At 43.8% G+C, this 143,630-nt stretch overlaps 5 protein-coding genes and 1 pseudogene across 6 annotated transcripts; 2 read left to right on the top strand and 4 right to left on the bottom strand.

Moving 5' to 3' along the window:
* Positions 1-5,285: 5,285 nt before the first annotated feature.
* LOC311111074 (acyl-CoA desaturase-like) lies at positions 5,286-11,938 on the bottom strand. The gene is made up of 6 exons (XM_084189070.1): positions 11,796-11,938; positions 11,257-11,516; positions 10,242-10,372; positions 7,525-7,730; positions 6,510-6,742; positions 5,286-6,038 (listed from the first exon to the last, which is right to left on the bottom strand). The coding sequence occupies exons 2-6, from the start codon at positions 11,486-11,488 to the stop codon at positions 5,833-5,835; spliced, it is 1,008 nt and encodes a 335-aa protein (XP_084045196.1). The 5' UTR covers positions 11,489-11,516; positions 11,796-11,938; the 3' UTR covers positions 5,286-5,832.
* A 19,983-nt stretch (positions 11,939-31,921) lies between these two features.
* Positions 31,922-58,294, bottom strand: LOC311111096 (protein transport protein Sec31A-like). The gene is made up of 25 exons (XM_084189096.1): positions 58,201-58,294; positions 56,866-56,980; positions 56,311-56,434; positions 56,000-56,195; positions 55,710-55,805; positions 55,079-55,219; positions 51,550-51,692; positions 50,600-50,699; positions 50,242-50,403; positions 49,689-49,841; positions 49,154-49,387; positions 48,370-48,537; positions 47,967-48,102; positions 47,561-47,739; positions 46,503-46,629; positions 45,934-46,079; positions 45,559-45,732; positions 44,935-45,096; positions 44,222-44,585; positions 43,418-43,792; positions 42,336-42,391; positions 41,800-41,958; positions 40,052-40,171; positions 39,817-39,888; positions 31,922-33,715 (listed from the first exon to the last, which is right to left on the bottom strand). Exons 2-25 carry the CDS (start codon positions 56,942-56,944, stop codon positions 33,536-33,538), a joined length of 3,846 nt encoding a protein of 1,281 aa, XP_084045222.1. The 5' UTR covers positions 56,945-56,980; positions 58,201-58,294; the 3' UTR covers positions 31,922-33,535.
* A 13,277-nt stretch (positions 58,295-71,571) lies between these two features.
* On the bottom strand, positions 71,572-75,938 carry LOC311111099 (NADH dehydrogenase [ubiquinone] 1 beta subcomplex subunit 8, mitochondrial-like). The gene is made up of 5 exons (XM_084189100.1): positions 75,816-75,938; positions 75,260-75,386; positions 74,875-74,974; positions 72,359-72,514; positions 71,572-71,744 (listed from the first exon to the last, which is right to left on the bottom strand). Exons 1-5 carry the CDS (start codon positions 75,925-75,927, stop codon positions 71,652-71,654), a joined length of 588 nt encoding a protein of 195 aa, XP_084045226.1. The 5' UTR covers positions 75,928-75,938; the 3' UTR covers positions 71,572-71,651.
* A 1,746-nt stretch (positions 75,939-77,684) lies between these two features.
* Positions 77,685-79,088, bottom strand: LOC311111073 (glutathione peroxidase 1-like; annotated as a pseudogene). The gene is made up of 5 exons: positions 78,954-79,088; positions 78,679-78,772; positions 78,321-78,451; positions 77,929-78,059; positions 77,685-77,742 (listed from the first exon to the last, which is right to left on the bottom strand). The product of its transcript is annotated as a glutathione peroxidase 1-like (transcript).
* Positions 79,089-80,159: 1,071 nt separating this feature from the next.
* On the top strand, positions 80,160-87,529 carry LOC311111079 (F-box/LRR-repeat protein 15). Its single transcript, XM_084189078.1, has 6 exons — positions 80,160-80,316; positions 80,606-80,765; positions 80,888-81,390; positions 83,030-83,177; positions 83,458-83,543; positions 84,861-87,529. Exons 1-5 carry the CDS (start codon positions 80,291-80,293, stop codon positions 83,497-83,499), a joined length of 879 nt encoding a protein of 292 aa, XP_084045204.1. The 5' UTR covers positions 80,160-80,290; the 3' UTR covers positions 83,500-83,543; positions 84,861-87,529.
* A 22,601-nt stretch (positions 87,530-110,130) lies between these two features.
* On the top strand, positions 110,131-113,595 carry LOC311111078 (uncharacterized protein). Its single transcript, XM_084189077.1, has 6 exons — positions 110,131-110,192; positions 110,445-110,535; positions 111,237-111,302; positions 111,462-111,500; positions 112,021-112,304; positions 113,136-113,595. The coding sequence occupies exons 2-5, from the start codon at positions 110,451-110,453 to the stop codon at positions 112,293-112,295; spliced, it is 465 nt and encodes a 154-aa protein (XP_084045203.1). The 5' UTR covers positions 110,131-110,192; positions 110,445-110,450; the 3' UTR covers positions 112,296-112,304; positions 113,136-113,595.
* The last annotated feature ends 30,035 nt before the right edge of the window (positions 113,596-143,630 follow it).

The following is a 143,630-nucleotide window of genomic DNA, read 5'->3' as shown; positions in this document are numbered from 1 at the left end:
CTGTATCTAGTTCCAACAGTGCAGCAATATCTAGCGATACAAATAACAACACATCATCCAAAAGTACATAAATAAAGAATAAAGAACAAGATATTAAGACATCAGAACAAGCCAAAGGTGGCACCACGTGTTCAAAAGTGTTGTGGCAAAATTCTTAGGTGTCTTTCTGGGGCCTGGAGTTTTTCCTGATCTCATGACCTGGTCTCTCTGCTATCTCCTGTAGTCCACGATCAGCTCCTTCGTTTTGTAGATGTCGAGGGCGAGATTAGCACACTGACCTGTATCTGACCTGAGACAGCACACTGACCTGTATCTTTGTCCAGGGATTCGAACCGGCATCCCTTATTATTACCTTAATAAAATAATAAGGGGTTGCAGGATCGAATCCCGGGTCCGATGAGAAAAGTCTGGTGGGATAGCTAACAGAGACTTGTTATGAAATCCTAGATACCGTTGCCTAACGTTGTGCTGAAACAGGTAGGGATCATCTACCTTAACTTGTCCAATAAGAAACGTGTTTTCCTTTTTCGTTAAAAAAGGTTTTGAAACAGTGCGCACTGATGAATACACGACCCAGTTCTACCCAGTTCACTTACCCTCATCTTTGAAGTGTTGACTGTGCTTTGGCTTATTATCAGTTCTGTTATTATTGGTATTATTATATCATATTTACAACTTTACTTATAGATTAAACAAAGGGTACAATATATTTTTATTTGATTGGGCATTTGAACAATATATTAATTCAAATCAACGTTGCATTTAAATGCAGGAACATACAGTATCTTCAACACAGCATATTTCCCACCTGTAGAAAATCTTCTATTTACAGTGCATTACAACATTCCTCGCAAAATGTGTCAGACTGTTGCTAAGGCATTTCAAGAATACTGGAAAAAATTACTGCACTGCAAACGGTAGAGCAACAACAATTCATTTAATTATACGTTTAATTGAAAATATCTGAATTTTACTTCAGAATATATTTCATATTTTACATATACCAGAACATAAGAATGATAACGGTTTCGCTTCCCTCAACATGACAGAATGAACAATATTTATTTGGGGATCATTGAATAATACAGCAAGGGAAGTATTTAAATGACTTGTTGTAATAATTAGGAGTTCAGTAAACTCTATGATTAGCTCTCACTAGCATTGCACATTAAAGTAGCCTGTTTCCCAGATCAATGTGTGCTGTATAGCCAACTCCTGCAGTTGTTTTGATATACAGCACAAACCGATCCGGGACTGGGACCAGGCTAACGTTAAAGCACCTTTTTGTTCAAAAGTTCCATGCAGATGCCATGTCCTGTGTCTGTACCTCCTACAGGTTGGCATGTCTATCGGACTCACAAGGCCATTGTCTACTAAAGCGCAGTAAAACAACCAATGGATTCCTCTCTGAAGGAACTGAAACACTTAGATCTGCATTGTGGTACGTGTCATTTCTGCCTTTCACTTTTTAACAACAAAACTGAATGGTGATGTGAACACAGAAAAGGATCAGGAATGAATGTAAGTAGTCGTAAGGCATTGGGCAGTAGTAGAGTATCCTGGCTCAAATTCTCTTTTTAAAAGGCCCAGTGCAGTCGAAAATGTGATTCCTGTGTTTTACATATTTCCACACTATGGACGTTGGACTAATACTGTGAAATTGAGAAAATTATGATAATTCCCTTTTAGTGTAAGAGCTGTTTGAAAAGAGCCTGAAATGTCAGCCTGTTTTGGGCGAGGGAGTTTTGGCCTTGCATGGTGACATCACCAGGCGGTAAATTAGTTAATATATAAATAAGAAAGAGGGTTCCAAACCCCTCTGCCAATAACAGCTAGTTTTCAGTTCCCCCTCCTCCCCTCCCCAGTCAGACCACTCCCAGACAGTCCTAGCTAAATTCTTGTTTGAGAAATTGCCCTTTGCTACAAAGCTATTTTTGTTTATTTTTTGGCCATTTTAATTGAAAACAATCACAGTAAGGTACTTAATTGTTACCCAGAAAATGCTAGATATTTCTATAAAAACAGCTGCATTGGACTTTTAAAATCATTTAAAAAAGGTGCCCTAATAATTCTGTCCATTTTAGAAGTCCTGTGCAATTGCCAAAGGAAAAAAGTACTAGAAGCAACACTTTTTCATGACATTTTTTTTCAAGTAAATGAAAACCACAATGGCAAAAAAAAAAAGACAATAAATGCATACAGAACATTTTGTCAAGTTAACGTACAAACAGAATCTTTCAAGTTGAATAAAAAGTAACTCCCCTATTGAACAATCTCCTCTAAGTCACAATCTGAGCCTCTGTAGATCATCCAAAGGCCCCTGGACCTTATATTGACCAAATAACACCTGAGTCTACTGCATGTGTTACTACTTTACTGAGGAAAACATATCAACAAGATTGCCTCAGTGTCAATGTTATCTTTTGCGTGCTTTACGACTGTCTCAGGTAACAACTGACATAATTTAGCTAGTGTCAGGGAAATCAGGGCAGTTGTTTAGGTTATGACAAAGACCACACTTTTAAGCGTTGGCCCAGTAACCGAAAGGTCACTGGTTCAAATCCCAGAGCTGACTAGGTGAAAAATCTGTCGGTGTGCCCTTGAGCAAGGCACTCAACCCTAATTGCTCCTGTAAGTCGCTCTGGATGAGAGCGTCCGCTAAATGTCTAAAATGTTTCAATGTTTTAAAATCTTGTACAATCTTATGACCTAAGTAGCTTGCTAAACAGCATTATCCTGCTACAACGGGCTAATAATGGCTCTATGGTATGGCTGCACTAGACATGTCCAATCAAATGGCACATTATGGGTACATAGAGGTAACTGCCAAAATAAAAGTAACACCAACATAGTCTTAATAGGGCGTAGGGCCACCACGAGCCAGAACAGCTTCCCCTTGATATAGATTCTACATAGTCTTAATAGGGCGTAGGGCCACCACGAGCCAGAACAGCTTCCCCTTGGTATAGATTCTACATAGTCTTAATAGGGCGTAGGGCCACCACGAGCCAGAACAGCTTCCCCTTGGTATAGATTCTACATAGTCTTAATAGGGCGTAGGGCCACCACGAGCCAGAACAGCTTCCCCTTGGTATAGATTCTACATAGTCTTAATAGGGCGTAGGGCCACCACGAGCCAGAACAGCTTCCCCTTGGTATAGATTCTACATAGTCTTAATAGGGCGTAGGGCCACCACGAGCCAGAACAGCTTCCCCTTGGTATAGATTCTACATAGTCTTAATAGGGCGTAGGGCCACCACGAGCCAGAACGGCTTCCCCTTGGTATAGATTCTACATAGTCTTAATAGGGCGTAGGGCCACCACGAGCCAGAACAGCTTCCCCTTGGTATATATTCTACATAGTCTTAATAGGGCGTAGGGCCACCACGAGCCAGAACGGCTTCCCCTTGGTATAGATTCTGGAACTCTGTTGGAGGGATGTGACACCATTATTCCTGGAGAAAAATCCATAATTTGGTGTTTTGTTGGCGAGGTGTAATACGCTGTCTCGGTGCCGCTCCAGAATCTACCATAAGCGTTCAATTGGGTTGAGGTCTGGTGACAGACGGCCATGGCTTATGGTTTACATCGTTTTCATGCTCATCAAACCATTCAGTGACCACTCGTGCCCTGGGGATGGGTGGCATTGTCATCCTATGGGGGCATAGCCATGGTAGCCAAAATAATGACCTGCCCAGCATTTGACCCTAAGCATAATGGGATGTTAATTGCTTAATTAAACTCAGGATTCACACCTGTGTGGAAGCACCTGCTTTCAATACACTTTTGCATCCCTCATTTACTCAAGTGTAATTATTTTTGGCAGTTAACTTTAGATAGATTTATCATCAAATACTACGAGAAAATCTACTCACATTGTCATGCTATGGCAGAGATGAAATACAACATATGGTAGTTGGCGAATGTTTGAAACTGAATTTGTATTAACTCCTTATATAACCATGTTAGAAATAAGTAAAATATGATGATACTGCAGGTTCCTCTTCAAGGGTAGACGGGATTCAGAAGTACATTTCATGGCCATAATCCTAACAACTACATTTACATGGACCTTTTACTAGTTTACTTTAAATCAACTAATCATTTTTATTGAGTTGTCTTTTTGTCAATTCAATTAAAAAGGGCTGTAGACTACAAATAGCTTGAAAGGGTGCACACAGCCTACGGTATAATGCCCAAGGCATAGGGCAGAGAACTGATTCACAGGGGAAATGCTTCCATTTGGAGAAAATAGGCCTAACTGATGTGAGGCTTGATATGCCTCTATTCATGGCCGGATTACCAACTGGGAATTGAGCTTTAAGACGGCACATTTTTCCTCTCTGCCCCATGGCAAAATGTGTAGAATTGCAGGAAGTTAGCTTTAAAAAAAATGTTTTTGCTCCACCGCCATGAGGGGGGGGGGCCTCCAAAATATTCTTGCCCAGGGCCCCAAATGCGGTTAGCCGGCCCTGGTTTTTTTAAGAAACATTAGCACATTTAAACATATTTATTATTATATTTTCCAAAAGTAACAATTATTATAACCTGGTTGAAAATGAAGGCATTTTGGGGAGGGGGAGCATGTATTCTCAATTTGGTTTTCTAAAATGTATAAAATATTTAATCTCTTAACAGTTTGTGACAGTACTGTCATATCTGTGCTTTATTCAGTTCCCCTGCAATTCCTCTCAATAAAGCAACAGTCCTTCTGTATACTTTAAACAATTTGCTGTAAACTGTAACAACGTTGAATAAGAACCAAGTCAGCTGAAACCTAATACATATACTCTATGAAATGGAACATGGTTTTCCACATTTCAGGACTCTATTCCTTATTAATATCCAGTAATCATGAAAGTAATTGTCCACTGTTTCCAGATTTTTATGAAATATGACTTATAATTAATTACAATATGAGTGAAATAGTTTTCCTTCCAAATTTTTTTAATTAAGTATGTTAAAAAGCAGCTTTTCTGTGTTGGAATGGTGTGGGCGTTTACCAGTCATTAAAAATATTAATGCGAGTAGACCACTGATTGGCCAGCACATCATAATCTATGAGCAAGCATTTTTGTTTGAAGTGGTTTTTTTTCTCCAATTTATGCTTTGGCCACAAATACGAGTATAGGACGAGTTCGCAAGATTATTTGGGTATGAGTTAACAGAATATGAACTTTTAAAAGTTTGATTTTCACTGGACAGTTACTTTAAAAATAGAAAAGTATCTGTTTTGGTCACATGACCCACATTACATGAAATCTACGGACAAAACTGACAGCTTCACTTCAAGATGTAGATTTAAAAAAGGTGTCACAACAACAGTTTAAAATGTCATTTCAGCTTCCGTATTTTTCAAATCTCTCCTTTAATACTTTGACTGCAGTTTAAGAAACTCTTGATTGATTGCCTATGCAACATCAAAATGTACCACTGCAGCAGAAAAAAAGCATTCGCAGCTCAGGAATACCTCATCCGGCCTACTGAGGGAGACTTGACCAATGGCAGCATTCAGCTTTGGCAACAGACATATTTGGACCATTCCACACAACAGACTAGTGGCTGCAGCGAAGATGAAATGAAACAGTAAAAACATAACAAGGTGATCAAAGTCCCTTTTTCAAAAGCTAACATTCATCTTTAAGAACTCTTTAGGAAATGTATAGCTCACAAAAGGGGAGAAGAGTGACGCCGTGATTGTAGCTACAAGATAGAGAAGTGCCTCTCAAAATTACACTGCAAACTAAACTTTTGTCGGTTTTATATATATCTATATATTTTTTTTACATTGGTTTTGTTTTGGAGCTTTTTTGAGATTGGGGGAAAACCTCCTAGCCACTCCGGTTGCGGGTGCTTCCATCCCCAGTGCGCTGGGCCCGGGCCAGGACTATTTCAGGGGACACTCTCTTGCAGTCCTTTGCCAGGCCGAGGAAACACATCAAGTCGATGAAACAGGTGGTCAGGTTCAGCTTACAGCCAAACTCACTTGTTGCGTAATCATAAGGGAAGGTGTGGTGATAGTTATGGAACCCTTCGCCTGAAAGTGACAGGAAACCGTCGTTAGGGTAACGGGTGACCATCATTTACACATAATAAATATATTCAAGATATCTTGTAAGATGTGAACGCCCACACATGGTTTGAGAAGAGCTACTATACACATATTATTTTCTGTCGAGCACAGAGTTGGGAACTGAAACCTAAAATTCATGGTCCGCATGAACTTGCTCTTCTCTACAATGATTGCATAACCAATCCCCTTTTGATCTCTTCCCCCAAACAGGTGCAATCAAAGCAAACGGACACCATGTAAAACATATTAAACATGTGCAGCATCACTCAGGAAGGTAATTACAAGCACAGAAGGCAAAGCTTGTTATGTAATGCTACTGTTCTGCGATAACTGTGGAGTATAGAGTCATTTTACGATATAATTAAATGTTATAAAAAGGGGGCAACTTAATGACGTTTTAAGATCTTTTAAAATGGCAAGAGGTAGGTAACATACCTATGGCACTAAGGGTGACAAACTTGTTCTCTCTGGGGTTGATGTTGGCGTCGTAGGGCCGGTTGCCCCACATGTGGGCAGCACTGTTGACCAGCCAGGTAGCGTTCAGTACCAGGGTGTACCTCAGCAGGCCTGGCACAAAGTAGCCCAGCCACAGGCTCTCTCCCCACAGGCACCAAGGAACAAACATGGGGACTGCGAAACACATCAGCAGCACTGACATCTTGTAATACCTGTGGATAAAAAAAAAAACAATAGTACAGAGACATATCCTCCATGACATGTTGTAATACCTGTGGAGAAGACAAGAGAACAGACATATCCTCCATGACATGTTGTAATACCTGTGGAGAAGACAAGAGAACAGACATATCCTCCATGACATGTTGTAATACCTGTGGAGAAGACAAGAGAACAGACATATCCTCCATGATATGTTATAATACCTGTGGAGAAGACAATAGAACAGACATATCCTCCATGATATGTTGTAATACCTGTGGAGAAGACAAGAGAACAGACATATCCTCCATGACATGTTGAAATACCTGTGGAGAAGACAAGAGAACAGACATATCCTCCATGACATGTTGTAATACCTGTGGAGAAGACAAGAGAACAGACATATCCTCCATGATATGTTGAAATACCCATCATATGGAGGCAGCACAGAAGATAAAGGTCTATTCAAACTGTCAGTTTAAGAGACCCATCTGTACAGCTCCCAACACAGCAACACGGTCTCGGCTGGCAGGCTCTTCTTTGACAGATTATCACATTATTCAGTTACAAATACATAACATGCCATGAGGTTATGGATGTTCCTGATCTTCATTAAAAAACTAGGAATTACCATTGTTAAGAAGCTTCTCAAACCTTATGAGCCATATTGATGATCTAACTATGACTAAGCTAGGTTTAGTGCCATCACAGAGTATGGAGTGAACAGAAATATTTATGGAAGAGAAAATGCAACCAATACTGTATGAATTGATCATCAGGAAGGAATACATACTTCCTCTGGAACATGACAACTTTGTCGGCCTTCAAGTCACTGAGCTCCAGCTTCTTCCCTTTCTCAATGACGTCTGGGTGTTTACGCACCAGGAGCCAACCGATGTGGGAGAAGAAGAACCCTCGGATGGCGTTGTGGGGGTCGGCATCGGTCTCTGAAAACTTGTGGTGAACTCTGTGGTCCCGAGCCCATTCAAAGATGTCATTCTGTAATGGGGACACAAAGACTAAGATTTATACACAGAAATAGAATCCATAGAATGGGCCTCCCCATTCAAGTCAATGATGGCATAATGGGTGGACTGGCAGCCATTTTGAGTGTACCCATGCCTAGGTCGTTAATATACAGCCATTTTGAGTGTACCCATGCCTAGGTCGTTAATATACAGGTCAAGACAGCGGAATAATTCCATGCGGAGCATTCGAAAAGAAACAAATTGATTGGACCAACGCCGTTGCTGATTCTACAGGATTAGCATTGAAAACGTGACCAGCGGTCGGAACGCCAACTAATAAAGTGGATGTAGATCATTTGGAAAACGTTGAAATGACCAGAATGACAGTACAACAGTTATTCTATGTGCTTACTGAGTAGTTAGCTGAAATTAACTACGATTTTGTTTATTTTCCACTTTCATGGCGAACTTTCAGTACTGCTAACATTCCCTTCCAGTCATTTTTACTCACTAATCCTGTAGAATCAGCAACGGCGCTAGTCCAATGAATTTGTTTCTTTTCAAACGCTTCTGCATGGAATTATTACGTTGGCATAAACTTTGTTATCTTCTAACTAGACGCATGCCAGGAAATAAAAGCAGGAAGTGTAGCCTTCAGTCTTTGCTGTGTTGTCAACTCAAATGACATTACAGAAAATACATCCCATTGCATGAGCCATATACAGTGAGGGGGAAAAAAGTATTTGATCCCCTGCTGATTTTGTACGTTTGCCCACTGACTAAGACATGATCAGTCTATAATTTTAATGGTAGGTTTATTTGAACAGTGAGAGACAGAATAACAACAAAAAAATCCAGAAAAACACATGTCAGAAATGTTATGAATTGATTTGCATTTTAATGAGGGAAATAAGTATTTGACCCCTCTGCAAAACATGACTTAGTACTGGGTGGCAAAACCCTTGTCGGCAATCACAGAGGTCAGACGTTTCATGTAGTTGGCCACCAGGTTTGCACACATCTCAGGAGGGATTTTGTCCCACTCCTCTTTGCAGATCTACTCCAAGTCATTAAGGTTTTGAGGTTGACGTTTGGCAACTCGAACCTTCAGCTCCCTCCACAGATTTTCTATGGGATTAAGGTCTGGAGACTGGCTAGGCCACTCCAGGACCTTAATGTGCTTCTTCTTGAGCCACTCCTTTGTTGCCTTGGCCATGTGTTTTGGGTCATTGTCATGCTGGAAAACCCATCCACGACCCATTTTCAATGCCCTGGCTTAGGGAAGGTGGTTCTCACCCAAGATTTGACAGTACATGGCCCTGTCCATCGTCCCTTTGATGCGGTGAAGTTGTCCTGTCCCCTTAGCAGAAAAACACCCCCAAAGCATAATGTTTCCACCTCCATGTTTGACGGTGGGGATGGTGTTCTTGGGGTCATAGGCAGCATTCCTCCTCCTCCAAACACGGCGAGTTGAGTTGATGCCAAAGAGCTCCATTTTGGTCTCATCTGACCACAACACTTTCACCCAGTTCTCTGAATCATTCAGATGTTCATTGGCAAACTTCAGACGGGCATGTATATGTGCTTTTTTGAGCAGGGGGACCTTGCGGGCACTGCAGGATTTCAGTCCTTCACAGCGTAGTGTGCTACCAATTGTTTTCTTGGTGACTATGGTCCCAGCTGCCTTGAGATCCTCCCATGTAGTTCTGGGCTGATTCCTTGCCGTTCTCATGATCATTGCAACTCCACGAGGTGAGATCTTGCATGGAGCCCCAGGCCGAGGGAGATTGACAGTTATTTTGTGTTTCTTCCATTTGCGAATAATCACACCAACTGTTTTCACCTTCTCACCAAGCTGCTTGGCGATGGTCTTGTAGCCTATTCCAGCCTTGTGTAGGTCTACAATCTTGTCCCTGACATCCTTGGAGAGCTCTTTGGTCTTGGCCATGGTGGAGAGTTTGGAATCTGATTGATTGATTGCTTCTGTGGACAGGTGTCTTTTATACAGGTAACAAGCTGAGATTAGGAGCACTCCCTTTAAGAGTGTGCTCCTAATCTCAGCTCGTTACCTGTATAAAAGACACCTGGGAGCCAGAAATCTTTCTGATTGAGAGGGGGTCAAATACTTATTTCCCTCATTAAAATGCAAATGAATTTATAACATTTTTAACATGCGTTTTTCTGGATTTTTTTGTTGTTATTCTGTCTCTCACTGTTCAAATAAACCTACCATTAAAATTATAGACTGATCATTTCTTTGTCAGTGGGCAAACGTACAAAATCAGCAGGGGATCAAATACTTTTTTCCCATCACTGTAAGTTAGCATAATTTGAATGAACATTCTACATTACAGCCTGATCTCGCGATAGCTCACATTCTGAGCGCATGCAGCCGTCTGCTTGACCAGGCTAACAGAATGATACTTTGGGGAAAGTTTGTTCATCATATCAAACGAAGACGTTTTGTGTGTATACCGATACTATCTGTCATCTGATGTTTAACCCGGTTAAATAAAAGTGAAGTGGGAAAGACATGTTTTACCTGAAAGGCCATGGAGTTGGCAGTGGCGAGAAAGATTCTGAGAGGTAACGAGGCCTTGTAGGACCTGTGGCTCCATAGCCGGTGAGCCCCAGCAGTCACTCCTAAAGCGCTTATTAAAAAGCAAAACACAGCTGTGTGGAGAGAGAGAGAGAGGGAGAGAGACAGAGAGAGAGAGAGAGAGAGAGAGAGAGAGAGAGAGAGAGAGAGAGGGAGAGAGACAGAGAGAGAGAGAGAGAGAGAGAGAGAGAGAGAGAGAGAGAGAGAGAGAGAGAGAGGGAGAGAGACAGAGAGAGAGAGAGAGAGAGAGAGGGGGAGAGAGAGAGAGGGGGGGAGAGAGAGAGAGAGAGAGAGAGAGAGAGAGAGAGAGAGAGAGAGAGAGAGAGAGAGCGAGAGAGCGAGAGAGCGAGAGAGAGAGATAGAGATAGAGGAACAACATCTATTTAATGGCCAGATGACGACAACTGCTCCTCATTCATGTTCCATGAACATGCAGAGCATCAGGTGGCAGAGATCAAGAATGGATCCTGTACTTTTTGTTTTTCCTAAAACATTCATTCATATGTTTGCCATCTAATCATGTAAAAAGGTATGTTATTCCATAACAGTGTATAAACTAGTGATAGTGAATAATAATCTACACAGTGAAATAGATTAGTAGGGTCACCTACTATAATGTCTCTTTTCCATAGAATCATTCATTTGGGGCTCATCTCCGGGATAAAATAATCCGATTTGGTTAGGACTTTTTCATGAATGCATAATAACCATTGTTTCTAGAACGTTCTACATGTCTGGTTATTAACAGTATTACAGTTGCAGAGAAATGAAAACCATCCGTATTCACCAGCAGGGGAGAAAGAAAGAGTCAGGGAGCTTTGCGCTACGCAGCACTGAAGCCTGGCGAATCCAGCTGTGCGACCAATCCGATGTGCAAATTAACTACGCCATAAAAACAATTTCAATGTCAAACCGAGTTCATTTGAAATAACAAGTGGGTTAGGTATATCATACTTACACCAAGCCCAGGTCAAAACATGAGCAGATGGGACGAGGGAGATGCCGTACACGGCTGCAATGTGCAATAAAGTCATCAATGTGATATTTTTCCACACGATTTTCATTGGAGGTTTGGGACCTTCTTTCTCTTTGTACGTTTCATCAAACACATCATCCCTTCTTGTCGCCGATTCTGCGAGCACATCACGGTTCCTGTGTCTCCCCGGACCCTCTACCTTCGCGTCAGTCATCCTCACCGTTATTTTGTTGTTGAATGAACTGGCAACGAATGCAGACATTTTGTTACCTTCAAAATATGTGACAACACAACAGGCATACACAGTAGTGACATGAATGTGAATTAAATGTATTGTTTCTGCAGAAACTGACATGTTTAGCTAATGTCACTCGAAATCGTGGTTAACGTTGCCGGATGATGACAAACCCTGTCTGTTGCTGGATGATGCTGAACACTGGCATCGCGACACCGTGTACGTTAGCTAGCTAATGTTGGATGAAAACTCCCCCGTATTATATGAAATAAAAGATCAAACGTACCTTATGAAGGTGACTTCTGTAGATTGATGCGAACAAATATGACAGAATCAAGCTTCAAATGGTGTTATACGGCACTGAATTCAAAATAATATCGGTCACTGTGATGATCTGACTTCCACAGTGTTGCTGATGCCGTTTTCCTCACCAGGTGCTCCGGTTTTGGACAAGATATTTGCGAGACTGTAATTGGACAAGCTGGGTTTGACACCACCTTTCTCGCGACATGTCATTGGTTGGCCTTTTATCTCCTGTTCACGTTGTTGTAAGAACTTGTTATAGAATATTTTCATAATTTACATAATAATGTACTACAGTCTGGTTTTCATGTCTAGGACTACGGTACCGTTCTTGGTTATTACACCGTCCCCCCCCCCCTCATATGTGTCAGCATACTGAATTGTAATTGGATTCATTATACTGTCATATCATACTGTGCTATGATTGGTTAAGACCACCCAGGTGGTGAGGTCATTCTAAAGATGATCATGGCCAGAGACACATGGACATGCAAGTTATAGCTAGTTAATAAAGAGCTAGGTTTATAAATATCCTGTCGTCCTGCATTTTATTATTTTGTACAAAGCATACAAAACAAGACACAGTCTGGTTTTCATGTCTAGGACTACGGTACCGTTCTTGGTTATTACACCGTTTCCCCCCCCCCCCTCAAAAGGTAAAATATTGGATGGAGAAAGTGTAGGCCTACTTTAGTCACAACTCAATAATACATTTTGATCAATAATCATCTATTATGCAGGTTTATACAAATAGTTTATATGTTTGATTGGATTGAATTGGCACTCTAGAAATTGAATGCATTACTGACAATACCAGTAGCCTATACAAAAAACCTATTATAAGAACCAAAAGGTTGATTTAGAACATCAGTGACAGAAATAGCCCATTGTAACTCTGTCAGCATGATGGGACTATCTTCAGCCATTAGATTTCCTATTTTTAGTCGTTTAGCAGATGCTCTTATCCAGACCGACTTACAGTTAGTGAGTACATACATTTTTCATACTGGCCCCCCCATGGGAATCGAACCCACAACCCTGGCGTTGCAAGCGCCATGCTCTACCAACTGAGCTACAGGAGGCTTAGATAGTAGGTAGGCTACAGTCATTCCAACCCTCTCTCAGCTCCAGCTATGCCAAGTGCTTCCCACACCTATATGATGCATTCCACAGCATGCCTCAGAATGTCACACCACCTTTACAGTGGCTTCAGTGGTGCTTGTTTCAGCGGCTCTTATGTGCTTGATTCGTTCATCCTTTCCTTTTAAATATCACTACTTTCATTCAAACACTGAAGAAGGAGAAGAAGAATACTTTGTCCAGTGAGACAGCCCACAGCCACACCCACACACGGTTGTCCTGTTCACGTTGTTGTAAGAACTTGTTATAGAATATTTTCATAATTTACATAATAATGTACTACAGTCTGGTTTTCATGTCTAGGACTACGGTACCGTTCTTGGTTATTACACCGTCCCCCCCCCTCTCCCCCTCATATGTGTCAGCATACTGAATTGTAATTGGATTCATTATACTGTCATATCATACTGTGCTATGATTGGTTAAGACCACCCAGGTGGTGAGGTCATTCTAAAGATGATCATGGCCAGAGACACATGGACATGCAAGTTATAGCTAGTTAATAAAGAGCTAGGTTTATAAATATCCTGTCGTCCTGCATTTTATTATTTTGTACAAAGCATACAAAACAAGACACAGTCTGGTTTTCATGTCTAGGACTACGGTACCGTTCTTGGTTATTACACCGTTTCCCCCCCCCCCCTCAAAAGGTAAAATATTGGATGGAGAAAGTGTAGGCCTACTTTAGTCACAACTCAATAATACATTTTGATCAATAATCATCTATTATGCAGGTTTATACAAATAGTTTATATGTTTGATTGGATTGAATTGGCACTCTAGAAATTGAATGCATTACTGACAATACCAGTAGCCTATACAAAAAACCTATTATAAGAACCAAAAGGTTGATTTAGAACATCAGTGACAGAAATAGCCCATTGTAACTCTGTCAGCATGATGGGACTATCTTCAGCCATTAGATTTCCTATTTTTAGTCGTTTAGCAGATGCTCTTATCCAGACCGACTTACAGTTAGTGAGTACATACATTTTTCATACTGGCCCCCCCATGGGAATCGAACCCACAACCCTGGCGTTGCAAGCGCCATGCTCTACCAACTGAGCTACAGGAGGCTTAGATAGTAGGTAGGCTACAGTCATTCCAACCCTCTCTCAGCTCCAGCTATGCCAAGTGCTTCCCACACCTATATGATGCATTCCACAGCATGCCTCAGAATGTCACACCACCTTTACAGTGGCTTCAGTGGTGCTTGTTTCAGCGGCTCTTATGTGCTTGATTCGTTCATCCTTTCCTTTTAAATATCACTACTTTCATTCAAACACTGAAGAAGGAGAAGAAGAATACTTTGTCCAGTGAGACAGCCCACAGCCACACCCACACACGGTTGTCCTGTTCACGTTGTTGTAAGAACTTGTTATAGAATATTTTCATAATTTACATAATAATGTACTACAGTCTGGTTTTCATGTCTAGGACTACGGTACCGTTCTTGGTTATTACACCGTCCCCCCCCCTCTCCCCCTCATATGTGTCAGCATACTGAATTGTAATTGGATTCATTATACTGTCATATCATACTGTGCTATGATCCCGCAAAGGCGGAGGTGTTGCTAACATTTACGATAGCAAATTTCAATTTACAAAAAAAAAAATGACGTTTTCATCTTTCGAGCTTCTAGTCATGAAATCTATGCAGCCTACTCAATCACTTTTTATAGCTACTGTTTACAGGCCTCCTGGGCCATATACAGCGTTCCTCTCTGAGTTTCCTGAATTCCTATCAGACCTTGTAGTCATAGCAGATCATATTCTAATTTTTGGTGATTTTAATATTCACATGGAGAAGTCCACAGACCCACTCCAAAAGTCCTTCGGAGCCATTATCGACTCAGTGGGTTTTGTCCAACATGTCTCTGGACCTACTCACTGCCACAGTCATACTCTGGACCTAGTTTTGTCCCATGGAATAAATGTTGTAGATCTTAATGTTTTTCCACAAAATCCTGGACTATCGGACCACCATTTTATTACGTTTGCAATCGCAACAAATAATCTGCTCAGACCCCAACCAAGGAGCATCAAAAGTCGTGCTATAAATTCTCAGACAACACAAAAATTCATTGATGCCCTTCCAGACCCCTTCTGCCTACCCAAGGACGTCAGAGGACAAAAATCAGTTAACCACTTAACTGAGGAACTAAATTTAACCTTGCACAATACCCTAGATGCAGTTGCACCCCTAAAAACGAAAAACATTTGTCATAAGAAACTAGCTCCCTGGTATACAGAAAATACCCGAGCTTTGAAGCAAGCTTCCAGGAAATTGGAACGGAAATGGCGCCACACCAAACTGGAAGTCTTCCGACTAGCTTGGAAAGACAGTACCGTGCAGTACCGAAGAGCCCTCACTGCTGCTCGATCATCCTACTTTTCCAAATTAATCGAGGAAAATAAGAACAATCCAAAATTTCTTTTTGATACTGTTGCAAAGCTAACTAAAAAGCAGCATTCCCCAAGAGAGGATGGTTTTCACTTCAGCAGTGATAAATTCATGAACTTCTTTGAGGAAAAGATCATGACCATTAGAAAGCAAATTACGGACTCCTCTTTGAATCTGCGTATTCCTCCAGGGCTTAGCTGTCCTGGATCTGCACAGCTCTGCGAGGGCCTGGGATCGGGAGAGACACTTAAGTGTTTTAGTACTATATCTCTTGACACAATGATGAAAATAATCATGGCCTCTAAACCTTCAAGCTGCATACTGGATCCTATTCCTACTAAACTGCTGAAGGAGCTGCTTCCTGTGCTTGGCCCTCCTATGTTGAACATAATAAACAGCTCTCTATCCACCGGATGTGTACCAAACTCACTAAAAGTGGCAGTGATAAAGCCTCTCTTGAAAAAGCCAAACCTTGACCCGGAAAATATAAAAAACTATCGGCCAATATCGAATCTTCCATTCCTCTCAAAAATTTTAGAAAAAGCTGTTGCGCAGCAACTCACTGCCTTTCTGAAGACAAACAATGTATACGAAATGCTTCAGTCTGGTTTTAGACCCCATCATAGCACTGAGACTGCACTTGTGAAGGTGGTAAATGACCTTTTAATGGCGTCAGACCGAGGCTCTGCATCTGTCCTCGTGCTACTAGACCTTAGTGCTGCCTTTGACACCATCGATCACCACATTCTTTTGGAGAGACTGGAAACCCAAATTGGTCTACACGGACAAGTTCTGGCCTGGTTTAGATCCTACCTGTCGGAAAGATATCAGTTTGTCTCTGTGAATGGTCTGTCCTCCGACAAATCAACTGTACATTTCGGTGTTCCTCAAGGTTCCGTTTTAGGACCACTATTGTTTTCACTATATATTTTACCTCTTGGGGATGTTATTCGAAAACATAATGTTAACTTTCACTGCTATGCGGATGACACACAGCTGTACATTTCAATGAAGCATGGTGAAGCCCCAAAATTGCCCTCGCTAGAAGCCTGTGTTTCAGACATAAGGAAGTGGATGGCTGAAAACTTTTTACTTTTAAACTCGGACAAAACAGAGATGCTTGTTCTAGGTCCCAAGAAACAAAGAGATCTTCTGTTAAATCTGACAATTCATCTTGATGGTTGTAAAGTCGTCTCAAATAAAACTGTGAAGGACCTAGGCGTTACTCTTGACCCTGATCTCTCTTTTGACGAACATATCAAGACTGTTTCAAGGACAGCTTTTTTCCATCTACGTAACATTGCAAAAATCAGAAATTTTCTGTCCAAAAATGATGCAGAAAAATTAATCCATGCATTTGTTACTTCTAGATTAGACTACTGCAATGCTCTATTTTCCGGCTACCCGGATAAAGCACTAAATAAACTTCAGTTAGTGCTAAATACGGCTGCTAGAATCCTGACTAGAACCAAGAAATTTGATCATATTACTCCAGTGCTAGCTTCCCTACACTGGCTTCCTGTTAAGGCAAGGGCTGATTTCAAGGTTTTACTGTTAACCTATAAAGCGTTACATGGGCTTGCTCCTACCTATCTTTCCGAGTTGGTCCTGCCGTACATACCAATACGTACGCTACGGTCACAAGACGCAGGCCTCCTAATTGTCCCTAGAATTTCTAAGCAAACAGCGGGAGGCAGGGCTTTCTCCTATAGATCTCCATTTTTATGGAACAGTCTGCCTACCCATGTGAGAGACGCAGACTCGGTCTCAACCTTTAAGTCTTTACTGAAGACTTATCTCTTCAGTAGGTCATATGATTGAGTGTAGTCTGGCCCAGGAGTGTGAAGGTGAACGGAAAGGCTGGAGCAACGAACAGCCCTTGCTGTCTCTGCCAGGCCGGTTCCCCTCTCCACCGGGGTTCTCTGCCTCTAACCCTGTTGCAGGGGCTGAGTCACTGGCCTGCTGGTGCTCTTTCATGCCGTCCCTGGGAGGGGTGCGTCACTTGAGTGGGTTGAGTTACTGACGTGATCTTCCTGTCTGGGTTGGCGCCCCCCCCCCCCCCTTGGTTTGTGCTGTGGTGGAGACCTCTGTGGGCTATACTCGGCCTTGTCTCAGGATTGTAAGTTGGTGGTTGGGGATATCCCTCTAGTGGTGCGGGGGCTGTGCTTTGGCGGAGTGGGTGGGGTTATATCCTTCCTGTTTGGCCCTGTCCGGGGGTTTCTTCGGATGGGGCCACAGTGTCTCCGGACCGCTCCTGTCTCAGCCTCCAGTATTTATGCTGCAGTAGTTTATGTGTCGGGGGGCTGGGGTTAGTTGGTTATACCTGGAGTACTTCTCCTGTCTTATCCAGTGTCCTGTGTGAATTTAAGTATGCTCTCTCTAATTCTCTCGTTCTCTCTTTCTCTCTGAGAACCTGAGCCCTAGGACCATACGTCAGGACTACCGGGCATGATGACACCCTGCTGCCCCCAGTCCGCCTGGCCTTGCTGCTATTCCAGTTTCAACTGTTCTGCCTGCGGCTACGAAACCCCTACCTGTCCCAGACCTGCTGTTTTCAACTCTAAATGATCGGCTATGAAAAGCCAACTGAGAGACCTGAGCCCTAGGACCATACGTCGGGACTACCGGCCGTGGTGACTCCTTGCTATCCCCAGTCCGCCTGGCCTTGCTGCTATTCCAGTTTAAACTGTTCTGCCTGCGGTTATGGAACCCCTACCTGTCCCAGACCTGCTGTTTTAAACTCTAATGATCGGCTATGAAAAGCCAACTGAGATTTATTCCTGATTATTATTTGACCATGCTTGTCACTTATGAACATTTTTGAACATCTTGGCATGGTTCTGTTATAATCTCCACCCGGCACAGCCAGAAGAGGACTGGCCACCCCTCATAGCCTGGTTCCTCTCTAGGTTTCTTCCTAGGTTTTGCCTTTCTAGGGAGTTTTTCCTAGCCACCGTGCTTCTACACCTGCATTACTAGCTGTTTGGGGTTTTAGGCTGGGTTTCTGTACAGCACTTCGAGATATTAGCTGATGTAAGAAGGGCTATATAAAATAAAATTGATTGATTGTCCTGCAATGATGGGAATGCAGTGAGAGATACTGTATGAGAGTGCTTGACTTGAGCGGGAGGTGTGCAGACTCGAGCTCCGTACCGGCACGTTACATTTTTTGGGAAATGCAAACCAGCTCCTCTATAAAACAAAAGAAGCCTGTCGCCGGCGCAGATTCACACACCGCGGCAAAAAACGTTGTTCAAAGCAGAATGAAGGCGGGATCTGCATTGAAAAGGGTCATGAAAAGTCATGGAAATTAGTTTCATAATTTTTGTTTCATAATAAAGGTACACTTTTAAATATGATCAATCACTTAAAAATCGGCCATTATCGGAATGACCCTTCATTGCGTGGCTGTGTGTGCTGCAACTATCTCAACTAGCCGGTGCCCCTGCACATTGACTCTGCACCGGTACCCCCCTGTATATATAGCCTCCCTACTGTTATTTTATTTAACTTCTGCTCTTTTTTTCTCTCAACACTTTTTTGTTGTTGTTTTATTTTACTTTTTTATTAAAAATAAATGCACTGTTGGTTAAGGGCTGTAAGTAAGTATTTCACTGTAATGTCTGCACCTGTTGTATTCGGCGCATATGGCCAATACAATTTGATTTGATTTGATTTGATGTGTACCAGTGCGAGTGGGCCGTTGCCCGAGGAGAGAGCGCGGCATTTCTGCACCAGGTATAAAATAATGACAGACAATAGACTAACTACACTGAACAAAAATATAAACGCAACATGCAAATATTTCAAAGATTCTACTGAGTTACAGTTCATATAAGGAAATCAGTCAATTGAAATAAATAAATTAGGCCCTAATCCAGTGGCGACCGTCATTCAGGGCAGGTGGGGCAGAGCCACATTTTAAGCTAAAAAATGAATAACAATAATACATAAATGCAGGTGTTTCAGCCTAGCTCAGTGCTTTCTGTGGTGGTGGGAAAGACAGCGGAAAAAATACAGACCGTAGGTGTTGGTAATGTTCTCTAGTTGCGCCAATGATTAGCTCATTGTTCTGTCACTGGTGGGGACCATATGTCACTGCCAAGTCTAAGGGTAGAGCTCGAAAATTCAAGCCCCTTGGGTGCTGCCATAGTAGAAGTACCCATCCAAGAAGGCTCAAGGTCATTGGCCACAGATAAAATGACGTCAAATCACGTTATATCTACAGTAGCTTTGATTGGGCTGATCATGTCAACATCATACTTTCAAAATCTTAGCTAATCTTAGCTAGCAGTCATCATCATGAATCAAGTCGACAATCTACTGGCAAATCCTTTTTAATCCTTATCATATGAAGAGAAATAATGAAGAGAAATTATAGATAAAACGTATCGGTGCTCATCGGCCATTGGACATAAACATTACAGGACAAGTTGGAAATCGCAAATTCAACAATGGAAGGAATCAGTGGCTAACTGCAAGCATTGCAAAGCAATCACCAGCCTGCTATTCAGTGGAGTGGCTGTGTTGTCCCAAATCTGGGATTACGGGTCTCTTTTTCAAGTTTAAAATGATAAACATTAATTATTGGCCATGCTGTCAAGGAAGCATGATTTGTGTCGCGCTCAAAACAACTGTTAACTCGGAACAGCAAAAACTTGACTTCGGTGAGTTCAAGACAACTGGGAACTCGTGAAAAAACGAGCTCCGACTGGGAAAATACATTTTGAACGGTCATCCAACTCGGAATTGTAAATCCGATACTCTGGCCTCTTTCTAGAGCTACGACCTGAAGATCAATGACGTCATCATGATTCGACCTTGTTTTTTTCAGAGTTCCCAGTTGTCTTGAAAGCACCATAAATCCAGAGAATGCCAGACTTTGATGACAAAATCTGCCCACGAAGGACCGTCGCGCCACCTTCCTGGTCAAGTGAGCGCAGCACAACAAGGTGAGTCCAAAAATGTATTGTATGCTGCTGCATAAATGATGTAATATGCCAGGGAGATATGTATACTGTAGCTAAGAAAGTAATACTAAGTGTATGTTGTGTATTAAGCCCATGTGCCTCACCCTAATCATTTGGTCTATTTTCGCCTCTTAATTTCGCCTACTGTTCTGACTTGGTGGTGCACATGTAGCCTATAGCCTGTTTTAGAGAAATGTAATCATCGAATATTGTAAGAGCTTTCATTGTCTGCTTATATGCCCCTTTATTTATCCTACGGTTCTGACTTGGTGTACAGGGAGAACACTGTAAGAACGGCCCATGTTCTGAATTCTGTCGCTGTATATTTCAAAAGTGCTGAACAAATAGTTATATTGACTACGTCTGTCCTAGCTCGCTCATTAATGTCTTAATAGAAATTACGGATTGCCTCTTATCCGCTTGTCGTCCCCTTATGCCATAGTTTGGAAATCTCAATTGTCAGTAGAAACCACATTTGTTTAAGCAAGTCAGCCATATCAGCTATGTATTTTTTTAAAGGCAGTGAATGAGGCTGAGTAAACTGTTTCGCTGCCAGACAAGGCTCCGCTGATAGCCAGGTGTAGCAGTGGCAAGATGTTGGGACTGCTGTTGGGACTCTGCTGTTGGGACAGCTTTATGTAGGCCCTAACAGTTTGTGGGCACCGTTTGTCACGTTATAGTGCAGTTAATGCATTGTTTAGTGTTGTGTTGTGGTGGCTCTGCTGGCATGCCTCCCACATTTTAGTTTTTGTTTGCCCCACGGCAGGTTTGGGCGGCAGGTAGCTTAGTGGTTAAGAGTGTTGTGCCAGTAACCGAAAGGTTGCTGGTTTTAATCCCCAAGCTGACTATGTTGATGTGCCCCTGAGCAAGGCACTTAACCCTAATTGCTCTGGATAAGAGCGTCTGCTAAATGACTAAAATGTAAGATTTACATGCTAAAATCGCCACTGCCCTAATCTATGGATTTCACATGACTGGGAATACAGATGTGCATCTGTAGGTCACAGATACTGCCTGGATCTGACTGAAAACCAGTCAGTATCTGGCAGGGGCGCAACTTTCACTGGGGATGAGGACATGTCCCCACCACATTCTGAAATTGCATTTTTGTCCCCCCCCCCCCCAGTTCTCACTGGAATGTGATACAAAACGAACATGCGGACGCCTCCAAGCGGTCGGGTAGGCTGTTTCTAAAACCAAAGTTGCGCCCCTGTGCTATTTACAAACACGTGACTGACGCAACTGTTCTGGGGACCTACGCTAAGCTACATAATGTCCACTGAACAAACATATAAACGCAACAGTATCAAAGATTTTACTGAGTTACAGTTCGTATAGGGAAATCATTCAATTGAAATAAATTCATTAGGCCCTAATCTATAGATTTCACATGACTGGGAATACAGATATGCATTTTACAGAAATTGTGTACAGATCCTTGCGACATGGGGCTGTGCATTATCATGCTGAAACATGTGGTGATGGCGGCGAATGAATGGCACGACAATGGACCTCAGGATCGCGTCACGTTATCTCTGTGCATTCAAATTGCCATTGATAAAATGCAATTGTGTTCGTTGTCTGTAGCTTATGCCTGCCCATACCATAACCCCACCGCCACCATGGGGCACCCTGTTCACAACATTGACATCAGCAAACTGCTCGCCCACACGGCGCCATACACACTGTCTGACATCTGCCTGGTACAGTTGAAACCGGGATTCATCCATGAAAAGCACACTTCTCCAGCGTGCCAGTGGCCATCAAAGGTGAGCATTTGCCCATTGAAGACGATTACGACGCCGAACTGCAGTCAGGTCAAGACCCAGGTGAGGACGACGAGCATGCAGATGAGCGTCCCTGAGACGGTTTCGGTAGTGCAAAATTATTCGGTTGTGCAAACCTACAGTTTCATCAACTGCCCAGGTGGCTGGTCCCATACGATCCCACGATCCCGCAGGTGAAGAAGCCGGATGTGGAGGTCCTGGGCTGGCGTGGTTACACGTGGTCTGACGTTGTGAGGCTGGTTGGATGTACTGCCAAATTCTCTAAAACAACATTGGAGGTGGCTTATGGTAGAGAAATGAACATTAAATTCTCTGGCAACAGCTCTGGTGGACATTCCTGCAGTCAGCATGCCAATTGCACGCTCCCTCAAAACTTGAGACATCTGTGGCATTGTGTTGTGTGACAAAACTGCACATTTTAGAGTGGCCTTTTATTGTCCCCAGCACAAGGTGCACCTGTGTAATGATCATGTGTTTAATCAGCTTCTTGATATGCCACACCTGTCATGTGGATAGATTATCTTGGCAATAGAGAAATGCTCACTAACAGGGATGTAAACAAATGTGTACACAAAATTAGAGAGAAATAAGCTTTTTGTGCATATTTAACATTTCTAGGATCTGTTATTTCAATGTTCCATTTATATTTTTGTTCAGTGTTACGTGTTGTTTTGAATTGGCTATCTCGCTAGTTAATTATAACTAATCATTAATGTCGTTGTCCCCTTTCCACCTGCACTAGCCTGAATAAATCTGCACCGTTGGAAAGCTGGGATTCCCCATTATTAAACCGTAGCCGCGACAACAACAATTCTAAGAATAGCTTAATTGACAAATAAGTTGCTGTGCATCACAGGAGGTTGGTGGCTCCCTAACTGGGGAGAACGGGCTCCTGGTAATGACTGGAGTGGAATTGGTGGAATGGTATCAAATACATGGTTTCCAGGTGTTTGATGCCATTCCATTTGCTCTGTTCCGGTCATTATTATGAGCCTCCTGTGCTTTGCATAGATCTATCCTGAAATATGAATATTTGAGCCTTATATATAAACAGTTAAGCCGTGTTCACATTGGCAGTTTGAAGTGACTCAAATCCTATTTATTTGCATAATCTTAGCTTGCTACATAACGTCTGAGTGATAGGAAGCACAAGAACCACCACTAATCAGCCTACATCACTGCACACACACCCGTCGTTACTATGACAACTAGGGTAGCCTTGTCTGCAAATGACTGCTGTCTGAACACACACAAATCCGATTTGGTCACGCTGTTTGGACAGTCAGTAGTCCAAAACAGATTTGAGCATTTAAGGCCTGCAGGAACAAGGCTTTAGATACCATGCTTTGAAGTAGCCTACCGTATTCATTTGATCCCCGATTCATTGAATGAGGGAATAATTTTGTAAAGACAGACGTATTTGGTTGTGATGTTGCAATATTTTATATCAAGGGTGGCAACCATCCTCCAGGATTGCTACTGGGTGTGCAGGCTTTTGTTCAAGCCCTGGTCTAACCACATTGTAGCCTAAACATCAGCTGCTCAACAGGCCCTTGATAAGCAGACTTGGGTGTTTCAGGCCTGGATCAAAAGCAAAGCCAGCAAACCCAGGAGCTCTCCAGATGGCGGGTTGACCACATGTTGACAACATGGATGGACATCATGAAAATGATCGGAGAGGTTGAGAGTAGAAGAAGTTCAGGAGAAAGAACAAACAAAATGTAATTACTGTAAAATTGACTGTGTCCATAAATATAAATCAATAAATAACATGCCATTTAGCAGAGGCTTTTATCCAAAGCGACTTACAGTCATGCGTGCATACATTTTTGTGTATGGGTGGTCCCGGGGATCGAACCCACTACCCTGGCGTTACAAGCGCCGTGCTCTACCAGCTGAGCTACAGAGGATAGTGGGTATGGGCTGGAAGTAGAGGCCTAGGCGTTGTTGTTCACTAGTTTACTCCAAGTAGGGAAAGGGTGGCGGGGTTGGAAAGTAATAAAGGGGAATATATACAAATGTTTAAAGGATATGTGTATGTATGTATGTGTGTGTGTATGTATGTGTATATATATATATATATATATATATAAACATGAGGGATTGGAAGTGATGCAGACAATTACATTGATGGAAGTTACAATCTATCTGCAATATTAAGCTGATCTACCCCCCCCCCCCCCCCAAAAAAAACAAAAAAAACATCAGACACCGCAGTCTTCCAGTGTCAATAATGGTTACTATTTAATATAGCCTATAATAATAGTCATGGAAATGTGGTTAAGTCATGGAGAAGACATGGAAAACGTGTATGAACCTTTAACAGTGAATAATCAGAGGTCTCTAAAGCATAATGTCATTTGGGAATTACAGATCCTGCCCTTCTTTCATCCCAGGTCAAACACTGGAGTAGGCCTTTTCCTAACCAGATCCATGGCTGTGCTATCTTAGTCTTTGAGTCCACAGCTCTCAGTGAATTGCAAGTGAAGTGTTCCCTAAAATTCAAAGCTGGCTAGAGCTCTAGGAATCATGTGTGGGTAGGACTATGAATGGCGCTATATATCTGCTTCCCAAATGGCACCCTATTCCCTATTTAGTGCTCAACTTTTGACCAGAGCCCTCTATTCAAAAGTAGTGCACTATATAGGGAATAGGGTGCCATTTGGGATATAGCCATATGACTCTGACACACCCACCAACATGATAAGACGTGTGCATTTCCCATTGGTGACTGTAGGATACTTATATATATGCATTGTGTTTGATGGAGGTTATGGTTACATCACCTTGTCAAGAAGAGGTTACTCTAGGTCATGAAGGCACTGGGGCGGTTCACCTGGTAAAATCACCCGTACAACAGCTTACAACGTCTGATTCAACACAACCAATCAGCAACAGTTCTTCTTCAACATGTGTTCCCCTCTGACCAATCCTACGACATGCCTGCAAAGTGAGTGAAAACCTTAGCAAGGCATCACGTCTGAAGTAAAACATTTTTTTTATTTTTTATCCAGACCTATAATTTACGGTCAGTCCTATCTGAGATCCTTGGGACGTCCCTAACCATTTTAAATTTCAACTTCAATCGGGACGTCCCAAGGATACCAGATAGCACGGACATATAATTTACATTCCCTATGGATGATAGTTGCACAGATAGAACAATGAGCCAGAAATTCCACCGGATGTATAAATGTGAAGCATCCGGTTGGCGTTTCCACTCACTACCAAATATGGTGATGAGAGGAAGCCCAAATCCGGCTGAGGGACAAGATGGAGCGAGATGGATTTTGGCCGACATTCTGCCAATTCTCTCACCGATGAAACATTTTATCTCCATACGGTTTTCTGTTTCCAGATCTAGAATCTGTAACAAACAAAGTAGATGTTTTGTAAACTTTACCCTTTGCCAAATTTTTGCGTTGTTTAGGAGTGCAATGGTGAATTGAGTTATTGAATATATATCAATAGAATCTCACTAGTTCGTGCTTGGCTCCGCTCACCTCCTTGCTTCTTCTGCCCACTATGATTCATTTGCTCCCATTGGAAACGACAGGCTCTGGTCTATCTTGGGTTAGTTATAAAAATCTTTGATAGTGGGGTGACGCAATCCTACTTTAAAACCTCCAGTTTTGTTGTATGGGTATGGCAGAGTTTTGGCGCCACCTACTTGGCAAGACGTAACATGAAAAGACAGAATAACGTCACTGTCTCGTAATTATAGGGCAGCCAATATACTTTTCTCTATCTTCCTTTGCTGAACAATCACCCTTACACAATCATAAATCCATTTATACACTTTCTGCACTAAACATTTACACTTGCTTATACAAGTCTGAATTCAATGTTTTATAAAAATAAAATAAATAAAAAAATACAGCAAAGGATGACAATGTAAGCAACAATGGATTGTATAAATATTTGTGCAACAAATAATGTGCACTGGTTGAGGCACTTCAATGCCTTCTGCTGCCATATGATGTATTCTTCTGGCTCTCTCTGGACAACCTGTTTGACTGACTGACAGCTCTTCAACCAACCTATAGTACAGAATGAAACTAATACAATAATAATAATAATAAGCCATTTAGCAGACGCTTTTATCCAAAGCAACTTACAGTCATGTGCGCATACATTTTTACGTATGGGTGGTCCCGGGGATTGAACCCCCTACCCTGGCGATATAAGCGCCATGCTCTACCAATTGAGCTACAGAGGACCACAACAGGGTGTAACATACCACATCAGATAGTTTATTACATGACCAGAAGTATGTGGACACCTGCTTGTCGAACATCTCATTCCAAAATCATGGGCATTAACATGGAGTTGGTCCCCCCTTTGCTGCTATAACAGCCTCCACTCTTCTGGGAAGGCTTTCCACTAGATGTTGGAACATCGCTGCAGGGACTTGCTTCCATTCAGCCACAAGAGCATTAGTGAGGTCGGCACTGATGTAGGGCAATTAGGCCTGGCTCGCAGTCGGCGTTCCAATTCATCCCAAAGGTGTTCGATGGGGTTGAGGTCAGGGCTCTGTGCAGGCCAGTCAAGTTCTTCCACACCGATCTCGACAAACCATTTCTGTATGGACCTCGCTTTGTGCACGGGGGCATTGTCATCATGCTGAAACAGGAAAGGGCCTTTCCCAAACTGTTGACACAAAGTTGGAAGCACAGAATCGTCTATAATGTCATTGTATGCTGTAGCGTTGAGATTTCCCTTCACTGGAACTAAGGGGCCTAGCCTGAACCATGAAAAACAGCCCCAGACCATTATTCCTCCTCCACCAAACTTTACAGTTGGCACTATGCATTCGGGCAGGTCGCGTTCTCCTGGCATCCGCCAAACCCAGATTCGTCCGTCGGACTGCCAGATGGTGAAGCCTGATTCATCACTCCAGAGAACGCGTTTCCACTGCTCCAGAGTCCAATTGTGGCGAGCTTTACACTACTCCAGCTGACTCTTGGCATTGCGCATGGTGATCTTAGGCTTGTGTGCGGCTGCTCGGCCAGGGAAACCAGTTTCATGAAGCTCCCGACGAACAGTTAACGTGCTTAAGTTGCTTCCAGAAGCAGTTTGGAACTCGGTAGTGAGTGTTGCAACCGAGGACAGACGATTTTTGTGCGCTACACGCTTCAGCACTCGGTGGTCCCGTTCTGTGAACTTGTGTAGCCTACCACTTCACGGCTGAGCCGTTGTTGCGCCTAGACATTTCCACTTCACAATAACAGCACTTACAGTTGACTGGGGCAGCTCTAGCAGGGCAGAAATTAGACAAACTGACTTGTTGGAAAGGTGGCATCCTATGACTGTGCCACCTAGAAAGTCACTGAGCTCTTCAGTAAGGCCATTCTACTGCCAATGTTTGTCTATGGAGTCTGCATGGCTGTGTGCTCGATTTTATACACCTGTCAGCAACGGGTGTTGCAGAAATAGCCAAATCCACTAATTTGAAGGGGTGTCCACTTACTTTTGTATGTACATTTGAAGTCGGAAGTTCACATACACTTAGATTGGAGTCATTAAAACTCGTTTTTCAACCACTCCACAAATGTATTGTTAACAAACTATAGTTTTGGCAAGTCAGTTAGGACATCTACTTTGTGCATGACACAAGTCATTTTTCCAACAATTGTTTACAGACAGATTATTTCACTTATAATTCACTGTATCACAATTCCAGTGGGTCAGAAGTTTACATACACTAAGTTGACTGTGCCTTTAAACAGCTTGGAAAATTCCAGAAAATGATGTAATGGCTTTAGAAGCTTCTGATAGGCTAATTGACATCATTTGAGTCAATTTTGAGGTGTACCTGTGGATGTATTTCAAGGCCTACCTTCAAACTCAGTACCTCTTTGCTTGACATCATGGGAAAATCCCCCAAAAATATGGTAGACCTCCACAAGTCTGGTTCATCCTTGGGAGCAATTTCCAAACGCCTGAAGGTACCACGTTCATCTGTACAAACAATAGTACGCAAGTATAAACACCATGGGACCACGCAGCCATCATACCGCTCAGGAAGGAGACGCGTTCTGTCTCCTAGAGATGAACGCACTTTGGTGCGGAAAGTGCAAATCAATCCCAGAACAACAGCAAAGGACCTTGTGAAGATGCTGGAGGAAACAGGTACAAAAGTATCTATATCCACAGTAAAACTAGTCCTATATCGACATAACCTGAAAGGCCACTCAGCAAGGATGAAGCCACTGCTCCAAAACCATCATAAAAAAGCCAGACTACGGTTTGCAACTGCACATGGGGACAAAAATCTTACTTTTTTGAGAAATGTCCTCTGGTCTGATGAAACAAAAATATAACTATTTGGCTATAATGACCATTGTTATGTTTGGAGGAAAAAGGGGGTACTTGCAAGCCGAAGAACACCATCCCAACCGTGAAGCACGGGGGTGGTAGCATCATGCTGTGGGGGTGCTTTGCTGCAGGAGGGACTGGTGCACTTCACAAAATAGATGGCATCATGAGGAAGGAACATTTTGTGGAGATATTGAAGCAAAATCTCAAGACATCAGTCAGGAAGTTAAAGCTTGGTCGCAAATGGGTCTTCCAAATGGACAATGACCCCAAGCATACTTCCAAAGTTGTGGCAAAATGGTTTAAGGACAACAAAGTCAAGGTATTGGAGTGGCCATCACAAATCCCTGACCTCAATCCTATAGAACACTTGTGGGCAGAACTGAAAAGGTGTGTGCGAGCAAGGAGGCCTACAAATCTGACTCCGTTACACCAGCTCTGTCAGGAGGAATGGGCCAAAATTCACCCAACTTATTGTGGGAAGCTTGTGGAAGGCTACCCAAATCGTTTGACCCAAGTTAAACCATTTAAAGGCAATGCTACCTAATACTAATTGAGTGTATGTAAACTTCTCACCCACTGGGAATGTGATGAAATAAATAAAAGCTGAAATAAATAATTATCTCTACTATTATCCTGACATTTCACATTCTTAAAATAAAGTTGTGATCCTAACTGACCTAAAACAGGGAATTTTTACTAGGATTAAATGTCAGGAATAGTGAAAAACTGAGTTTAAATGTATTTGGCGAAGGTGTGTGTCACGAATACCGCGGAGGCTGCTCCTCCTCCTTGTTCGGGCAGGCTTCGGCGTTCGTCGTCCCCGGAGTACTAGCTGCCACCGTTTGATGTTTTCGATGTTTGTTTTGTCATGTCTAGTTTAGTGCACCTGTTTCGTATTCTGTCATGATTATGTCACCTATAAGTTTCCCTGTGTTATGTTTTGTAGTTGTGTGTTATTGTTCCACATGTCGTGTGTTGATAGGTTCGGTGCCTTGGCTTTGTATAGTATTTTACGCACTACGCGTATTTCTACTCTCGTTGTTGCATTACGCACTGCGCGTGTTTTGTTCGCCTCCAGTGTTTGAGGCCGTTTATTTTGTGTCTATTTACAAGTATTAGTAAAGTCGTCTTGACTTATCCTCTGTGTCCTGCGATTGACTCAACCACCGCATCCACATCAGCACATATCTGACAGTGTGTGTAAACTTCCGACTTCAACTGTATAGTGTATATTACAAAGCAAGATCAATGAGTTAGCCAGCTAACTTAAATACTCTCAAATAACTTTATTTTTTAGAGATAAAGCTTGAAATGGGCATGGCCTAATTGATTCAACAACCAAAAACATATCTAAGCTTAGGTTTCTTAATGAACCAGAAAATCAAGTTTTCTTTGCTTGTTTATCAAAGTTAGCTGGTTAACTCATTGATCCCGATTTGTAGTATACCACATCTGACATATCTTCTCACAACCTCACCTAGACTATCTGCATTGACCCTTTTTGCACTAACCTTTTTGACTCATCACATACGCTGCTGATACTGATCATTATCTGTCACTTTATTCTTAGTTATATGTACATATCTACCTCAATTACCTTGAACCCCTGCACATCGACTCGGTACTGGTACCCCGTGTATATAGCCAAGTTATTACCTTGAACCCCCGCACATCGACTCGGTACTGGTACCCCGTGTATATAGCCAAGTTATCGTTCCTCATTGTGTGTGTATCTAGTATTACTGGTTTTACTTTTCTATTATTTCTCTATTTTCTTTCTCTTTGTATTGTTTTGGAAGAGCCCTTAAGGAAGCGTTTCACGGTTAGTCTACACCTGTTGTTTATAAAGCATGTGACAAATACAATTAGATTGGAATTCAGTTTTCTTTCTCAAGTTCAACACTACAAGTATGAAAAATGTATGCACTCACTAACTGTAAGTCGCTCTGGATAAGAGCGTCTGCTAAATGACTCAAATGTAAAAATGTAAATGTACAAAAACATTTGATTTGAATTAGCACATTACATCATCTAGATTATTAATTAAGTACATAAACAATAGAATGGATCAACTTTGGTGTGATCATTATTTGTGCACAAAGCCCCCCCCCCCCCCCTCATTTCTACATTTCTAGAAACAAAATATAGGACGCAACAGGTCAAATAAGAAAATATTAATTCATTATTAAATGGGGAAATACTAATTCATTATTTAACAGGGGAAAATATTAATTCATTATTAAACAGGGAAATACTAATTCATTATTAAACAGGGGGGAGGGGGGAATACTAATTCATTATTAAAAGGGGGGAGGGGGGAATACTAATTCATTATTAACAGGGGGGAATACTCATTCATTATTAAAAGGGGTAAATACTAATTCATTATTAAAAGGGGTAAATACTAATTCATTATTAAACGGGGGAATACTCATTCATTATTAAACAGGGGGAAATACTCATTCATTATTAAAAGGGGTAAATACTAATTCATTATTAAACGGGGGAATACTCATTCATTATTAAACAGGGGGAAATGCTAATTCATTATTAAACAGGGGGAATACTAATTCATGATTAAACAGGGGGGAATACTAATTCATTATTAAACAGGGGGGAATACTAATTCATTATTAAACAGGGGAAATTACTAATTCATTATTAAACAGGGGGGAGGGGGGAATACTAATTCATTATTAAACAGGGGGAAATACTCATTCATTATTAAACAGGGGTAAATACTAATTCATTATTAAACAGGGGGGAATACTAATTCATTATTAAACAGGGGAAATTACTAATTCATTATTAAACAGGGGGGAATACTAATTCATTATTAAACAGGGGGAAATACTCATTCATTATTAAAAGGGGTAAATACTAATTCATTATTAAACGGGGGGAATACTAATTCATTATTAAACAGGGGGAAATACTAATTCATTATTAAACAGGGGAAATTACTAATTCATTATTAAACAGGGGGAAATACTAATTCATTATTAAACTGTGGAAAATACTAATTCATTATTAAACAGGGGAAATTACTCATTAATTATTAAACAGGGGGGAATACTAATTAATTATTAAACAGGGGGAAATACTAATTAATTATTAAACAGGGGGAAATACTAATTAATTATTAAACAGGGAAAATTACTCATTCATTATTAAACAGTGGAAAATAATAATTCATTATTAAACAGGGAAAATTACTAATTCATTATTAAACAGGGGGGGAATACTAATTCATTATTAAACAGGGGGAAATACTAATTCATTATTAAACAGGGGGAATTACTAATTCATTATTAAACAGGGAAATACTAATTCATTGTTAAACAGGGGGAATTACTAATTCATTATTAAACAGGGGGAATTACTAATTCATTATTAAACGGGGAAATATTAATTCATTATCAAACAGGGAAATCGTCAACAAAAACATAGGGGAAGTGTATCTTACTGACCACTTGCAATTAACACAAATATTTCAAGAGATTTATTCATGGGTTTCTTTGCCATAAATCATATTTCAGTCGATAACTAACATGTTCTTCAATCGGCATGAAATGTCAAGTATAACCACACCAGAGCTGTTTAGAGTGGTGTGGGTATTACCGTTTATACACAACAGAAGCCAGGACATTTTAAACAGGGTGAAAAGTCAACAATCAGGACAGTCATTTAGCAGACGCTCTTATCCAGAGCGACTTGCAGTTGGTGAGCGCATACATTATTATTATTATTCATACTGGCCCCCCGTGGGAATCGAACACACAACCCTGGCGTTGCAAACGCCATGCTCTACCAACTGAGCTACATCCCTGCCGGCCATTCCCTCCCCTACCCTGGACGACGCTGGGCCATGGGTCTCCCGGTCGCGACCGGCTACGACAGAGTCTGGATTCGAACCAGGATCTCTAGCGGTACAGCTAGCGCTGCGATGCAGTGCCTTAAACCACTGCGCCACTCGGGAGCCTCAAACAGTATCTCAATCACACAAGCTAGCTGGCAGCAGTGGGCCGCTCTATATCGATTACAACATAGACTGAATATAATAAAAATCCAGCAACTTGACAAGTATCATTAAATTACATTCTGTTGTTGCATAGCTCTGGTCCAGGGCAGGTGCTGACACAGCTCAGCTTCAGCAAGCCTCACGTAACACCCTGGATCAGAGCTAGTTGTTGCAGTGCTTTGGCCTGACAACGTAACAAACTAGGAGAGATGGCACAATGGTAAGTAGAACACACTGGTAAGTCAGTGAAATGTTTTTAATTCATTCACTTTTCCTAACCATTCTAAAAATCAGCTGGATGTGTGGTTTGTTAAGGAAAGATGAGGTAGGAAGGTGGACAATACAACCTTTCTCTCTCCATCAAAGTCTTCCCCTAGTTGGATGTGTTACCATGATTAGAACTACTGACAGCCAAATAATCCAAGCACACATTGTTCCGAGACATTGTGCATATTTCTCCACTCTCAAAGATATAACATTTTAATAATCCTCATATATTACTTATATATTTAACATCAGCTATCTTTCCCTCAAAAGCAAAAGGACTCTACTTTTTAAATAATATTGGGTGTTTTGCTGTTGATAAACACCACAGTAACAATAACTGGTCTTCTCAGAGAGAAAGAGAATACTTCTCATCATCAGCCAAGTCAGAAACCTTTCAATGAGTCAGCGAATACCACAACATCTGCAATAATGTTTTTATCAAAGCACATTTCAACAGCTGAAAAAGAAATAATATATATAACATTATGATCCATTCATATGATAACACTGAAGTCTGGTTGTTTTGTCTTGGTGTGTTTTGGAGTGCGTCCCAAATGGCACCCTATTCTCTTTATAGTGCACTACTTTTGACAAGAGCCCACAGGGCCCTCATAGAGCCCACAGGGCCCTCAGAGCCTACAGAGCTCTTATAGAGCCCACATAGAGCCCACAGGGCCCTCATAGAGCCCACAGGGCCCTCAGAGCCCACAGGGCTCATTGGGCCCTTATAGAGCCCACAGGGTCTGGTCAAAAGCAGTGCATTATAGGAAATAAGGTTCATTCTAGACGCTAGCCTTGGTGTGAGATCAGCGGTCAGACGGCCAGCTTGTTGGCGATGGTCATGACCACTTTGAGGATGGGCATGAAGGCTTGGATCTCGCTGAAGTTGCTGCTGGTGACCACAGCAGTGTGGACCTCTAGGCCACGCGGGTAGTTCTGGACAGACACACAGCGGCTGATCTCATGTAAACCACCCAGGATGTTGGTAGACAGCTACAGGATGACGGGAAAATTTAAGTTACTGTAGGCATGTAAAAACTTTCTTTACAATATTTTATGCACGTGGACTACCTTGACTGGGTCTGTTATGTAGTGGACTACCTAGACTGGGTCTGTTCTGTAGTGGACTACCTTGACTGGGTCTGTTATGTAGTGGACTACCGAGACTGGGTCTGTTCTGTAGTGGACTACCTAGACTGGGTCTGTTCTGTAGTGGACTACCTTGACTGGGTCTGTTATGTAGTGGACTACCTAGACTGGGTCTGTTATGTAGTGGACTACCTAGACTGGGTCTGTTCTGTAGTGGACTACCTTGACTGGGTCTGTTCTGTAGTGGACTACCTTGACTGGGTCTGTTCTGTAGTGGACTACCTTGACTGGATCTGTTATGTAGTGGACTACCTTGACTGGGTCTGTTAGTGGACTACTTAGACTGGGTCTGTTCTGTAGTGGACTACCTTGACTGGGTCTGTTAGTGGACTACCTTGACTGGGTCTGTTAGTGGACTACTTAGACTGGGTCTGTTCTGTAGTGGACTACCTAGACTGGGTCTGTTAGTGGACTACCTAGACTGGGTCTGTTAGTGGACTACCTTGACTGGGTCTGTTATGTAGTGGACTACCTAGACTGGGTCTGTTAGTGGACTACCTAGACTGGGTCTGTTAGTGGACTACCTTGACTGGATCTGTTATGTAGTGGACTACCTAGACTGGGTCTGTTATGTAGTGGACTACCTAGACTGGGTCTGTTATGTAGTGGACTACCTAGACTGGGTCTGTTATGTAGTGGACTACCTAGACTGGGTCTGTTCTGTAGTGGACTACCTAGACTGGATCTGTTATGTAGTGGACTACCTAGACTGGGTCTGTTATGTAGTGGACTACCTAGACTGGGTCTGTTCTGTAGTGGACTACCTTGACTGGGTCTGTTCTGTAGTGGACTACCTAGACTGGGTCTGTTATGTAGTGGACTACCTTGACTGGGTCTGTTCTGTAGTGGACTACCTAGACTGGGTCTGTTATGTAGTGGACTACCTTGACTGGGTCTGTTCTGTAGTGGACTACCTTGACTGGGTCTGTTATGTAGTGGACTACCTAGACTGGATCTGTTATGTAGTGGACTACCTAGACTGGATCTGTTATGTAGTGGACTACCTAGACTGGGTCTGTTATGTAGTGGACTACCTAGACTGGGTCTGTTAGTGGACTACCTAGACTGGGTCTGTTAGTGGACTACCTAGACTGGGTCTGTTATGTAGTGGACTACCTAGACTGGGTCTGTTATGTAGTGGACTACCTAGACTGGGTCTGTTATGTAGTGGACTACCTAGACTGGGTCTGTTCTGTAGTGGACTACCTAGACTGGGTCTGTTCTGTAGTGGACTACCTTGACTGGGTCTGTTAGTGGACTACCTAGACTGGGTCTGTTATGTAGTGGACTACCTAGACTGGGTCTGTTCTGTAGTGGACTACCTAGACTGGGTCTGTTATGTAGTGGACTACCTAGACTGGGTCTGTTATGTAGTGGACTACCTAGACTGGGTCTGTTAGTGGACTACCTTGACTGGGTCTGTTCTGTAGTGGACTACCTAGACTGGGTCTGTTATGTAGTGGACTACCTAGACTGGGTCTGTTAGTGGACTACCTTGACTGGGTCTGTTCTGTAGTGGACTACCTAGACTGGGTCTGTTATGTAGTGGACTACCTAGACTGGGTCTGTTATGTAGTGGACTACCTAGACTGGGTCTGTTATGTAGTGGACTACCTTGACTGGGTCTGTTCTGTAGTGGACTACCTAGACTGGGTCTGTTCTGTAGTGGACTACCTAGACTGGGTCTGTTATGTAGTGGACTACCTTGACTGGGTCTGTTAGTGGACTACCTAGACTGGGTCTGTTATGTAGTGGACTACCTAGACTGGGTCTGTTAGTGGACTACCTAGACTGGGTCTGTTAGTGGACTACCTAGACTGGGTCTGTTATGTAGTGGACTACCTAGACTGGGTCTGTTAGTGGACTACCTAGACTGGGTCTGTTAGTGGACTACCTAGACTGGGTCTGTTATGTAGTGGACTACCTAGACTGGGTCTGTTAGTGGACTACCTAGACTGGGTCTGTTCTGTAGTGGACTACCTAGACTGGGTCTGTTAGTGGACTACCTAGACTGGGTCTGTTAGTGGACTACCTAGACTGGGTCTGTTATGTAGTGGACTACCTTGACTGGGTCTGTTAGTGGACTACCTAGACTGGGTCTGTTAGTGGACTACCTAGACTGGGTCTGTTCTGTAGTGGACTACCTAGACTGGGTCTGTTCTGTAGTGGACTACCTTGACTGGGTCTGTTATGTAGTGGACTACCTTGACTGGGTCTGTTCTGTAGTGGACTACCTAGACTGGGTCTGTTATGTAGTGGACTACCTAGACTGGGTCTGTTATGTAGTGGACTACCTTGACTGGGTCTGTTCTGTAGTGGACTACCTAGACTGGGTCTGTTATGTAGTGGACTACCTTGACTGGGTCTGTTCTGTAGTGGACTACCTAGACTGGGTCTGTTATGTAGTGGACTACCTTGACTGGGTCTGTTCTGTAGTGGACTACCTAGACTGGGTCTGTTATGTAGTGGACTACCTAGACTGGGTCTGTTATGTAGTGGACTACCTTGACTGGGTCTGTTCTGTAGTGGACTACCTTGACTGGGTCTGTTCTGTAGTGGACTACCTTGACTGGGTCTGTTAGTGGACTACTTAGACTGGGTCTGTTCTGTAGTGGACTACCTTGACTGGGTCTGTTAGTGGACTACCTTGACTGGGTCTGTTAGTGGACTACTTAGACTGGGTCTGTTCTGTAGTGGACTACCTAGACTGGGTCTGTTCTGTAGTGGACTACCTTGACTGGGTCTGTTAGTGGACTACCTAGACTGGGTCTGTTCTGTAGTGGACTACCTTGACTGGGTCTGTTCTGTAGTGGACTACCTTGACTGGGTCTGTTAGTGGACTACCTTGACTGGGTCTGTTAGTGGACTACCTAGACTGGGTCTGTTCTGTAGTGGACTACCTAGACTGGGTCTGTTATGTAGTGGACTACCGAGACTGGGTCTGTTCTGTAGTGGACTACCTTGACTGGGTCTGTTCTGTAGTGGACTACCTTGACTGGGTCTGTTCTGTAGTGGACTACCTAGACTGGGTCTGTTCTGTAGTGGACTACCTTGACTGGGTCTGTTAGTGGACTACCTAGACTGGGTCTGTTCTGTAGTGGACTACCTTGACTGGGTCTGTTCTGTAGTGGACTACCTTGACTGGGTCTGTTAGTGGACTACCTTGACTGGGTCTGTTAGTGGACTACCTAGACTGGGTCTGTTCTGTAGTGGACTACCTAGACTGGGTCTGTTATGTAGTGGACTACCGAGACTGGGTCTGTTCTGTAGTGGACTACCTTGACTGGGTCTGTTCTGTAGTGGACTACCTTGACTGGGTCTGTTATGTAGTGGACTACCTTGACTGGATCTGTTATGTAGTGGACTACCTTGACTGGGTCTGTTCTGTAGTGGACTACCTTGACTGGGTCTGTTCTGTAGTGGACTACCTTGACTGGGTCTGTTAGTGGACTACCTTGACTGGGTCTGTTCTGTAGTGGACTACCTTGACTGGGTCTGTTCTGTAGTGGACTACCTTGACTGGGTCTGTTATGTAGTGGACTACCTTGACTGGGTCTGTTCTGTAGTGGACTACCTTGACTGGGTCTGTTCTGTAGTGGACTACCTAGACTGGGTCTGTTATGTAGTGGACTACCTAGACTGGGTCTGTTATGTAGTGGACTACCTTGACTGGGTCTGTTCTGTAGTGGACTACCTTGACTGGGTCTGTTCTGTAGTGGACTACCTTGACTGGGTCTGTTAGTGGACTACTTAGACTGGGTCTGTTCTGTAGTGGACTACCTTGACTGGGTCTGTTAGTGGACTACCTTGACTGGGTCTGTTAGTGGACTACTTAGACTGGGTCTGTTCTGTAGTGGACTACCTTGACTGGGTCTGTTCTGTAGTGGACTACCTTGACTGGGTCTGTTCTGTAGTGGACTACCTTGACTGGGTCTGTTAGTGGACTACTTAGACTGGGTCTGTTCTGTAGTGGACTACCTAGACTGGGTCTGTTCTGTAGTGGACTACCTTGACTGGGTCTGTTAGTGGACTACCTAGACTGGGTCTGTTCTGTAGTGGACTACCTTGACTGGGTCTGTTATGTAGTGGACTACCTTGACTGGGTCTGTTCTGTAGTGGACTACCTTGACTGGGTCTGTTCTGTAGTGGACTACCTAGACTGGATCTGTTATGTAGTGGACTACCTTGACTGGGTCTGTTATGTAGTGGACTACCTAGACTGGATCTGTTATGTAGTGGACTACCTAGACTGGGTCTGTTAGTGGACTATCTAGACTGGGTCTGTTATGTAGTGGACTACCTAGACTGGGTCTGTTATGTAGTGGACTACCTAGACTGGGTCTGTTCTGTAATGGACTACCTAGACTGGGTCTGTTCTGTAATGGACTACCTAGACTGGGTCTGTTAGTGGACTACCTAGACTGGGTCTGTTAGTGGACTACCTAGACTGGGTCTGTTAGTGGACTACCTAGACTGGGTCTGTTCTGTAGTGGACTACCTAGACTGGGTCTGTTAGTGGACTACCTAGACTGGGTCTGTTAGTGGACTACCTAGACTGGGTCTGTTAGTGGACTACCTAGACTGGGTCTGTTATGTAGTGGACTACCTAGACTGGGTCTGTTAGTGGACTACCTTGACTGGGTCTGTTATGTAGTGGACTACCTAGACTGGGTCTGTTATGTAGTGGACTACCTTGACTGGGTCTGTTCTGTAGTGGACTACCTTGACTGGGTCTGTTCTGTAGTGGACTACCTAGACTGGGTCTGTTCTGTAGTGGACTACCTTGACTGGGTCTGTTCTGTAATGGACTACCTTGACTGGGTCTGTTAGTGGACTACCTTGACTGGGTCTGTTCTGTAGTGGACTACCTAGACTGGGTCTGTTCTGTAGTGGACTACCTTGACTGGGTCAGTTAGTGGACTACCTAGACTGGGTCTGTTATGTAGTGGACTACCTTGACTGGGTCTGTTCTGTAGTGGACTACCTTGACTGGGTCTGTTAGTGGACTACCTAGACTGGGTCTGTTATGTAGTGGACTACCTAGACTGGGTCTGTTATGTAGTGGACTACCTAGACTGGGTCTGTTATGTAGTGGACTACCTAGACTGGGTCTGTTATGTAGTGGACTACCTAGACTGGGTCTGTTATGTAGTGGACTACCTAGACTGGGTCTGTTATGTAGTGGACTACCTAGACTGGGTCTGTTATGTAGTGGACTACCTAGACTGGGTCTGTTATGTAGTGGACTACCTTGACAGGGTTAGAATGAGAACTAACTGACATCATGGTACAGGGGTCGCGTTAATGCAGAATTCTGTGATTTTCACGCAGAAAAATTAAATAAAACGCATAAGAAATATCTTGTTGCGTTTTGTAAAGACAGATGTAAAATGCTTCTTATTGTAATTTCTGCTCGGCATCAGACTAATTTTGTGCTTCAGTTGCACTTCTCCACTTGGATGAAATTTCATGAACAGGCATTCTATCAGTAGATAGCGCTCTGACTGATGTGGAGCTACTAAAGACTTTTTACGGTAAAATGCAAGATTAACTTCAAGCAAAACATTGGGAAATGTAGCTGGCTACATTCTTCCTATGATAAACATTCGAAATATGATGGCCATGCATCGATTTTGCAAAATATACCTTGCCTTTTCATTGTAAGCTCATTTACTTGTGTGGCTGCCAGCCAAATAGCGTTGCACTTCTGTTGTCATCTGATGAAAATGAAGCCAATTTCTGCTGAATGTGTTGCACTAATGTATTTTCTGTGAAGGAAAACTATAGTTGCACGTCCCTGATCACTCTATTGAAGCAAAAAAAAACGTTGACTTTCAATGTAAAATGCAGGTGAAATGGTTTTTTGAAGGTCTGCGTCTTGAAAAAGCAGATTTCTGAACTCTAAGGCGACCCCCGGTGGTAAACTATCTGCTACATGTTCTCACCGTTTGCTCTCTCAGCTTGTCATACAGGTACCCAAGGCGTTTCGATGCATCGTCAAGTTTTCTTTTTGTTTGCTGAGAAAATAACACATAGAATATTAGATGTCAGACTACAACAGGAGCACATACAGAACGGCTCTGTGTGTAAGACTTACCGCTTCTTATGCAGATAGATGGGTAGAAATCCTGGCTTTTGAATATACAAGACCTGATACTACTGTCCTGTGTAAAGACTTACTGGATCTTGTGCGGCTAGCTGGCAGCGTTGAACCAGGCTGTCGAAGGTCTGTTTGAGGACCATGTGCTCTGCAGGAATCTCTCTCTGCTCCACCCTCTCAGCCGGCAGCGCCTGGAGGAGCTGAAGGGACCCACAGGGGTTAGAGATCTGCCCATCTATAGATATTTCTATGAGCCCACAGGGGTTAGAGATCTGCCCATCTATAGATATTTCTATGAGCCCACAGGGGTTAGAGATCTGCCCATCTATAGATATTTCTATGAGCCCACAGGGGTTAGAGATCTGCCCATCTATAGATATTTCTATGAGCCCACAGGGGTTAGAGATCTGCCCACCTATAGATATTTATATGAGCCCACAGGGGTTAGAGATCTGCCTATCTATATATATTTCTATGAGCCCACAGGGGTTAGAGATCTGCCTATCTATAGATATTTCTATGAGCCCACAGGGGTTAGAGATCTGCCCATCTATAGATATTTCTATGAGCCCACAGGGGTTAGAGATCTGCCCATCTATAGATATTTCTATGAGCCCACAGGGGTTAGAGATCTGCCCATGTATATATAGATATATATTTATAGGAGCCTGCCAGAGCCTATTATGAGGGAATAGGAGTTAAGAACTATATGTTATGTTTCAGGTCTCTCTTGAATTTTGCATACAGATGTTAGTTAACCTCAATCCCACCCTTTTCCTTAAGCAGAGCGAATGGAGACTTGAGTCTGGCAGCCTGATTTTAGGGGTTAGTGGTCACCCTGCCAGGCCTTTAATAAGCAAGTAAATGGCAGCCTGACTTTAGGGGTTAGTGGGCAGCCTGCCAGGCCTTTAATAAGCAAGTAAATGGCAGCCTGACTTTAGGGGTTAGTGGGCAGCCTGCCAGGCCTTTAATAAGCAAGTAAATGGCAGCCTGACTTTAGGGGTTAGTGGTCACCCTGCCAGGCCTTTAATAAGCAAGTAAATGGCAGCCTGACTTTAGGGGTTAGTGGTCACCCTGCCAGGCCTTTAATAAGCAAGTAAATGGCAGCCTGACTTTAGGGGTTAGTGGTCACCCTGCCAGGCCTTTAATAAGCAAGTAAATGGCAGCCTGACTTTAGGGGTTAGTGGGCAGCCTGCCAGGCCTTTAATAAGCAAGTAAATGGCAGCCTGACTTTAGGGGTTAGTGGTCACCCTGCCAGGCCTTTAATAAGCAAGTAAATGGCAGCCTGACTTTAGGGGTTAGTGGTCACCCTGCCAGGCCTTTAATAAGCAAGTAAATGGCAGCCTGACTTTAGGGGTTAGTGGTCACCCTGCCAGGCCTTTAATAAGCAAGTAAATGGCAGCCTGACTTTAGGGGTTAGAGGTCACCCTGCCAGGCCTTTAATAAGCAAGTAAATGGCAGCCTGACTTTAGGGGTTAGTGGTCACCCTGCCAGGCCTTTAATAAGCAAGTAAATGGCAGCCTGACTTTAGGGGTTAGAGGTCACCCTGCCAGGCCTTTAATAAGCAAGTAAATGGCAGCCTGACTTTAGGGGTTAGTGGTCAGCCTGCCAGGCCTTTATTAAGAAAGTAAATGGGAGATGAGAACTAGAGAAGACTGATACTTTCAGGTCTCTCTTGATGTTTCAGATCCATATTGAATTGTGCCAGTTAGTACTGGGTTAGGTTGGCACTAGTCTCATGCTACCAGACATCACACTGTATTCTGGCTCCAGAACTGGGCATGGAGAAACATAGAAAGGCTGGGGTCGAGACTAGGTTGTCACTGACCTGTACGCTGGGCTCCTGAGGGGCCCCTGGGGGGAACTGCTGGGTGCGACTGGTGTCGTGGCCCTGCTGTCCTTGGGGCTGAAGAGGGCCCTCCATGGGAAAACCCCCCATAACAGGGGCGGTGATGGGAGCAGGAGGAGTGTAGTTCTCTGGGACACCCTGAGGCACAGACAGAACACAGATTCACACACTACCAGGTTAATTACAGACAACAACAAAACCATTCACCTTATACTGGTTAACATATAGCTAAGATCTTAAATGTGTGTTTAAACATGTGTAAGTATTGAAATACCAAAAGATACAGTCTACAACATCTGGGGAACATATTCACTGAATACTGGTTCTCATAGAACTAAGATGGTTAAAGCATGTTTAAGCCTCTGTAGCTATTAACATTTCCAAGATGGTCTACTGGTCCTGGACTGGGTCGGTTCCTAATTGGAACTGGTCCGGATTTCTCCAGTCTGAGCTAGTCCATGTTGTCAGAGAGGATAGGGAACCCGGTGTGAAGGTAATTCATCCAGAGGAGTTACCTTTTTCTTCCTGGGACCCCCTCGTACTGCAGGTGGGTCATTCCAGCCGTCTTGTCCTATAGATAGTGAAATAGGAATAGTCAGCCACAAGAACACTTCTGAACCCAGACAGCAGCCAAAGCCAAGAGCCTATATAGACCTGGGGATCCATGGAGTTAAATGGAAAGGTCTGTGACATTAAGATGAGCAGGGTTATTTCGCAAAATTAGTCTTAAAAGCGCTTTCAACTCAAAAAAAAAAAGAAGGTATTTCCACTAGAGCAGCAACAAACAGGTGACTTCAACAGGTAGCAGGCCATGGCCAGGCAGCATCAAAGTGCAGTTAGATTGGACACACGGACTGTCAATAATAACACATTATTGTTGTTGCATTATCTTCACTACTTGGCATAGCCTAATACTGTGGTAATGGATATTTTTAGCATTCAAATATCATCAACTTAAAAACACCAGATACTTTGGTATTAAATGAGGTATTATGTTTACATGTAATATAATCACCAGCATGGATTCTTTCACTACATCGTTACAATGGTTTGTTATAAACCCTAGACCGGCTCTACGTGTCCCTGTACAATCATGTGACGGCACAAGCAAACACCTTTCAGTAACACGCTCTTATCCCACCACATCCAAACCTAGCCCTGTCTCTCACTCTCACTATCACCTGCATCATCGTCAACAAGGGGAGGACTCAGCCAAGGGAAGTACCCTGAAAGTTAAACAAGGGGGGGACAGCTCAATCAAAAGCATGTATCAATTAACATTACAACATGTGGTAATTCACTTCTCCAATCTCACTACACACGTTTTAGTATTTATAAAAAGAGACAAGTGTCATACAATCATCTATTTCTGACTACCATTCCTTCTTTAAGCATAAATTAATAAAGATTATTTAAGATGTATTGGCTCATAACAGAAAAACAGTGGTGTTACACGTCAATACCTACGTCCCAAATTGCACCCCATTCCCCTTTATAGTGCACTACTGACCAATGAGCCCAGGTCAAAAGTAGTGCACTATATAAGGAAAATGAGAGTATTTGGGATTCAACCCATCAATTGCATCATGGTCAGTACCTGTAGGAGGAGGAGCAACCGAGGGAGCAGAGAAGGACTTGACGGCTGGGGCTCCAGGACCTCCTTGTGGGTACCCAGGTCCCATGGGTGGGTATGGGCCAGAGGGGGGACCTGCAGGTGGGCCCTGGCTGTGAAGGTGAGACCCCCCTGGTGGGTACATGCCGACGGGGGCCCCAGGCTGCTGGTAGCTCGGTGGCATGGGGCCTGAGGGGAGCGAGGTTGGGGTGAAGCCTGATGGAGGAAGCCCTGGGCTGGGCATGGTGGGGAGGCCGCCAGGGGGGTGTCCAGACAGGCTGGAGCCTGGCATAGTGGGTCCTGGAGCGAAGGCAGAGAGTCCTGCACACATGGGCTGTTGTGGCTGGAGTGGAGAGAACCCTGAGTTGACAGGAGACAGAAATGTTACATCAAGACCAATCTGGAGTAGACAGAGTAGCACCGGGTTCAGCAGGGCCCGCCTTGTAAATTACCTTCAGATAGAAATATATTACGTAGAACAAACCAGTTTCAAGTTTTAATGTAACGTACACAAGTACAGTGCAATGCCTTTCTTGCAAGCTCCAAACCCAACAATGCAGTAATCAATATCAATGTAGTTCTAAAAAATAAGGTAGAACAAAAACAAAGGATATAAGATAAGAAGAACAAGATAAATAATAATAATAATAATAATAATAATAATATAATATAATAATAAGCCATTTAGCAGACAGATAAAGTAAAGTAAACACACTATATACACAAGGTCAGTTCCAGATCCAACGTCTGACTACTGAACACGGTCCTGGACTGAGGGTGAGAGCCTACCTGGGGCAGCGGCAGGATGCTGGGGGTAGGCTGGCCGTATCCCTGTCCGTGGCAGACCACTAGGTGGAGGACCATGGGAGGAGGGTGGCAGACCACTAGGTGGAGGACCATGGGAGGAGGGTGGCAGACCACTAGCTGGAGGACCATGGGAGGAGGGTGGCAGCCCACTAGCTGGAGGACCATGGGAGGAGGGTGGCAGACCACTAGGCGGAGGACCATGGGAGGAGGGTGGCAGACCACCATATGAAGGAGGAGGTGGTCCTCTGGAGTGAGCAGTAACAGCTTGCGGAGTGAACACTGTAGTCATAGGAGGCTGAGGCTGGCCAACCACTGGCATCACAGGAAGAGGAGGCTGGTGGGGCCCCTGGAGAGAAACATCATCATTTATACCCAGTCTGCGTCTGAAAGACCACCCTATTCCCTATATAGAGGACCACTTCAAAAGTAGAGCGCTACGCAGAGACAGAAACATACATGAAATCATAACAACGTCCTAAAGCCTGCTGACTTTTCACAACATGTACTCTAGCAACTGCTATGATATCATGGACACTTCAAGTGGAGATTACGTTCATCAATGTATAAATCAATGGAAATAAGTCTGTTTACTTGATTGTGTTTTATAATCCTCAAATCATTTTTATTGTGTATTGTTGCACTCTCATGGCTGAGGCAAAAATGTGTCAAACAACAAGCATTGATTCCTAAAATACCGGCGTCAGTGTTGTCTGTGCTGGTGGTTGTGCTGGGGAGGGGGCAGGGTGGCCCCCCGTCACACTGACTATGTTGTAGGGGAACGGTGGGGGCTGTTGGCCCCCTGCTGCTCCCTCAGCCTGGGCGTGGAACAGCCGGTCTCTCATCATCATGATGGAAGCCTGCAGGGACACACAGCACAGAACAAAACCCTTACCTCAGTTATAATAGCACTTTAAATCTTAGTTAGCCAGCTAACTTGCCTTAATATTATGAAATAACATATCTTTTTTTTTTTTTTTTTTTTAAGATAAGCTTGAAATGGGCATGGTCTAATTGACTCAACAACCAAGAACACATGGAAGTTTAGCTTTTTAAAATCAGTAGTAATTTCTGGTTGTTTATCGAAGTAAGCTGTCTAACTCATTGATCCTGCTTTGTAGTACATCCCTCTGGAGTACCAGATGGGAGGGAAATTAACTTTCTGGACAACAACATTAGTTCCATACGTAGTACATATTACATGCAGGTCTGAACACAATCCAGGAGAGAGAAAACATGCGGGCGTCTTCGAAGCGTAATGACATGATGAAATATTTCCTTGTTGATAAGGGAATCTGAAGAGTAGTGTGGGTTGTGCTTACCTGGTCTGAGGCGTCTGGCAGGTAGGACATTGCTGTAACCAGGCTGCCCTGTGAGGCCAGGAGACCAGCATAGTGAGTCAGCTTGTCAGCCAGGACAGGACTCTGTAGCGCCACCTCACCGCTCCTCAGACGCTCAATAGACTTACGCAGGACCATCACCTTCTCCACCAAGTCCTGGCAGTCAATCACACAGACGGCATAATGTTACTACCCGGTTCCTACGATGTCATTACAGACAGTATCTGGTTGGAAGGAATGCAACAAAATTGGCCAGTTATCGGATCACATCATCATGTTATAGCACGAGGGTTCACTTGGAAACATGACTTCCATGGTTAAATAAAGGACAAATATATAGATAAAACTATTTATTACCTCTAGAACCAGAGGAGAGGAGCAGTCCCTCTGCAGGGCCCAGCATTCCACTAGTTTCTCAATGTTCCCAGAGCAGATGTAACAGAGACATGCCTGCAGACAGCGTTTCTCTGTCCCCTCACCCTCCAGACGTGACCCCAGGGTGTCTACAGTACCAGGAGAGGGAGAGCGAGGGAGAGAGGGAGGGAGGGGGAAGAGAAGGAGAGGTTAGATAGCAGATGTAACAGAGACATGCCTGCAGACAGCGTCTCTCTGTCCCGTCACCCTCCAGACGCGACCCCAGGGTCTCTAGCAGTCAGGGTAAGAAACAGAATCAGACAATACCAACCATACAACAGATATAGTCATGACAAACGCTACATAGCATAGAGATCAGTTCCAGTCCTACCAGGAGAAAGGGGGGTGGGGTTTAGGAATAGGAAGGAGAAGAGCCAATCAGGAACAATCAGGCCTCTCTTGTGAAATAGATTTTTTAGTCACTGCATAAATAAGTGCTGAAATTAAGGTAAAAAGCAAGTCGGAGTTTACTGATTCCTTTGCTACAATCCTCAACATCTTGGTGTCCTTACCACACAGATGAGCAAACTCTTTGGGGTGAGCGTAGGTTAGGAGAGCAGCGAGAGCCTCCTTCCAGTTATCCAACTCACAGCTCTGCACGATGTCTCCCCAGTTCTGGGTCACCACGGATGAGATCAGCTGAGGAGAGATGGAAAGTAGACTTAACATGTTGTAGACTTAACATGTTGTAGACTTAACATGTTGTAGACTTAACATGTTGTAGACTTAACATGTTGTAGACTTAACATGTTGTAGACTTAACATGTTGTAGACTTAACATGTTGTAGACTTAACATGTTGTAGACTTAACATGTTGTATTTATTGACGTTGACTCAGTTGATATAAAATAACTATATTCTGAACTAAACTAAACTTTGCTAGCTAGTAATCAAGTCATACAAATATAATATAATCAGATAGCCCTGAGGGTATGTCCCAACTGGGCCCTGGTCAAAGGTAGTGCACTAGACAGGGAATAGGGTGCCATTTGAGACATAGTTTAAAAGTCCCCTGTCTGACCACGGAGATGCTTGTCCAGGTATGTCCCCTGTCTTACCATGGAGATGCTTGTCCAGGTATGTCCCCTGTCTTACCATAGAGATGCTTGTCCAGGTATGTCCCCTGTCTTACCATGGAGATGCTGTTCCTCTGCTTGTCCAGGTATGTCCCCTGTCTTACCATGGAGATGCTTGTCCAGGTATGTCCCCTGTCTTACCATGGAGATGCTTGTCCAGGTATGTCCCCTGTCTTACCATGGAGATGCTGTTCCTCTGCTTGTCCAGGTATGTCCCCTGTCTTACCATGGAGATGCTTGTCCAGGTATGTCCCGTCTTACCATGGAGATGCTTGTCCAGGTATGTCCCCTGTCTTACCATGGAGATGCTGTTCCTCTGCTTGTCCAGGTATGTCCCCTGTCTTACCATGGAGATGCTTGTCCAGGTATGTCCCCTGTCTTACCATGGAGATGCTTGTCCAGGTATGTCCCCTGTCTTACCATGGAGATGCTTGTCCAGGTATGTCCCCTGTCTTACCATGGAGATGCTTGTCCAGGTACGTCCCCTGTCTTACCATGGAGATGCTGTTCCTCTGCTTGTCCAGGTATGTCTGCTGGGTCTTCTGCAGTAGCTCCTCTCCTCCACTGATAGCCAGCAGGATGGCCTCAGCGTAGCGCCCGTCGTACAGACACAGATCCACCGCTCCCTCAAAGTTACCCACCAGCAGAGCCTGGCTGATCAGACCGTCTGCATCTGCAACAACAGAGGCATAAACCACTGAATGAGATACAGAGAGTGACATTCATACAAAGGGCCAGTTACCAGGACACAGCTTCATATTAAAGGCTAATCCTGGACTAAAAAAGGTTTTACATTGAACATGCTGTTTTTTTTTTTATCTGTGTCCGGGAAACCAGTCCATACTGTTTAGATTTCACAGGAAGAGAGAGCTGTGATACTGAACAGAAGGCAAGCAGTACCTGCTGAGACAGGGATTTGGAAGCTGATCTTCTCCTTGTCCTGTGGTTGTGGTGGGATGTGACTGAAAAAGTCTGAGGGGGAGGATGAACCAGGGGTCTTGGTGGAGTCGACTGCATCACCGGACTCTTCTGACCTCTGGAAAAACAAACAAGAACAATTCACTTTGATGGAAGGTTGGTGCTGGTAATATACATGTTATCTGTAAACACTAAAGGGGACATTTTAACAGAGTCATCTGACAGGATTCATTTTGTTATGAAAAGAGACCACACATCACTTCTGATACTCGTCACTGCCCTCTGGTGGACTGTGGAAGAAATGCAGTCTAGACTAGAATTAGGAGTACTATGAAGAGAATGGACTATGTAGCAGGGCTATGTAGAGTCATGTTCCTGGTCTGACCTGAGTAGAGAGAAGCTGTATCTTCTCAGCCAGATCGTTGGCATCCACTCCATGTCCGTTAGGCTGCAGGTTCTTCCCCAAGCAGGTGGATATCTTTCTCTCCAACTCCTCTTTGCTGAAACCCAGAAGTCTCAGGAATTTGACCCGGGCTTCGTCTTCAAAGTTGACCTGCAAACGTCAGGAGGTGGATAACATCACAAACATAAAAACAGCCCTTGCAGAACTTGTGTTCATCATTGACAATATATTGGTCATGGCTGTTTCTTTCCAAATCCATCGTAAAGAGAAGTCTACTGTTCATGCAACGCGTCATCTCCAGAGGTGTTCTGTGAGTCCTACTACTGTTCAGTGTGAAGGATACGCCGGACCACAGATGTCACAGATAACTGTACTCTTTTAATCACAACGTTATCTGAACAATGGGGGGAGGGGGGGGGGGGGACGTAAACGTACCCCAGGGTCAAACAATGTAACATTATGGGGACAGTGTGAGATTTCAGCAATGAAACCCCTTTTCTACTTACCCAGAGTCATATGATCTCACGGATACCATTTTTGTCTCTGCATGCAGTTTTGAAGGAAGTTAAAAAGGTAGTTTCGAGAGCCATTGCTAACTAACGTTAGTGCAATGACTGGAAGTCTACTGGAACTGTTAGCATGCTAAAATGGTATCCATGAGTTCATCTGACCCTTGGTAAGTAGAAAAGTTGCTTAATTGCCAAAATCTCCCATTATCCCTTTAAAATGAACCTTTCATGCCACTGTTAAGTGTCATAACACCTACCAGGAGAAACCTCCATATGTCCTGTTCAGAGTCTGTTGGGGCCTTGTGGATCTTGGCCTGGCAGTAGTCTGACAAGGAGCCGGACTGCAGAGCAGCCTGCAGCTCTCTGGAGCGCTGGAGGAACTCTGTTTCCGTGGTGACCTGGCTCACAAACACCTGCCTGGGGACAGGGACGGGCTGTGGGCTCTGGACTGGAGGCTTAGGGCTCCCAAATGTGATCAGCTTCCCACCAAACTACAAGGAGAAGAGATGGGGGGGGGGAAATGTAGTATTACCATGATGCAGTTATAATACATTGTAAGACTTGTCACGAGCACGTTTGGCCCCTTTATAAGTAGAGCGTCACCGAAGAGTAACTCTTTACGTCATGACTAAGAATACACATTAACCGTGAGTTTCCTCCATAATCCACAGGTTCTCATGCCTTACTGCTTAAACATATTGGGGTTCCTCACAATAGGCATTTACTTACGTCATTTACCTTCAGAAATACAAAAAATTGACATACAAAAATATATAAGTACATTGCACTTACAGCGAATGAGGCTCCTACGGGCCTGCGCACCCACTTGGGGGGCTTCTTCAGCGGAGCGACGAGGGTGGTCTGAGGGGTGGGTTGGGGAACCTGCAGAGGGGGCAGCACCTGGCCCGTCCCAAACGGATCCATGGTGTCAAAGGACGAGGAGATCTGTGGGAAAGTACCACACATGGACTGCATTCCAATCTAAATAATATTTAAAGGTAAGATAGATGAGCAGAGCTCTTTAATGAGGGGGGATCTACAGCCATGTCCTACCATTATAGCAGCAGTAGCAACCACATTTAAAGCTAGGCTACACACCAGACTCTGCCAAAATGTTAAGACAATCAAATCGCATCTATTCCATACATAGTGCACTACTTTTGGCCCCTGGTCAAAAGTAGTGCACTAGATAGGAAATAGGGAGCCTTTGACATTTTAGTCATTCAGCAGACACTCTTATACACAGCGACTTAGTGGCAGCCCTGGATTGTGGGTGTTTTCCTTTAGACAGTAAATAGACATGGCCAGTGGATGTAGAGCTGTAACACAGATGGAGACTCTCTACCTGATCAGCCCTTCTCTGCTGCTGGGCCTCCAGGCTTCCTCCCATCACGCTGTAGACACTGATCCACCCGTCAAACGAGGCTGCCGACAGCAGCCCTGGGTTCCTGGGGCACCACTGGATGTCAAAGCACCACTGGTTGGTTGTTGGTAACTCATAGATCACCTAGAGAGACGGGAGAGAGATTGGATCACCATAACAATGTGAGACGATTTAGAAAAGATCTAGAGACAGATCACCTGGACACCAGAGGCATGTGAAGAAGCCCTGGGCAGGGAAAGACGGCGGAACTTTGTTTGTGGAGGCCATATACACCACATGGTGTGATGAGGCCTTTCAAACAGATCAGAAAACCAGGTACCTCTCCAGTGTTTGGATTCCAGCAGAGGATCCTGTTATCTTTAGCACTACTGAGCAACAGCTCTGGGTCTGCTTGGCTCCACGCTATGGACAGAAGTCCCCTGAGGAGGAAAAACATGAAGCCATCATCACCTACAGTCAAGGTTTTTTCTCTTTGAACTTCAACTATGAAAACACAACAACAGCCTAGCTATAAAATCTAATTGTACTTTATTAATCCCCAAAAGGGAAATGTGACTGCGCCACCTAATACATACAACACCAACAAAAACACAACAAATGACATTCAGACAATTACAGCAGCACATCACCAATGCATTAGAAAAGAAAGAAACGTTGGATTATGTGTGGAGATTACTATTGTTACATTTACATTTACGTCATTTAGCAGACACTCTTATCCAGAGCCACTTACAAATTGGTGCATAGATATTACTGAAACATTAAGCATTTAGCTGCACCTGCCATAACAGAGACCATATCACCATCATACATAACAGCTCCATGTAAACCATATCACCATCATACAGCTCCATGTAAACCATATCACCATCATACAGCTCCATGTAAACCATATCACCATCATACATTACAGCTCCATGTAAACCATATCACCATCATACATAACAGCTCCATGTAAACCATATCACCATCATACATTACAGCTCCATGTAAACCATATCACCATCATACATAACAGCTCCATGTAAACCATATCACCATCATACATTACAGCTCCATGTAAACCATATCACCATCATACATAACAGCTCCATGTAAACCATATCACCATCATACATTACAGCTCCATGTAAACCATATCACCATCATACATTACAGCTCCATGTAAACCATATCACCATCATACATTACAGCTCCATGTAAACCATATCACCATCATACATAACAGCTCCATGTAAACCCATGTGGCATAATGTCCAAAAGGCTCACCTTGTGTGGTTCTCCAGGACTTTGAGAGGGGACGTGGCGAAGCGCAGGTCCCACATCTGAATAACTGGCATGCGGTCATCTTCGGAGGCCAGGACCAACTGTGTGGCCACCTCAGGGTGCCAGAGCATCCCTGAACAGTGCATCTACAACACAAACCAACACCACATCAGACACACTACAATCGTAGAGAGATAGATATCGTCAGAAGCTCTTCAACCCACATAATATATGTCATCTAGCAGATGCTTTCATCCAAAGCGACTTCCATTACAGTGAGTTGCATTACAGTAACAGTGAGTTGCATTACAGTAACAGTGAGTTGCATTACAGTAACAGTGAGTTGCATTACAGTAACAGTGAGTTGCATTACAGTAACAGTGAGTTGCATTACAGTAACAGTGAGTTGCATTACAGTAACAGTGAGTGCACATAGGCCTATGGGTTTTGTGTATGTGATCTCTGCAGGAATTGAACTCACAACCTCTGACCAACAGTTACACAGGACCACACAACCATACAGGTTGAGATACCAGAATAGACACTCAACACACCATGTCCTGTAGTGTTGTCACGATACCAGAACTTTGACTTCGATACCGATACCAGGTTGAGTATCACGATACTCCATACCAAAACGATACCACGGCAACAAAAAATAAGCCGTATTAGCCAAAGTCACAGAATGGCACTTGATCCAGACAGATCTTTTGAGTTCAATATCTTTGCATTTGAAATGTTAAGAGTTTTTAATGTATGCATTAATTAATCAATTTGACTTTGTTTTTTTACAGATCTAACTACATAACGGTAATCATTTATTTAAATGGTAAATCTTTATTGATAAACTGGGTAAATCAAGGTGTAGCCTAGGCCTATCCACAATACAGGAGAATGCATATTCAATAGGAGTGTGCAAATGCATTGCGTTATTGAGCTTGTTTTGGTTGATTTCATGGGGCTACAGATGAAAAACGATCTGTTTCCATTCAAGACATATTTTATTGTACTGATCAACAACATTTGCATAGAAGAAGCAATCTCTTCTTTTATAAAAGTGTGCGCTGTCTCTTTAAGACCAATGACCTCATTCACACATACAGCTCCAGGCTTGGGCAAAGATGATCTCGACTGGTGAGAGACAAGGGAGATGAATTGAATGAATAACGTTTTTGGTGACAATCAGCTTTGAAATCAGCAATATTTAGCGTTATGGTTTGCATATTAATCACAAACAAGGTACTAGGTAGTGAATGTATGTTAGTTTCAGCAGTAAGCTAGCAAGGACAGTTAGCTTCCAGCTTTGTAGGCTACCGGTATCTTCTTGCATTGTAGTCACTAATCTACTGTCCTCACCCTGTTGCTGTGGTCACTAATCTACTGTCCTCACCCTATTGCTGTGGTCACTAATCTACTGTCCTCACCCTGTTGCTGTGGTCACTAATCTACTGTCCTCACCCTGTTGCTGTGGTCACTAATATACTGTCCTCACCCTGTTGCTGTAGTCACTAATCTACTGTCCTCACCCTGTTGCTGTGGTCACTAATCTACTGTCCTCACCCTGTTGCTGTAGTCACTAATCTACTGTCCTCACCCTGTTGCTGTGGTCACTAATCTACTGTCCTCACCCTGTTGCTGTGGTCACTAATCTACTGTCCACACCCTGTTGCTGTGGTCACTAATCTACTGTCCTCACCCTGTTGCTGTGGTCACTAATCTACTGTCCTCACCCTGTTGCTGTGGTCACTAATCTACTGTCCTCACCCTGTTGCTGTGGTCACTAATCTACTGTCCTCACCCTGTTGCTGTGGTCACTAATCTACTGTCCGCACCCTGTTGCTGTGGTCACTAATCTACTGTCCGCACCCTGTTGCTGTGGTCACTAATCTACTGTCCTCACCCTGTTGCTGTGGTCACTAATCTACTGTCCTCACCCTGTTGCTGTGGTCACTAATCTACTGTCCTCGCCCTGTTGCTGTGGTCACTAATCTACTGTCCTCGCCCTGTTGCTGTGGTCACTAATCTACTGTCCTCGCCCTGTTGCTGTGGTCACTAATCTACTGTCCTCGCCCTGTTGCTGTGGTCACTAATCTACTGTCCTCGCCCTGTTGCTGTGGTCACTAATCTACTGTCCTCACCCTGTTGCTGTGGTCACTAATCTACTGTCCTCGCCCTGTTGCTGTGGTCACTAATCTACTGTCCTCGCCCTGTTGCTGTGGTCACTAATCTACTGTCCTCGCCCTGTTGCTGTGGTCACTAATCTACTGTCCTCGCCCTGTTGCTGTGGTCACTAATCTACTGTCCTCGCCCTGTTGCTGTGGTCACTAATCTACTGTCCTCGCCCTGTTGCTGTGGTCACTAATCTACTGTCCTCGCCCTGTTGCTGTGGTCACTAATCTACTGTCCGCACCCTGTTGCTGTGGTCACTAATCTACTGTCCTCACCCTGTTGCTGTGGTCACTAATCTACTGTCCTCACCCTGTTGCTGTGGTCACTAATCTACTGTCCACACCCTGTTGCTGTGGTCACTAATCTACTGTCCTCACCCTGTTGCTGTGGTCACTAATCTACTGTCCTCACCCTGTTGCTGTGGTCACTAATCTACTGTCCTCACCCTGTTGCTGTGGTCACTAATCTACTGTCCTCACCCTGTTGCTGTGGTCACTAATCTACTGTCCGCACCCTGTTGCTGTGGTCACTAATCTACTGTCCGCACCCTGTTGCTGTGGTCACTAATCTACTGTCCTCACCCTGTTGCTGTGGTCACTAATCTACTGTCCTCACCCTGTTGCTGTGGTCACTAATCTACTGTCCTCGCCCTGTTGCTGTGGTCACTAATCTACTGTCCTCGCCCTGTTGCTGTGGTCACTAATCTACTGTCCTCGCCCTGTTGCTGTGGTCACTAATCTACTGTCCTCGCCCTGTTGCTGTGGTCACTAATCTACTGTCCTCACCCTGTTGCTGTGGTCACTAATCTACTGTCCTCGCCCTGTTGCTGTGGTCACTAATCTACTGTCCTCGCCCTGTTGCTGTGGTCACTAATCTACTGTCCGCACCCTGTTGCTGTGGTCACTAATCTACTGTCCTCACCCTGTTGCTGTGGTCACTAATCTACTGTCCTCACCCTGTTGCTGTGGTCACTAATCTACTGTCCTCACCCTGTTGCTGTGGTCACTAATCTACTGTCCTCACCCTGTTGCTGTGGTCACTAATCTACTGTCCTCACCCTGTTGCTGTGGTCACTAATCTACTGTCCTCACCCTGTTGCTGTGGTCACTAATCTACTGTCCTCACCCTGTTGCTGTGGTCACTAATCTACTGTCCTCACCCTGTTGCTGTGGTCACTAATCTACTGTCCTCACCCTGTTGCTGTGGTCACTAATCTACTGTACATACCCTGTTGCTGTGGTCACTAATCTACTGTCCTCACCCTGTTGCTGTAGTCACTAATCTACTGTCCTCACCCTGTTGCTGTAGTCACTAATCTACTGTACATACCCTGTTGCTGTAGTCACTAATCTACTGTACATACCCTGTTGCTGTGGTCACTAATCTTGATGATGGGCTCGTTCTTCCTCAGGTCCCAGACCACTGCTTTCCCACTGGGGTTGGCAGAGGCCAGGATGTGTTGGACCTGTTGGTTCCAGGACACGACACTGATATCTTCAGGAGGCTAGGTGGATGGGGAGAGGAGGAGCAACATTGTTATAAATATAGATATTCCTCTAGGAATTACTGATTGGAGAATATCCCGGCACACATTTTAGACATTAACAAAAAAAAGTGTTATTACACATCAAAAAGCAAAGCCAAAAATACCCAACACTGCCACACTGTGGAAGACTATCATCATAGAAATGCACACGCTATTTCTTTAGAGACTTCAGTAATCTCTTGATAGGGGGAAGTTTCAGGTTATTCAACATTCCCACCAGCCCACACATGTTAAAGCCACCACACACCAGACACTAACCACACGCTGGCTTTCACTCTTACCTCACAAAGCTACAAAGAGGGAAACATGGAGAAAACTGTTCAAAATGAAATTAAGACTCATTACAGGGATTTAATCATCTGGAATACCCACCATTTTGATTTTGAGAAGAAATACTATGGAAATACAAATACAGTGGAATGGAACAAACTACCCCAAAATACATTACCTGTGACTTTGTCCCAGGTGTCATTGGATTGCTGAAATTGTTCAGATCCCAGATGTAGATCTCTGAATCGTTTGCCCCTGACGCCAACAGATTACTCTGAAAAAAGCACATTCAAATGAGCAAAAAATACATGTGGGGAATATGATACTGTACAGAACATTGTATTGAACATATTCTTTAAGTGTTCATATTAAAACCTTAATTTAATGTAATTTAGTAGCTATTTTAATTGCATGCCAAACTACAAGTGAGAATTGGCCAAAGACTTGACTCGCTGCTCCCATTATTACCTGAAAGGGGTTGAAGTCTAGTGCTCTGACAGGCCCAGTGTGTTTGTCAGACTGTCCTATTATTGCCTCTGCCCCTGATGTTACGATGGCTTCTGGGCTGTACACCGTTACCATGCCATTATCACTGCCTCCAATCAGTCTCCCTCCCAAACCGTCTTCTCCTGCTCCAAAGTTTACCCACACCAGACTATGCAGCCTAGGGGACAGAATGGTTGAATCATATGTATTGATACAATAACATATGAACTTGATGACTCGTATGTAGTATTGGGTTAGCAGCTACTTCTCCCTGGCTCATTTTGTTGCTTTACCTGTTAGAAGTAGGTAGGGACCCCTTGAGTTTCATGTCCAGGGAAGGATCGGCAAAATCCACCTGGAATATTTCCAGGGCGGCAGCGGTGTTGAATGACGCGTCCAACTGCTGCGCTGATGTGCCTGTTAGTCAACAAAAACAATAAGACCAAGAATGAAATCCCATAAATCACAAGACCTCAAGAGTATGTTATTCGGCATTAAAAGTGAAGCCTGTTATCATTGGTTACATCACTCCTGTGTTAGCAGCCTGCTCCCAAATCTGTTTATGCGCGCTTGCCAAGTTAGGCAAGTTGGCAAGATAGCATAAACAGATCTGGGAGGCTACTGGCAAGACTGCGTAAACATCTGGAACCATCTACTGTATAAGTGCATGACAGGCCTGATACACAAAACGTTCTACCCTACCTAAGGTCAGGTAGAAGGGTTAGGGTTAGTGCAGGACAGGTATGGACAGGCCTGATACAGGTAACATTTGTGCCCTACCTAAGGTCAGGTAGAAGGGTTAGGGTTAGTGCAGGACAGGTCTGATACAGGTAACATTTGTGCCCTACCTAAGGCCAGGCAGATAGGGTGGTGGGGGGCAGGACTCCATGCTGGATGAGCCGTCCTCTGGATCTCTTTCAGCCTCATCTTCCTCTATTGGGCTAGGATGCCTCTATCAAAGTCCTAAAGAATGGAAAACAAGCACTTTTAATGATGTTTCAATACTAGGGTGCATTCAGTTTGGTTCAACGTTTGCTACATTGTGTGACGGTTACTACTGAATGACATGTTTCCCCCAAAACGGTGCGCACCATTCTTCAACAGCTTTTGAGGTATGTTCACTCCCGTTTGGTGGGTGTGCCCTGATCAATATGGGTGTGACACATTGAGATATATATTGACCAGTGTGACCATTTGTAGCTAATTGCACCATAGACAATAGCCCTCTGAGCCACCATAATCACACTGTTCTTCAAATGGTCGTTCAGCACAGTACCGTTTCCATTGAATGAAACGTTGAACATAACCAAAACATTTCGAAAATGAACAGTTTTGCCATACTGAACACACCCCTGACGTTATGACCCCTGGAGTGTATTAATTATGCCGATTCTGTTGCAAAACGTTTCGTCTGTAATACAACCGTTTACTCTGAACGGAAAGAGTTTTGCAACGAAAACGAGTTTCTATTGGACAAATTAAGGTAGGTCGCTCTCTCCGTTTGGTTCTTCAACGGTAAACGGTTTCCGTTGTAAGACGTAATGAATACACCCCAGGTAGACCCATTGCATTGGGCAGTAATGGATGTCTTATGGGGCTAGACAATTTCTAAACACTATGAGCTAGCTACATAAAAATATATTAAAAAGTTAATCGTTTCTGAATAATCAAACAAAATATATTGTAGGGCGTTAGCTAGCTAAGACACGTGTAGGGATGGTTAATCACCTGACACATTATTTACTAACGTTAGAAGAATCAATTTCAAGCACGTCTCATGAATCACCAACACGAGAAGCGAGCGTACCGTTAGCTAGATAGCTACTGCTGGGTGATGAGAAAACTTTAGCAAGCTAGCTAACATTCGTCATTTGGTTACCTAGCAACACACATCTGCTAACGGCTTTTCTTCGCCGTAATGTATATATTCTAGAATGTTAGCTAGATAGCTAGTAGTTCAACCAACATTACCTAAACCATCCCAGTTTCTTTAGCTAGCTAGGCTAGTTACCGCTACGTGTCATTGGCTGCTGTTAGAGCTACTGCTAGCTTGACAGCTAAATCGTGCAGACGTGTCGTTCAGTTTATACGTCTAGCAAGCTAGCTAAATGCTAGAATACTTGTATTCTAACACTATATTGTTAGTACCCCCATATCGGCGTATAAAAATATATAATACTTACGTCGGAATTAATTATAATAAATCTTTCTAGCTACAAATGATGAAGAAATCCACCGGGCACTCCCAACGTAATCATGGATATGTTATCCTCTTCTACGGTGGCCGACATGGTATCAAACACCACCGCGGTCAGTATCCTGATTTAACATGCAGCTGTGTGTAGCAATATTTTCAGTTCAGCAAAGATTGTCTCGCCTCTCCGTATGTCTTCTGCTGTATCTGTACTGGGCTTGGTTGATGAAAGTACTGAATAAATATGTATACTTTTTTCAAAACAGTATGGTAATTTAGCTGAAGAAAAATGTTGTGACTTGCTTCAACCAGCCAAATTTGCAGTGACTTCAGAAATTATTCATACCCCTTGTCCACATTTTGTTGTGTTATAGCTTGAATTCAAAATTGATTAAATATATGTTTTCCTCAACCATCAACACACAATACCCATAATGAAAACAAAGTGAAAACATGTTTTTAGACATTTTTGTCAATGTATTGAAAATGAAATACAGAAATATCTCATTTCAAATCAAATCAAATCACATTTTATTTGTCACATGCGCCGAATACAACAGGTGTAAACCTTACAGTGAAATGCTTACTTACCTTAACCAACAATGCAGTTCAAGAAAGAGTTAAGAAAATGTTTACTAAATAAAATAACTAAAAAAACAAAATAAAAGTAACACAATAAAATAACAATAACGAGGCTATATACAGGGGGTACCGGTACCGAGTCAATGTGCAGGGGTACAGATTAGTGGAGGCAATTTGTACATGTAGGCAGGGGTAAAGTGACTATACATAGATAATAGACAGCGGGTAGCAGCAGCGTAAAAACAAATGGAGGGGGGGGGGGGGGGGGGGGGGGGGGGTCCATGTAAATAGTCTGGGTGGCTATCTGAACCAGGTTTCCCTCTAGGATTTTGCCTGTGCTTAGCTCCATTCTATTTAGCTCTAACTCATTTTTAAAATATATATACAGCTGCGGAAAAAATTAAGAGACCACTGCAAAATTATCAGTTTCTCTGGTTTTACTATTTATAGGTATGTGTTTGGGTAAAAATAACATTTTTGTTTTATTCTATAATCTACTGACAACATTTCTCCCAAATTCCAAATAAGAATATTGTCATTTAGAGCATTTATTTGCAGAAAATGACAACTGGTCAAAATAACCAAAAAGATGCAGTGTTGTCAGACCTCAAATAATGCAAAGAAAATAAGTTCATGTTCAACACAATAGTAATGTTTTAACTTAGGAAGAGTTCAGAAATCAATATTTGGTGGAATAACCTGATTTTCAATCACAGCTTTCATGCGTCTTGGCATGCTCTCCACCAGTCTTTCACATTGATTTTGGGTGACTTTATGCCACTCCTGGCGCAAAAATTCAAGCAGCTCGGCTTTGTTTGATGGCTTGTGACCATCCATCTTCCTCTTGATCACATTCCAGAAGTTTTCAATGGGGTTCAGGTCTGGAGATTGGGCTGGCCATGACAGGGTCTTGATCTGGTGGTCCTCCATCCACACCTTGATTGACCTGGTTGTGTGGCATGGCGCATTGTCCTGCTGGAAAAAACAATCCTCAGAGTTGGGGAACAATGTCAGAGCAAAAGGAAGCAAGTCTTCTTCCAGGACAACCTTGTACGTGGCTTGATTCATGCGTCCTTCACAAAGACAAATCTGCCCGATTCCAGCCTTGCTGAAGCACCCCCAGATCATCACCGATCCTCCACCAAATTTCACAGTGGGTGCGAGACACTGTGGCTTGTAGGCCTCCGTCTAACCATTAGACGACCAGGTGTTGGGCAAAGCTGAAAATTGGACTCATCAGAGAAGATGACCTTACTCCAGTCCTCTACGGTCCAATCCTTATGGTCTTTTGCAAACCTCAGCCTGGCTCTTCTTTGCTTCTCATTGATGAAGGGCTTTTTTCAAGCTTTGCACGACTTTAGCCCTGCCCCTAGGAGCCTGTTTCGAACCGTCCTCGCCATGCACTTCACTCCAGCTGCCGTTTGCCATTCTTTTTGTAGGTCACTTGATGTCATCCTACGGTTGTTGAGTGACATTCGAATGAGTTGGCGGTCATCCCGGTCAGTAGAGAGTCGTTTTCGCCCTCTGCCGGTCTGTAGCTTTGTTGTCCCCAGTGTCTGCTGCTTGACCTTGTTCTTATGAACCGCCATCTTTGACATTTTAAGGATGGAAGCAACCTGACGCTCACTGTATCCCTCTGCCAGTAAAGCCAGAATTGACCCCTTATTTTCCTCACTCAAAACTTTCCTTTTCAACTCTTTTGGCATGGTCAATAGTTATTTTTTGATTAATATTACTTTTGAGGTACTATTAGCACTGTTTTTGCCATCCAGCTGGTCCTATTACAAGAGGATAGTGATGACAACAGCAGTGGTTTTTATACTTTTCCTCGCTAAATAAGATTTGGTTCAGGTGATCACCTAATCAGTACCTAATTCAGTAGAATGAGGTGTGCCTGTGTTGGAATTCAACAGACACTGGAATGGAATGACTGTCATACATGTAGAGATGCTGATTTAAGAAAAATTTGCAGTGGTCTCTTAATTTTTTCCACAGCTGTATATTCTTCTTCTTCTTCTTCTTCTTCAAGGTTTTATTGGCGTACTACGTCCCAAAATGTGTATTGCTGCCACCTACTGGGTGGGGTAAAAACAGAGATACTTTAACAAAAAAAAAGATACATATTATTCTCAAAAAAATAAACAAAAGTCCATGTCCTCCTTCACTTGGTAAAATGTACTCAGATCCCTACAAAAGTCCATGTCCTCCATCACTTGGTAAAATGTACTCAGATCCCTACACAGGCTCTGGGGCCTGAGAGGGGGAAGCATCCTCAGACAGTATTCCCTGCAAAGTCTCAGCCGTGAAATCCTGGAGACCCAATAACTTTTAGACGCTTTCACAATGATTTCCAATTTCTTTGATTTTTTGTTAGTTTGTCTTGTACAATTAATCACCCCCGCAATAAACGCAACAAAATCCACCTTTCTTCACGATTAATATTTCAGGATCTCTCAACTGACTGTCATCCACAGACTGTTGGGCATCATCCTCTGCCATAGCTTCATCATCTCTACTCGCTGCTTCGACAGTTTTCACTGCCTCTGGTCACCTTCTCGACAGCCCTGATCCTTTCTACTTTGACTTCCTTCAGCCAAACAGGGAACTCTGGAACCTGATTCCCATCACAATTGCAACACCGTGCATCCTCAGACTCTTCAACAATGATATGCCGTTTGCAAACACTTGACACGTCGCCAAACTTTACATTTATGAAATTGAAGTTGCTTTTGTACATAAGCTCCCACCGCATATCTCACATATCCCAGCTTTCCATGGGTCGGGGGAGAACTTCTTCATCAAACATCAATAATACAGAAAGCCTTCCCTCATCCTTTCCATTCACAGTGCGGGTTAAGCGACGTGAATCAACTATTCCTGGCATGTTCATCTTAAACGATGAAGCCTCAATATCCATAGAGACACCAGATATGACACCTTTTATCGGTGCCCTACACCGATGATCATAGCATTCCACTTCACGCGTCGATAATTTGTACATCCACAGTGCTTTCTCCTTTTGACACACATGAAATCAACATTACATTTACATTTACGTCATTTAGCAGACGCTCTTATCCAGAGCGACTTACAAATTGGTGCATTCACCTTATGATAGCCAGTGGGACAAGCGCTTTACAATTATTATTATTTAAAAAATGTTGGGGGGTAGGGTAACACCACTCCACTCCTGGTCACTCTGACTGACTCCACTTCTCCCAATGCATCCTTCACCATCTTTGTGACCGCAAACTGGTTTCCCCCCCAACAAAACATCCTTGCTCATGAATCGCACTCCAACAAGGAATGAGGCATTATCATACCGAGGCTTATCTTGATTTACAGCTTTAGGCCTTTTAGCTCCATTTTTAGATGTTACAATATTCCACTCCTTTCCTCTAGCTTCACTCGCGCCAACAGAATCAAGCATTACCTCTGCTTCCTCTATTGCTCTCCCACCTCTGGTAAGCAACTCGTGTATATTTGGCCTTGTGTTTTACATTATTGTCCTGCTGAAAGGTGAATGTGTCTCCCAGTGTCTGTTAGAAAGCAGAAAACCAGGTTTTCCTCTAAGATTTAGCCTGTGCTAAGCTTCATTCCATTTTATCCTAAAAAAAAAAAAAATCCCTAGTCCTTGCCGATGACAAGCATACCCAAAACCAACGTTCCCTCTAAACTGTGCGCGTAGGCGGGCGCGCCACTCCCTAGGACTGCCACACAGCCCGCGCAGAGAAGCACCAGATTGAACTTCACTCAACTTTCTAGAGATTTCCCCCGTTAGTTAACACTATCAACGTTTCCCTTTTCTGTGGGAATTGTGATCAAATCAACGCAATATTAGCCACTTTCAATGCAACATACCGAAACAAAACGAACTATGCAAGACTTAGTATGCAATATATTTTTGTTGTAGGCAGAACGCATCAGTGTAGGATTTTATTTAATTGACAAGCGCCACTCAGCCCATACACTACAGACTGGTGAGGCATAACCAATCAGAGCTGCAGTCGGCCTATATGCAAATAGACCGTTGCCATATATGGATCTGTGCCGTTGACTTTGAACTGTGTTTACAGCATGAGTGGTCTCGCGTAGATGCGCTTGTTTTCAGATCAAATCGAGTGCAGTATGTTGCCACGTGTGTACAGTTGTTCATATCCTTTGCTAGTTAGTGAGTTATTAGCCCAGTTATAGATCATTTGTAGTCAGCAATGGGGGAGTGGTTGCTTCCTACACGAGCACAAAACTTATACATTTCTAGACATCTTTGAAAAGCAAGTCAGGTAAAGAGCTTTTTTTTGTCTTGAAGGGGCAGTGTTGTATTTTGAGACAGGCTTGAATAAGCTAAGTAGCCAATAGGCAGAGGGTAGCATAATTTGTCTGATTCTCTGTAATAATGGTATGGGAATAATAATGCATTTTATTTTGTAAAGTGGTTTCTTGTATCAAACAACACAACATTTTCAGTCATCTCAAGTCTAATGGAATGTAGGCCTACATTGAACACCACACATTGGCTGGTCCTGTAGGCTGAATGATAGAACAGCTATTTCCATGTTAAAATGTTACGGATGCATTTTATCCATTGTTTTTGATGGTAGGCCACTCTGGTAGGCCTACATTATGATCAAATAACCACAGTAGCCTACTTGACCACTGTTAAAACTGTAATTTAAAGCTTGGACAGCCTCAGTGTTCAGAGTAAACGCAAAATGGAAGTTGCACAGAATTTTCACAGCATTCAAGTTTGCGCTCAGCAGGCCCAACATTTGCACAGTGCCGAAATTGTTTTGAGGGAACATTGCCCATAACATGATGCAGCAACCACCATGCTTGAAAATATGAAGAGTGGTACTCAGTGATGTATTGTGTTTGTTGGGTTCTATTTTTCTCATAATTGGATCTGTATGTGATGAATAGCTTAGAAGGAATGCATTAATGAGGAGCATAGGTTTGAACTGTACTGATATAAATTGTTTCACATAACAGGCTGTTATTCATGTAAGGAACGTTAGGGGTAGGACAGATAAGACTTGTATTTCTTACAGATACGAACACTCTCTCTTTGTTGTCTGTGAAACCGTCCTTGAACGTGGGTACATGGAGTACAGATTGGAGGGGTGTCTTTTGGGTGCTGACTCCACAGGTTATTATGATAGCAACTTATGCCTGGGAACGGTGGAGCGCCAAGGGGTGGGACTAACCCGTGCACCAACGGATTGGCTGAGTAAAGTCTAAACCACACTCAGTCCTTTACTCTGATTGGCCAACAGAAGAGGTGGGAACTCTCTGTCAGAGTATTTGAGAAAGAACCTGTAAACAATGTTTTAGTTCTCTGAGTGCCCTGCGTGGTATTTCAGTGGACCCGTATATACGAACCTTCATACTTATCATACATACATTTTGCATATAATAAATTAAGCTTGGATTGAAGATCTCATGATTCTTATTCCAATACCAGATTTGAATTACGCAATTTCTAACAATTGGTGACCTCCGACTGTGATCTGGTGGCGGAACTTCGCTGGAATTCATCCAGCCCATTGGACACCGCTGTCGTCGAACTGTGTGTTTCACAAAGTGCCCGGGCTTCTAAAAACACTGGTAAGCAGACACCCATTGTTAAATAACTAAAGATCTGCATATTGGCTTTATCCAAATTAATTTTGTGAAACACCTGTTTGATGTAAGTGAACCCTATTGTACTATAAATAACAATTACAGTATACTATTTCGATTTCATAATATACTATGCAAATGTTTGATACTTGTGATGGTTAAACCCATGGGAGTGCAAACTATGACTAGAGGTTCATAGGTGGCACTTTAAAGCGAATAAACAGTGTGACCTATGGTTAGAGGGTGTGACTCCCATAGGATGTATTTTAAATAAACAGTGTGACCTATGGTTAGAGGGGGTGACTCCCATAAGATGTATTTTAAATAAACAGTGTGACCTATGGTTAGAGGGTGTGACTCCCATAGGATGTATTTTAAATAAACAGTGTGACCTATGGTTAGAGGGTGTGACTCCCATAGGATGTATTTTAAATAAACAGTGTGACCTATGGTTAGAGGGTGTGACTCCCATAGGATGTATTTTAAATAAACAGTGTGACCTATGGTTAGAGGGTGTGACTCCCATAGGATGTATTTTAAATAAACAGTGTGACCTATGGTTAGAGGGTGTGACTCCCATAGGATGTATTTTAAATAAACAGTGTGACCTATGGTTAGAGGGTGTGACTCCCATAGGATGTATTTTAAATAAACAGTGTGACCTATGGTTAGAGGGTGTGACTCCCATAGGATGTATTTTAAATAAACAGTGTGACCTATGGTTAGAGGGTGTGACTCCCATAGGATGTATTTTAAATAAACAGTGTGACCTATGGTTAGAGGGTGTGACTCCCATAGGATGTATTTTAAATAAATGGTGTGACCTATGGTTAGAGGGTGTGACTCCCATAGAAGATATTCTACACAAGTGGTGTGACAGTACGGTTTATGACTTAAAAATCATAGGAAGCATGATAAAAGGTTAGACAGTGTGAGTGTGGTCGTATGAATGAGAGTGTGAATGATAAACCAGTATACCTTGATAGAAAACTAATTGGGAATCAAAGACGTCTGTGCCTGTCCAAACTGTATAATTTGGGGATAACTGTTGGGTTTGTGGTTGCTTAAACCATATAACCCGTTAATAACAATTAGGAACATAAAGCTAAAGTGATGAATGACTAGTGTGACTGAACTGAAACGTTTGAGCTGATATGATTGAACTGTGGCGTTTGGTGTTAGACATAGCATAATACTGGTTTTAGGTGCTTGGGTTGAGGCTTTTTTGTTGATTATTTGATGTAGCGTTTGATGTTTGACCCTGCAAAATACTGGTTAAACAATTAGACTGAAATAATTTGGTTTATCGTTGAAATATAAATATGCACCAGCTTTGACTAATTAGGTGGGAGTGATTTGATTTAAATGGATGGACTAAAGTGCTTTGAATAACGGCAGAATATTGGGAACACTAAAACGAAAGCAGCTCTTCAAAGGAGCCTGCTCCCACCCGAGCACTGGAGAGAGAGTTGCGAGGGGAGGGGCTGGAGAGAGCGAAAGTGTGGCTTTTGGAGCCAGGAAAGACTGGAGTTTGCTGGGAACACCACGGGGTGATTATTTGAGAGGTGCATGTGGGTTTCTGACGAGGGATGAGATGGGTGAGAAAGTAGAGAATATTTACATTTGCATTTTTGGTGATTTGGCAGACGCTCTTGTCCATAGCGACTTGCAGGAGCGATTGGGGTTGAGTGCCTTGCTCGAGGGCACATCGGCAGATTTTTCGCCTGGTCGGCTCGGGGATTGGAACCGGCGACCTCTCGGTTGTTGGCGCGGCGCTCTTGATCACTAAGCTGCCTGCCGCCCCATATGAGTTTAAGGTTGTGGCGTTGTTTGATCATGTGATAAGGTTTAATTGCTAATCGGACCATAACTAATGTGGTTATGGAAGTAATGTATAGGTAGGGGAGAGCCAATAGGGGCCTCCATTGAACTATTATGGTTTATTTGGCATTTCGGTGGCATGATGCGAAGTCAACGGCTGGTGTGGGTGGTGACCGGATGCTACTGAGTATTTAGTTTGGTAATGTTGAATGGACTATTTGTAGCGTGTTTTGGGGTTAAATAGAAAAACTAACTTATTCAATAGGGAATCAAAGGGAGAGAGAGTTTTTTGCTGAGGTGAAAGCTACTGCGATTTTCATTTGGTGACGTCACTTGCTCTATGAACTGGGAGTAGTTACTTTGAGAGCATCGCAGATGGTGTGGAGTGACTGGCGATGTCCCTGGTTCGAACACAGGTAGGGACAGTAGACAAAGCTTTCGCAGTGGGGCTATATACCTAGATTACTGTGTGGATTGAGAAATGTGAAAGGTTGAATTAGATAGCTTAAATAGAAGTATTCTAGAAAAGTCTATGAAAATATGTTATAAGGTTACCATGCGCTCTCCCCGAAGGAGCAAGGGGAGGGTGAGAGACAGTACAGTTCAGATGGTAGGAACATCATTAAATGTATGCTAATCAACGATAGCAAGTATTTGTTTTATTAATTAGGCCATAATCAGAGAGAACAGTTAAATAAATTGAATAGCGAACTGAAATGGTTTAGCGGGAAAATATAAATTTTTGGTACATTTTAGAACGATAATGTATTTTGGTTAAGTGGATGCAAGTGACATTGGCTGTTGTGATGGGGGAATAGCGCCAGCCTGTGGTGGGTTCTGGATTTGTTACATAAACTTATATTTTAAACTAAAGTGATGGAATAGGCTACAATTATAACATTATCAGAAAAAAGACACAATTTAATGTGAAATAGTTATTACAATTATTATCATTGATCCAGTAATGATATAAGGATAGTAGAGGAAGGCAGGGGATTTAATCTCATTTAGGGAAGTTATATTAGGAAGAAAATACCATTAAATGAGGGAACATTTGATGTAACCGTGATTGTATTGGCTAAAAACTCAAATATGACATTTACAGGGGGGACAGGAACAATAGAAGGGGAGACAGATTTTCCTAGGGGGTTGAACAAATAATTGATAATGGATCATTTGAGATGAGATCACATGTAGCTGAGTTAGGGTAATCAATTAAATAATAATTGTATACTCTAGGAATTTTGAGTGGTTTTATAGATTAGTTATGAGGAATTAGATTGATACAAACAATTATTGATGGGTTAAGACTGGGGATATCTGTATCATGTTTTGTGTGTACTCCCATCTTTAGATTATAACCAGGAGAAAGAGATTAGCTCATCTCGTTGGAATGTTTCCAAGGGCTAGGGGAGCAGTAGTGAAGTTAGGCAGTATTTAGGTCATAAAAGTGAGCTACCAAATTAAGGCCTGGCTATTTGTGGTTGTTGTTTTTCAAAATTGGGTTTTTCAAACAAAAAACAACACACCTAGTATGATGTTTATAAAGCCTTGTTTCAATTTTGGGGGGGTTTCAGCAGGTCAAGGGTGATAGGTCTTAGAGGAGCACACAGTGAATTTTATGGAGTTTTTTAGCTTTTGGCTGAGTTTGGGGTATATATGATTTCTTATGAGAATGAATGTCATGAGGACTTAATGAACACTTGGGATAACTAACATTTATGAAATATTTAGAATAATGGTAATGTTTAGTATACTATGGGATTAAACAGTTCGTTAAATGATTTCAATTGCCTCTGAACTCTGTTTTAACATGGAGTTATTTTAAACATCCACACTAGTAAATTCTAAAGGCATGAGAGGAGGACTTTAAGATAGTTTATTTTACTAAGTTGAGGGTAATTTGTAATACTGTGCAAATTGTGAAGAAGATTATAGTTTGGTAATAATATATTTGATTTGAACCATTAAATAACAGAAGACAGAGTGGAGGGATGGCAATTGGATAATGAATTACCAATATTACCTAAGTGATTGTTTAGGTAGGTAAATAATATTAAAATTTAATAGACACATGGGCAAATCATGTGTCAAATGGGGGATGGATGGTATGGTAGGAGATGGTAGGATTAAATAATAAATGTATACGAAGGAGAGGACAAAATACTTAAAGAAAAAAAAAAAGATTAGAAATTGAGAGCTGAACATGTATGTGTGAAGATAGTTTATTAACCACACCCGTATGTCAGAGGTTTTGTGCCCCACAGGTGAACTAAAGGAGAAGGTGACCCACTCTATCTAACCAGGAGACTGAAGCAGGCCTGGCGGGAAAAGCCCTACCAAGTACTGCCTTTGCCAGCAGAATAGCTGAGAGATCCATCTGGGTGCATGTCACTCACTACAAAAAGGTAAACCCAGCTACACCTGACGAACAAACACAGAGTTAGGAGAAAGAACCGATCACCACTAGGGCTCGGGGGTTGGCTCCTTAACGAAGATTCCCTTACCCTGTCTGATCATCCCTGTGTGAGTTCGATAGAAGGTGAAGCAATGGGTTGGCCTCTGGCGTCTGACATGTTCTCAGGGCGAGGGTGGGGATTCACAGGTCTCCCGACGGTAGGTAGCTGTCTGATTGTGGGGGCAATATTCCTAACACACACGGACCCTCCTGTTTCAGCCAGAAGTGGTAGTTAACCTAACACAAGTTGAAAAGGCATAGGAGACAGCTAGACGTAGGGAAAGGGGAAATACTAGGGACTTTAGGGAAGGACATCACCATATGTATGTCACCATGTACATCCTGGGACTATGTAGTTGCTTATACCAAGCGGGGGGGGGATATATCAATCTCCATACACAGTTTAGGGACAGGTGTAGTATTGTGAAAGTAGGGAATTATCAGAAATGGCAGTGCGACCCATATGAGGGTAGGTACTGTCTGAAAGTCTGAATTATGCTAAAACAGATTACAGACCTGACAAGTGAGATATCTTCTTCAACTGGGGCACCCTATAGAGTAAACCTCTCTGAGGGAGGTAGTGAGACAGTGCAAACTATAGACCTGAAGGAAGTAGTACAGATGGAGACGGAGTAAATAGATTTTAACCTGTGGTTGGAATGGATTCAGTATACGGTCTAAAGAGGACTGTTATGCCTGTAGGACAGCCAAACCAAGGTTAACAACTACTCCGTTCCCCTTGACAGGCTTTGACTCTCTGTCAGGTTTATCCTCCATGCAAGCCACCTGGGAATGTGGTGAAAGAGTCTTATGGTAACTTGCACTATCTGTTTCCCCCGATAACAAAGTCATCCCGACCTGGGTTGCCTCAGTTTGAAGTCACAGGGGATTCTTATTGTTTTTCTAGGACTAATAAGATAGGATACAGGGTAGGGCATCTTAGCTCCTGCTTCCACACAGATAATGTCACAACTAAAATAGACCATGACTAAGCTCTCCTCTTTGTTGCAGCCAGAGGATTTTAGGAACCAAAACCAGGCCCGTGCTGACATCTGATGATTGTGTGGTGATAACTGATTGTGAACTCACCTACATACGCAAACAATCAAACGTGTCAGAGACTGGTGAGTTGTCACATAGAAAGTAGGACCTCCTCCTGGGATCCTTTGATGAAAGGATATATATTGATGGGATAGCAGTACCCCGAGGGGTTCCAGAACAATTCAAAGCTAGGAATCAGATCGCAGCTGGGTTTGAATTAAGTATTTTCTGGTGGTCAACAATTAATAAAAATGTAGATTGGATAAATTATATTTAATATAACCAGCAAAAGATGTATTAACCACACTCGTGATGCAATAAAGGGATTAGCTGTGCAGACAGCGGCAACTAGCTTAATGACATGGCAGAATAAAATAGCTTTAGATATGCTTGTGGCTGAGCGGGACGGGGTTTGTGTTCTGTTTGGATATATGTGCTGTACTTTCATCTCCAACAACACAGCACCGGACGGGTCCGTGACCAAAGCGCTTCAGGGACTCACCACGCTGGCGAACGAACTGGCTGAGAACTCTGGTATTGATAGCTCCATAAACGGTTGGTTTGATAACATATTTGGTAAATGGAAAACTATTGTTGTAACTATTCTGGGTGAAGTTATAGCTTCTATGGGTATACTTGTTCTTTGTGGATGTTGTCTTATTTCCTGTGTCTGAGGGTTGGTGAGAAAAGGAGATGGAGAAGGTGGTTTCCAAACAGATGGTGAGATACGGCCCAATCCCGGACTCCGACCTAAGGAATGAAGGATATGACCTACCAGACTTGGAGGAGTGACACTCTAGAGGGTGTCTAAAGGGGGCCAAAATTTACTTCCCTGTTGGTGTTTTATGTTTTAATAATCTTATGTTTTGTGTTCTATTAATCCTGTGTTTTATGCTTTATTAATCAAGTTAACCATTGGGAATGTTTGTCCTTCCTTATGTGAAGGTTTGAAGTGCCTGGGTGACTTGTAGCCAACCGTTTGCAAGTTGGGTGTAGATGGAAGGACTGAAGGCCTTTTATTATCAAATAGTCTATTAATAAAAGTGTCATTCTTTTTGTTTGTATTGTATTTTAATGAGTGACACCCTAGAGGGTGTCAAAAGGGGGATTGTTGGGTTCTATTTTTCTCATAATTGGATCTGTATGTGATGAATAGCTTAGAAGGAATGCATTAATGAGGAGCATAGGTTTGAACTGTACTGATATAAATTGTTTCACATAACAGGCTGTGATTCATGTAAGGAACGTTAGGGGTAGGACAGATAAGACTTGTATTTCTTACAGATACGAACACTCTCTCTTTGTTGTCTGTGAAACTGTCCTTGAACATGGGTACATGGAGTACAGATTGGAGGGGTGTCTTTTGGGTGCTGACTCCACAGGTTATTATGATAGCAACTTATGCCTGGGAACGGTGGAGCGCCAAGGGGTGGGACTAACCCGTGCACCAACGGATTGGCTGAGTAAAGTCTAAACCACACTCAGTCCTTTACTCTGATTGGCCAACAGAAGAGGTGGGAACTCTCTGTCAGAGTATTTGAGAAAGAACCTGTAAACAATGTTTTAGTTCTCTGAGTGCCCTGCGTGGTATTTCAGTGGACCGTATATACAAACCTTCATACTTATCATACATACATTTTGCATATAATAAATTAAGCTTGGATTGAAGATCTCATGATTCTTATTCCAATACCAGATTTGAATTACGCATGTTGGATTTGCTCCAAACATAACGCTTTGTATTCAGGATATTCTTTTGTATTCAAGTTTGAATGGCTTTTCCATCTTAAAAGGGTTTTAGAAGGAGTAGCGTTCCAAAGAATAAAGATACAGGTCAAAGATTGGGAGTGTGACTGAGGAAGTCACACTAATAATGATTTATTACAGACAGAAATATACACATTTAGAGAAGCAGATATTTAAATGTTAAAATGTTTGACTTCTTCAGGTTGTTTCTCGGGATCCCCTCCTCTCTCTAAGTGCAGGCTGCTGTAAGGGTATTGTTTCGGTGCCTGGAATAGAGAACAGGGATTACCTAACAGGGGGCATCAGACAGGATCTACCTGTTCACCTTTCCTACAGAAGAGGACATTTGATTTTTTGGGGGGGTTTCTTTAACAGGTGTTTGGTGACTATGTGTGTGAGAAAGGTGCACAATGGCCTTCAAGAAATACCAGAGAGCCATCATAATAAGGAAATGAAATAGGAAAATATAGTGGAATATGATAATTGTTCTTCAGTTACCAATGCATGTCTTCTCTCTATTGAATTGGTAGCAAGGCTAGGAAACAATGAAAAAACACTAACAGCAGTAGCACCATCTCCAACTCAGTGTACACCCGTCATTAAAATGTATTCAAAGGATCAGATCTGTTGCTCCAACTTAAATCCAATTTTTGTGTCCACGGGACACATATGAGGGGTAGACCCAAAGGCTGTTATTGGACAAGTCCTTTTCAATTCCAGATGTCATAGTAAAAGGTCTTGAGATACCAAAATGGAAAGGGTTTCAATACAACAGGAAAGCATATATTTATATTAACTTCTGGTCTGTGACACCTTAGGGGTTACACCAGCGATTACAACCGAGACAAAGACTGTAATGCTTTCTCATTGCAATACTTACCACAGGCTGGTAAGATGGAAACTTCTCCCCAAGGTAGAACATCAGCAGCATGAATCCAACGAAACCAAACAGATGTTTGCACATCGTGTGCCAGTCAACAGGGCTGGGCGACGTGTCCACTCGATTCCTGATGAACATGTCAAAATCCCAGTGGATCTAGAAAGATAAAATGCAACAGGTGAGAAACCACTGTGAATGAGTCAGGGAAATACATGCGCAATGAGCAAATGATGATTAATAGCTTACACACATTGACGTAATGCCATTAAAATGTTTACGTACATAAATGTACAGTTACAGAAATCAAGTGGTGTACTGTGAACAATATATAGTAGGGCTGTGACGATACCAGTATTGCAATATTTTATGGCAAAAAATGTACACGAAGCAGCTCAAACTCGTTGGTACTTTAAAAACCTGCTGTATGTAAAATATTGTGTGCTATAGCTTGGGAAATAAATGTGACTCTGGATGACAACATTAGGGCTGTTTTCCAAAAGAACTTAATCCACTTCATGTTTTGTTTTCTTGCCACGATACTAAACGAGTTTTGGGATACTGGTATCGTCCCCGACCTAATATATAGTCTTAGTCAGTCGTGTTGTCACGATACTAAACGAGTTTTGGGATACTGGTATCGTCCCCGACCTAATATATAGTCTTAGTCAGTCGTGTTGTCACGATACTAAACGAGTTTTGGGATACTGGTATCGTCACCGACCTAATATATAGTCTTAGTCAGTCGTGTTGTCACGATACTTGTAGGCATGATTTTTTTTTATATATAGATACACACTGAAAAAGAAATATTAAACAACATGCAACAATAAAATATTTTATTAAGTTACAGTTCATAAGGAAATCTGTCAATTGAAATAAATTCATTAGGCCATAATCTATGGATTTCACATGACTGGGAATACAGATATGCATCTGTTGGTCACAGATACCTTTAACAAAAAAAGGTAGTGGCGTGGATCAGAAAACCAGTCAGTATCTGGTGAGACCACCATTTGCCTCATGCAGCGCGACACAGCCCCTTCGCATTGAGTTGATCAGGCTGTTGATTGTGGCCTGTGGAATGTTGTCCCACTCCTCTTCAATGGCTGTGCGAAGTTACTGGCTATTGGCAGGAACTGGAACACGCTGTTGTACACGTCGATCCAGTGCATCCCAAACATGCTCAATGGGTGTCATGTCTGGTGAGTATGCAGGCCATGGAAGAACTGGGACATCTTCAGCTTCCAGAAATTGTGTACAGATCCTTGAGACATGGGCTGTGCTGAAACGTGAGGTGATGGCGGCGGATGAATGGCACGACAATGGGCCTCAGGATCGCATCACGGTATCTCTGTGCATTCAAAACGGCCATCAATAAAATGCAATTGTGTTCATTGTCCGTAGCTTATGCCTGCCTGCCCATACCCCCACCCATGGGGCACTCTGTTCACAACGTTGACATCAGCAAACCGCTCGCCCACACGACGCCATCTGCCCGGTACAGTTGAAACCGATATTCACCCGTGAAGAGCACACTTCTTCAGTGTGCCAGTGGCCATCGGAAGTGAGCATTTGCCCACTGAAGTCAGTTACGACACCAAACTGCAGTCAGGTTAAGACTCTGAGGACGACAAGCACGCAGATGAGCTTCCCTGAGACGGTTTCTGACAGCTTGTGTAGAAATTCTTTGGTTATGCAAACCCCCAGTTTTCATCAGCTGTCCGGGTCGCTGGCCAACATTCAATTATCTGGCAACAGCTCTGGTGGACATTCCTGCAGTCAGCATGCCAATTGCACGCTCCCTCAAAACTTGAGACATCTGTGGCATTGTGTTGTGTGACAATACTGCACATTTTAGTGGCCTTTTATTGTCCACAGCACAAGGTGCATCTGTGTAATGATCATGCTGTTTAATCAGCTTCTTGATATGACATGTCAGGTGGCTGGATTATCTTGGCAAAGGAGAAATGCTCACTGACAGATATACCAATGTGTGTAACAAAATTTGAAAAATAAGCTTTTTGTGCATATGGAACATTTCTGTGATCTTTTATTTCAGCTCGTGAAACATGGGACCAACATTTTACATGTTTCGTTTATATTTTTGCTCAGTGTAAGTATTGTGAGAGTGGAGACTGTATCGTCACTATTAGTCAGTCAGTGTATAGAAATATACCCCATCTTACCACCTCTCCCCAGTTCCTCCTCCATCTTACCACCTCTCCCCAGTTCCTCCTCCATCTTACCACCTCTCCCCAGTTCCTCCTCCATCTTACCACCTCTCCCCAGTTCCTCCTCCATCTTACCACCTCTCCCCAGTTCCTCCTCCATCTTACCACCTCTCCCCAGTTCCTCCTCCATCTTACCACCTCTCCCCAGTTCCTCCTCCATCTTACCACCTCTCCCCAGTTCCTCCTCCATCTTACCACCTCTCCCTAGGTCCTCCCCCATCTTACCACCTCTCCCCAGTTCCACCTCCATCTTACCACCTCTCCCCAGTTCCTCCCCCATCTTACCGGCTCTCCCCAGTTCCTCCTCAGGTCAGGGTGGTCCCAGGAATACCAGGGGTCTCTCTCATGCTGGGATCTGTCTGGCAATTTTGGATAGTCTCCATACCTACAGAAACACAATACAACAGGAAAACAGTCCATAAGTGAATAACCTTAGGTAATGCAGAAATCAGGAAATGTTAAAACTCCTATTGCTGTCCAATATTGGCTCTCATACCCTATATAGTGCATCCCATAGGGATATCAGTGAGTTCAACCCACAGGTTGAATTACCAAATCAATTTGCTAGTTGTTTGGCAAAGGAACATAGCTCCTGCTGTAATGGGGTGGTTATAGAGACCAGGAAAACAATGGCGTGTCCTTCCTTATCCATGGTACCCAGCTTCCTTACCCCTCGCCATTATCGGGGATTGGTTCATAATCCTCCACCCTCATGTTGTACTTCTTTGCTGCTGCTGCTCTCTCCTCGGGAGTCTTGGGGTATGGACCTGGCAGCATGCCCTTGGAAGGTCCAGAGGCTATACAACATTTGGAAATTAGTCAATACAGTACCATTTATCCCTATGATCAACCAGAGTGTGATTGTCAGCTAGCTAACTAGCCGTTTGAGAGTAACGTTAGGAATTGAACAAACAAAAAAACTACCTAGCGTAGTTAGCACAAGTTATCCAAAGACAATAACGTTGGCTGGCTAGGTAAACGTTTATGGGATCATCTAGCCTCATATTTGATCGTAGATAGCTAGCTACATACTACTGAATGAAGCTTGTACTGACGTTAGTAAACAACTGAACAAGATGCAGCTCTGTTGTTAGCAAGCTAGGCTAGGTCAAGGTTAGCGAAACTCTGCCTTGCATGTTCTAACTTCCATTCCAACTTGATGCAGGCATTTTGCATTTGTACAACGATATCGCAGAAAGAAAAGAAAAAAAGATCCATGAACCAACCTGCTCTGACTTGGGAGAGAAGCGCCGAGAAGCCTGGCCGTTTCCCATTGGAAAGAGCTCGAGCCCAATTTCTGAAACCCACCGCAGCCATGTTCAGTGGTCGCGGTGACATTGAACAGTGAAATACGCATGCGTCCCGTGATAACTACCGGAAAATCAAATGTTGATTTTTTTATATTTTCTTCTTCGGGATTTGGTGGGCGGATCGCATCCAACTTGTACGTGCATACACCGCCACCTACTGCACTGAAGTGATAGGCCAGTCACAGCCAACCTATATTACATTATCTTAATTAGTCCTGTTCCTCTAAGTGAAATATAGCTCTAGACAACACCGCCTACACTCATTAAAAACCCACTACGGTCAAATACTTTGACCGTATTTGCTCCTGCACCATGCCAACGGCCTGGGAGGACGGGACACCACCCCTCAACACACCCTGTAACTCTTCTGAAATCAAATCTCGTATACCCAAATACATCTCTGCATAAACATTGCACCTGAAACAACGCAGTGGATTCGCCACAAAAGCTCTAACAGGTTAACTGATATATCCTAACATGACTTTGTCGGGTAAAGACTCTGACTCAAAAGGCCTGACAGTGACTTCTCTGTTTCACCACGCTCCCCACCGGGTCTGCGACGCACCAAACGGCGGACGTCACAAACACCAGGAATCCTCAACTTCAATTGCTCCATCTCCACACTTAACGCTACCCCAGAAATCACTCCTTTCAATGGTGCCCTGTTCCTAAGAGCAAAGCAAGAAACAGATCTTGACCGAAGTTACGTGACACAGAGCACCTGCTCCCTCTTATCAGAAGAGACACAAATACATATCACAAGTCCACTACAGGTTCCCTTCACTCATTCAACTGCCCCCAACTCCTTTCTCACCCACCCTGAAACCACAAATGGACCCGACAAAAGGCAAGGGTCCACTTTCTCCAAAAATGTCACTCCTACTGGACCAGATTCTTCTTTATCATGTCCAAACTCGGTGGTCCTCACCGCAGGTACTTCATCCTCACCCTCGTCAGGTTCCATCTCTGAGCTACTGGAGGACGTATCCCTCTTTTTGCACTTGACGCCAACTTTCCTGATCACACCTGCCACCACATTTAATTCAACCTCACTGTCGTCACGTTCAATTTCCTTCTGTAGCTTTTCCAGAGGTTCTGTGCTATCCTCCATTCCATATTCACTCAAAACATGTTCCACTTTTCTCATTTTTTGATTGTCTGACATCTTATTACCTTAAAAAAAAATGGTATTTTTTTCTGAATAGCAGTCTCTTTGATCAGAAAAACGTCAAAGTATAGAAATGTCAAACATAAAACTATCCAAATCATGAATTGTATTTTATCATCACACATCCATAAAGTGCTCAGTTAAATTGTGTATATTCTTTATGTATGGTATATCATTCCATACAAGTAGGTTTGAGTTTCTATGAGTCTGGAGACTCGGTTTTTCCCCTACTGTAGCCTACAAATAATGTTTTAACAATGTTAAACAATTAAATGGACAATGTATTTTAAGATTTCAGACAAAATATTTATTCACTTCCTCTGTTTTGCAACAATAACAAAGGGAGTAGTTACATTGAGAGCATGCTGTTTACATGCCTACTGATCACCAAGAGGGGCTGGAGGGTTCTGATACTCTGATAGGCCTACTAATCACCAACAAGGGCTGGAGGGATCTGATACTCTGAGTGAATGCACTGAAACTCAGAGTCCTTCTCCCTGCTCCATCAGATCCAGCTCAGCTGCATTTAGTCTGCATTTACTGAGAGATCGTCACTCTGCCTCTGCTGGCGAAGGACCCACTTTCTTGACAGCCATAAAGGGAACAGATGGCTCCATTTATAGAAGGCTTGCGATGTCTTTCTCCACGATCTCAGGAGGGCCATGAAGTTCATAACTGGGGAAAAGGAGAGGCCATTATAAAGTATTTTCAAATCTTGTTATTTGTAAATGAATTAACGAATGAATTATATGAATGAATGATATATATTTTTTTACATTTTTATTTTTTAAATGATGAATGATTGATACATTTATTATACTGTCAAGTCATTTTTTCTTCTTCTTCGTGTGATTAACTTACCGTCTGAAAGGCACCCCTTTAGAATCGATTAGAAACTTCTCAAAGTTCCAGCGAATGTCATTGACTTTGATGGGTGACCAGTAGAACTTCTTTATATCTCCTATGACAGGGTTCACATAGGGCAAAGACTCCTGTTGTAGAAGACATGAACAAAAGCTTTTAGTGAGGTCTGGAAGTCCATAAGGTATTCAACTTGACCCTAGAGTGAGGTACATAATAGTGCATAAGGACATGTCAAATATTCTACCACGTAGCCATCAATCTAGTTTGATGTGTGACTGTGCTAGTCCATTAAACATTTATGCTAGTATGAAAAATGTATGTACTCACTAAAAAACTGTAAGTCGCTCTGGATAAGAGCGTCTGCTAAATGACTAAAATGTCAAATGTACCTTGAGATAGGCGAAAAGAGGTTCTTCATTCAACCCGTTGACCTCGATCTTGCCAAACACAGGGAACTTGGGGACAAACCCCCCACCTGGCCTTACATACTTGAGAAGGTTGAGGGTTTCATGATTTACCTCTGAAGACACAACAACAACAAATACAACAGAACAGTAAGCTTATTAGTTCTGAAACAGAGACATTTAAAAAACAAACTGGTCTCGTCATCGTTGTTCCACATGACAAACAAGCATACTATGGGCCTACACGTGAGTGTTTTGATACTTAGCATTACTCCTGGAGACAAAGTAGGCCTATAAGTTACAACAGATCAAAAACACTTATTGTTATTTCAAAAAGACTTACCAGGTGCCTGAAGACCAAACTGATTGCAGGAGAATCCCAGGACAGTGAAGTTGAGGTCACCAAACATTTCCATGAGTGCATTCATTCTGTGGTACTGTTGGATGACCCACAGAATTAGAACACCACCTCAACATTCCCCTTGGAGAACAAAAACATTCCCCTTGGACTGACTGTAAAATATCTCTAATACTACAACACAATTAGGCCTATGTTCGCTGACCAGCATTAGGCTTTTAGCCTGTATAGGCTAGCACCATGAATCATCATTAGCCTACCTCCTCTATTGTTGACCCTCAGAAGGTGGCCATGTTGACAACGAGGAGCACCATGCCCCTGTAGTCACTGAGAGGAACGCTCTGACCGTCCAAGGTCTCAGCGCTGAAATCATAGATTGATTTAATGCACGCCATTATAGGATATACTTCTTCTTTTAGCTTGTAGCCTATATCCAGAGCAGGCAGTCAGGAGTGGGTATTCACTCAGCCACCCTGTTGGTCTTCCTCATTCAGGGAACCATAACTCTAGGCTCAGCAATTGTTCAGCATGGTTGACTCCATTGTGTCCCTGCCTGCTAAAAGGTGAATTGACAGGATGGTTATTTGTTCAGCAGTTTGCATGGGTATGCAGATCCTGTTAGTGACAGTTAGTCATTGGTTTCCTCTCATTTTTCCACTTGACAGGTATGTAGAAAAGCTATGCATCTATTGGAAATACTGTAGAACCATAGTAAACTAATATTGGTGCTGTTCCTGGGGGTCACTATAGAATAGTCCTCTGTAGCTCAATTGGTAGAGCATGGCGCTTGTAATGCCAGGGTAGTGGGTTCGATCCCTGGGACCACCCATACGTAAAAATGTATGCACACATGACTGTAAGTCGCTTTGGATAAAAGCGTCTGCTAAATGGCATATTATTATTATTATTATAATAGATTATCTATTTTACAATATAAAGAACTATATGGTCAGATTATTGATTATTTTGTACATGGTAGAGAATTAAGTATGATCATCATAACCAAAGCTTAAATGGAATTGGATATTTCATTAATTGAGCCTATTGGTTATTACTGTGTCCAAGCTTGGCCTATACATTTTGTTTTCCATACATAATAAATTGCATTTGTAGAACGATTTTCATTTATTGACATGAATCAAAGCTCTTCACATTGTGAGCCACCATTGGATAATAAAATAATTCCTTCTGATAAAGAACTGATCAAGTCATTCCTTAAACTGACAGTGAGTGCGTATCGGTAAAATGCACATGCGTAGAATGTCACTTGGATCCTAATTTCACTTCATAACGTTCGGTCGTACATTTTTACCAAAACATTGCACATAATTGTCAAAGACCATCAATAATCATTCCAATTTATCATTTTTTCTCAGCTTTATTTATCCTAAAACAAACACATTTACTGTGATATAGAGTCACTATTCCTGCGCAGATAGGTTGACTGTGCATTCTGGAACATACCCAGTGTTCGTACCCGGAAGTTCGGGAATACAGCCCAAAAAGCTGAGCTAGAAAGCTTCAACCAAGGCTCACAAGATAGCTACATGTACAACGACAGTTTGCTAGCTATCTCGCATATTTCTGTGGATTCAAAATGGATGCGGAAACAGAGTGTTGCAAGTATGTATTTTGTAAGCACACATGTATTTTTGTTTACAATAAAAAAGTGTCAGCGGAGCTAGCTAACCGTTAGCTACCGTAGCTTGCTACGGCAGTTGGAGAATGCATGCCCTGCCCTGTCTTGCAGAATCATCACATCATTCCTTATGGTTGAGCGAGCTAGCTAACGTATCTAGCCATCAATCTAGTTTGTAGAGCTAGTTCAAACGCGAGGCAGACGTTGCTGTGTGACTGTGCTAGTCCATTAACTTGTTCATCATTTGATCAAGTTTTAAATGTCTGTTGGCAGATGTCACCTCTTGGATTTGCCCTGGGAGGATGTGCTGGTAACACACATCTTCTGCTACCTGCCATTACGCCAGCTGGTGCGGCTACAGAGAGTGAGCAAGCAGTTCTATGCCCTCATCCAGGTGTACCTGGCCAACTGTCGCATCTTTGACCTCACACAGGTAGGCCACACACTATCCATTCTATTTAGTCCAGGATTTCCTTAAAGTTTCTTGTACTGAAATGCTCATACACTATTTAGCCTAATACCCAGTTTACAATCACACTCCTGTAATGTTCCCAGATCGGGCCCAGCCTTCCCAAGGAGGCATTCAGCAACATACTAAGGGACAACAAAGTCCTTCAGAACTTGTCCGTCCAGAACTGCTCCGATTGGGTGACGGACAAGGAGCTGCTGCCTGTGATTGGCCAGAACCAGCACCTGCTGAGAGTGGACATGAGGGGGTGTGACCGGCTGACCCGTCACTCTTTAGTAGCCGTGTCGTTGAGCTGCACACACCTGGAGTACCTAGTCCTGGCCCACTGTGAGTGGGTGGACAGCCTGTCCATACGCAGCCTGGCTGACCACTGTGGGGGCCTGAGGTCCATCGACCTGACCGCCTGCCGCCAGCTCAAAGACGAGGCCATCTGTTATCTATCCAAGAAGTGTCTGAAGATGAGGTCGCTGTCTGTGGCGGTCAACGCCAACATTACAGACGTGTCTGTGGAGGAAGTGGCCAAGAACTGCAGGGAGCTGGAACAGCTAGACCTGACAGGCTGCCTGAGGGTTAGGAACAACTCCATCAGGTGCTGTTGTTTTGATACACTGACTGCTCAAATGATTGGTATCATCTCTGTGTGTGTGTGTGTGTGTGTGTGTGTGTATTTTGCTAATGTAGGTTATCTATATACTAGTCAGGTTTATATACTATTTAGGTTCTAGTCAGGTTCATATACTAGTCAGGTTCATATACTAGTCAGGTTCATATACTAGTCAGGTTCATATACTAGTCAGGTTCATATACTAGTCAGGTTTATATACTAGTCAGGTTTATATACTAGTCAGGTTCATATACTAATCAGGTTCTAGTCAGGTTCATATACTAGTCAGGTTCAGATACTAGTCAGGTTCATATACTAGTCAGGTTTATATACTAGTCAGGTTCAGATACTAGTCAGGTTCAGATACTAGTCAGGTTCATATACTAGTCAGGTTCATATACTAGTCAGGTTCTAGTCAGGTTTATATACTAGTCAGGTTCATATACTAGTCAGGTTCTAGTCAGGTTTATATACTAGTCAGGTTCATATACTAGTCAGGTTCTAGTCAGGTTCAGATACTAGTCAGGTTCAGATACTAGTCAGGTTTATATACTAGTCAGGTTTGTATACTAGTCAGGTTTATATACTAGTCAGGTTTATATACTAGTCAGGTTTATATACTAGTCAGGTTTATATACTAGTCAGGTTCAGATACTTGTCAGGTTCATATACTAGTCAGGTTGTAGTCAGGTGTATATACTAGGCAGGTTCATATACTAGTCAGGTTTATATACTAGTCAGGTTTATATACTAGTCAGGTTTATATACTAGTCAGGTTCATATACTAGTCAGGTTTATATACTAGTCAGGTTTATATACTAGTCAGGTTTATATACTAGTCAGGTTTATATACTAGTCAGGTTTATATACTAGTCAGGTTCATATACTAGTCAGGTTCATATACTAGTCAGGTTCAGATACTTGTCAGGTTCATATACTAGTCAGGTTTATATACTAGTCAGGTTTATATACTAGTCAGGTTTATATACTAGTCAGGTTCATATACTAGTCAGGTTCATATACTAGTCAGGTTTATATACTAGTCAGGTTTATATACTAGTCAGGCTCATATACTAGTCAGGTTAATATACTAGTCAGGTCCCGTGTAGCTCAGTTGGTAGAGCATGGCGTTTGCAACGCCAGGGTTGTGGGTTCGATTCCCACGGGGGTCCAGTATGGTTCATATGCTAGTCAGGTTCATATGCTAGTCAGGTTCATTTTGACTAAGACGTTTGTCACTGTTATTCTACTGTCATGTTCCACCTGTATGTCTCGCTCTGGGCTGACACTTTTTGGGTGCAAAACCCACAGTGTTTTACTGTGACATGTTTTAGATCTGCAGTGGCACATCCTCAGTGGCACACCTGTAGGAACCATGTTCATGCTGTGTTTGTCTGACTCTGCAGTCCAGGACGGTTGCAGACTATGTCCTGCTCCGGCTTGCTTTGGATGAAGGGGAGTGGCACTCTACTTTGATATTCACTGGTAATCCTGTCCTTACACCTTTTGGTCCTCTCTGTGTGTGTGTGTGTGTGTGTGTGTGTGTGTGTGTGTGTGTGTGTGTGTGTGTGTGTGTGTGTGTGTGTGTGCGTGTGCGTGTGTGTGTGCGTGCGTGCGTGCGCAGGACTGTTGCAGAGTACTGCCCCAAGCTGCAGTCTCTGAAGGTGAACCACTGTCACAACGTGACTGAGTCCAGTCTGGACCCCCTGCGGAAGAGGAATGTAGAGATCGATGTGGAGCCACCACTACAGAGGGCCCTTGTGCTGCTGCAGGTATGAGGGCGGAGGACACGCTCATGTACAATTATTACTGTCATTTAGAAAATCGCAATTAGTGTATAATAATAATAATCACATATCACCCTCACAGTTTTACCACTTGGAAGAACATCCGGTACCTTATACATTTAATGTGAATGGCTGAACACACGCGTTGTCTTGTATTGTTTCACTGAGGCATTGATAAAAGTAATTGTACTGCAAGGACCATACAAACCAAAAAGTCAGTCTGAAATATGTATTGTTGTCTGTCTATCCCTTGGTGCTACTGCAGGATGTGGTGGGGTTCGCTCCCTTCATCAACCTCCAGATCTAGGCTAAGGAACATCTGTATTCTTCCATCCAACAGACTGGAAACGGGTAGGCTAGCTAGGCTAAGGAACATCTGTATTCCTCCATCCAACCAACTGGAAACGGGTAGGCTAGCTAGGCTAAGGAACATCTGTATTCCTCCATCCAACAGACTGGAAACGGGTAGGCTAGCTAGGCTAACGAACATCTGTATTCCTCCATCCAACCAACTGGAAACGGGTAGGCTAGCTAGGCTAACGAACATCTGTATGCCTCCATCCAACAGACTGGAAACAGGTAGGCTAGCTAGGCTAATGAACATCTGTATTCCTCCATCCAACCAACTGGAAACAGGTAGGCTAGCTAGGCTAAGGAACATCTGTATTCCTCCATCCAACAGACTGGAAACAGGTAGGCTAGCTAGGCTAAGGAACATCTGTATTCTTCCATCCAACAGACTGGAAACGGGTAGGCTAGCTAGGCTAACAAACATCTGTATTCCTCCATCCAACAGACTGGAAACAGGTAGGCTAGCTAGGCTAAGGAACATCTGTATTCCTCCATCCAACAGACTGGAGACAGGTAGGCTAGCTAGGCTAACGAACATCTGTATTCTTCCATCCAACAGACTGGAAACGGGTAGGCTAGCTAGGCTAACAAACATCTGTATTCCTCCATCCAACCAACTGGAAACGGGTAGGCTAGCTAGCTAGCGCTTCTCCGAAATATTTGAAGCTTTTTGATCTAAATAGCTGTTTATTTTGCAAGTGTGTGCCTATGCATTCATGCAGTATAAATGTTATGTAACTACACATTTCCTGAAGTGTGCACTCGTTCACTTCTCCCTACCTCATCCCCATATTGTTATTTATTTTGCTAATTTGCACCCCAGTATCTCTATTTGCACATCATCTCTTGCACATCTATCATTCCAGTGTTAATACTAATTGTAATTATTTTGCACTATAGCCTATTTATTGCCTTACCTCCATAACTTGCTACATTTGCACACACTGTATATATATTTTCTGTTGTATTTTTTGACTTTATGTTTTGTTTTACCCCATATGTAACTCTGTGTTGTTGTTTTTTATCGCACTGCTTTGCTTTATCTTGGCCAGGTCGCAGTTGTAAATGAGAACTTGTTCTCAACTGGCTTACCTGGTTAAATAAAGGTGAAATAAAAATAAAATATAAATAAATATAAATATATTTAAAAGTATTGGGATAGGTGTAGGTATGTGCTAGACAGAGTTTCCACAATATGTATTATACCAGTAATTACCAGTAAATGCAGTGCATGCTTAGGGAGAAAGGATAGATTATTGGACACTATTGTAATGTTCTGCAGTCTATGTAACCAGCTTTATTGTTTTCATCTTGCAGGTTTTCCTCCACTAGGAGAATGACCTGTTTTCAATTGAAACACACCCTGTGTGCTGGGACATCAATTAAAGCAATGCAAGGACAAGCGGTTAACGGATGTATATGGGAAATATATTGTGGAACTTGTCTCTTATTTATTCCAGCGGTAGGCCTATCGTAGTCTGGTTGTCAGTCTGTTTAGCTAACAGTTGACAGCTCTCTGACTTGCTGGAGGACCCAGTGTTACACCTCCTCACAGTAATATTTTGGGTTCCAGTCTGTTTAGCTAACATGTCTTGTCATGTGCCACGGAGTACAAAAGAGTGGAATGTTAGCTATACAGACTTGAACCCAGACTAGGTCTACCATATTCTGGGGAGAAAATATCTCTTTTTGAGTTGATGTTGCAGATTATAATTATGCCCTTATGAAAAGACTGAAGGAAGCCATGCACTTTTTTTTAGTAACGCTGTCTAGGAGTCAGAAAGATTCCTGCGGTATTTCTTTGTGTCTTATCACACTCTAACAACACTAGATGTTCTTGTGATCTATAGCTTTTTAAAAAGGGCCATTCCAACCAAAGGAGAAGACATTGTAACTGTAAGAGCGTGTTGTTGAGTTTGTGTGTGTTTATTGACATGTTACTCTGCTAATTGGATGATACGTACACCGCTAAATGTTTCATTCAGATTAGCAAGGTACACTTTTTTATATTAGGTAGGTAAACGTTTTATAGCGTGTGTTTGCATTGACCTTACATTGACTGAAACTATGCTCTTCTTACAATATCCTTTTTAATGGTAGTTCAGCTGATCAGTTCATGCCCGGCCCGCCATTGTAAAAATATCATGTTATAAAAATCTGGATGCCATGATCTTGGAATCCTCCTTTTTGTCTGTTTTACTTTAGGAAATCTCGTTTTCGATTTGAACGTCTGAAAACATGTAGGCCTAGTTGTAAAACTACATTAGTTCAATAAAGCTTTCTCATACGGAATGCTATGAGGGAGGACACATTTCCGTTGGTTTTTTAATAGTCACATATTACAATCACAGTTCTACATCTTGGAGGAAAAATGAGAAGAACATGCAGTGTAAAGTACATTTAATGTGATTGGCTGAACACCCACATTGGTATTGTTTCAATGAGGAGTTTCAGTATTGAAACCTATTTGAATTGTATATGTAAGGAGGACAAATCCAACCATGGCTATCTGAGAATATCAAATCAAATCAAATCAAATGTTATTGGTCACATGCGCCGAATACCAAGTACTATCTATAACCTGTGAGCTGTGTTATCTTTGTCTTGCTAGTTATCTTACTACATTATGTCTGCGTGGCAGTTGGGTGGAACAGGACTTCTCTTTGTGTAGCCATAACATTACGACTAGAAGGAATGCTCTCTTCCTGTAACAAACATATGCCAATACATGTGCACGTCGGTGAACTTCAAGTGAAAGGGTTTGAAAAAACGAAGGTGCCGCTGTACTCCTAATTATCCCACAACGCTTCACGGCAAATCGAGAAGTGGATATTTTTACTGTCACAATACCCAACCTCCTGACTGTTAATGCAACAGGCTGGGGAGCGGCACAGGGTCAGCATTACAGCCCTACGCTTGTAACAGTTCAGGGGTTAAATGCCTTGCTCAAGGCTACAATGGCAGTAGGGGATGGCACCAGCCCTGTGTCTATTAACTTTTAAATGCTGTGCTTGATTTAGCTTGCCTGGCGCAATGGAATCAATGGAATAGTCCGGAAAGTGCAAACCCCACCCACCCATCTGGCACTCCAGGCAGGCTCAAGCAAACGCTCAAACAACAGGCTGAATGAAATCAACTTGAACTTTAATACTGTTGGTACTATTTCAGCTCTCTGACTTGCTGGAGGACCCAGTGTTACTACACCTCACAGTAATATTTTGGGTTCAAGTCTGTTTAGCTAACATTCCATTACTTGTACTCCATGTCATGTGCCACGGAGTACAAAAGAGTGGAATGTTAGCTATACAGACTTGAACCCAGACTAGGTCTACCATATTCTGGGGAGAAAATATCTCTTTTTGAGTTGATGTTGCAGATTATAATTATGCCCTTATGAAAAGATAGAAGGAAGCCATGCACTTTTTTTTAGTAACGCTGTCTAGGAGTCGGAAAGATTCCTGCGGTATTTCTTTGTGTCTTATCACACTCTAACAACACTAGATGTTCTTGTGATCTATAGCTTTTTAAAAAGGGCCATTCCAACCAAAGGAGAAGACATTGTAACTGTAAGAGCGTGTTGTTGAGTTTTTGTGTGTTTATTGACATGTTACTCTGCTAATTGGATGATACATACACTGCTAAATGTTTCATTCAGATTAGCAAGGTACACTTTTTTATATTAGGTAGGTAAACGTTTTATAGCATGTGTTTGCATTGACCTTACATTGACTGAAACTATGCTCTTCTTACAATATCCTTTTTAATGGTAGTTCAGCTGATCAGTTCATGCCCGGCCCGCCGTTGTAAAAATGTCATGTTATAAAAACCTGGATGCCATGATCTTGGAATCCTCCTTTTTTTCTGTTTACTTTAGGAAATCTCGTTTTCGATTTGAACGTCTGAAAACATGTAGGCCTAGTTGTAAAACTACATTAGTTCAATAAAGCTTTCTCATACGGAATGCTATGAGGGAGGACACATTTCCGTTGGTTTTTTAATAGTCACATATTACAATCACAGTTCTACGTCTTGGAGGAAACATGAGAAGAACATGCAGTGTAAAGTACATTTAATTTGATTGGCTGAACACCCACATGGTATTGTTTCAATGAGGAGTTTCAGTATTGAAACCTATTTGAATTGTATATGTAAGGAGGACAATCCAAACATGGCTATCTGAGAATATCAAATCAAATCAAATGTTATTGGTCACATGCGCCGAATACCAAGTACTATCTATAACCTGTGAGCTGTGTTATCTTTGTCTTGCTAGTTATCTTACTACATTATGTCTGCGTGGCAGTTGGGTGGAACAGGACTTCTCTTTGTGTAGCCATAACATTACGACTAGAAGGAATGCTCTCTTCCTGTAACAAACATATGCCAATACATGTGCACGTCGGTGAACTTCAAGTGAAAGGGTTTGAAAAAACGAAGGTGCCGCTGTACTCCTAATTATCCCACAACACTTCACGGCAAATCGAGAAGTGGATATTTTTACTGTCACAATACCCAACCTCCTGACTGTTAATGCAACAGGCTGGGGAGCGGCACAGGGTCAGCATTACAGCCCTACGCTTGTAACAGTTCAGGGGTTAAATGCCTTGCTCAAGGCCACAATGGCAGTAGGGGATGGCACCAGCCCTGTGTCTATTAACTTTTAAATGCTGTGCTTGATTTAGCTTGCCTGGCGCAATGGAATCAATGGAATAGTCCGGAAAGTGCAAACCCCACCCACCCATCTGGCACTCCAGGCAGGCTCAAGCAAACACTCAAACAACAGGCTGAATGAAATCAACTTGAACTTTAATACTGTTGGTACTAGTTCAGCTCTCTGACTTGCTGGAGGACCCAGTGTTACACCTCACAGTAAATAATATGCCAGTAAATATCTGAAGGCAAATGCACAAACACACAGAGACAGTCCTGAGGTAACCAAATACTGTATATGAGCAATGATGTATATTTTGAAGTGTTCTTGTGGGTAAGCTAAGGCTTAATGCCTGAGGAGGCAGAGTAGCATATTATTCTGTTGAGAATAGAATGTTGATGCCTGGACAATGTAGAATCCATGTAGAACTGTATCATTTAAAAGGTAGGCTTTCTAAATACATCCGCAAGACGTCTTGCCAATTAACAAATCTTCCCAATGCATAATGTCAGATTATTTTTATTTTTTTTATTTTGAATATTTAAATCATACAATATGCTTGCAGTGAAGCCGCTGAACATCTAAATCACATTCGTCATCTAACAGACTCCCATCCAGAGCGACCCACAGAAGCAACCAGGGTCAACGCCCTGCTCAAGGGCACGTCGACAGATCTCCCATAAGGTCAAAAACGGGGACCCGAACCAGCGACCCATCAGCGACCGGCCCACGCTCCCAACCGCCAGGCCACCAGCCCTCCAAGACCCCCCCCCCACAGTTCCCCAAAAGCTGCCCTCAACCATCCAAGACACAGTTTCCCCCGAGAAATATAAAATAATTCCATTCCCCACCCCCAAGACCCTGTCCCCAAGCCCCCATTCCCCAATGCACCAACAAAATGAACAAAAGAAAAGACAAAGGAAAACAGAAAACAACAACGCAAAAAAACAAAAGTCATCAAGGACAACAACAATCATAACAGCAAGGCCAACTGAATACGTTTGAGTGCATGTATGGCTCTTTTGACGTGTGTATATGTGCGTGTGTGTGTGTCCGTGTATGTGCACGTGTGTGTATTTTAATGAGAGCGTGTGTATATGCATGTGTACAAACACCTGCACGGCATCAGCTTCAGGCAAACAGTGTCATTCAAACATACTTTTTGCATTTCTACGCACCATATATCTTTCAACTATGCTGTGATGTTTAACATACAATTTGAAAATATCTAATCGAATAGAATCCACAGATTGCGAGTTGAAGATAAATACTTTTACTAAGAGTATTAGTATATTAGTAATTGGCTGACCCGGTCTCTCCAGATATCCACAAACAATACTATTTCTAGGGTCAATTTTAGATTCATGTTATGCATTTTCAGCCATTCCTGAACCTGAGACCAGAAACAGGCTACCTGAGGGCAGTACCAAAACAAATGGTCTATTGATTCTGTATCCTCGCAACAAAATCTGCAGAGCTGCGATGATTGTATGCCCCAAATATTCAACATTTTGTTGCTGGCAAGAATTATGTACAATAATTTTAGCTGAAAAGCACGAAGTCTTTAATCTTGAGTCGTTTTATATATCAATTTGTACACCCTGTACCATGGAATCGGTACATCAAAAATCTCTTCCCAACTATTTTGCAATCTGTATGGCACAGCTGTCAACATCCTGGTCCTCAAATGAAACTGGTAAACGTTCCTATTTATGCTATTTTTATTCCTCCACCAGTTTTGATCCTTTATATTGGGCAGACAGACCAGTTCCCTACCTCCTCCCGCTGCCACCTGCCTCCTCCATTTTTGAGGTAATGCTGTAATCAATTGGTTGTAATCTTGGATTGAGCAGACCTTCCCATACAATTCTGATATCTAAATGAAAGACATAACTACCATTCCAATTTACAATATCATTTAAAAACAAAATACCCTTTTCAAACATATTTTCCATAAATACAAGTATTTTATCAACCAGCACATTTGAGTTCAGCCATAATATTTGTTGTAATATTTGTTCCATCTTCTCAGGGGGATGAAATTGAAGTCAGCTCAGCAATGCTTGTTTGAAAAATTGAGATACTTTGAAAAAAAGTTTAATTTTCAATTAATCGAAAATGAGACATGGCAATCTGCACAAAGGCAAAATGGCCATTTATAAAACAATACATTCGCTTTTCTTAGTAATCTACTTGAGAACCATTTAGGGTTCTGTCACAAGTGTAGAGAGGAGGAGGCAGTCGCAGGTTTAGAACTACTGAATTTATTAAAGTACCATAGCTTAAAGCGGGACGAAACCCACAGTGCAAAATATAAAGTACTCAGGAAAAAAAGCAGGAGCAGGAAAGAACAAGCAACATAAACAACGACCGACAAATGACAGAGGGAGTATATATATATATATATATATATATATATATATATATATATATATATACAGTGATAGAGTGGAGATTGGAACCAGGTGTGTGTAATGACGAGACAAGTCCGGGGTTGAAGAGTGAAGGGTGTTTACGGCAGCTAGAAGGACGGCGTGCGCCCACTCCAGAGCCCGGCCCGTCAGCACTGAAATCACCAAGGCCACCTTGTCCCTCTCGGAGGCCGTCCCGGCATGACGTGCAAGGTGGAGGTCACACCGCAGGAGAAACCCCCTACAGTGAGCTGGGGTGCTGTCAAACTGCTCCGGGAGGGGCAGGTGGACGTTGCTGATCGGAACGGGTGATGTAGATTGTGGTGGGGTGGCTGGAACGACCATGAGGAGCTGGGATGGTGGAGGTGTAGCCTGAATTTGGCGTACGGTCCGGATCACCTCGTCCATGGCAGTCCCGAGGTGCTCCAGGCACGAGTCTTGCTGTAGGAGCTGCAGCGGAGAGGTCGGGATGTCCTGCTGCCTCCTGTTTTCTTGGGTCGGTCATTCTGTCACAAGTGTTGAGAGGAGGAGGCAGTCGCAGCTTTAGAACTACTGAATTTATTAAAGCACCATAGCTTAAAGCGGGACGAAACCCACAGTGCAAAATATAAAGTACTCAGGGGAAATAGTATGAGAGATTCCTCTCAGGAAAACAAGCAACATATACAATGACTGACAAAGACAAATGACAGAGAGAGTATATATACCGTGATAGAGTAGGGATTGGAACCAGGTGTGTGTAATGATGACGAGACAAGTCCGGGGTTGATGAGTGAAGGGCGTTCGCCAGCAGCAGGTTCGGCAGCAGCTAGAAGGCCGGCGACGCCGAACGCCTGAGCTGGACAGGAGGGGGAGACAAAGCGAAGGCAGGTTCAAGTAAAACTTTTGGATAAGTGAAGCTTTTAGAGAGAGGTTTACTGCTTTTAGAGTTAATAATCTCAACCCACCCAGTTCATATTCATGATATAGATAGGCACGCTTTATCTTGTCTGGTTTAGCATCACAGATAAAGCTAAATATTTTTTGCTCATATGATTTGAAAAACAAAATCATCATAAGTAAGTGAGTAAACTGAGATATAACTAAGGAGTTAATCAGGGCATTTTTACCTTAAATATATTGGTATTTAGCTCTCCATGGTTGCAGGATCTTGTCTATTTTTACTAGTTTTCTAGTGAAATTCATTCTAGAGAGCTCATTTATATATTTTGTGATATGAATATCAAGTATGTCTACTTCACCGTCAGCCCATTTTATAGGTAAACTGCAGGGTCATGTAAAAGTTGTAGTTTTTAAAGATCCAATACGTAATATTGTACATTTATCATAATTAGGTTTTAGTCCAGAGAGTCCAGAAAAGTTATCTAGATCTTCAATGAGACATTGCAGGGATCTAGCTTGAGGACTTAATATAAAACTTGAGTCATCGGCATACATGGACAACTTTGTTTTTAAACTTTGGATTTCTCATCCTCTAATGTTGTTATTGTCGTAGAAATATTTAACTCAAAAGTAGTCAACTCACAAAATATCTCTCAAGAAACTGGAGCTTGTGAATCCAAAAAATTAGACTTTATTGCGTAACAAAGCCGAGCTTGCTCCATGGAACAACTGCTTGCCCTGAACCGGAGCTCTCCTTTCATACCGACACAAATGCATAGTCAACATACATAGTTACTCCTCTCTATGAAAAGAAGGTTAACGACATCCGATCCTCGTTTGTTAAGTCTAATGACACTGCTGGTCCTGCTCACACTGCCCTACCCTATGCTTTGACTTCTTTCTCCCCTCTCTCTCCAGGTAAAATCTTGCGACTAGTGACTGCAGGCCGCCCAACAACCTGCCCGCTTGACCCCATCCCCTCCTCTCTTCTCCAGACCATCTCCGGTGACCTTCTCCCCTACCTCACCTCGCTGATCAACTCATCCTTGACCGCTGGCTATGTCCCTTCCGTCTTCAAGAGAGCGAGAGTTGCACCCCTTCTCAAAAAACCAACACTCGATCCCACTGATGTCAACAACTACAGACCAGTATCCCTTCTTTCTTTTCTTTCCAAAACTATTGAGCGTGCCGTCTTTAGCCAACTCTCTTGCTATCTCTCTCAGAATGACCTTCTTGATCCAAACCAGTCAGGTTTCAGGACTGGTCATTCAACTGAGACTGCTCTTCTCTGTGTCACGGAGGCTCTCCGCACTGCTAAAGCTAACTCTCTCTCCTCTGCTCTTGTCCTTCTAGACCTGTCTGCTGCCTTTGATACTGTGAACCATCAGATCCTCCTCTCCACCCTCTCCGAGCTGGGCATCTCCGGCGCGGCTCACTCCTGGATTGCGTCCTACCTGACCGGTCGCTCCTACCAAGTGGCGTGGCGAGAAGCTGTCTCCGCACCACGTGCTCTCACCACTGGTGTCCCCCAGGGCTCAGTTCTAGGCCCTCTCCTTTTCTCCCTATACACCAAGTCACTTGGCTCTGTCATATCCTCACATGGCCTCTCCTATCATTGCTACGCTGACGATACACAACTAATCTTCTCCTTTCCCCCTTCTGATAACCAGGTGGCGAATCGCATCTCTGCATGTCTGGCAGACATATCAGTATGGATGACGGATCACCACCTCAAGCTGAACCCTGGCAAGACGGAGCTGCTCTTCCTCCCGGGGAAGGACTGCCCGTTCCATGATCTCGCCATCACGGTTGACAACTCCGTTGTGTCCTCCTCCCAGAGTGCGAAGAGCCTTGGCGTGACCCTGGACAACACCCTGTCGTTCTCCGCTAACATCAAGGCGGTGACCCGATCCTGCAGGTTCATGCTCTACAACATTCGGAGAGTACGACCCTGCCTTACACAGGAAGCGGCACAGGTCCTAATCCAGGCACTTGTCATCTCCCGTCTGGATTACTGCAACTCGCTGTTGGCTGGGCTCCCTGCCTGTGCCATTAAACCCCTACAACTCATCCAGAATGCCGCAGCCCGCCTGGTGTTCAACCTTCCCAAGTTCTCTCACGTCACCCCCCTCCTCCGCACACTCCACTGGCTTCCAGTTGAAGCTCGCATCCGTTACAAGACCATGGTGCTTGCCTATGGAGCAGTGAGGGGAACGGCACCTCCGTACCTTCAGGCTCTGATCAGTCCCTACACCCAAACGAGGGCATTGCGTTCATCCACCTCTGGCCTGCTGGCTCCCCTTCCTCTGCGGAAGCATAGTTCCCGCTCAGCCCAGTCAAAACTGTTCACTGCTCTGGCACCCCAATGGTGGAACAAGCTCCCTCACGACGCCAGGACAGCGGAGTCACTCACCACCTTCCGGAGACATTTGAAACCCCACCTCTTTAAGGAATACCTGGGATAGGATAAAGTAATCCTTCTACCCCCCCCCCCCCCCCCCCCCCCCAAAAAAAAAAAAAAAAAACGTAAATGTGCCCTTGAGCAAGGCACTTAACCCTAATTGCTCCTGTAAGTCGCTCTGGATAAGAGCGTCTGCTAAATTACTAAAATGTAAATGTAAATGAATGAATAACATCTTTCAGTATCACATGTTGGCTACTCACGAGGACTACTTGTGCTTCTCTAAATGGGGCCTCTGTATCTTATTAGTGGCGTGACTCAAAAAGTTATGTACATACGTACGTTAAAGAACAATCACACTCTGTATTGACTATATTCACTATCCAGACATACATCTGGAGTACAAATTATCAATCATGTTCATTCTGTTTTACCTTTATCATTTCATAACACATTATAAAACGTATCAATTAATACTTAAACATGGTTTAAACAAGTCATCCGTAACCCATTCTCAACCACATACATTTAAGCATTTATCATTTACCATCCTCCCTGGCCCTTGAGATTATGTGCATGTGGCTATGTGTCAGGTCATAAGCACAAACAAATGATAACACTAGTTCCATTGTTACTCCAATCTCCACACAGCCACAACGAGGAGTTGTATCTCCATCACATGTCATTGACATACCCAGACCAGCTGCAGGGAGTTATGAAAAGCACAGAAATGTCTCTGCTCTGTCTTAACCCTTCAACTGGTTCTCAATCCATAAGCATTTAAGGCATATAGGTGTTTCATTCTACAACATATGTACTAGAAAATCATCCATATTATTTGAACTGATTTTAATAGCTAGCATTTCGATGGCCATAACGAATAGATATGGTGACAGTGGACACCCTTGTTTAACTCCTCTTGACAATTCAAAACTCTGAGAAGTAGCCGCTATTTACTATTTTATACCTGGGGTTGCTATACATTACTTTTACCCATTTTATAAGAGAATCACTGAAATCCAGTCTTACTTTATCTAAGGCCTTTTCAAAATCCGCTATAAATACCAGGCCTGGCTTCTTAGATGTTTCATGTTGTTCTATTATTTAAAGTAGTTGTCGTATATTGTCTCCAATGTATCGTCCATGTAAAAAGCTGTCTGATCAGGATGAACAATACCGTGTAAAACCTTTTTAATTCTGAGTGCAATGCATTTCGCTAGTATTTTTGCATCACAACATTGAAGTTTAAGAGGCTTCCAGTTTTTTTTTATTGACTGATTTGACTGATAGACTGATTTGTAATAGACTGTCATAGCCCCCCCAAATTTTTTTTTTTACATTGGTTGTTGACTACATCACTTTTTCACATGGCAGGGTTGCTAAAATTTCTGATATCAAAATGGGGTTGTGTGCCAAAAAAGTTTGGGAAGACCTGGGCTAAACGCATTAGCTACTCTAGGCTTTAATGATGAACTCAATCTAAGACCTGGGATAAATGCAGTAGTTACCCTTAATGATTAACTCAATCTAAGACCTGGGATAAATGCAGTAGTTACCCTTAATGATGAACTCAATCCAATACCTTTTCTCTGACAGTTATTCATTGGGTTTTTTCATTATAATGTTATTCCATGTTAATTCCACATCTATTTATCTTACAGTGCCTTCAGAAAGTATTCACACCCCTTGACTTCTTTGTCATTTTGTTGTGTTATTAAAGCCTTCATTTAAAATGGTAAAACTGAGATTTTCTTTCACTGCCTACACACAATACCCCATAATGTCAAAGTGGAATTATGTTTTTATAAATGTTTACAAATGAATAAAAGCTGAAATGTATTGAGTCAAGAAGAATTCAAACCCTTTGTTATGGCAAGCCTAAATAAGTTCAGGAGTAAACATGTGCTTAACAAGTCACATAAGTTGCATGGACTTACTCTGTGTGTAATAATAGTGTTTAACATGATTTTTGAATGACTACCTCATCTCTGTACCCCACACATACAATTATCTGTTAAGTCCCTCAGTCGAGCAGTGAATTTCGAACACAGATTCAACCACAAACACCAGGGAGGTTTTCCAATGCCTTCAATGAAATGGTAGATAAAAAAAGAAAAAAAGAAAGCAGACATTGAATATCTCTTTGAGCAAGGTGAAGTTATTAAATACACTTTGGATGGTGTATCAATACACCCAGTCACTACAAAGATACAGGCGTCCTTCCGAACTAAAGCTGCCGAAGAGGAAGGAAACTGCTCATGGATTTCACCATGCAGCCAACTGTGACTTTAAAACAGTTACAGAGTTTAATGGCTGTGATAGGAGAAAACTGAGGATGGATCAACAACATTGTAGTTACTCCACAATACTAACCTAATTGACAGAGTGAAAAGAAGGAAGCCTGTACAGAATAAAAATATTCCAAAACATGCATCCTGTTTCCAACAAGGCACTAAAGTAATACTGCAAAACATGTGGTAAAGCAATTAACTTTTTGTCCTGAACACGAGGTGTTATGTTTGGGGCAAATCCAATACAACATGATTGAGCCCCACTCTCCATATGTTCAAGCATGGTGGTGGCTGCATCATGTTATGGGTATGCTTGTAATCATTAAGGACTGGGGAGTTTTTCAGGATAGAAAATAAACAGAATAGAGCTAAGCACAGCCAAAGTCCTAGAGGAAAACCTGGTTCAGTCTACTTTCCACCAGACACTGGGAGATGACTTCACCTTTCAGCTGGACAATAACTTAAAACACAATTATACACTGGAGTTGCTTACCAAGACGACATTGAATGTTCGTGAAATCTGCAAAATCTCTGAAGCTGGAGACTCTTATCTCCCTCACTAACTTTAAGCATCAGTTGTCAGAGCACCTTACCGATCACTGCACCTGTACACAGCCCATCTGAAATTAGCCCACCCAACTACCTCATCCCCATATTGTTATTTATTTTGCTCATTTGCACCCCAGTATCTCTATTTGCACATCATCTCTTGCACATCTATCATTGCAGTGTTAATACTAAATTGTAATCATTTTGCACTATGGCCTATTTATTGCCTTACCTCCATAACTTGCTACATTTGCACACACTGTATATATATTTTCTGTTGTATTTTTAACATTATGTTTTGTTTACCCCATATGTAGCTCTGTGTTGTTGTTTTTATCGCACTGCTTTGCTTTATCTTGGCCAGGTCGCAGTTGTAAATGAGAACTTGTTCTTAACTGGCTTACCTGGTTAAATAAAGGTGAAAAAAAATCCTAGAGGAAAACCTGGTTCACTTTCCACCAGACACTGGGAGATGACTTCACCTTTCAGCTGGACAATAACTTAAAACACAATTATTCACTGGAGTTGCTTACCAACACGACATTTAATGTTTGTGAGGGGCCTAGTTACAGTTTTGACTTTAATTGGCTTGAAATTCTATGGCAAGACTTGAAAATGTCTGTATAGCATTGATCAACAACCGTCTTGACAAAGCTTGATGAACTTTAAAAATAATAATGGGCAAATGTCGTACAATCCAGGTGTGCAAAACTCTTAAAGACTTACCCAGAAAGACCCACAGCTGTAATCCCTGCCAAAGGTGATTCTAACATGTATCGACTTAGGAATGGGAATACTTACAGTGGGGAGAACAAGTATTTGATACACTGCCGATTTTGCAGGTTTTCCTACTTAGAAAGCATGTAGAGGTCTGTAATTTTGATCATAGGTACACTTCAACTGTGAGAGACGGAATCTAAAACAAAAATCCAGAAAATCACATTGTATGCTTTTTAAGTAATTAATTTGCATTTTATTGCATGACATAAGTATTTGATACATCAGAAAAGCAGAACTTAATATTTGGTACAGAAACCTTTGTTTGCAATTACAGAGATCATACGTTTCCTGTAGGTCTTGACCAGGTTTGCACTCACTGCAGCAGGGATTTTGGCCCACTCCTCCATACAGACCTTCTCCAGATCCTTCAGGTTTCGGGGCTGTCGCTGGACAATACAGACTTTCAGCTCCCTCCAAAGATTTTCTATTGGGTTCAGGTCTGGAGACTGGCTAGGCCACTCCAGGACCTTGAGATGCTTCTTACGGAGCCACTCCTTAGTTGCCCTGGCTGTGTGTTTCGGGTTGTCATGCTGGAAGACCCAGCCACAACCCATCTTCAATGCTCTTACTGAGGGAAGGAGGTTGTTGGCCAAGATCTCGCGATACATGGCCCCATCCATCCTCCCCTCAATACGGTGCAGTCGTCCTGTCCCCTTTGCAGAAAAGCATCCCCAAAGAATGATGTTTCCACCTCCATGCTTCACGGTTGGGATGGTGTTCCTGGGGTTGTACTCATCCTTCTTCTTCCTCCAAACACAGCGAGTGGAGTTTAGACCAAAAAGCTCTATTTTTGGCTCATCAGACCACATGACCTTCTCCCATTCCTCCTCTGGATCATCCAGATGGTCATTGGCAAACTTCAGATGAGCCTGGACATGCACTGGCTTGAGCAGGGGGACCTTGCGTGCGCTGCAGGATTTTAATCCATGACGGCGTAGTGTGTTACTAATGGTTTTCTTTGAGACTGTGGTCCCAGCTCTCTTCAGGTCATTGACCAGGTCCTGCCGTGTAGTTCTGGGCTGATCCCTCACCTTCCTCATGATCATTGATGCCCCACGAGGTGAGATCTTGCATGGAGCCCCAGACCCAGGGTGATTGACCGTCATCTTGAACTTCTTCCATTTTCTAATAATTGCGCCAACAGTTGTTGCCTTCTCACCAAGCTGCTTGCCTATTGTCCTGTAGCCCATCCCAGCCTTGTGCAGGTCTACAATTTTATCCCTGATGTCCTTACACAGCTCTCTGGTCTTGGCCATTGTGGAGAGGTTGGAGTCTGTTTGATTGAGTGTGTGGACAGGTGTCTTTTATACAGGTAATGAGTTCAAACAGGTGCAGTTAATACAGGTAATGAGTGGAGAACAGGAGGGCTTCTTAAAGAAAAACTAACAGGTCTGTGAGAGCCGGAATTCTTACTGGTTGGTAGGTGATCAAATACTTATGTCACGCAATTAAAAATCATATAATGTGATTTTCTGGATTTTTGTTTTAGATTCCGTCTCTCACAGTTGAAGTGTATCTATGATAACAATTACAGACCTCTACATGCTTTGTAAGTAGGAAAACCTGCAAAATTGGCAGTGTATCAAATACTTGTTCTCCCCACTGTATGTACAGTTGAAGTCGGAAGTTTACATACACTTTGTTATTAAAACTCGTTTTTCAACCACTCCACACATTTCTTGTTAACAAACTATAGTTTTGGCAAGTCGGTTAAGACATCTACTTTGTGCATGACACAAGTACTTTTTCTAACAAGTGTTTACAGACAGATTATTTCACATATAATTCACTGTATCACAATTCCAGTGGTCAGAAGTTTATGTACAGTAAGTTGACTGTGCCTTTAAACAGCTTGGAAAATTCCAGAAAATGATGTTAAGGCTTTAGAAGCTTCTGATAGGCTAATTGACATAATTTTAGTCAATTGGAGGTGTACCTGTGGATGTATTTCAAGGCCTACCTTCAAACTCAGTGCCTCTTTGCTTGACATCATGGGACATTTCCAAACGCCTGAAGGTACCACGTTCATCTGTACAAACAATAGAACGCAAGTATAAACACCATGGGACCATGCAGCTGTCATACTGCTCAGGAAGGAGACACATTCTGTCTCCTAGAGATGAACGTACTTTGGTGCGAAAAGTAAAAATCTATCCCAGAACAACAGCAAAGGACCTTGTGAAGATGCTGGAGGAAGCAGGTAAAAAAGTATCTATATCCACAGTAAAACGAGTCCTTAATCGACATAACCTGAAAGGCCGCTCAGCAAGGAAGAAGCCACTGCTCCATAACCTCCATAAAAAAGCCAGACTACGGTTTGCAACTGCACATGGGGACAAAGATTGTACTTTTTGGAGAAATGTCCTCTGGTCTGATGAAACAAAAATAGAACTGTTTGGCCATAATGACCATCGTTATGTTTGGAGGAAAAAGGGGGTTGCTTGCAAGCCGAAGAAAACCATCCCAACCGTGAAGCACGGGGGTGGCAGCATCATGCTGTGGGGGTGCTTTGCTGCAGGAGGGACTGGTGCACTTCACAAAATAGATGGCATCATGAGGAAGGAAGATTATGTGGATATATTGAAGCAACATCTCAAGACATCAGTCAGGAAGTTAAAGCTTGGTCGCAAATGGGTCTTCAAATTGGCAATGACCCCAAGCATACTTCCAAAGTTGTGGCAAAATGGCTTAAGGACAACAAAGTCAAGGTATTGGAGTGGACATCACGAAGCCCTGACCTCAATCCTATAGAAAATTTGCGAGCAGAACTGAAGAAGAGTGTGCGAGCAAGGAGGCCTACAAACCTGACTCAGTTACACCAGCTCTGTCAGGAGGAATGGGCCAAAATTCACCCAACGTATTGTGGGAAGCTTGTGGTAGGCTACCCGAAACGTTTGACCCAAGTTAAACAATTTAAAGCCAATGCTACCAAATACTAACTGAGTGTACGTAAACTTCTGACCCACTGGGAATGTGATGAAATAAATAAAAGCTGAAATAAATCATTCTCTCTACTATTATTCTGACATTTCACATTCTTAAAATAAAGTGGTGATCCTAACAGGGAATGTTTACTAGGATTAAATGTCAGGAATTGTGAAAAACTGAGTTTAAATGTATTTGGCTAAGGTGTTGTAACACTCTGGCTCTATGGACGTTTATATTGAGCCAGGGTTGTTCATTTTCTTGTGTTTGGGTGTATTTCATTTGGTGGTGTTGGGGATGGGTGAGTTTCATTTTGTTTGTGTCATGTGGTGATTGGTCGATGACTCCCAATCAGAGGTAACGAGTGTCAGCTGTCGGCTCGTTATCTCTGATTGGGAGCCATATATATTCGGTGTGTTTTCTCCTTTGTGTTGTGGGTTATTGTTTCTTTGTTGCTGTTAGTAGTATTCAGTATTAGAACTTCACGGATCGTCATTTGTTGTTTTCTTCGTGGTTGCTTTAAGTTAATAAAGTCATCATGTTCACTCGCAACGCTGCGCATTGGTCTCCTCCTTCAGACGATCGTGACAGAATAACCCACCACAAGAGGACCAAGCGGCGTAACAAGCGGCAACAGGACCTACCTACGCAGGATTTATGGACGCCTCCTAAGGATTTTTGGACTTGGGAGGAGATTCGGGCTGGAAAGGGTCCTTGGGCACAACCGGAGGAATATCACCGCCCTCGTGAAGAGCTGGAGGCAGCTGCAGCCGAGAGGAGGTGGTATGAGGAGGAATATCACCGCCCTCGTGAAGAGCTGGAGGCAGCTGCAGCCGAGAGGAGGTGGTATGAAGAGGAAGCGCGGAGTCGAGGCTGGAAGCCCGTGGTTACTCCCCAAAAATTTTTTGGGGGGGGGCACATGGCTTGGGCGCCTGGGCAGCAGGAGGCTGCCACAGGTAGAGCTGGAGAGAAGGCTATCGGATTACGGGAGCCATTGGCGAGTAGAGGGAGGGAAGTTGTTGTGGCACGGCATGAGAGACTGAAGTGTGTTACCAGTCTGGTCCGGTCCGTTCTTGATCCCCAGTTAAGGCCAGTGGTGGGTGTTCCCGGTACGTACCGGTCTGTTCCTACTCCACGCACCAGGTCCACGATGTGCGTCGCCAGCCCGGCCCGGCCTGTTCCGGCCACTCGCACCAGGGATAAGGTGCGCGTCGCCAGCCCAGCCCGGCCTGTTCCTGCTCCACGCACGAATCCTACGGGGTGCGTCACCAGTCGGCCAGAGTCTGCCGTCTGCCCAACGGCGCCTGAACTGCCCGTCTGTCAAGCGCTGCATAAGCCGCCCGTCTGTACTGAGCCTGCAAAGCCGTCCGTCTGCCATGAGCCTTCAGAGCCTTCCGCCAGACAGGAGCCGCTAGAGCCTTCCGCCAGACAGAATCATACACCTGCTATGGAATCAGCAGGAGCCGACGCAGCCCATACTAGACTGGAAGCTCAGGTTCGGGACCAGAAAGAGCAGATCCTGCAGATGGGAGCCGTCCTGCTGGAGGTGATGACTGCAATCCGAGGCTGGGGTCCGCCTCCACCGCCAGCCTCCCAGCCAGCACCATCAGCCAGCCATGAGCAGCCAGATCTGTCAACCAGCCATGAGCAGCCAGACCCGTCAGCCAGCCATGAGCAGCCAGACCCGTCAGCCAGCCATGAGCAGCCAGATCCGTCAGCCAGCCATGAGCAGCCAGATCCGTCAGCCAGCCATGAGCAGCTAGACCCGTCAGCCAGCCATGAGCAGCCAGATCCGTCAGCCAGCCATGAGCAGCCAGACCCGTCAGCCAGCCATGAGCAGCCAGACCCGTCAGCCAGCCATGAGCAGCCAGATCCGTCAGCCAGCCATGAGCAGCCAGACCCGTCAGCCAGCCATGAGCAGCCAGGTCCGTCAGCCAGCCATGAGCAGCCAGATCCGTCAGTCAGCCATGAGCAGCCAGATCCGTCAGCCAGCCATGAGCAGCCAGACCCGTCAGCCAGCCATGAGCAGCCAGATCCGTCAGCCAGCCATGAGCAGCCAGATCCGTCAGCCAGCCATGAGCAGCCAGACCCGTCAGCCAGCCATGAGCAGCCAGATCCGTCAGTCAGCCATGAGCAGCCAGATCCGTCAGCCAGCCATGAGCAGCCAGATCCGTCAGCCAGCCATGAGCAGCCAGATCCGTCAGCCAGCCATGAGCAGCCAGATCCGTCAGCCAGCCATGAGCAGCCAGATCCGTCAGCCAGCCATGAGCAGCCAGACCCGTCAGCCAGCCAGGATCCGCCAGAGCCGTCCAGCCAGGATCCGCCAGAGCCGTCCAGCCAGGATCCGCCAGAGCCGTCCAGCCAGGATCCGCCAGAGCCGTCCAGCCAGGATCCGCCAGAGCCGTCCAGCCAGGATCCGCCAGAGCCGTCCAGCCAGGATCCGCCAGAGCCGTCCCGCCAGGATCCGCCAGAGCCGTCCAGCCTGGATCCGCCAGAGCCGTCCCGCCAGGATCCGCCAGAGCCGTCCAGCCAGGATCCGCCAGAGCCGTCCAGCCAGGATCCGCCAGAGCCGTCCAGCCAGGATCCGCCAGAGCCGTCCAGCCAGGATCCGCCAGAGCCGTCCAGCCAGGATCCGCCAGAGCCGTCCAGCCAGGATCCGCCAGAGCCGTCCCGCCAGGATCCGCCAGAGCCGTCCAGCCTGGATCCGCCAGAGCCGTCCCGCCAGGATCCGCCAGAGACGTCCCGCCAGGATCCGCCAGAGCCGTCCCGCCAGGATCCGCCAGAGCCAGCCAGCCAGGATCCGCCATCTAGTCAGGTGCTGCCCCTTAGCCCGGTGCTGCCCTTTAGCCCGGTGCTGCCCCTTAGTCCGGTGCTGCCCCTGAGTCCGGTGCCGCCCCTTAGTCCGGTACTGCCCCTTAGTCCGGTACTGCCCCTTAGCCCGGTGCTGCCCCTTAGTCCTGTACTGCCCTTTAGTCCGGTGCTGCCCCGTAGTCCGGTGCTGCCCCTTGTCCCGGTGCTGCCCCTTATCCCGGTGCTGCCCCTTATCCCGGTGCTGCCCCTTAGGCCGATGCTGCCCCTTAGTCCGGGGTTGCCCCTTAGTCCAGGTGGGGTTAGGTGGAGGGTGGTCATTGGGAGGAGGCTACCGAAGCAGGTTGTGACTGTGGTGGGGTGGGGATCACGACCGGGGCCAGAGCCGCCACCATGGACAGACGCCCACCCAGACCCTCCCCTAGTCCTGATGTTGGTGCGCCCGGAGTTCGCACCTTTAGGGGGGGGTACTGTAACACTCTGGCTCTATGGACGTTTATATTGAGCCAGGGTTGTTCATTTTCTTGTGTTTGGGTGTATTTCATTTGGTGGTGTTGGGGATGGGTGAGTTTCATTTTGTTTGTGTCATGTGGTGATTGGTCGATGACTCCCAATCAGAGGTAACGAGTGTCAGCTGTCGGCTCGTTATCTCTGATTGGGAGCCATATATATTCGGTGTGTTTTCTCCTTTGTGTTGTGGGTTATTGTTTCTTTGTTGCTGTTAGTAGTATTCAGTATTAGAACTTCACGGATCGTCATTTGTTGTTTTCTTCGTGGTTGCTTTAAGTTAATAAAGTCATCATGTTCACTCGCAACGCTGCGCATTGGTCTCCTCCTTCAGACGATCGTGACAGGTGTATCTAAACTTGCGACTTCAACTGTATATAACACATTCTTTTTTAATTCTATGTCCAGTAAGAGTTAGATCTGAAGTATGATTCAGCTTTCTACCTGGCCTAGAGCTTGTTCTCTTCCAAGATCTGCCAATATTATGAGTTCCTTGTAAGCCAAACATGGTAGGCCTGAAACGACAGTTACACCTGACCTGGTGCTACAAGCCAGAACAAGCCTGTTTTAAACGTGTTGTTTTGCATATCGATGTGGATTCATCTGGATCATAACAGGCTCATAGTGTTGTGGTCTTTAACGTGATGACAGAGGCTGTGGTCATAGAGCCTTGTGGTCTTAAGAGGCCCATTATACAGTATGCTGGGAACATGGTCAATTAAATACAGTTGTGACGTTAACTCAGTTATTTAATTATCACTTTGTTCATCTTACCAGGTTGGTGGGACATCAATTAAGCAGTGCAAGGACAAGCAGAAACGGATGTATATGCGAAATATATTGTGGAACTTCTCTCTAATTTATTCCAGTGGTAGGCCTATCATAGTCTGGTTGTCAGTCTGTTTAGCTAACAGTTGACAGCTCTCTGACTTGCTGGAGGACCCAGTGTTACACCGCCTCACAGTAATATTATGCCAGTAAATATCTGAAGGCAAATGCACAAACACAAAGAGACAGTCCTGAGGTAACCAAATACTGTATATGAGCAATGTTGCATATTTTGAAGTATTCTTGTGGGTTAGCTAAAGCTTAATGCCTGAGGAGGCAGAGTAGCATATTATTCTGTTGAGAATAGAATGTTGATGCCTGGACAATGTAGAAACCATGTAGAACTGTATCATTTAAAATGGAGGCTTTCTAAATACATCTGCAAGACGTCTTGCCAATTAACAAACTATGTCTATTTTAAATCCACAATGAAAGAGAGGTTGAACAGGCTAGTAATAGGGGTTGCTAAATTGTCTAGCCCAGCTGATTTGTAGGGGTCCAGATTTGGCAGCTCTTTCAGGACATCAGCTATCTGAATTTGGGTGAAGGAGAAGCGGGGGGGCATGGGCAAGTTGCAGCGGAGGGTGCAGAGCTGGTGGCCGGGGTAGTGGTAGCCAGGTGGAAAGCATGGGCAGCTGTAGCAAAATGCTTATTGAAATTCTCCATTATCGTAGATTTATCGGTGGTGACAGTGTTTCCTAGCCTCAGTGCAGTGGGTAGCTGGGAGGAGGTGTTCTTATTCTCCATGGACTTTACAGTGTCCCAAAACCTTTTGGAGTTAGTGCTACAGGATGCAAATTTCAGTTTGAAAAAAGCTAGCCTTTGCTTTCCTAACTGATTGTGTATATTGGTTCCTGACTTCCCTGAAAAGTTGCATATCGCGGTGGCTGTTCGATGCTAATGCAGTACGCCACAGGATGTTTTTGTGCTGGTCAAGGCCAGTCAAGTTTGGGGTGAACCAGGGGCTATATCTGTTCTTAGTTCAGATTTTTTGAATGGGGCATGCTTATTTAAGATGGAGAGGAAAGCACTTTTGAAGAACATCCAGGCATCCTCTACTGACGGAATGAGGTCAATATCCATCCAGGATACCCGGGTCAGGTCAATTAGAAAGGCCTGCTCGCTGAAGTGTTTTAGGGAGCGTTTGACAGTGTATCCTGTAGCTCAGTTGGTAGAGCATGGCGCTTGCAACGCCAGGGTTGTGGGTTCGATTCCCACGGGGGGCCAGTATGAAAAATGTATGCACTCACTAACTGTAAGTTGCTCTGGATAACAGCGTCTGCTAAATGACTAAAATGTAAATGTATCCAGGTCTACATTTAATTTGGTCAGGAAGGATGCTTCTTGGTAAATGGTCTTATTGCAAATTGTCTAAATATATATATATATATACTGTATACATTACCGTTCAAAAGTTTGGTGTCACATAGAAATGTCCTTGTTTTTTAAAGAAAAGCAATTATTTTGTCCATTAAAATAACATCAAATTGATCAGAAATACAGTGTAGACATTGTTAATGTTGTAAATGGCTATTGTAGTGCACAACTGAGAAAGAGGACAAATACATTAGAGTGTCTAGTTTGAGAAACAGGCGCCTCACAGGTCCTCAACTGGCAGCTTCATTAAATAGTACCCGCAAAACACCAGTCTCAACGTCAACAGTGAAGAGGCGACTCCGGGATGCTGACCTTCTAGGCAGAGTTGCAAAGAAAAAGCCATATCTCAGACTGCCCATCTTAATCTTTTCTTTTTATTGGCCAGTCTGAGATATGGCTTTTTCTTTGCAACTCTGCCTAGAAGTTCAGCATCCCGGAGTTGCCTCTTCACTGTTGTGAGGGATAAAGTTCACATGTATTTGTCCTCTTGCTCAGTTGTGTACCGGGGCCTCCCACTCCTCTTTCTATTCTGGTTAGAGCCAGTTTGCGCTGTTCTGTGAAGGGAGTAGTACACAGCGTTGTACGAGATGTTCAGTTTCTTGGCAATTTCTCGCATAGAATAGCCTTCATTTCTCAGAACAAGAATAGACTGACGAGTTTCAGAAGAAAGTTATTTGTTTCTGGCCATTTCAAGCCTGTAATCGAAGCCACAATTGCTGATGCTCCAGAATCTGAACTAGTCTCAAGAAGGCCAGTTGTATTGCTTCTTTAATCAGCACAACAGTTTTCAGCTGTGCTAGCATAATTGCAAAAGGGTTTTCTAATGATCAATTAGCCTTTTAAAATTATGAACTTGGATTAGCAAACACAACGTGCCATTGGAACACAGGACTGATGGTTGCTGATAATGGGCCTCTGTACGCCTATGTAGATATTCCATTAAAAATCAGCCGTTTCCAGCTACAATAGCCATTTACAACATTAACAATGTCTACAGTGTATTTTTGATCTATTTGATGTTATTTTAATGGACAAAAATAATAATTTTCTTTCGAAAACAAGGACATTTCTAAGTGACCCCAAACTTTTGAACGGTAGTGTATATATAACACATATTTTTTTCATTCTATGTCCAGTAAGAGTTAGATCTGAAGTATGATTCAGCTTTCTACCTGGCCCAGAGCTTGTTCTCTTCCAAGATCTGCCAATATTATGAGTTCCTTGTAAGCCAAACATGGTAGGCCTGAAACGACAGTTACACCTGACCTGGTGCTACAGGCCAGAACAAGCCTGTTTTACGTGTTGTTTTGCATATCGATGTGGATTCATCTGGATCATAACAGGCTCATAGTGTTGTGGTCTTTAACGTGATGACAGAGGCTGTGGTCATAGAGCCTTGTGGTCTTCAGAGGCCCATTATACAGTATGCTGTGAACATGGTCAATTAAAGACAGTTGTGACGTTAACTAATTTATTTAATGATCACTTTGTTCATCTTACCAGGTTGGTGGTTTACTGGGAACTAATGAATGATATAGTCTTATATTGGTTTATCTTGTCAGAGAACACGCTGCAGGCCTGACATAACAGTTACACAAGGTTGTCTGGGCCAGAACACGCTGCAGGACAGGTATTGAATTTGCATCATACTTCAGATCCCCCTTCTACCGGATATCGGCAAATTAAACTTAATTATTTCCTACACTCTAAAAAAAAAAGGTTCCAGGAGTATCCTTTAGGGGTTCTTCAAATTGAAACTGTGGGGGGATCCCCTATAAGTTCTTCAAAGAACCCCTTTTATTGGATCCTCGAAGAACCTTTTGAATAACCTTTAGGGGAATTTTTTTGAACTACCCCCCCTTCCCCTATTATAATTATAATAATTATTTTTACAAATAATAATATGCATAACAATAACAACAATAACACAACATTTTAGTTGTCAGTGTTTATTATGATTTTAGTGGCAAAGCAGAATAAACAAATCTAAATATGAGGTAAACTCCCAGCAGAGCCCCAAGTCCAATGGGTACAGTGGGGAGAACAAGTATTTGATACACTGCCGATTTTGCAGGTTTTCCTACTTACAAAGCATGTAGAGGTCTGTAATTTTTATCATAGGTACACTTCAACTGTGAGAGACGGAATCTAAAACAAAAATCCAGAAAATCACATTGTATGATTTTTAAGTAATTCATTTGCTTTTTATTGCATTACATAAGTATTTGATACATCAGAAAAGCAGAACTTAATATTTGGTGCAGAAACCTTTGTTTGCAATTACAGAGATCATACGTTTCCTGTAGGTCTTGACCAGGTTTGCACACACTGCAGCAGGGATTTTGGCCCACTCCTCCATACCGACCTTCTCCAGATCCTTCAGGTTTCGGGGCTGTCGCTGGGCAATACGGACTTTCAGCTCCCTCCAAAGATTTTCTATTGGGTTCAGGTCTGGAGACTGGCTAGGCCACTCCAGGACCTTGAGATGCTTCTTACGGAGCCACTCCTTAGTTGCCCTGGCTGTGTGTTTCGGGTCGTTGTCATGCTGGAAGACCCAGCCACGACCCATCTTCAATGCTCTTACTGAGGGAAGGAGGTTGTTGGCCAAGATCTCGCGATACATGGCCCCTTCCATCCTCCCCTCAATACGGTGCAGTCGTCCTGTCCCCTTTGCAGAAAAGCATCCCCAAATAATGATTTTTCCACCTCCATGCTTCACGGTTGGAATGGTGTTCTTGGGGTTGTTCTCATCCTTCTTCTTCCTCCAAACACGGCGAGTGGAGTTTAGACCAAAAAGCTCTATTTTTGTCTCATCAGACCACATTACCTTCTCCCATTCCTCCTCTGGATCATCCAGATGGTCATTGGCAAACTTCAGACGGGCCTGGACATGCGCTGGCTTGAGCAGGGGGACCTTGCGTGCGCTGCAGGATTTTAATCCATGACGGCGTAGTGTGTTACTAATGTTTTTTTTTGAGACTGTGGTCCCAGCTCTCTTCAGGTCATTGACCAGGTCCTGCCGTGTAGTTCTAGGCTGATCCCTCACCTTCCTCATGATCATTGATGCCCCACGAGGTGAGAACTTGCATGGAGCCCCAGACCGAGGGTGATTGACCGTCATCTTGAACTTCTTCCATTTTCTAATAATTGCGCCAATAGTTGTTGCCTTCTCACCAAGCTGCTTGCCTATTGTCCTGTAGCCCATCCCAGCCTTGTGCAGGTCTACAATTTTAACCCTGATGTCCTTACGCAGCGCTCTGGTCTTGGCCATTGTGGAGAGGTTGGAGTCTGTTTGATTGAGTGTGTAGACAGGTGTCTTTTATACAGGTAACGAGTTCAAACAGGTGCAGTTAATACAGGTAATGAGTGGAGAACAGGAGGGCTTCTTAAAGAAAAACGAACAGGTCTGTGAGAGCCGGAATTCTTACTGGTTGGTAGGTGATCAAATACTTATGTCATGCAATAAAATGCAAATTAATTACTTAAAAATCATACAATGTGATTTTCTGGATTTTTGTTTTAGATTCCGTCTCACACAGTTGAAGTGTACCTATGATAAAAATTACAGACCTCTACGGTTGGTGGTAGTCTCCATACTACATGTCCCAGCCATTGACATCTTTTGTGTTGTGTCTGTTTCAAATTAAAAGTATCCTCCTCAAACAGATCTTTATTTATCCATTGTCAGTGGAAACTAGTATATTTACTGCCACAGACAGTACCTAACCCTCTGAAACACTATTCACCTAACAGGCAATCAAATAATGATTGACAACATGTAAGCTATATTTCAACTGCAAATGTTTATTGAAAAACATAAATACATTTACACAATAATCACTTGCTGTCTTTCAAATACATTGTTAAAGTTGTTGGAATGGTTCTATATAGATCTTTTAGGGGTGTCATATATTCAGCAAGCAATAAAACCCTTTATGGTTGTATCCAGAAAATGTTTTCTAAGAGTAAAGTGAGTGACTGTGTGCATTGAGTGTTGACTTATTTGATGACCTGGAGCGAGATGGCACAGATAGAAAGATTTCTTAAGAATCAATTTACATAAAACAATTTTGTACCAAGATTAGCCAAAAACATGTGTTCTTAGGGAAATGCTTAGGGTGTTGGGGTGTGGCAATTACCTGGAAAAGGTATGATAAAAGACGTCTGAAAAACAGCAGAGAGGCAACTCTGTCTCTGGACCACATAGCAGACTGTTTCTACCAACTCCAGAATCTCCAGGTTAGTTGAACTTTATCCCTCACTGACGTCCTTGGAGGAAGGGTTTTCTAGACAATGTGTGTCTGCTTCTGCTTTGCTTGCTCTTTGTAGTCTAGGCCGGCCGGGTGACTGTAAAAGGACTTTGTGACAACTGCTGATGTAAAAAAGGCTTTAGAAATGAATTTGATTGGTTGATTGATTGATTGATTGGTTGATTGGTTGGTTGGTTGATTGACTTATTGTCCAACCTGGATGGGGGTGTTTTCTGTGTAGGAAAGGATGAGGAGCCATGGTGTGTTAGTGCTGGTCACTCTGCTGGGTTTCCTGTTGACAAACCAGCTCAACCAGGTTAACGCTAAGGAAGGTATGTCTAGTGTGTGTGTCTTTGTGTTTGTTTGTTTTTGTGTGTGTACATTTTTCCTGCCTTATCAGAACCACAATGTCCTGACAAGTCACTAGAATGTCCTGACAAGTCACTAGAATGTCCTGACAAGTCACTAGAATGTCCTGACAAGTCACTATAATGTCCTGACAAGTCACTAGAATGTCCTGACAAGTCACTAGAATGTCCTGACAAGTCACTAGAATGTCCTGACAAGTCACTAGAATGTCCTGACAAGTCACTAGAATGTCCTGACAAGTCACTAGAATGTCCTGACAAGTCACTAGAAATTCCTGACAAGTCACTAGAATGTCCTGACAAGGTAGGAGAACCGGAAAAACATTTTGAAAAGTAAGGACTTTTTTCATGTGCTGAATTTGTTTAAATGCTAATTTAGGTTTAAGTGTTATGTTTAGGGCTTGGGGTTAAGGTTAGGGTTGGGGTTAAGATTAAGGTTAGGGTTAAAGTCAGGGTAAGGGTTAGGGTTTGGTTTAGGGTTAGGGGTTAGGAAAAATAGGATTTTGAATGGGAATAAATGTGTTCTCCCCAAAAAGTCCTGAAAATTCACGAAAGCAAAGCTGTGTGTGTGTTTTAAAGACAAAGAGAAAGGTGTTTTTGAGTATGTAGAAGATGCATCCTTTCAATACAGTTCAATACATTTTACTGTATGTCCTCTCTGACAGATGTAACTGTCAGTGGGCTCAGAGAACTGGATTCTGCAGAGGTTGATCCTATTGCTGAAAAACAGGGTAAGAGTGTATGTTTCTCTTGGATTTCCATCCATCTATCCATCTATCACTAAAATAATTAATGAATAATATACCACTATTAATAATAATAATAATTATAATGGTAATAGAACTGTTGGTTCATTTTAAATAACTTTAGTTTAATCTTTCTCTGAAAAGACTCTGTGCCTCAAGAAGAATTAGAGTTTCAAAATGAAGGTAAGTTAATCTCTCTACAAAGTAGTACATTGATAATGACTTTACTACTGGGAGTAATGATAATAATGTAGCTGGCTGAGGAGTCAACACCTAGCTGGAACTAGTGTGTACATGTCCTGGCATACTCCCAGATAATGATGTCTCATACATTGTGATATTGATATTAATGTCCCATATGTACAGTGGCATCTGATATTTATATTAATATCTCATATGTACAGTGGCAACTGATATTGATATTAATATATCATATGTACAGTGGCAACTGATATTGATATTCATATCTCATATGTACAGTGGCAACTGATATTGATATTCATATCTCATATGTACAGTGGCAACTGATATTGATATTCATATCTCATATGTGGCAGCTGATATTGATATTAATATCTCATATGTACAGTGGCAGCTGATGTTGATATTAATATCTCATATGTACAATGGCAGCTGATATTGATATTAATATCTCATATGTACAGTGGCAGCTGATGTTGATATTAATATCTAATTTGTACAGAGGCAGCTGCAGTAGGATTACAGCAGGAGATTCAGGGGACACCCGATGCAGAGAAGTTGCAAAATCTCTTTTGGGGATGGCGTCAGAGATATAACAGGATTATCTGGAATCTCAGACGTATCAACCAGTGGCTGATCTGGCGTCTCAGGCGTCTCAGAAGTATCAACCAGCGGCTGATCTGGCGTCTCAGGCGTCTCAGACGTATCAACCAGCGGCTGATCTGGTGTCTCAGGCGTACTGTGCGTTTTGGAAGGTGGCACCATCGCTATTGTTAATAAGCAGCTGTAAGTCCTAGTCTTTCTTTAGGGGTGAGATGTCTTTGTGTGTGTGTGTATGTGTGTGTGTGTGTGTGTGTGTGTAAGTTCTGACATACAGTACGTGTCTGTGCAGAGAGCGAGGGAAGGAGGGAGAGAGAGAGAGAGAGAGGGGGTGAGGGAGGGATGGAGGGAGGGAGAGAGAGAGAGAGGGTGAGGGAGGGAGAGAGAGAGAGGGTGAGGGAGGGAGGGAGGGAAGGAGGGAGAGAGAGAGAGAGAGAGGGGGTGAGGGAGGGATGGAGGGAGGGAGAGAGAGAGAGAGGGTGAGGGAGGGAGAGAGAGAGAGAGAGGGTTAGGGAGGGAGGGATGGAGGGAAGAAGGGAGAGAGAGGGTGAGGGAGGGATGGATGGAGGGAGAGAGAGAGAGAGAGAGTGGGTGAGGGAGAGATGGAGGGAGGGATGAGGGAGAGGGTGAGGGTGAGGGTGAGGGAGATGGTGAGGGAGGGAGGGAGGGAGGGAGGAATGGAGAGTAATACGTTGCATGCATTTGAATTCTGAAAATGTGTGTGACCTGGACATCTGAAAGTAAAGTCATGTCATAAAGTTAGGAGGGAGGGTAAATAGAGTACATCCTGAACATTTGAACTGCATCCACGATCTGGGTTCTTTATTCCTGCCTCCAGTGATACAACAACCAATTGGAAACAAGCAATTCTACAAATTAGTATTATTGTATTATAATAAATCACAGTAATATACTGTGTGTGTGTGTGTGTGTGTGTGTGTGTGTGTGTGTGTGTGTGTGTGTGTGTGTGTGTGTGTGTGTGTGTGTGTGTGTGTGTGTGTGTGTGTGTGTGAGTAGTTATCAGGTATTGAGGATCCTCTCGTCTCCATATTGATTGGACCACTGCGTAAGTCACAGGTCACCTGACATCACCTGTCATTATTCCCAACGGATGCAGATCTACAATCCACAATATATCCATCATTGTACCATCCATTGTACCATCCATAGCTTCTGAATGTACCATCCATAGCTTCTGAATGTACCATCCATAGCTTCTGAATGTACCATCCATAGCTTCTGAATGTACCATCCATAGCTTCTGAATGTACCATCCATAGCTTCTGAATGTACCATCCATAGCTTCTGAATGTACCATCCATAGCTTCACAATAAATGTGAATGTTTTTTCCGTCCGGATTGATACATCAATATTAATGACGTTACTGATAATCGATGACGGTGTGAATTCATGGTGGAAATGTTGTATGGCTCACCTGTTTAACTGCGATCCTTCAATAAACCTGTATTAAGCATTATACATTGTTAGCTGGGCTTTTTACACCTGTCAAATATGTCAAAACCTCCCTATCTTTGCTCATCTGATTGACAGTTCAGTGGTTGTCATCATGTTGATAGGTAGAGGAGGGTGATATGCTGGTTTGCACACTCTGCCTGCGTTCCAAATGGCACTCTATTCTGACCAGAACCGTATGGGTCTTTGTTCTGAAGTAGTGCACTGCGTAGAGAATATGGTGCCATTTGGGGTGCAGTCTCTCATATACTTCCTGCTGACTTTATAGATCAAAGGTCACATTGGGGGAACTAGACACTGGGCAACAGAAACCACATCACTATGACCTCCGACGAACCATCAAACAGGCAAAGAGTCAATACAGGTCTAAGATTGAATCATACTACACTGGCTCTGACGCTCGTCGGATGTGGCAGGGCTTGAAAACTATTACAGACTACAAAGGGAAGCACAGCCGCGAGCTGCCCAGTGACACAAGCCTACCAGACGAGCTAAACCACTTCTATGCTCGCTTCGAGGCAAGCAACACTGAAGCATGCATCAGAGCACCAGCTGTTCCGGACGACTATGTGATCACGCTCTCCGTAGCCGATGTGAGTAAGACTTTTAAGCAGGTCAACATTCACAAGGCCGCAGGGCCAGACGGATTACCAGGACGTGTACTCCGAGCATGTGCTGACCAACTGGCAAGTGTCTTCACTGACATTTTCAACATGTCCCTGACTGAGTCTGTAATACCAACATGTTTCAAGCAGACCACCATAGTCCCCGTGCCCAAGAACTCTAAGATAACCTGCCTAAATGACTACCGAACCGTAGCACTGACGTCTGTAGCCATGAAGTGCTTTGAAAGACTGGTCATGGCTCACATCAACAGCATAATCCCAGAAACCCTAGACCCACTCCAATTTGCATACCGCCCCAACAGATCCACAGATGATGCAATCTCTATCGCACTCCACACTGCCCTTTCCCACCTGGACAAGAGGAACACCTACGTGAGAATGCTATTCATTGACTACAGCTCAGCATTCAACACCATAGTGCCCTCTAAGCTCATCACTAAGCTAAGGATCCTGGGACTAAACACCTCCCTCTGCAACTGGATCCTGGACTTCCTGACGGGCCGCCCCCAGGTGGTAAGGGTAGGTAACAACACATCTGCCACACTGATCCTCAACACGGGGGCCCCTCAGGGGTGCGTGCTCAGTCCCCTCCTGTACTCTCTGTTCACCCATGACTGCATGGCCAGGCACGACTCCAACACCATCATTAAGTTTGCCGACGACACAACAGTGGTAGGCCTGATCACCGACAACGATGAGACAGCCTATAGGGAGGAGGTCAGAGATCTGGCCGTGTGGTGCCAGGACAACAACCTCTCCCTCAACGTGACCAAGACAAAGGAGATGATTGTGGACTACAGGAAAAAAAAGAGGACTGAGCACGCCCCCATTCTCATCGACGGGGCTGTAGTGGAACAGGTTGAGAAATTCAAGTTCCTTGGTGTCCACATCACCAACGAACTATCATGGTCCAAACACACCAAGACAGTCGTGAAGAGGGCACGACAAAGCCTATTCCCCCTCAGGAGACTAAAAAGATTTGGCATGGGTCCTCAGATCCTCAAAAAATTCTACAGCTGCACCATCGAGAGCATCCTGACTGGTTGCATCACCGCCTGGTATGGCAACTGCTTGGCCTCTGACCGCAAGGCACTACAGAGGGTAGTGCGTACGGCCCAGTACATCACTGGGGCAAAGCTCCCTGCCATCCAGGACCTCTATACCAGGCGGTGTCAGAGGAAGGCCCTCAAAATTGTCAAAGACTCCAGCCACCCTAGTCATAGACTGTTCTCTCTGCTACCGCACGGCAAGCGGTACCGGAGTGCCAAGTCTAGGTCCAAAAGACTTCTCAACAGCTTCTACCCCCAAGCCATAAGACTCCTGAACAGCTAATCATGGCTACCCGGACTATTTGCACTGCCCCCCCACCCCATCCTTTTTACGCTGCTGCTACTCTGTTAAGTAAGTATTTATGCATAGTCACTTTAACTCTACCCACATGTACATATTACCTCAACTACCTCAACTAGCCGGTGCCCCCGCACATTGACTCTGCAACGGTACCCCCCTGTATATATAGCCTCCCTACTGTCACTTTATTTTACTGTATATATAGCCTCCCTACTGTCACTTTATTTTACTTCTGCTCTTTTTTTCTCAACACTTTTTTTGTTGTTGTTTTATTCTTACTTTTTTGTTTAAAATAAATGCACTGTTGGTTAAGGGCTGTAAGTAAGCATTTCACTGTAATGTCTGCACCTGTTGTATTCGGCGCATGTGACCAATAAAATTTGATTTGATTTGATTTGATTTGATTTATCTCTGCTCTGACTGTCACGGTTTCGGCCGAGGCTGCTCCTCCTCCTTGTTCGGGCAGGTTTCGGCGGTCGTCGTCCCCGGAGTACTAGCTGCCACCGATCTATGTTTCATGTTCGTTTGGTTTTGTCTTGATGTTGTACACCTGTGTCTAGTTAGTCCTCATTAGTGTCCCATTTTAGTTCTCGTTGTGTGTGTATGGTGTTGTGTGTGATTGCTCTTCTGTTTTGGTGTTCTGAGCTACGTACTTCCCTCCGTTGTTTGGAGCGGTTTTCGCACATGTTAGTGCGCCTTTTGTTTGACGCCTGTGTGCGCCTTTATTTCGCCTCCGGACTTATTGTGCTCGCTTACTACGTGAATATTCACTAAAGTCTTTTGGACTTAGCTTCTGCGTCCTGCGCTTGATTCCTGCACCACACCCACCTTCAGCACCCCTGACAGAATGACACACCTTAATGAATGGAATCAGCAGGAGCAACAGTCACGCCTGAGTCGCTGGAGGAGCATGTCCGCGGCCAGGATGACCAGATACGACAACTGGGGACCGCTCTACAGGACGTCATCAACACCCTGCACCGATGGGAGTCCAGAGGGGTACCCACACCTCCACCTACCCTGCCACCCCCATCGGCCGGTCCACCAGTCCCAGGTCCGGAACCCAGTGGGATTCGGCTCTCGCTCCCGAGGGCGTATGACGGAACAGCTGCCGGGTGTCAGGGTTTCCTCCTGCAGGTGGAGCTCTACCTGGCCACTGTACACCCGGTGCCCTCGGGACACGAGAGCGTTTCCGCCCTCATCTCCTGTCTCACGGGCAAGGCGTTGGAATGGGCCAACGCCGAGTGGAGGAGGATGGACGCCACCACCATCTCCTACGCCGAGTTCTCCCGTCGCTTCAAGGCCGTGTTCGACCATCCACCTGAGGGCAAAGCGGCGGGGGAGCGTCTAGTCCACCTGAGACAGGGGAGGAGGAGCGCACAGGCGTTCGCACTGGAGTTCCGGACTCTAGCGGCAGACGCAGGGTGGAATGAACGGGCCCTCATCGACCATTTTCGATGTAGCCTACGGGAGGACGTTCAACGTGAGTTGGCCTGCAGGGACACCGATTCACCTTCGACCAGTTGGTCGATATGTCCATCCGTCTGGACACCCTGCTGGCCACCCGTGGACGTCCCGAGTGGGGTCCGTCCATTCCACCCTCCGGCACCTCCGAGCCGAGCCCTATGGAGCTCGGGGGTGCTGGCGCTAGAGAAAGGAAGAGGAGGAGCCCGAGGGGGCCTGTCCCCTGCACCAAGTGCGGTCGTGGAGGGCACACTGCGGCCAGGTGCTGGGGAGGGTTCCCGAGGGAGGAGACAACAGGCCCCGCACTGGGGAGCCTTCCCAGGTGAGTAGACGCCCCACTTACCCAGAGCTCTCTGTTGCGCACTTTTGTATACCTGTTTGTTTCCCACAGGTTGCACCTCATTCCCAGCATAAGGCGCTAGTAGATTCAGGCGCAGCTGGGAATTTTGTTGATCTGAAGTTTTGTTTAGATTTAGGGATCCCCCTCCTACCTGTTGACAAGCCTTTTCCCGTTCATGCTTTAGATAGCCGCCCGTTGGGGTCGGGGTTGATTAGGGAAGTCACAGCGCCACTTAGGATGTGTGCGCAGGGGGGTCATGAGGAGACTATACAGTTGTATCTGATCGACTCTCCTGCGTACCCGGTGGTGCTGGGAATTCCCTGGTTAAGCACCCATAACCCTGCTATTTCGTGGCAACAGAGGGCTCTCAATGGGTGGTCTGCTCAGTGTGAGGGGCGATGTCTGGGTGTTTCCGTAGGGGCGACTTCGGTGGAAAGTCCAAACCAAGTGCCCGCACTGCACATTCCGCCTGAATATGGGGATTTAGCTCTCGTGTTTAGTAAAGCTAGGGCGACGCAGTTGCCTCCTCATAGACAGGGGGATTGTGCGATTGATCTCCAGGCAGGAGCAGCGCTCCCACGGAGCTACGTGTATCCCTTGTCTCAAGAGGAGAGAAAAGCTATGGAAACTTACATAGCCGAATCTTTGAGACAGGGATACATACGGCCCTCCACTTCTCCCGCCTCCTCTAGCTTCTTTTTTGTGAAGAAAAAGGATGGAGGGTTGCGCCCGTGCATCGATTACCGTGGTCTCAATCAGATTACTGTGAAATACAGTTATCCACTCCCTCTGATTGCGACCATGACGGAGTCATTGCATGGAGCGCGGTTTTTCACAAAACTGGATCTCAGGAGCGCGTATAACTTGGTGCGCATTAGGGAGGGCGACGAATGGAAAACAGCGTTTAGTACCACGTCAGGTCATTTCGAGTATCTCGTCATGCCATATGGGTTGATGAATGCTCCATCAGTCTTCCAATCCTTCGTAGATGACATTTTCCGGGATATGCAGGGGCAAGGGGTGGTCGTGTACATTGATGACATTCTAGTGTACTCGTCTACCCGAGCCGAGCATATAGCCCTGGTGCGTCGTGTATTGAGGAAGCTGTTGGAGCACGACCTATATGTCAAGGCAGAGAAATTTCTGTTTTTCCAGGAGTCGGTCTCCTTTTTGGGCTATCGGTTGTCCGCGTCAGGGGTTAGAATGGAGGTGGATCGTGTGTCAGCTGTGCGTAATTGGCAAACCCCAACCACTGTCAAAGAGGTGCAGCAGTTCTTGGGCTTTGCGAATTACTACCGGAGGTTTATCCGGGGTTTTGGACAGGTGGCAGCTCCCATCACGTCCCTTCTGAAAGGGGGTCCGGTGCGCCTGCAGTGGTCAGCTGATGCGGACAGGGCCTTTAGGAGACTGAAGGACCTGTTTACGTCGGCCCCGGTGCTGGCGCATCCGGACCCCGCATTACCCTTTCAGGTCGAGGTGGACGCGTCTGAGGCCGGTATAGGGGCCGTACTCTCTCAACGGTCCGGCACGCCACCTAAACTCCGCCCCTGTGCTTTTTACTCTAAAAAGCTCAGCCCGGCGGAGCGAAATTATGACGTCGGGGACAGGGAGCTGTTAGCTGTAGTTCAGGCCCTTAAGGTGTGGAGGCATTGGCTTGAGGGGGCTCAACACCCTTTCCTCATTTTGACTGACCATCGGAACCTGGAGTACATCCGGGCAGCGAGGAGTCTGAACCCTCGCCAGGATGAATGGAGCATGTTTCTCGCCAGGTTCGTATTTAAAATCACGTACATCCCTGGGTCCCAGAATGGTAAGGCAGATGCGCTGTCCCGGCGGTATGACACGGAGGAGAGGTCCGTTGAGCCTACTCCCAAACTACCGGATTCTTGTCTTGTGGCACCGGTGGTGTGGGAGGTCGATGCCGAAATCGAGCGAGCGTTGCGTACCGACCCCAGCCCTCCACAGTGTCCTGAGGGTCGGAAGTACGTTCCGCTCGAGATTCGGGATCGACTCATTTACTGGGCTCACACGTCACCCTCCTCTGGACATCCGGGTATTGGCCGGACAGTGCATTGTCTTAGCACTAAATACTGGTGGCCCACGTTAGCCAGGGATGTGAGGGTTTATGTCTCCTCCTGCTCGGTGTGCGCCCAGTGTAAGGCGCCCAGACACCTGCCCAGGGGTAAGTTACAACCCCTGCCCGTTCCACAACGACCATGGTCCCACCTCTCGGTGGAGTTTGTGACAGACCTTCCCCTCTCTCAGGGGAATACCACCATCCTGGTCGTTGTGGACCGGTTCTCTAAGGCCTGTCGTCTTCTCCCTATGTCGGGTATTCCTATGCCCTACAAACCGCAGAGGCACTATTTACCCACGTCTTCCGGCATTACGGGGTACCCGAGGATATAGTGTCTGATCGAGGCCCCCAGTTTACCTCCCGAGTATGGAGAGCGTTCATGGAACGTTTGGGGGTCTCGGTGAGCCTTACCTCAGGGTACCACCCGGAGAGTAACGGGCAGGTAGAACGAGTCAACCAGAATGTGGGTAGGTTTCTGAGGTCGTATTGCCAGGACCGGCCTGAGGAGTGGGCTCGGTACATTCCCTGGGCCGAGATGGCCCAGAAGTCTCTCCGCCACTCCTCTACCAACCTATCCCCCTTCCAATGTGTGTTAGGTTACCAGCCGGTTCTGGCACCTTGGCAGCAGAGCCAGATCGAGGCCCCTGCGGTGGATGATTGGATGAGGCGCTCGGAGGAGACGTGGAACGCTGCACACGTCCACCTGCAGCGGGCCATCCGTCGTCACAAGGCGAGCGCTGATCTCCACCGCAGTGAGGGGCCGGTGTACGCACCCGGAGATCGAGTCTGGCTCTCTACCAGAAACCTACCCCTCCGCCTGCCCTGCCGGAAGCTGGGTCGGCGGTTTGTGGGGCCCTTTAAAGTCCTGAGAAGATTGAACGAGGTGTGTTATAGGTTACATCTGCCTGTTGAATATAAGAATATTAACCCCTCGTTCCATGTGTCTCTTCTCAGGCCGGTGGTAGCTGGTCCACTCCAGGAAGGTGAGATAGGAGAGACTCCTCCGCCCCCACTGGACATTGAGGGGGCTCCGGCGTACACCGTTCGGTCCATCTTGGACTCAAGACGCCGGATGGGGGGTCTCCAGTATCTCGTGGAGTGGGAGGGGTACGGCCCGGAGGAGCGGTGCTGGGTGCCGCGGAGGGACATCCTAGACCCATTTCTCCTGTCGGAGTTCCACCGGGACCATCCCGCGCGCCCTGCTCCGCGCCCTCCTGGTCGTCCCCGAGGCCGGGGTCGGCGCACGGCTGGAGCCGCGCGTCAAGGGGGGGGGGGGGGTACTGTCACGGTTTCGGCCGAGGCTGCTCCTCCTCCTTGTTCGGGCAGGTTTCGGCGGTCGTCGTCCCCGGAGTACTAGCTGCCACCGATCTATGTTTCATGTTCGTTTTGTTTTGTCTTGATGTTGTACACCTGTGTCTAGTTAGTCCTCATTAGTGTCCTATTTTAGTTCTCGTTGTGTGTGTATGGTGTTGTGTGTGATTGCTCTTCTGTTTTGGTGTTCTGAGCTACGTACTTCCCTCCGTTGTTTGGAGCGGTTTTCGCACATGTTAGTGCGCCTTTTGTTTGACGCCTGTGTGCGCCTTTATTTCGCCTCCGGGCTTATTGTGCTCGCTTACTACGTGAATATTCACTAAAGTCTTTTGGACTTAGCTTCTGCGTCCTGCGCTTGATTCCTGCACCACACCCACCTTCAGCACCCCTGACACTGACTCTACCTTGTGGACATGATTTGTAGTTACATCATAGATTTCTGGGATTAATCCAATTACTTAATTAATACACTTAAAATCTAAAATCCTTAGTTGCTACATTCATTTTTGGACTTATAACTTAATGTTATACCCATTGATTCTCAAAGAATATAACTTATAAATGCATCATGAGCTTAGTTCAACTGTCGCAACTGTTGTTCTACTCCAATGTTAGTAAACAATGTACATTTTTACTACTATTTTGATATCTCTGTCTATGACTTTGAGTGGTGACATTTTTCCAGGCCTATCCCTCAGCTTTTTACCAAAACAGAGGCAGGGTAACGGCTTTGTTATGGTTTTAATGAAGGATTCTAGCTTTGACTCAGATATAAAAGACCTGCAGAAGAACACTGAGTCCAGTATTCAGTCCAAGACACATTACAGAGCAGCACACTCTACAGCCCAGCCAACAGTAAATAAACTTGAGTTAGTGCTAAACACGGCTGCTAGAATCTTGACTAGAACCCCAAAATGTGATCGTATTACTCCAGTGCTAGCCTCTCTACTCTGGCTTCCTGTTAAGGCTAGGGCTGATTTCAAGGTTTTACTCCTAACCTACAAAGCATTACATGGGCTTGCTCGTACCCATCTCTCCGATTTGGTCCTGCCCTACATACCTACACGTGCGCTACGTTCACAAGACGCAGGCCTCCTTATTGTCCCTGGGATTTCCAAGCAAACAGCTGGAGGCTGTGGAGCTCCATTGTTATGGAATGGTCTGCCTATCCATGTGAGAGACGCAGACTCGTTCTCCACCTTTAAGTCTTCACTGAAGACTCATCTCTGTGGGGGCTGTGCTTTGGCAAAGTGGGTTATATCCTGCCTGGTTGGCCCTGTCCGGGGGTATCGTCGGACGGGGCCACAGTGGCCCCCGACCTACCCTGTCTCAGCCTACGGTATCTATGCTGCAATAGTCTATGTGCCGGGGGGCTAGGGTCAGTCTGTTATATCTAGCGTTACTCTCAAATCAAATCAAATGCAAATAGTCGGGGTAGCAATTTGATTAGATGTTCAGGAGTGTTATGGCTTGGGGGTAGACGCTGTTAAGAAGCCTTTTGGAACTAGACCTAGACTGAGAGAACAGTCTATGACTAGGGTGGCTGGAGTCTTTGACAATTTTAGGGCCTTCTTCTGACACGGCCTGGTATAGAGGTCCTGGATGGCAGGAAGCTTGACCGCAGTGATGTACTGGGCTGTACGCACTCCCCTCTGTAGTGCCTTGCGGTCGGAGGCCGAGCAGTTGCCATACCAGGCGGTGACTCAACCAGACAGGATGCTCTCGATGGTGCAGCTGTATAACCCATGCCAAATCTTTTCAGTCTCCTGAGGGGGAATAGGCATTTGTCATGCCCTCTGCTGGTCACCTATGAACGTTTGAACATCTTGAAGAACAATCTGGCCTTAATGGCCACGTACATTTTACATTTACATTTTAGTCATTTAGCAGACGCTCTTCTCCAGAGCGGCTTACAGTTAGTGAGTGCATACATTTTTCATACTGCTTGTCATCGGCAAGGACTAGGGAGTTTATGATAAAAAGTAACGGAATAGAGCTAAGCACAGGCAAAATCCTAGATATACACTAGATGCTTACCAAGACAACATTGAATATTCCCGAGTAGCCTAGTCAGAGTTTTGTCTTAAAATCGGCTTGAAAATCTATAGGAAGACTTCAAAATGGCTGTCTAGTGTAGTGTCGAGTCAATGTTGCTAATCATTGCTGTTAAACAAAGGAGTCCGCTTATACTGAACTTTGATCATAAGTTTTATTCATATCACAAGATTTCAGCATACGTGTACAGATGTATATAGCATCCGGAGAGCAGTGTCCTCCAAATTACAATGTCTGCTCTGCCGTTCTTTGTCTCTAACCTATACTTATAAGATATACAAAAATATGGGTGGCTCCCTCTACTGTCCAATCACCTGTCTCCAACGAACAGGGGTGTCACTACAAAATGGCTCCCTTTCTGCTAAATAAACATCCTCTCAGGTTCCACTTAAAACCTTATCAAACTCATAATTCTTCATATACTACACTAGCAATGATCAACAACCATCTTGACAGAACTTGAATAATTTTTTTAAGTATAAATGGGAAAATATTGTACAATCCAAATGTGGGAAGCTCCGAGACTTATCCAGAAAGACTCACAGATGTAATCACTGCCAAAGGTGATTCTAACATGCATTGACTCAGGGGTGTGAATACTTACGTAAATTAGATATTTCTGTATTTCATTTTCTATACATTTGCAAGAATTTTGAAATACATTTTTTGAAACTTTGGCAAAGCATCAAGTCTATTTAACATAGTGCACCATGTTCATAACAGATTCTAGTTTTGGGATTTTTTTTTTTTTTAGATCAGATGTTTAATCGATGGGCGGCAGGTAGCTTAGTGGTTAAGCAAGGCACTTAACCCTAATTGCTCCTGTAAATCGCTCTGGATAAGAGCATCTGCTAAATGACTAAAATGTAAATGTAAAAGTATCGGCCCAGTTTGACCTAGTTCCATCTTCTCCCACTAACGCGACTGGACTTCCTCTCACTACTATATTTGGTGGTGAGAAAACATTCTAAACAAATGCTTCAGCTTTACAGCCCGTGACGTGTCTGGGTTTTCCCTTCTGTCTGTGCTACGACTACGGGGGCGGGCCGGAGCGGAGAGCTAGAGATTTTCTTTCTCCTCGCCCAAGTCCTCTGATTGGCTCAGCTCCAACTTCAGACGATTGAGTCAAAAACCACAATGTGCCAACCAACTAGAAGCCTGTTTTTGCATATTTTAGGGTCGTTGAAAAAAAAAACATGGAAATGAAATTATTATTATTATTATTACTCTTATAATCTCCACCCGGCACAGCCAGAAGAGGACTGGCCACCCCTCAGAGCCTGGTTCTTCTCCACCCGGCACAGCCAGAAGAGGACTGGCCACCCCTCAGAGCCTGGTTCTTCTCTATGTTTCTTCCTAGGTTCCTGCCTTTCTAGGGAGTTTTTCCTAGCCACCGTGCTTCTACATCTGGACAGATTATTGGACACTATTATAATGTTCTGCAGTCTATGTAAATAGCTTTATTGTGTTTTTTTGCAGGTTTTCCTCCACTAGGAGAATTACCTGTTTCAATTTAAACACATCCTGTGTGCTGGGACATCAATTAAGCAGTGCAAGGACAAGCAGAAACAGATGTATATGCGAAATATATTGTGGAACTTGTCTCTAAGTTATTCCAGTGGTAGGCCTATCGTAGTCTGGTTGTCAGTCTGTTTAGCTAACAGTTGACAGCTCTCTGACTTGCTGGAGGACCCAATGTTACACCTCCTCACAGTAATATTATGCCAGTAAATATCTGAAGGCAAATGCACAAACACACGGAGACAGTCCTGAGGTAACCAAATACTGTATATGAGCAATGTTGTATATTTTGAAGTGTTCTTGTGGGTTAGCTAAGGCTTAATGCCTGAGGAGGCAGAGTAGCATATTATTCTGTTGAGAATAGAATGTTGATGCCTGGACAATGTAGAAACCATGTAGAACTGTATCATTTAAAATGGAGGCTTTCTAAATACATCTGCAAGACGTCTTGCCAATTAACAAACTATGTCTATTTTAAATCCACAACTTGAATCCCTCCACAGCCTCATAGAGGATCTAGATATATTTTCTAACCTCTCTGGATTACAACCAAATTAGGATAAATGTACTATATTACGTATTGGATCACAAAAAAATTAAAATGTTACATTACCATGTAGTTTACCAATAAAATGGTCTGATGGTGATGTGGATATACTCGGAATACATATCCCAAATGAAATAAATGATCTCACTCCAATACATTTTAATAGAAATTTAACAAAAATAGACAAGATCTTGCTACCATGGAAAGGAAAATATCTGTCAATTTGTGGAAAAATCACTCTGATGAACTCTTTAGTAGTATCCCAGTTTACTTTGCTTATGGGCCTTTTTATATAATGAATATGAATTCGGAGGACAGAAATTATTAAATATTAAAGCATTAGACCTATCACTAAAAGCCTCAGTCATACAAAAGTTATACTTAAATCCGAACTGGTTCTCTAGCAAATTAGCAAGATTGTCTCACCCAATGTTCAAGAATGGTATTTTTCCCTTTATTCAGATTACAACCTCTCACTTTCAGTTATTTGAAAAGGAAATAATCTCCCAAATATCACTATTTCTAAAACAAGCCATTGAAAGTTGGTTGCAATTTCAATTTAATCCTCCAGAAACGACAGAACAAATAATGCAACAAATATTGTGGTTAAACTCAAATATACTAATTGATAAAAAACAATTTTTTCTTGAAAGAATGTTTAAAAAAGGTATAATCTTCGTAAATTATATCATCGGTAGGACTGGTGGAGACATGCAGCTAACAAAAACATGGAAATGTCTGCTCTACCCAAAATTACAACCAAATAAATGCAGCATTACCGCAAAAATGGAAGAGGAAAGTGGAAGGGGGTAAAATTAAGGAACTTGTCTGTCGGCCTTGCATTAAAGAACATAATTGGTTAAAGAAAACTGTGATAAATAAAAAAGTATACCAGTTTCATTTAAGGACCAAAGGATTGACAGCCGTCCCATATAGATTGCAAAATAGTTGGGAAGAGATTTTTGACGTAACGATTCCATGGCATAGTGTTTATGAACTTATATGCAAAACGACGCCGGATTCAAAACTTAGAATTTACCAATAGAATGTTATTTATATGGGGGATACAATCTTCCCAGCTCTGCAGATTTTGCTGCGAAGAGACAGAATCATTAGATCATTTGTTTTGGTACTGTCCATTTGTATCTTGTTTTTGGAAAAAGGTCCAGGAATGGCTAAAGGATTGCAATATTTACCTGGAGCTAATGTCGTATCGAGTGAGTGGTGGCAATTATTGCTGATGAACAAAAGGAGTCTGCTCATACTGAACGTTGATCATAAGGTTTATTCAGATCACAAGCTTCAGCATGGGTGACAGACTCGCGAGGTCTGGAGAGCAGTGTCCTCCAATTCTAATGGCTGCTCTGCCCTATCTTCTTCGTGTACCCCTATTTATAAACAATGCAACAAGATGGGCTCCCTCTTCTGGCCAATCACCAGTTTACAACACACTTCCTGTCTATTATATGTGACATTATACTAAACATTGCCTTTTGATACTAACATAACCAACATTCCATTTCTTCATGAAAAACATTTAACAAAGACATAATCTTAATACACTACATATTCCCCCCTTCGAGACAAAACTAAAAAGTCTCGACAACAATAGGATTATGACCAGTAACAATTTATCTTATTGAGTATCTTTAACCTTAAACCAAAAACATTCTCCTCTAGAGTGTAAATACCTTTCTATGAAATATGAACAACTGTTTATGAAGTATGAATACATTACTATGAAATATGAACAAATCTCTATGGAGTGTGAGAGCGAAAAACTGTCCGGCAACCTTCCATCCATATCAATCAAGACAGTAAAATTCTCTCACGGTCCCTCTGCCCCAGGCAACCACCGTCGGTACTCCAGATAAACTCATTAACCATGTAAATGCATTTTGAAACTATGATGCAATTAAATACACATGTAAGCCCCTGCAAACAAAATCCTATCCATAAACATCCACTTGCAAGGCTGGTCAACCCACCGGACCGTACAGTGGAACTCTCCCTGCCTAGACCTTCTGTCCCTAAGCATTCACCGAAATAAACAAAAACATCTAAGATCCTCACATGTATTCAATAACATCAAACATCTTTCTACAAAATTAATCCCTAAAAATATTACACAATTATGTATTACACATGTCTATATTTCATTGCAAACACTGGAATGTAGTCCACTACACTTCCTCTCCCTGTAGTCTCCTCTTCCAATGGACTGTTGATAATGGAATCAGCCACACCCTCCTTGTTTCATCTCCTCCAGTCATATTGTCCCTTCATATTGTCTTTGTTTGAGTATTTCAATCTCCACATGTTCCCCCAAATGCTTCTGGAAGAAAAAGAAACGACCAAACAGTATCTTTTGCAAAACAACACTTTCAAATTGACCATCAATATCAACTAAGAATATAAACTGATATATAAATGATGCATGAATCACATAAACCTATTCCCCCCTTTGATTCATAAATCATACCAACATCACCCCAATATTGAAAAAAAAAATTGAAAAATCATCAAATAATCAAAATGATATTTATCCATCAGTTCCACTTGTCCATCTTTATCCAGATCAGGAACAGTCAACACCGGCATCTGAGTGTTGTCTCCAGGCACTCTCCAACCTATCTTAATATCATAGCTTTCTCAAAGGTCAGTAACAAATTAAAAATCACACAGTGTTATCAAAGCTGAACTAAAATCTGACCCATCACTGCCCCTACTGGGCCTAACTTATTTTGCAACCAAGTCTTCCAAATGCATCCCTTATTTCCTTCAATACATCTATAACCCCAGTGATATTATCTGAACTATCTGGACTCAAAGTATAACTAATATTTATCAATATGATCTTCCCAAATGTTACACCATACCATGAATAAAGTCCCCCCTTCTCCCTTAGACTTATTCTTCAATGATAGGCTTGAAGACTATGACATGTAGCCTGTCTCTTTTCATCCAATTTCAAATCTAGCTTCAGATTTCTGTGTCCGGTGCTACCCCTCTTCTAATGGTAAAAACCTCATATGGAAGCTTCAACGTTGACATGTAACCAAATCCTGTCCATCCATAATGTCAGAATATATATGCTTTATCACCCCAAACCCTCTAAATATCTCTAAAATTCCCCATAGTCACATTGTCAGTCAAAAGCTAATCGTTTAACCATCAAAGTCCTGCTCTTCTTACTACCTGGTATATTAAAAATTAACCTTATATTTCTCATTACTACCCTTAATGTCATGCTTATCCAAAGTCATCATATAATCATCACAATCTGATATTCCCATAAACATACCCTTTACCTCATATGTTTTATTAGAACAAAAACAACTTTTAGCCCTCAATGTTTCACCTGAATACTTCAGGGTTCCGTTGTTACCTGATTTTCCTTTCCCATTTAACCATTCCCATAGGGTAATTCATTTAACCAAGAACACTTAAACCTAAGCTTAAACCACTGTTCTGACAACGACATTATTTTATCTGTCAATGACTGTTGCTAATACCACAGTCATGACAAAGCATAAGACTGACCCATACCTGATAGAGGCCGCGCGACCGTCTAACATGTTTGGTGCTGGAATTCTCAACAGACATGGACCCTCAAGATTCCTCACTTATCTTACAGAATGAGTTAATCTATCTCTAATTTCCACAACAGAAGAACGAGCGGTACTGATCAGATACCTCTCCTTGTCTGTCATCAAAATCAAAGACCTCATCCTGTCCTCCATGATAAATCTATATTCTCTCTACTACTATCTGTTCTCCTATTTTAACCCTATTCATACTATCATTGACAGCACTCCCCATCCGTAACATAACCCATGAGTCTAGAATTCCCCATTTAATTTCAGAAAAGTTGTCGATGTCATACTCCCTACATTTGCTATTGCCATCGTATTCTAATCCCTTCCAAAGTTACCATTAAAGTAGTTGATTTAGCTGCTGTATCAACCCTAATTACTTCTAGTGCAAAAGTTCCCATTATCCTCTGTGTATTATCTACTGTTGGAGTGACTACTGTAACCTATTCTTCCTGACCTCCTTTGGTGACTGTGGAACTTGAACAGATTTCAAATCTTCCATCATAAGCGTCACTTTACGAATTACATAGCCTTTTAACCAATAATTCTTAACCGGAACAACTTCTAATGCTTGCCCTAGATAAGTATACATATATTCTCCCTGACCTTTCTCTGTAACATTACGCAACATAAGTGAACAGTCACTCCTAACCTCTTCCACTTCATATCGTTGTACAAACTATCCCTCCTCTGACTAGGTGCAACAGCTTCTACTCCTGGTCCTGATAACAATACTTATTCTCCATAATTCTCTCTCCATATGGGAGGAACGTCCCCATCCTAAACCCAATAAGTATTCTTTCCCCTAAAATTGGTGCTGTATTGGTTCCCTTATAACCAAATGCGATATATTTATGGCTTTAATAACTATCAATGTTGAAAGAGTTAAATTGCTTCTCACTGTTGTTATAATAGACTGAAGTGTTAATGTCCTTAGTTACTCCTAGTTTTCCCCAAAGAAAAAAGTTGTCTTTGCTTGTACTTCCATCTATCACCACTAGTGTCACTTTTTCCCCAAATCTCAGTCCTTTCTCTAAATCCCTGACTTTCAAACTTTTGATTACACAAAATACACCTATAATTACCTTGATCTTCCTACTCTACAGTGTCCTTCACCATTGTTCTCTCTCTTACTACTAACTTTGAAACTTAGCTTACTGTCTCAGAGTTCCTTCAACCCTAATCTACTCCTAACTTATTTTAATCTAATGTTTTCTCTCATAACATTTAAAACTTTTTCCCCTGATTTATTCACAAAATCCCTTACCACCAAATTTTTAGAATATGTGATTGGGAAAGTTCCCCACCTGCTTCTGACTCATTACACAGACTTGGCAAAACGACTAAACACCTTTTAGCCTAGCCTGAAATCTCTTAGTGTAAGAATGTAACCCAGAATAAACAGTCACCCCTTTTAACTTTTCAGACAGATTGTCTAATAGACAGTCGTCTAGTGTACATCTTATTGTACAATTCAATTTAAACAATGCATCTCTTCCCAACACTGCAATAACCGTATCTTCTAATATTAGTACCTTAAGAGTAATTAACTGTTTTACTACCTCAAATCCCTATCCTAATTAGTTATCAATTAGTGAGATGTTTAACCTCTTTAGGCTGAACCCAGATAAGTTTTCCCCTATTCACTATCACTTCTAATGGTCGGTTGTTTCACTTCAATAGTTAGCTATTTTCTCTTCTTCTCTAATCGATGCTCTCAGCTGATACCCCCCTTCGTCTCTTCTAGGCACTAACAGGTGATCTTCACTTGCTCCTATATCTTCCTCTGTTGTTTCCTCCTGACTCATTTTCATCACAGGTAAAGTACCCAATCTGTCCACAATTATAACAGTCTTCTGAAAGTTGCTGAAAGTGTAGCTGAAATCTTCCTCCTCCTTCTATTTCTTCTTTGTTCTTCTCCAATTCTGTGTCTGTCCAGAAACTGGCTTTGGATATGGAACATCTGATACCCCCCTTGGCTACAATTGCATTTGATATTGTTCAGTTGAAGTTGTAACAGTGATTGTTGATTTGGGTCACTCTGATTCTTCATTTCTCAGAGCTTCTTCGTCCTGTTCTTTCTTCTTCTCCAATTCTTGGGATCCTCTCAGCAGTTTCTCCTCTTCTGTATCTTCAGCTGTGTTACTTCTAAACTATTTGCTTTATCCAGGCATGATAAACATCGGTCTATATCTCCATTTCTTCTTTGCTAGTCATTGTAGGATAAAATCCTCTTGAACATAAAGCACCCTTAATCTCCAAATCTTCATCGCTTTCTTCATCAGAACTCGAATCTCTTGTCTCCTTCTTCGTTCAACTTTCATCAGAGATCAAATCTCGTGTATCCTTCTTCGTTTCTCTCTTGCCAACTTCCTTCTGATCACAGAGTCATATCCACCCATGCATGACCTCTTCATCATCACTCTCATCTTCATCCTCCTCGTCTTCTTTAACCTCACTCTTCTCTTCCAGACATCTCATTTCCTTCCTTCTGGAGTTCTGGATTAATCTTTATCGTCGTTTCTGCTTGTCCTCTATCTATTATTCGTCTTCATCTCTGATGCCATAATCACCCTGCTGGATGATCACTGAAAGCTGAGGATAAACATCCCTAAGCTGTACTTTTTCTTCTCGTAAGGTGGGTGTCTTTTTGCTGAATCCGTATGTGAGAAAGGTGTACTAACTTCTGCCATTAGTTTTCCTAACACTACTTTCTAACCCTACTTTAATTAAAGGATTACTATTTTTCCCCTATATCAATCGGTGTAATCACCTTCATCTAGCCTTGCTGTCCTTTCTCCCCATTGTAACAACTCTTTTATATTCCTTTATCGTGAATTATTTTATTTTAGACTGTATAGCCTATGGCTTCCCCCCTTAAATTATTAATATAACCTAAACAACTCCAAATAAATCCAATTCCTATGTCACCAATTTATCAATTAGTGTTGGCTATCTTACCACAACCCATCAAATGCAAGTAAATGTAGTTAGTCAACTTCAAAGCAATCCCCCAAAAACAAAGCCTGTAACCCCTTGCTCTATAACCCCTAATTATCATATACCCCTAATTATCATTTACAGAAGAATGTCAGTCTTTGATTTCCAACACATCTGTAATCAAACCCCAGTGATACACAGAGCTTCCAAAATGCAATTTTTAATGAAATAGTATTTGCCAAGCCTATGTAAAATTGTCATAACATCACATATCTTGTAACAGTCTCAAAACCTTTTTTTTTTTTTGGACTTGATCCTCGGTCGCGTCACGTGATCACTTCCTGTATCTCCTCGCTCCCCCTCTCTCCTGTCTCTCATGACAAGGGACAAAGACACAGAAACAGCTTTTAGTAGTTAATGCCATCACTGAGTATTTCCAACCATTCAATATTAATTCGTTCTACATTATTCACTCTAAGACTAAACTCAGAACTAAATAGATCGCTCAAAAACATTATTTTATTTTAATCCGTTATTTAATTATTTAATTCAATTTATTATAATCCGCTACCATATAATTAATTTATAAATTCAATAGGTTACAAAACAAGTTTCATCTTTAACCATCGCCGATTAAACTAGAATAATCGTGCTAAAATCTATCTTCTCTTTGTCCGTGTGTTTCTGTCTGCCCCTGCAGCTCCCAAATGAGACCTATGACCTCAACCCACCATTTTGTTTTGTAGGCTTAGCACAACCGCATGTCGTAGTTTTAGCCCCGTAAAATCATGCACATGCGCACATCCCCTTAAGCCCATGCTTACCACACAATAGACCGATAGCATTACGCTACAGCGTCACTATTTTATACCTTATACTCACACAATTACACATAACAGAGCTCACATTTGCGTAGAACTTTCAGTTCCACCACATACAAACAAGTTTAAGAGGCTTGAATCCATCGCAGTGGACCTCTAAGGTTAAAGTTATCATGTAGCACGCAACACAATTAGCATTTAGCAATTAGCCTTAGCCTTAGGTACAATGTGACACAACACACATTTAGCATTTAGCCTTAGCATTAGCCTTTAGCCAACTGAGGCCTACAACATGTAACAAAACCCCGCATTGCGTCTTTAATTGAGTACTGTTTCGTTTGTCCTAAATTTATTCTGCCGTGGGTATGGCTATTTCTACGAGCGATCCCCCCCAATGCAACTATCCCGTCGAACAGAAGTTGAGCAAGCCATCCCCAAGAAATGTCCCACCAACCCCCAGTCCCAGACTGAACCTGAAACTCATAATGCGTTGCCAGGATTTTGGCCCACCCTGGTGGTCGCCCCGTTCGTCACGAGGGCTTATCTAAACCTGCAATGCTCTAAAACTGTATACATATCTTGGCCCCGACTGTTCTTGACTTACTATTCAAGCAACACATCTCTATAAACAATCCCTAAACTCTAACCACTTTTGCGCTATTTTCAAAATTTGTATAATGATTAGCCAGACCCCAATCATCAGCAAAAACACCACCTGAGGCACGGTCATAATGGTACATTCCTCCAGTGTACACAAGCAGTAACAAAACTAACAACTTAGCTGTGTTTAGTCGGGTCATGACTCCAGACCGAAGTTAGCTTGAGTTAGCTTGGCGACTCCAAATGCAGCAAAGAAGGATTGCAAAACCCCTCCTGGCAAGTTCGCCATTTGTCGTATCGAGTGAGTGGTGGCAATTATTGCTGATGAACAAAAGGAGTCTGCTCATACTGAACGTTGATCATAAGGTTTATTCAGATCACAAGCTTCAGCATGGGTGACAGACTCGCGAGGTCTGGAGAGCAGTGTCCTCCAATTCTAATGGCTGCTCTGCCCTATCTTCTTCGTGTACCCCTATTTATAAACAATGCAACAAGATGGGCTCCCTCTTCTGGCCAATCACCAGTTTACAACACACTTCCTGTCTATTATATGTGACATTATACTAAACATTGCCTTTTGATACTAACATAACCAACATTCCATTTCTTCATGAAAAACATTTAACAAAGACATAATCTTAATACACTACACTAACCCTGCAGATAGCATTACTGGGTGATCTGAAAAGTCATAGTCAATCGATCAATAATATAATAATACTTTTAGCAAAAATGTTTATTTTCAATTTACAATCTGTAGAAACAATGAGAATTGAAAGGTTCAGAACTTTTGTAAAACATCACAGTACAGTTGAAAAATATATGGCAAATAGAAATCCAATATGGATGGTGTTAAGAGATAGATGGGAGGTGTTGAATGGAGTTGAAGGATGGGACTAATAACAACTAACAACAATTAATAACAACAAGATAACTAATAATGTAAGCATACTGTGTCCATAATAAGTATATAGGTTATAGGTTGAGAGCTTTTGTGAAAGAGCACAGTTAGAAAGATATGGCATATAGAAGCAAACCGGATGGACATCATGAAAATGATCGGAGAGGTTGAGGGTAGAGGAAGTTCAGGAGTAAAAACAAACCAAATAGAATTATTGTAAAATTGACTGTGTCCATAAAATGTAGATAGTATGTATAAGCTGGAAGTAGAGGCCTAAGCATTGTTGTTCACTAGTTTACTCCAATTAGGGAAGGGGTGGTGGGGTTGGAAAGTAATAAAGGGAAATATATTTTTAAAAAGGATATGTATATATATGTCTGGACCCCTCCAAACTAGCTTCAATGCCATACAACACTCCTTCCGTAGCCTCCAACTGCTCTTAAACGCTAGTAAAACTAAATGCATGCTCTTCAATCGAACGCTGCTTGCACCCGCCCGCCCGACTAGAATCACTACTCTTGGTGGGTCTGACCTAGAGTATGTGGACAACTACAAATACCTAGGTGTCTGGTTAGACCGTAAACTCTCCTTCCAGACTCACATTAAGCATCTCCAATCCAAAGTTAAATCTATAATCGGCTTCCTATTTCGCAACAAAGCCTCCTTCCCTCATGCTGCCAAACATGCCCTCGTAAAACTGACTATCCTACCGATCCTTGACTTCGGCGATGTCATTTACAAAATAGCCTCCAACACTCTACTCAGCAAATTGGATATAGTCCATCACAGTGCCATCCGTTTTGTCACCTTAGCCCCATATACTACCCACCATTGTGACCTGTACGCTCTCGTTGGCTGGCCCTCACTACATATTCGTCGCCAAACCCACTGGCTCCAGGTCATCTATAAATCACTGCTAGGCAATTCTCTGCCTTATCTTAGCTCATTGGTCACCATAGCAACACCCACCCGTAGTATGCGCTCCAGCAGGTATATCTCACTGGTCATCCCAAATCCAACACCTCCTTTGGCCGCCATTCCTTCCAGTTCTCTGCTGCCATTGACTGGAACGAACTGCAAAAATCTCTGAAGCTGGAGACTCTTATCTCCCTCACTAACTTTAAGCATCAGTTGTCAGAGCACCTTACCGATCACTGCACCTGTACACAGCCCATCTGAAATTAGCCCACCCAACTACCTCATCCCCATATTGTTATTTATTTTTGCTCATTTGCACCCCAGTTTCTCTATTTGCACATTATTTTGCACTATGGCCTATTTATTGCCTTACCTCCATAACGTACTACATTTGCACACACTGTATATAGATTTTCTATTGTGTTATTGACTGTACGTTTTGTTTATCCCATATGTAACTCTGTGTTGTTGTTGTTTTTATCACATTGCTTTGCTTTATCTTGGCCAGGTCGCAGTTGTAAATGAGAACTTGTTCTTGACTGGCTTACCTGGTTAAAAATAAATAAAATGTATGTGTATGTATATGTATGTATGTGTGTATATGTATGTACAGTGGGGAAAAAAAGTATTTAGTCAGCCACCAATTGTGCAAGTTCTCCCACTTAAAAAGATGAGAGAGGCCTGTAATTTTCATCATAGGTACACGTCAACTATGACAGACAAAATGAGAATTTTTTTCCAGAAAATCACATTGTAGGATTTTTAATGAATTTATTTGCAAATTATGGTGGAAAATAAGTATTTGGTCACCTACAAACAAGCAAGATTTCTGGCTCTCACAGACCTGTAACTTCTTCTTTAAGAGGCTCCTCTGTCCTCCACTCGTTACCTGTATTAATGGCACCTGTTTGAACTTGTTATCAGTATAAAAGACACCTGTCCACAACCTCAAACAGTCACACTCCAAACTCCACTATGGCCAAGACCAAAGAGCTGTCAAAGGACACCAGAAACAAAATTGTAGACCTGCACCAGGCTGTGAAGACTGAATCTGCAATAGGTAAGCAGCTTGGTTTGAAGAAATCAACTGTGGGAGCAATTATTAGGAAATGGAAGACATACAAGACCACTGATAATCTCCCTCGATCTGGGGCTCCACGCAAGATCTCACCCCGTGGGGTCAAAATGATCACAAGAATGGTGAGCAAAAATCCCAGAACCACACGGGGGGACCTAGTGAATGACCTGCAGAGAGCTGGGACCAAAGTAACAAAGCCTACCATCAGTAACACACTACGCCGCCAGGGACTCAAATCCTGCAGTGCCAGACGTGTCCCCCTGCTTAAGCCAGTACATGTCCAGGCCCGTCTGAAGTTTGCTAGAGTGCATTTGGATGATCCAGAAGAGGATTGGGAGAATGTCATATGGTCAGATGAAACCAAAATAGAACTTTTTGGTAAAACTGAACTTGTCGTGTTTGGAGGACAAAGAATGCTGAGTTGCATCCAAAGAACACATTTACATTTACATTTACGTCATTTAGCAGACGCTCTTATCCAGAGCGACTTACAAATAGGTGCACTCACCTTATAGCCAGTGGGATAACCACTTTACAATGTTTTTATTTTATTTATTTATTTATTTTTTTGGGGGGGGGGTTGGAGTAAAGGGGGGGGGGGGTAGAAGGATTACTTTATCCTATCCCAGGTATTCCTTAAAGAGGTGGGGTTTCAAATGTCTCCTGGAATGGGCTACAAGACCATCGTCAAGCAGCTTGGTGAAAAGGTGACAACTGGAAGAAACACAATATAACTGTCAGTCTCCCTCGGCCTGGGGCTCCATGTAAGATCTCACCTTGTGGAGTTGCAATGATCATGAGAACGGTGAGGAATCAGCCCAGAACTACACGGGAGGATCTTGTCAATGATCTCAAGGCAGCTGGGACCATAGTCACCAAGAAAACAATTGGTAACACACTACGCCGTGAAGGACTGAAATCCTGCAGCGCCCGCAAGGTCCCCCTGCTCAAGAAAGCACATATACATGCCCGTCTGAAGTTTGCCAATGAACATCTGAATGATTCAGAAGAGAACTGGGTGAAAGTGTTGTGGTCAGATGAGAACAAAATCGAGCTCTTTGGCATCAACTCAACTCGCCGTGTTTGGAGGAGGATGAATGCTGCCTATGACCCCAAGAACACCATCCCCACCGTCAAACATGGAGGTGGAAACATTATGCTTTGGGGGTGTTTTTCTGCTAAGGGGACAGGACAACTTCACCGCATCAAAAGGGACGATGGACGGGGCCATGTACCGTCAAATCTTGGGTGAGAACCTCCTTCCCTCAGTCAGGGCATTGAAAATGGGTCGTGGATGGGTATTCCAGCATGACAATGACCCAAAACACACGGCCAAGGCAACAAAGGAGTGGCTCAAGAATAAGCACATTAAGGTCCTGGAGTGGCCTAGCCAGTCTCCAGACCTTAATCCCATAGAAAATCTGTGGAGGGAGCTGAAGGTTCGAGTTGCCAAACGTCAGCCTTGAAACCTTAATGACTTGGAGAAGATCTGCAAAGAGGAGTGGAACAAAATCCCTCCTGAGATGTGTGCAAACCTGGTGGCCAACTACAAGAAACGTCTGACCTCTTTTTTTGCCAACAAGGGTTTTGCCACCAAGTACTAAGTCATGTTTTGCAGAGGGGTCAAATACTTATTTCCCTCATTAAAATGCAAATCAATTTATAATAATTAGTTGCAGTCGTCGGGTGAGGTTGTGTCTCTCTCTGGCGGGAGGTAAGCTTGGCTTATATGGCTTATATAAGCTTATATGGCTTTAGATTGTAGTCAGGTATTGTAGGTAGTCATCGTAGGTTTTTGTAGTTATCATAGGTTATTGTATGTAAGTATTGTAAGCATTGTATTCGGCTGAGCCCGGTGAAGCACGAGGCTAGCTAACCCACTACCTAGACTAGCTAGCGGGTAGCTACTGGTAACTATTAGCAACTGTGGATAGTTGTTTCACGCTTAAGAGTACCTGTATTTACGCCAGCTAGCTGCCTACCATTCAGCTGTTATTCTAACCTCATTGTCTGAAGCGTTAACGTTAGGTAGTAATTAGCTACTGTACTCGAAATGTAGCTAGCTTGTTGCTACCTGGATAGCTACTAAACAATAGCTGGAGCGACCTAGCGAACAGACGCGAACTGGCTGAGTCGATTCAGTGGCTAGCTTTGCACTTGGCTAGCTAACGGTAGCTGCTAGGGGTAAGTTATAACCTACATTTGTGTTTTATTTTTACATACTGGTAACCAGAGTCGTTCAAGGGAATTTGGGACATGGGTGACTAGTTAACGTTAGCTTGGTTCTCTCTTTGTGTTCGTGCCGTGGGAAGAGGGGATTTTCGTTGGCAGAAAGCAATGGCTAGCTAGTATGCTAACTATTCTAGCTAACTAACTGGCTGAATAAGTTGACGACGGACTCGCTCAAGCTGTCGGGACTAACCCACAACGTTAGACACGGACACAAATGATCTGCTTGGTGTGTTGACACACTGGTGGTTTGTTGTGGCCGAGTATTGGTGCTAAACCGTGTTATTGGAGCCTGGCATGCTAGTTGGTTATGACGTCATAGGACTAGGTGCCCTGGACGGTTTTCACGGAAGTTAGCTAGCTGAATAAACTAAGTTAGTCTATTCCTAGAAAACATTGAACCGCTGTAGTTTACAACAATTATAGTTTCACCTATTTGGGTGTTTCAGTGAAACGTAAGTGAGGGAGGCCCCGCTCTCTCGCTTTCCCAGATGTTTCGTTCATTTCATTCCGATCTACTTTGCATTATTTTAGCCATTTTCTGTGGCCTGTCAACTATGCGTCTGTCTATCCCTGTTCTCTCCTCTCTGCACAGGCCATACCAACGCCTCACACTGCGTGGCTGCTGCCTCTCTAACCTGGTGGTCCCTGCACTCACGACCCACGTGGAGTTCCACGTCTCCGGCAGCCTCTGGAACTGCTGTTCTGCGGCCAACAAGGCAGAGTTCATCTCAGCCTATGCTACCCTCCAGTCCCTCGACTTCTTGGCGCTGACGGAAACATGGATTACCTCTGAAAACACTGCTACTCCTACTGCTCTCTCCTCGTCTGACCATGTGTTCTCGCATATCCCGAGAGCATCTGGTCAGCGGGGTGGTGGCACAGGAATCCTCATCTCTCCCAAGTTGACGTTCTCTCTTTTTCCCCTGACCCATCTGTCTATCTCCTCATTTGAATTCCATGCTGTCACAGTCACTAGCCCATTCAAGCTTAACATCCTTATCATTTATCGCCCTCCAGGTTCCCTTGGAGAGTTCATCAATGAGCTTGACGCCTTGATAAGTTCCTTTCCTGAGGATGGGTCACCCCTGACAGTTCCGGGTGACTTTAACCTCCCTACTCATTCTCTCTGCCTCCTTCTTTCCACTCCTCTCCTCTTTTGACCTCACCCTCTCACCGTCCCCCCCTACTCACAAGGCAGGCAATACGCTTGACCTCATCTTTACTAGATGCTGTTCTTCTACTAATCTCACTGCAACTCCCCTCCATGTCTCCGACCACTACTTTGTATCCTTTTCTCTCTCGCTCTCCTCCAACACTACTCACTCTGCCTCTACTCAGATGGTAATGCGCTGTCGCAACCTTCGCTCTCTCTCTCCTGCTACTCTCTCCTCTTCCATCCTATCATCTCTTCCCTCTGCTCAATCCTTCTCCCTCCAATCTCCTGATTCTGTCTCCTCAACCCTCCTCTCCTCCCTTTCTGCATCCTTTGACTCTCTATGTCCCCTATCCTCCCGGCCAGCTCGGTCCTCCCCTCCTGCTCCGTGGCTTGACGACTCATTGCGAGCTCACAGAACAGGGCTCCGGGCAGTCGAGCGGAAATGGAGGAAAACTAGACTCCCTGCGGACCTGGCATATTTTCACTCCCTCCTCTCTACATTTTCTTCCTCTGTTTCTGATGCTACAGCCACTTTCTACCACTCTAAATTCCAAGCATCTGCCTCTAACCCTAGGAAGCTCTTTGCCACCTACTCCTCCCTGCTGAATCCCCCCCCCCCTCTCTGTGGATGACTTCGTCAACCATTTTGAAAAGAAGGTTGACGACATCCGATCCTCGTTTGTTAAGTCAAATGACACTGCTGGTCCTGCTCACACTGCCCTACCCTATGCTTTGACTTCTTTCTCATCTCTCTCTCCAGATGAAATCTTGCAACTTGTGACGGCCGGCCGCCCAACAACCTGCCCGCTTGACCCTATCCCCTCCTCTCTTCTACAGACCATTTCCGGAGACCTTCTCCCTTACCTCACCTCGCTCATCAACTCATCCTTGACCGCTGGCTATGTCCCTTCTGTCTTCAAGAGAGCGAGAGTTGCACCCCTTCTCAAAAAACCTACACTCAATCCCTCTGATGTCAACAACTACAGACCAGTATCCCTTCTTTCTTTTCTCTCCAAAACTCTTGAGCGTGCCGTCTTTAGCCAACTCTCTTGCTATCTCTCTCAGAATGACCTTCTTGATCCAAACCAGTCAGGTTTCAAGACTGGTCATTCAACTGAGACTGCTCTTCTCTGTGTCACGGAGGCTCTCCGCACTGCTAAAGCTAACTCTCTCTCCTCTGCTCTTGTCCTTCTAGACCTGTCTGCTGCCTTTGATACTGTGAACCATCAGATCCTCCTCTCCACCCTCTCCGAGTTGGGCATCTCCGGCGCGGCTCACTCCTGGATTGCGTCCTACCTGACAGGTCGCTCCTACCAAGTGGCGTGGCGAGAATCTGTCTCCGCACCACGTGCTCTCAACACTGGTGTCCCCCAGGGCTCAGTTCTAGGTCCTCTCCTATTCTTGCTATACACCAAGTCACTTGGCTCTGTCATATCCTCATATGGCCTCTCCTATCATTGCTACGCAGACGACACACAACTAATCTTCTCCTTTCCCCCTTCTGATAACCAGGTGGCGAATCGCATCTCTGCATGTCTGGCAGACATATCAGTGTGGATGACGGCTCACCACCTCAAGCTGAACCTCGGCAAGACGGAGCTGCTCTTCCTCCCGGGGAAGGACTTCCCGTTCCATGATCTCGCCATCACAGTTGACAACTCCGTTGTGTCCTCCTCCCAGAGTGCAAAAAGCCTTGGCGTGACCCTGGACAACACCCTGTCGTTCTCCGCTAACATCAAGGCGGTGACCCGATCCTGTAGGTTCATGCTCTACAACATTCGGAGAGTACGACCCTGCCTTACACAGGAAACGGCACAGGTCCTAATCCAGGCACTTCATCTCCAGTCTGGATTACTGCAACTCGCTGTTGGCTGGGCTCCCTGCCTGTGCCATTAAACCCCTACAACTCATCCAGAATGCCGCAGCCCGTCTGGTGTTCAACCTTCCCAAATTCTCTCACGTCACCCCGCTCCTCCGCACACTCCACTGGCTTCCAGTTGAAGCTCGCATCTGCTACAAGACCATGGTGCTTGCCTTCGGAGCTGCGAGGGGAACGGCACCTCCGTACCTTCAGGCTCTGATCAGTCCCTACACCCAAACGAGGGCATTGCGTTCATCCACCTCTGGCCTGCTGGCCCCCCTACCTTTGCGGAAGCACAGTTCCCGCTCAGCCCAGTCAAAACTGTTCGCTGCTCTGGCACCCCAATGGTGGAACAAGCTCCCTCACGACGCCAGGACAGCAGAGTCACTCACCACCTTCCGGAGACACTTGAAACCCCACCTCTTTAAGGAATACCTGGGATAGGATAAAGTAATCCTTCTACCCCCCCTTACCCCAACCCCCCCCCCCCCCCAAAAAAAAAACAACATATTGTAAAGTGGTTATCCCACTGGCTATAAGGTGAATGCACCAATTTCTAAGTCGCTCTGGATAAGAGCATCTGCTAAATGACATAAATGTAAATGTAAATGTAAATTTATAACATTTTTTACATGCGTTTTTCTGGATGTTTTTGTTGTTATTCTGTCTCTCACTGTTCAAATAGACCTACCATTAAAATTATAGACTGATCATGTCTTTGTCAGTGGGCAAACGTACAAAATCAGCAGGGGATCAAATACTTTTTTTCCCTCACTGTATGTAAATAAGGTATTTCTGTTTTTCTTTTTTTTACATTTGCAAAACATTTCTAAAAACCTGTTTTCGCTTTGTCATTATGGGGTATTGTGTGTAGATTGATTGTCACGGTCGTCTAAGAGCGAAGGAGACCAAGGCGCAGCGTGTGCAAGAAACATGACTTTATTAATTAAAGTTTCGAACTACAAACAAAAGACGACTCATGAAGTCCACGGTACACCGACCGAAACGGAACAAAAACCCACAACACCCAAAGGAAAACATACAGATAAATATGGCTCCCAATCAGAGATAACGAGCCGACAGCTGACACTCGTTACCTCCGATTGGGAGTCACATGACTACACAAGAACTAACCAAAACCACACACACCCAAATGAACACACCCTATTCCCAACCTAACCAAAACAAACCCCCACAAAACGAATACACCCTGGCTCAAATACAAGTCCCGGAGCCAGAGTGTGACAGTACCCCCCCCTAAAGGCGCGGACTGCGACCGCGCCTCAACTAGGGCTAACCAAGGGAGGGCTGGGTGGGCATACCTCTTCGGCGGTGGTTCTGGCTCTGGTCGTGGTCCCCACCCCACCATAGTCACTACCCGCTTCCGTAGCCTCCTCCAACTGACCACCCTCCAACTTAACCCCACCGGATTAAGGGGCAGCACCGGACTAAGAGGCAGCACCGGACTAAGGGGCAGCACCGGACTAAGGGGCAGCACCCGGATAAGGGGCAGCACCGGACTAAGGGGCAGCACCGGACTAAGGGGCAGCACCGGACTGAATGGCGGATCCTGGCTGGCTGGCTCTGGCGGCTCCTGGCTGGCTGGCGGACCCCGGCTGGACGGCTCTGGTGGATCCTGGCTGGACGGCTCATGGCTGGCTGACGGATCTGGCTGCTCATGGCTGGCTGACGGATCTGGCTGCTCATGGCTGGCTGACGGATCTGGCTGCTCATGGCTGGCTGACGGATCTGGCTGCTCATGGCAGGCTGACGGATCTGGCTGCTCATGGCTGGCTGACGAATCTGGCTGCTCATGGCAGGCTGACGGATCTGGCTGCTCATGGCTGGCGGAAGGCTCTGGCTGATCCTGTCTGGCGGAAGGCTCTGGCTGATCCTGTCTGGCGGAAGGCTCTGGCTGATCCTGTCTGGCGGAAGGCTCTGGCTGATCCTGTCTGGCGGAAGGCTCTGGCTGATCCTGTCTGGCGGAAGGCTCTGGCTGATCCTGTCTGGCGGAAGGCTCTAGCGGCTCCTGTCTGGCGGAAGGCTTTAGCGGCTCCGGTCTGGCGGACGGCTCTGAAGGCTCATGGCAGACGGGCGGCTTTGCAGGCTCAGTACAGACGGGCAGTTCATGCAGCGCTTGGCAGACGGACAGTTCAGACGGCGTTGGGCAGACGGGCAGTTCAGGCGCCGTTGGGCAGACGGGCAGTTCAAGCGCCGTTGGGCAGACGGGCAGTTCAGGCGCCGTTGGGCAGACGGGCAGTTCAGGCGCCGTTGGGCAGACGGGCAGTTCAGGCGCCGTTGGGCAGACGGCAGACTCTGGCCGGCCGAGACGCACTATAGGCCTGGTGCGTGGTGCCGGAACGGGTGGTCCCGGGCTGAGGACACGCATCTCAGGGCTAGTGCGGGGAGCAGCAACAGGACGCACAGGACTCTGGGGACACACAGGAGGCTTGGTGCGTGGTGTAGGCACTGGTGGTACTGGGCTGGAGCGGGGAGGTGGCGCCGGAAATACCGGACCGTGCAGGCTTACTGGCTCCCTTGAGCACTGAGCCCACCCAACCTTACCTGGTTGTATGCTCCCCGTCGCCCGACCAGTACGGGAAGGAGGAATAACCCGCACCGGGCTATGTAGGCGAACCGGGGA

Source organism: Coregonus lavaretus (genome assembly GCF_964263955.1).
Source record: "Coregonus lavaretus genome assembly, contig: SUPER_36_unloc_1, whole genome shotgun sequence".
NCBI lineage: Eukaryota > Metazoa > Chordata > Actinopteri > Salmoniformes > Salmonidae > Coregonus > Coregonus lavaretus.
The sequence above is the reverse complement of the archived record's forward strand: the minus strand, read 5'-3'. Positions and strand labels throughout refer to the sequence as shown.

What these genes read in the sequence shown, in the direction of transcription:
- LOC311111078 (XM_084189077.1), top strand. Translation starts at nt 110,451, where the DNA reads ATGAGGAGCCATGGTGTGTTAGTGCTGGTCACTCTGCTGGGTTTCCTG. An exon ending in CCAGGTTAACGCTAAGGAAG is followed by an intron (nt 110,536 to 111,236) that starts GTATGTCTAGTG and finishes CCTCTCTGACAG; the next exon opens with ATGTAACTGTCAGTGGGCTC. An exon ending in ATTAGAGTTTCAAAATGAAG is followed by an intron (nt 111,501 to 112,020) that starts GTAAGTTAATCT and finishes TAATTTGTACAG; the next exon opens with AGGCAGCTGCAGTAGGATTA.
- LOC311111099 (XM_084189100.1), bottom strand. Translation starts at nt 75,927, where the DNA reads ATGTCACCGCGACCACTGAACATGGCTGCGGTGGGTTTCAGAAATTGG. An exon ending in ATCCCCGATAATGGCGAGGG is followed by an intron (nt 74,975 to 75,259) that starts GTAAGGAAGCTG and finishes GTGTTTCTGTAG; the next exon opens with GTATGGAGACTATCCAAAAT. An exon ending in GGAGGAACTGGGGAGAGCCG is followed by an intron (nt 72,515 to 74,874) that starts GTAAGATGGGGG and finishes TTATCTTTCTAG; the next exon opens with ATCCACTGGGATTTTGACAT.
- LOC311111074 (XM_084189070.1), bottom strand. Translation starts at nt 11,488, where the DNA reads ATGACTGACGCGAAGGTAGAGGGTCCGGGGAGACACAGGAACCGTGAT. An exon ending in GTTGTCATGTTCCAGAGGAA is followed by an intron (nt 6,743 to 7,524) that starts GTATGTATTCCT and finishes TTTTATCCACAG; the next exon opens with GTATTACAAGATGTCAGTGC. An exon ending in TGTCACCCTTAGTGCCATAG is followed by an intron (nt 6,039 to 6,509) that starts GTATGTTACCTA and finishes TGTCACTTTCAG; the next exon opens with GCGAAGGGTTCCATAACTAT.
- LOC311111079 (XM_084189078.1), top strand. Translation starts at nt 80,291, where the DNA reads ATGGATGCGGAAACAGAGTGTTGCAA. An exon ending in GCATCTTTGACCTCACACAG is followed by an intron (nt 80,766 to 80,887) that starts GTAGGCCACACA and finishes TAATGTTCCCAG; the next exon opens with ATCGGGCCCAGCCTTCCCAA. An exon ending in GTTAGGAACAACTCCATCAG is followed by an intron (nt 81,391 to 83,029) that starts GTGCTGTTGTTT and finishes GTGCGTGCGCAG; the next exon opens with GACTGTTGCAGAGTACTGCC.
- LOC311111096 (XM_084189096.1), bottom strand. Translation starts at nt 56,944, where the DNA reads ATGAGGCTGAAAGAGATCCAGAGGACGGCTCATCCAGCATGGAGTCCT. An exon ending in AGCAGAGAAGGGCTGATCAG is followed by an intron (nt 49,842 to 50,241) that starts GTAGAGAGTCTC and finishes ACTTTCCCACAG; the next exon opens with ATCTCCTCGTCCTTTGACAC. An exon ending in GGGGTCCCAGGAAGAAAAAG is followed by an intron (nt 41,959 to 42,335) that starts GTAACTCCTCTG and finishes TCTGTGCCTCAG; the next exon opens with GGTGTCCCAGAGAACTACAC.